This window comes from Impatiens glandulifera, chromosome 3 (assembly GCF_907164915.1).
Source record: "Impatiens glandulifera chromosome 3, dImpGla2.1, whole genome shotgun sequence".
In the NCBI taxonomy this organism is placed as follows: domain Eukaryota; kingdom Viridiplantae; phylum Streptophyta; class Magnoliopsida; order Ericales; family Balsaminaceae; genus Impatiens; species Impatiens glandulifera.
In genome coordinates this window covers 57,402,369-57,546,547 of record NC_061864.1, presented here as the reverse complement: position 1 = coordinate 57,546,547, position 144,179 = coordinate 57,402,369, and the positions used below count along the sequence as shown (strand labels likewise).

Here is a 144,179-nt window from a genome sequence, read left to right as displayed (position 1 = left end):
TTTGTTTGTTAGTTTATTTATATATTTTGTCCTTAATTTATTTATATATTTATCAAAGTAATAATATGGGAGAATTAATAAAATCAACTAATCAAATATATAAATAAATCAACTAATCAAAATAATTAAATATATATTTTTTAAAATATATATTATATTATATTTTTTTAAGTATTAAAAGGAGAATGAATAAATTAAATAAATAATTACATAAATACTTTTATTAGTGGGTAAAATAATAAAAATTATTAGAACTCAAATAATTAATTTTAGAGAAAAAATTATTAAAAAATTAATGCTGAAGATAAAGATAGATAGAGAGAAATAATATTTTTTATTAAAAAGATTTGTGAAAATAATGTTAATAAGAGAAAAAAATTTAATTTAAACCATAAATTAGGTGACAAATTATATAGGTTTTATTACTTAGTGTTTGATAATATAATATAAGAAATATAAAAGACTATTTTATCCTTGTTTTAATATTTATTTTATATATAATTTCTATTATTAATTATATTAAAATTAATAATAAAAATAATAATATCTAATTATCATATAAATTTATTTTTAAAATAAATAATCATATTTTATGAGTTACATTCTTTTATATATAATTCTTATAATTTATCTTATATAATTATATAAATAAAACTTATTTATATATCAATTAAAATTTTAAATTTTTGTATTATTATAAATTTTTGTACATTAAAACAATATTAATTTTTTTTTATAAAATAAAACATTAATAATAATAATTTTATATATGTCACCTATTTTTTAATTAACATAGTTTTTAAAAATAATTATTATATTTAATTATTTATAAAATTATCACAATAAATAATTTTAACCTTAAAATGCTATAATTTTTTTAGATGTATAAAATTAAAATAAAAATAAAAATAAGTAATTGAATTATTATTATTATTTAAATTATAAAATTAAACACACATGAATATAAATAATTATTTAATTATAATTATTATTATTATATTTTAAAATATACTAAAGTAATTAAAATTTTAATATTTTAACAAAAAAAAAATTAAAGGATAAAAATGAAATATTAAATTTTATAGAAGTTTATATAGTCTTGTAATAGATATAAGTATAATATACTCTTTTGAAGGTATAAATAATAACAATAATGATAATTTACTGTAGTTATGGTTATACTTTATCTACAATACTACAATATTGTACTGCATAGCATAGCCATAAGAAACTCTCTTGTACACCTTATTGTCGTCTCACTCAGTGCATAAGTCACTCAGTGCATAAGTCACTCAGTGCATAAGGATATTTTTGTACACCTTATTGTCGTCTCACTCAGTGCATAAGGATGTTTAAGTGTAATATATGTTTAATGACTCGGTCTAAGTAACATAGTTATCAACAAAATTATATCTAATAAACTATAACAGTGTATTACAACAATGTATTTAGATGTCAATTGATTATTTACCAATAAAATATTAGTGCTCCATTGAAGTATAACGTTTTATTGTCATGCCACCACAAGTTCACTTAAGGTGAACTTGCACTGTTTTTTTTTTTTTTTCAAAAAAAATCTTGTAGAGAATTAAGATTTTGAATTTTCAACTATATGAGTTTACGAATAAAGAATATAGAACTAAGTAGAAATTATATGCATTCTCACATTTTGAGAAGTTCACAAAAACAAAAACTAGATACAATATAAACAATACACATTGACTCTCCTTTTGGAGTTGAACAATACACCAACAATAACAATACACATTGACTCTCCTTTTGGAGTTGAAAAGTCTTCACAATTCTTCGGATGAACTGAACTGTGAATTTAGAAATGACTAATGAAATAAGAGAACAAAATATAATGGTCATTATTGTATCTTTTTATTCTACGGATAATTGTTTAATGAGATTGTGAAAGTCAATTGAAGAAGTTGAGGTCTTAAATATTGGAGCTGGAGCCTTTGGTTTAAGAAAATTAACATAAACAGGACATCAAGTAACCAGATGCACTTGAAACAACATTTGAAATACAAACACAAACACAAGAAAAACAAAGTACAAACAACCTATTTCATTAGATGCTCTCTACTGTTGGTCAGCCTGATGTTGGTGACTTGGATTCCATGGCATAAAGGCCACAGGCTGACCTCCATACACCACCGGACCTTGATCAACCGGTTTTCCCATAATCACCCCAGGGGGACCAACGGGCTGCTGCTGAGACGGAACATAGTAGTAAGGCATCGAGTCTGCTGCGGTGGGGTCCACCACCGTAGGAATGGTAGTGTTAGTCACACCAAGTCCCTCCTCCTTCAGTTCATCTCTAGGAATAACATCAACCAAAAAGTCGAAAACATCAGTCCTCGATATGGCAGCAGAGATATCGCTCTTCTGCAGAGTCCTTCTCTTGTTCTCTTCAGTGTGTTGCCACGACTGCAGAGTCAGCTCCTGTATGAACATCTCGCACGCCCTTGCTAATATAACAGGAGCCTCAGCAGAGACCATTCTCACATCCTTGTCAGCCTTCATTATCTTCTTTATACGAGCCAGTGGGAGGCTTTGGTTCTTGAAATCCACAGTCTGTTCGATCTCTTGCATTTGGTTTTCCCAGAAAGCTTGAAGCTGTTGATGCTGCTGTTGTTGTTGATGTTGTTGCTGATGCTGATGCTGGTGATGGAACTGTTGGGCTTGCTGGTATGCTAGCTGGTACTGCGGGTTAGCGAAACCGGCTTGAGGTTGAACTGGACCAGATGGATACGGCTGGGAAGAAGAACCGTAAGCCCCCATTTGATTTCCTGCTGCTCCAGCATGCTGTTGCTGACTTGGGTCCGATTGATCCATGTCAATTAAATGTTCTGCACAGATCTAAAAGGAAAAAAAATAAAATGAAGAGAAAATTAACATAAACAGGAGATCAAGTAACCAGATGCACTTGAACCAACAATCAATCGAAATACGAATACATTCGGTTTAGAACATTAAATGCCTCTTTACTGTCAAAATTTTGGTTCAAACTAAACACAATCAATAAATCTAAGACTAGATTTGTTGCTTCCATGTATACAATACGAAATGAATGGAATATATGTATGGAAACAATGAAGAAATGTGAAACCTTGAGCAAAGAAACAAACCCTTTAAAAAAAATGATCAATAATGGAAAGATATAACTAAAAGTAATGGGTTTTCTTGTTTATAACGAAAGATTTCATTTTGTATGAGATTGTGCTAATTTGAACAAAACCCAGCTTCAAGAAAGCAGATCTATAGTTCATAGTCACATGCGAATCGCTACAATCAACAAAATCAATGTCGACTCCAAACAGAAAACTAATCTGCAGACTGCAGACCACATGCATGTATAAATGTCACAAGATAAAATCCAGATCAGAAGAAAAGAACAGTAAAGGATTGATATATAAGAGCCCTAACTATGAAATCAAAATCAAGAAGATGAAGTCAATCAATCAAACTTAAACTTGCAGAAGAAATCAAAAAAAAAAAAAAAAACTGGCATGCAATAGAATTGAAAAAACAGAACAGAGACAGAAAGAGAGAGAGAAAGAGAGAATTGTGAGTGACTTACCAAGTAAGTAAGTAGTACTTGCAAGTGATTAGATGTGAAGAAAAGCTTCAAGGGAAGAGAGTATTTATAGTTGAAATGGGTGAAACGAGGGCTTCATGCAAAGGAAGGGGTTTAGGGAAGGAGAGAAATCGTGGGTCCAGTTTTTATTAAGATGCCTCCGACGCGTGTCAAGTTTTTGAAGTGGTGGTGGGTAGTGGTTGCGCTTCTGTATGGTTCAATTCAAACCCCATCAGAAACAGCCCTTTTACGCCAACAGGTTTGTTTCATTTCTTTCTTTTTTTTATTCAAAATTAAAACATTTCCATTTTATTTACTTTTTAATATCAGTTTAAATATTAAAATATTATTACTTTATTCTTATAAAATTTATTATAATAATTAAACAAAACAACATTTAAAAAAAAGGTTTCTTTTTCTTTTTTTACAATAATGAATGAATTAATTAAAGTTAAAATATAAAAAAGATTTATATATACTTTTATAAATTTAATTAAAATTTTAAATAATTCAACGGTCAAACAAGATATCTAGAAATGATGAAATCTTAAATATTTTTAATATATACTTTATTATTATATATTAATACTTTACTAAAAATATCAAATTTTAAATCATATTTAATCAATCTTTTTTTAAAAAATCATATAATATTTAATTCGGCTATAAATTATTCATTTTAAGTTTAAGGGATGAGCGATAAGTTATAGCTCAAACTTGATTTTTATTAAATTAGATGGTTTTCTTTATTCTCTATTAGTTGGTACCATTATCTTGATTAAATATGTATTAAATTTTAAATATTGATTTTTATTATTATTAAATTATAAATAACTTTAAAACCAATGATATCAAAAATAAATATATAAGTTACATACATACTTATATTTTACTAGTTAAAATAACAAAAATGTTAGAATTAAAGATTAAATTAGAGAAAATAATTATTAAAAAAACATTATTAATGCAGAAAATAAAGATTAATAAGTGAGAAATAACATTTTTTATTAAAAATTGTAAAAATAATAATGGTGAGAAGATATTTTGGTTTACCTATGAAATTGGATAAAAGTATAATAAATAGATTAATAATATAAGAGCTAAAGATTTAATAATGTCACCTTAGAAATAGAAAAACATCATAATTTTTTCTCTTTCTTTCATTGAGTGGAAGATGATTATGACCTACTAACACATAATTCAAAATATTTATTTATTTTGTCGTTTTCTTAGTATGCAAAGAATGTTGTGAAAGGGTGAATATGACCGACTAACACATAATTCAAAATGTTTATTTTTTATGGTTATCTTATTTATTTATATATTGTTAGCTTGTTTATTTATATATTTTTTTAGTTTATTTATTTATATATTTTTTCGTTAACTTAACGATAGATATATTTTGTCGTTAACTTATCTATTTATATATATTATAATAACAAACAAAAATTAATAAATTAACTAACAAAATATATATATATATTATATTTTTTTAGAGAAATAATAAGAGAATAAATAAATTAAATAAATAATTATTTAAGTAATTTGTTGAGTAAAGTATGACTTAGTTTAAAATCAAATATTATTTTTATACTATTAAATTCATATTATCAATAATAGAGGAAGAGAAGTGATAGGGGAGAAAATTTGAGGGAGAAAATGAGGAAGGAATGATGTGTCACACATCACTAGTCACTGCTGGTTAGAAAAAGGATTAAAAGTGAGAAGAGAGAAGAAAGAGAAATTTTATTAATTTTTTGGCTAATCAAATTGCGGCACATCATTCTCTCTCTCAAATTCTTTCTCCCAACATTTCTCAATAACATAGAATGTTTATGACTTACTAACAAATAATTCAAAATATTTATTTTTTATATATTTTATTGCACAGAATGTCGTGAAAATGATGATTATGACTAACTAACACATAATATATATATGATTTATTTATATATTTTGTCATTAACTTGTTTATTTATACATTTTTTAGCTTTTTTATTTATATATATTTTAAATCAACTAAATATATATATATATATATATATATATATATTAAAAATATTTATTATATTATATTTTTTAGAGAAATAATATGAGAATAAATAAATAAATAATTATTTAAGTAATTTGTTGAGTAGAGAGTATGATTATATTTTGAATCAAATATTATTTTTAGTATAAATTATATTTTAATGTAATAGGTGAATATTTTAATTCGCCTTGTTAATAATAGGGGTGGTCAAAAAATCCGATCCGAAAGATCCGATCCGGCCGATCCGATCCGAAAAAATCCGTATCCGATGGATCGGATTCGGATATCGATCCGATCCGATATTTTTACCGGATTTCCGGATCGGATACGGATCGGGCAAAAAAGATTTCGGATATCCGAAGCCGATCCGGTCATTTTTAAAATTTATTAAATAAACAAACTCAAACAAAAATATAATTAAATAAATACAAACCCAACCAAAAATCTCTCTCTTCCTATATTTTCCTTCATGTTTCTTTTTACAAACCCAAATAAAAATATTATTAAACAATTACAAACTAAACAAAAATTTATCTCTTTCTTTCTTTTCTTTACAAACCCAAACAAAAATACAAAATTTCCATCTTTCTTATGTTTTCTCCCATTTTCCTTTACAAATTCAAACAAAAATATGTCTCTTTCATTTGTTTTTCTTCCCATTTCCCTTTAGATATGCTCTCAAATCGTCATTATTCATAATTGAAATCCTTAATAGAAAAATTTCAATTTTCTAGCATATAAAAAAAATTAAAATATGAAAAAAAAATCGGATCAACGGGTATCCGGCTGGCCGATCCGATCCGATCCGGTATTTTCGGATCGGATAGTGGTTGGATACCGGATCGGATACGGATCGCAATTTTTGAAAAAAATAAAAGCGGATATCCGATCCGAAATATCGGATCGTATCCGATCCGTAGGTTTGGCCACCCCTAGTTAATGATAGAGGAGTTAAAGATATGCAGAGAAGGTCAAAATCTATTTTGTTGTTAGCTTATATATATATACTCATATAATATAATATATATATATATATATTCATTTATTTATATATTCTATCGTTAATTTATCTATTTATATATTTTTTAGATTAATAATAAGTGAAAATTAATAAATTAATTAACAAAATATATAAAAATATATTTTAAAATATATATTATATTTTCTTAGAGAAATAATATAAAAAAAATAAATTAAATAAATAATTTGTTATAGGACTACGTTTTGACTATGATTTGAATCAAATATTATATGATTTGAATCCAATATTATTTTTAGTATAAATTATATTTTAGTGTAATGAGCGAATATTTTAATTCACGTTAGTAGTTAAAGATATGTAGAGAATGTAGTGGAAGGTGATTATGACTAACTTATAAATAATTCAAAATGTTTATTTATTTTGTCGTTATTCATATTTATTCATTTATTTTGTCGTTAACTTGTTTATTTATATATTTTTTTAGTTTATTTATTTATATATTTTGTTGTTAACTTATATATTTATACATATTTTAGAATAATAACAAGCAAAAATTAATAAATCAACTAACAAAATATATAAATATATATATATATATATATTATATTTTTTTTAAAGAAATAATAGAAGAATAAATAAATTAAATAAATAATTATTTAAGTAATTTGTTGAGCAGTGAATTTTGAATCAAATATTACTTTTATACTAATAAATTCACATTGTTAGAAAAGTTAAAGATAGACAGAGAATTAGAGGTGAGTATTGGATGGATTAATCCGAATTCCAATCCAATCCGAATCATAAATCCTAATTCGTATTGGATATTTCGGATTGGATTAAGATCTGATCGGATTGAGTTCGGATTGATTTAAATCAGATTGGATTGGGATTATCCAAATTATCCAAACTATCTAAATAAAAATATATTTTGTAATTTCTTTTTTTTAAATTAAATTTCATTTTAATATAATATATATTTTATTTATCATCACTTTGACAATGATATTTATTTATTTATTATTTTTTATTATTTTTTTCAGATTCAAATTTAATATTAATAAAAAAAATACAATTTTTTTTAAAAAATAAATAAAATAAAATAAATAAAATTGTTGACTAATTTCAAGTTGATATATATTAATATTTTTTAGTTTGGATTATCCAAAACATTTTGGATCCAATATAAAATGGTTTGGATTACGGATTGGATAAATTTAGTTTGGATTTAATATGGATTGAACAAAACTCATTGGTTTTACCTATTTGCTCACCCCTACATAGAATAAGGAATATGATTATTTTTAACTAACAAATAATTTGTAAAAAGGGTGATTATGACTAATTAATACATAATATATATTATTAATTTATATATTTTGCCGTTAGTTTTTTTATACAATATATATATATCATTCTTATCTATTTATATATTTTGGAGTAATAAGAAGAGAAAATTTATAAATTAATTAAATATATATATATATATATTTATATATTTTAAAATATATATATTATATTATATTTTTTCACTCGTTACACTAAAATATAATTTATACTAAAAATAATATTTGATTCAAAACATAATCATATTCTCTGCTCAACAAATTATTTAAATAATTATTTATTTAATTTATTCATTTTCATATTATTTTTCTAAAAAATATAATATTATATATATTTTTTAAAATATATAAATATATTATATTTTTAGTATATTATATTTATATATTTTAAAAAATATATATTATATTATATTATTTAGAAAAATAATATGAGAATGAATAAATTAAATAAATAATTATTTAAATAATTTGTTGAGCAGAGAATATGATTATGTTTTGAATCAAATATTATTTTTAGTATAAATTATATTTTAGTGTAATGAGGAGTGATAGAGTAAGGGAATTTAGTGAAGGAATTTGGTGACGTGACATCACCTTCATTGGTTGGAAAATGTATAAGTGGAGGAAAGAGAGAAAAGAGATAAATTATTTGATTTTTTCAGCGAATAAGATTATGCCACGTTATTCCCTCACCAAATTCCTCATCTAATCATTTCTCTATTTTAATTCATCTTTTTAATGATAGAAGAGTTAAAGATAGGCAGAGAATGTCAAAATATTTATCACTTTTGTTATAAATTTATTTATATATATATATATATATATATATATATATATATATATTGTCGTTAATTTAATAATAAGGGAAAATTAATAAATTAATTAACCATATATATAAATATATATATTAAAATATATAATTTGTTATGCAGAAGGTATGACTATGTTTTGAATCAAATATTATTTTTAGTATAAATTATATTTTAGTGCTAACTGACTACCAAATCATTCAAAATATATATATATATATATATATATATATATATATATATATATATATATATATATATATATTTTTGTCATTAGCTTAACTATTTATATAGTTCATCGGTAGTGGTAGTAGGTAGTATGTAGAGAATGGTGTAAAAGGGTGATTATGACTGAAAAACACATAATTTAAAATATTTATTTCTTTTTTCCTTAACTTATCTATTTATATATTTTGTCGTTAGTAAGTAGAGTTGCAGAGAATGTTTTGAAAGGGTGATTATGGCTACCTAACACATAATTCAAAATGTTTATTTCTTTTGTCGTTATCTTATTTATTTTTTTGTCGTTAGCTTATCTATTTATATATAAATATATATTTTTTTAGTAATAACAAGGTAAAATTAATAAATCAACTAAAAATATATATATTTAAAAATATATATTATTTTATATTTTTTAGAGAAATAATAGGAGAATGAATAAATTAAATAAATAATTATTTAAGTAATTTGTTGAGAAGAGAGTATGACTATATTTTGTATCAATATTATTTTTAGTATAAGTTATATTTTAGTGTAACGAGTGAATATTTTAATTCACTTTATCAAAATGATAGATGAGTTAAGCATAGACGGAAAATGTCGTGAAAGGTGATTATGAATGATTAAAAATAATTCAATATATTTATTTTTTTTGTTGTTATCTTATCTATATATATTTTATTGTTAGTATGTAGAATGTTGTGAAAGGATGATTATTACTTATTAACACACAATTCAAAATTTTTGTTTCTCTTGTAAGATATATTTTGTCGTTAGATTATTTATTTATATATATTTTAGAGTAATAACAAGTAAGAGTTAATAAATCAATTAAAAATATATATTTTAAAAAATATATATTATATTATAATTTTTTTTAAAGAAATAATAGGAGAATGAATAAATTAAATAAATAATTATTTAAATAATTTGTTAAATATAGACTAGAGAGTTAAAGATATTATTTTGAATCAAATATTATTTATAATATAAATTATATTTTAGTGTAATGAGTGAATATTTTTTATTCACATTGTCAATGTTAGAGGAGTTAAAGATAGAAAGAGAATGTTGTGGAAGGTGATTATGACTGACTAACAAATAATTTAAAATATTTATTTCTTTTGCCGTTAGCTTATTTATTTATATATTTTGCTTATTTATTTATATATTTTGTATGTTAGTATGTAGTGTTAGTATGCAGAGAATGTTTATTTTTTTATCGTTATCTTATTTATTTATATATTTTATCGTTTGCTTATTTATTTATATTTTTTTAGCTTATTTATTTATATATTTTATTTATATATTAGCTTATTCACATATATAGTTTGTCGTTATATATTATCTATTTATATATATTTTAGAGTAATAAAAAGCGAAAATGAATAAATCAACTAATAAAAATATATAAATTAATATATATTATACTTTTTTAGAGAAATAATAGGAGAATTTATAAATTAAATAAATAATTATTTAAGTAATTTGTTGAGCTGAGTCAGGGCCGGCCCCATTTAATAAAAAATCAAAACAAATTTAGTTAAATATATGAGTTTTTTTAACATATTATGTCATCTCCAACCCAAACACTTATTTTCAAACCCCCAAAATGCAGTAAACATCACATCAAACAGTAATTCATTTCCAACCCAAAACCCAAACTCAATCTCAAAAGAATATTTTTAGAATATTCATTTTAATAATAATTTTTATTTTTTTCAATATTATCTATATATTTATCAAAAATTGCAAATTAAACCCATAACTTTACAACAACTTATTAATTACTTTTAAATTCTAATTATAAATCAATTATTTATACAACTACATAAAACAAATTAAACATTATTAAATAAATATTTTCAATTTCTTAGTTATGTAATCGGAATGTCTTTTTCAATTTCTTAGTTGTGTAATCGGAATGTCTTTTTCAATTTTTTAGTTATGTAATGGATTATTGTATTTTTTTCGGTTTTTCTACATGTTTTACTTTATTAAAATTGTTTTTATTATTTATTATTTTTTTATCAATATTGTTTATTATTATAAATTTATAATACTTAAAAAATATAAAATATAAATATAAACAAATTTAAATATAAATTAATCATATAAACAAATTAAAATTATCATAAATTAAATATATAAATAAAGTAAAATATAAATAAATTTTATAAATAAATAAAATAGGTAAACAAATTAAAATATAAATAAATTATGTAAATTAATTAAAAACAAACTAAAAGGACTGAAATAAAAGTTTTGAAAACTTTTGAGTATGTGAACAGTGTCCCTGCAAATTTGGGTTTGGAGGAGAGAGAATTTGTAGAAAAATTCAAAATGAAGTTGAGTTTACAGGTGGGTTGGAGGGCTAAAATCTATTATGCAGATGAATTTGCAGGTGGGTTGGAGATGATCTTAGTGTTTAGCCTAATGTGGTTTGAAATAAAAAAATAATAATTTTAATTGATTATGGGTTCAAATATCTCAAAAAATTATTATTTTAACAATTTTTTTAAAATAAAATTAAGGCATCAAAATTTATTTTTCCACCGTTTTAGTATAAGTTATATTTTAGTGTAATGAAAGAATATTTTAATTCACATTGTTCATGATAGAAGAGTTAAAGGTAAGTAGAGAATGTTTTGGAATGTGATTATGACTAACTAACACATAATTCAAAATATTTATTTCTTTTGTTGGCAGAGAATGTTGTGAAAGGTAATTATTACTGAGAGGACCCATTTATAATTTTAAAAAAAAAAAGTTTGTGAATAGTGCAAATTCAAATATAAGCTTTCAAAGAAAAAACGATCAAAACTCAATTTTAGCCCTAATCATCAAACTATAAAACAAAAATATTAAAAACAAAAATAGTTGGTTCTAGGTCCTAGAAGATAAGAGCAACTGCATCATCTACTCTAAATCTAAGTATCTAAAATACATTAAAACAACATAAACCTACTTTAGCATGTCAAATTTTAACTCGTTAATACATTAGCTACTCTAAATTTTTACAATTCTATCATACAAAATTATAAAATATTCATTCCCTCCAAAATCTATTATTATAATAAGAAAGAAAAAGGAGAGAGAAAGAATGGTAGAGAAGAGAGAGGAGAGATAAATAATTATTAAAAAATTATAGAAGAGAGAGGAGAGAGAGAAAGAATTATTGAAAAATTATAGAATTTGTCCTAGTCAAAATTTTAGAATTTTGTATTTTAGAATTAATATTTAGATTAACTGATGTATGGTCTTTTTTGAAGATTTTTTGTTAAAAAATCTATTATAGCATAGATAGTTGTGTTTAGAGTAACTGATGCACTTGCTCTAATAGGACTAATACATTTCATAAGAACCCCACTTTTTATCGGGCACAAAATTTTAGCATATAATATTATTAATTATATATTATAAAATATTTATTTTATTGTATAATATCATATTTTTTTATATTTATTTTCTTATAATACGTTAACTTTTTCTCTCCCTATTATATAAATATATTATTTTTTCTTTCTCTATATTATATAAAAATATATTACTTATTTCTCTCTTTATATTATATATAATATAATATATTAATTTTTTCTATCTCCATATTAATCATAGAACAAATCTAGTTGTAATTTTCAATTGAAAAAAAAATTCAAACAAACGCATTAATGTGCGTTATTGTTTGTATGTTCTTACCCTTAATCCCAATCAATCACTAACCACGTTGCCTCTCTCACACTATTCTCTCTCCCTAGTCCTCGTCGTCAGCTGTGGAAGCTGTGGAAGTCCTCTGCTCTTTCCATCAAATCTTTTTTTGCTGTAAGTTGTTCTCTGTCTCTCCGTGGAAGTCCCTCGTCGTCTATTCTTTTTCTGCCTCGCCTCCTCTTGTATTTTCGTTGTATTCTCCAATATCAAATCTCTTTTTGATGTCTATTCTCTCTCCGTCTAACATCAACATCAATGGATTCTCCCACTGATATCAATATCCCCTATACCGTCCCTCTTCCGACATTGTTCTATTCGATGGAAATATCGACACCACCGTTGTAACGATCCTGAACGCACAAAAGAGGAAGACCAGTTGTGTTGACGACCAAGATTTTGGAAGGTAAGTTATCATTTGCGTGTTAGTAGTTATATTTCGTAATAATTGTTATATTGAGCGTAAAATGTACTTATATTAAATATAATAAATAGTTATATAAAGTATAATATTTAGTTTTGTGAAGTTTATTAGACAGTTATATAGAGAGTAATATGTAGTTTTATGGAGCGTAATAAATAGTTATATGGAGCATAATATGTAGTTATATAGAGTTCATTAGAGAGTTATATGTAACGTAATATATAGTTATATAGAGCTCATTAGACAGTTATATGTAGCATAATATGTAATTATATAGAGCTCATTAGACAGTTATATGTAATGTAATATGTAGTTATATGAAGCGTAATAGATAAATATATTGAGCGTAATAGGTAATAGGTAGATATATGAAGCGTAATAAGTAGCTCAACAATAACAGATTTGGATGATCCATGCAACTGAATAATAACAGATTTGAGCTAAATTAGAAGATCGTGAACAATAATATAACCGTGTATTGAGCTCATCCAAATATTACGATAAAATAAACATAGTATCAATACACAATAGTTATATGGAGTTATCCGACCACTGTCGATAGGGTTCTCTAGAGCAGCCATCGTCGATAGGATTCTCCTGAGCAGCCACCGTTGATATGTATTTATATGGAGTTATATCCCGACCACCGTCGATGGAATTCTCTAGAGCAGCCGAATCTGTTTTAGGGTTTGTATCAGGAAAGTGGTGGTCGTTAAAGAGGATAGAAGAAAAAGAAGAATTTTTTTACTTTTTTTTCTTTTCACTTTTTACATTATTTGCCGCACTAAAGCCTTTTATATTATTATTTTTACAACGTGACAAAATCCTTTTGGCAAGGAAAAATCGTTGCACGCTCGGAGGCCCAGCATCGGCTTCTCTATCATTACTTATAGAGTTTATATTACGCTCCATATCTATCTATTACACTCCACATAACTACATATTACGTTTCATATAACTATTTGTTACGCTCCATATAACTACATATTACACTCTATATAACTGTTTAATGAACTTCATATAACTACATATTATACTTTATATAACTACTCATTGCGTTTTATATAAGTACATTTACGCTCAATATAACTATTTATTACGAAATATAACTACTAACACGCAAATGATAACTTACCTTCCAAAATCTTGATCGTCAACACAGCTGGTCTTCCTCTTCCGTGCGTTCGGGATCATTACAACGGTGGTGTCGAAGCTTAGGATTTTTGCCTAACAACATTTCTTTACTTACCACCATTCCCATGTTACTGAGGATATCAATTTTGGCGGATTTTTTCGATTAAATTGCATACCCCTATATGAATGTTAGGATCTTGTTTTCAAATGTTTTTTTCTTTCTAAAAATATGTCTTTTTAAGAGTTATATATTAAAGGTGCATATGGAAATTTTGCATGGGTTTATGGGGCATTTGATTAAAAACCTCTTTACAAGAATCCTAAAATCTGATTTTGAGAAGAATATATTACACACAAATGATCATCAAAACATAGGTCTCATTAGTCCTTTAATACTTGATTTGAAGAATCTAGAGGCAACAATCCTTCTTTCTTCGCCATTTCATACAACCCAATTGCCATGAGAGCTTTTGCATCGGCTGTTGCTCGCCAAAGCTTTTCATATGGAACTACATGTACCTTTATGAGCTCTCCATGGTCTCTAAGACCCGTCTCCTTTCCTTGCAATTGAGTTATCACCTCTTTGTCGACGTGGCCTCGGTATAAGAACAAGCTAATTTCTTCGTCGCAACCTCCCTAACACAACAACTATCGTCTGTTTAGAAACACATGATGTGGGTCTGGAATTGGAAAATTCATTTGATATATGTATGGTTGATTCTGATTAACTTAAATAGTTTCCATTCATTTTTAGAACATGAACTCTTGTATTAGAATCACAAAACATACCAATATCCCATCTAGCAACTTCAATCAAGTTGCTGTTAAAAGTAATCGAACCCGAGAATAGAGTCACTTAGTTCAAAACTCTTACCACATGAACTAACATAGTTTAATGGATATAATAGGTCTTAATGTGCCTCATCTCATGACCCGGACTTAGCCCATTAGTGGAAGTAGTTAGGGTAATGGCGATCATATGTTATATGTTGAAAGACAAACTATTCTCAATCTAACTTAGGTTATTCTTTTCTCATCTATAATATTATCATGTTCTCATATTCTTTCTCTTATAAACCCTAGATCTTCTACACCTAGGTGGGTAACTAGAGACACTTCTAAAGATCCAATAGATTCTTCTGGCCAATCCCAGATAAAGAGTGGTATGGCCCGAGCCTCAGCCACAAAAACTAGCAAATAGTGCTAGGTTTTTTGTTCTTTTCATTTGTTTTTATGTGACTTTGGTTTGCAAAGACACACAGAGAAAGAAGTGGCTTTATCTTTTTTCTGCTTTTTTCCAATAAACAGAGAACAGAAGTTAAGAAAAAAAAATCCAATTGAAGATAAGAAAATACCGGAGAAGGAAAAACTCTCCTTCCAGTTGATTGATCTAAAAGTGCAGTGAGCTCAACCATATCATGTAAATTCAATTGGATACCTGTCTCCTCTTCAACCTGTCATGTTCATCTAATCGAAATCATAAATTTTGAATGCATAATCATACACAAAGAATGAACTAATGGGTAAAATAGACCTCTCTAACTGCTGTCCCCAAAAAATCACCATTATCGTCATCAAGCATCCCAGCAGGCAGTTCCAAAATAAGTCTCCCAACAGGTACTCTCACCTTAACGTGCATCAAAATTTCATTAAACTGGGATTGAAAAGATTCAATAAAATCAATAAGTTCAAAAGGAGTAAAAATGATTAAGTTACTTGTTCAGTTAGGACAGCATATGTTTGACCATCCGACTCTAAAAGTATCAACACAGCAACTGCTGGCCCTCTTGCAAACACAATCCCCGGTACCTATGCAAGATTTATTCCACAAAGTAGCAGAATCAGTTTGTGAATTGTGATTATTATACAAAAAAAAAATGAAAAAAGATAATACCTTTGCTCCTGTTTGCTTATCAATTACATCAGCTTTGAACTTAAAAAACCCAATTCGATTTCCAAACATGTCTACCCCCTGTTATGAATTATGATGATCATCCTTAATAATATCTATATCTAATTCACAGGAAATGATGAATCTTACCTGAATAAGTACTTGTTTCAGAGACATGTTTCCATTAGCAAGGATTCCTGTTTCTGTTTGCATGTTCTTCAGCCATTGTTTAAACAAAGACGAGTCAATAGCATTCCTGCAAATGAGAGTAGAAATAGAAGTATGTATATAGTTTCTACTCAAATGAATCAAAATCTAAAGAGGATTTTCGTAAACTTGCCTGAAATCGGAATCGGAGACACCAGGTGATGCGACGATTTGGATCGGTTCGGTGGGTTGGATAGGTAAGGTGATTGTGTGAGTGAGGTGGGGTAGAGATGACATTTGAGAAGCTATGGAGGAGCAGAAAGGTCTGGTTTGAAGCACAAATGGTGAAGCAATTGCAATGGAGGAGAAATTGAAATTGAAATTGCAGAAACCAGTAGAAGGTTTTGGGAGAAAATGGCGATGAATTCTCATCTCTTTGTTGACTGTTGTTGGAGACACGAAATGAAAGATTTTAGGGGCTTCTTTGATATTTTTCATTCTTATTTTTTTTGGTTAGAAGAAACTCTACTCTTGTCTTAATTATTATATTTGTTTAGCCAAAAATAAAATTTATATTATATTTATCTTTTTGTGTTAAATTCATACTTCTTTACACTATTTAATTTTCTTTTATTAATTTACTTTCCTCTATTTTTGTTTTTATAAGATAGATTTGATTGTCCAAATTATTTGGAAGCAGCGGAAGAACTCAAACAATTCAATATATAAAATAAGAATGGATTCATTTGGGTAGTTTTTTTTATTTGACTGGTAGATGACCGGGAATGGTCGGGATGGTATTTATGTTTTTCTGTCCCGATCTCGATTATGTGAGAACATTATAAACATAATTAAATATATAAAATTATTAATATATTTATTTATTAGTCATATTTTATCAGAATTTTAATATATTATATTAAATAATTTGTTTAAATAATTTTATTATATAATTTAGATTTTTTCGGAATATGATATAAACTGTGCCTCGCAGAAATTTCTGAAACCGAACGGGACGATAATGTTAATAAAAAAAATCACCGAAGTAAAACGGAGCGAGAATAGTAAATGCATTCACAGTCTCTCGAACAATCCAATGACTAGAACTTTGCAATAAATCAAATATAAAGATATTAAATTTTCTCTATTATATTTTTATTTTTATTTCTTTCAAATTATTCTTATTATTTAACTTATAAATTTATTTTGATTGTTTAAAATCCTTAAAATATTATTAAATTATCTAAAATAAAAATTCTTACATTTAGACAAGTTTGAATTTGAATTATTCAAATAATTCTGTTATTTAAAAAAAAAAAAAAATTGAGGAGGTGATTTTTTGAAAGAAAAAAAAATACTTAAAATGGTATTTATATATAATAATAAAATAAATAATAATAATTTAAAATAGAATATTTAATATTTTAAGTGATGAATGGAATGTTGTAATGGACAGACAGCAGAGGGAATAATAAAATATTTTTAAGTTATGATTATTTAAATAACCTTAGTTTCCTTAATAAATAAATAAAAAAAACTACCAAAGTTTGAAAGAAAAAAATTAATAACACAAGATTATTATACATCACCTTAACTAGAATGGTGAGTCATGACAACAAATAATGAAAAATTACAGTGTTTGAATATCTTATATGAAACCATTACCCCAATTATGTCAAGTCAAACTAATTGCAACTTTCAAAATCATATTTTCTACCAGATTTATAGTACATGTGTGGAGATTACATACATTTTGGAAGCAAATATTTCTTAACTTAGTATGACACAGGTTGATAGACTTTCTCTACCTTATCCAAATTCAAAAATCCGGAGAGCATCTGACCTTGGTTATCAGAGTCGTGCAGTGATTCCATTTGGAGATGTATTATCAGTTGGCTCTAAAACAGTAAATTTATCGGTTTCTGCCCCTCCAGTCTTTTGCATACATATATAAGATAATGACTGCAACCACGAGATCAAAGCAGACTTTCTAGTAACATCGTCGGATTCTCCTATCTGTGAATGCAGTTCGTTAAGAACTACATCCTGAACTTCTTTAGGGAGTTTAGAGATCAGACCAGCAAATAGCTTCATCAATTCCGGTAACACCTAATGCAAAGAGAAGAAGATGAAAACATCTAACCAATTAAAAGACTATTTTCTTGAAAGAATTCTCCATCAAACGCTAATCTAAACAAGTGTAGTATACAAGTAAATGAATGGACATAAGATTTATCAAGATTGGCACAAAAAAAACATTGCTTACTCAGAAACTAACAACTGTGTGAACATTGAAGATTGTGAGAAGTTGTTCTATAGTCTCTCAGGCAATTCACTTGGTGTTTTATAAACTTTATGATTTTGTCTCCTAATGAGTTTGATATTGACTTCCTAAGGGATTTCATATTTGTCAAGGTGGAGGTATGATTGATATATCTCCTAAGAAAAATGATTAGAAACTAATATTTTGTCACAATCATGTTACCATTAAAAAAATCAATAAAAAAATGAAAGTGATTTTTATTAGAGGTTTATGTCTAAAACCTATACCATTATCATGTTTGTATTTTGATAATGTTGACAAAACCTATACCAAAACAGGACTCGGAATATCAGAATTAGAAATTGATAGAAAATATTCAGTCATAGAGATTGTTGGGTATGACCATATTCACAAGGTGTTATTATTTAGAGTTTATGTTTTTTTCTTGGGATGGGGCAGAAGTATTTGTCTTTTAAACTTGATGTATTCTTATAAATAGAGATATTATAACCTACGGTTACTTGATCGTAATCTCTTTAGACCTTGTTAAATCTTGTGTTTATTCATCTTCTTAGCATCTATTGTTTAGATTAAAATCAGTGATTAATTGACACCATTTTCCATTTTAAGGAGAATTGGAGAGCAAAAAGATTGATTTTTTAGTGAGTTAGTTTGGTCGGTTTATACACTGAAATGCAGAACCAAACTGTTGAAGTCAGTTTGTCGGTTTCAGTTTGGTTGGTTAAAATATTGGTTCGGTCAGTTGGGTCGGTTCGATCAGTTTCTCCGTTCGCATAAAATTATTGTTAAATAATAAATTTATACCTAAAATTTATTTTGAAAAACAAATATCAACTATGTATATTTGTTTTGAAAAACAAATAACTATGTATATTCTAGTTAAATGGTTGAAAACTTAACTATTAAAAAAATGTTTAGCTATCAACTGTAAGTTGTAAATCAGGCATATTTTTAATTTTTAACCATGATTGGTCAGTCTGTTATGCATTTTGACTGCCACTAAACCTACAAGCCAAACAGTTATAAACTGTCAGTCGTTCGGTTCGGTTTAGGCAGTTCAGTCGATTTTACTTGCACCCTTAGGTTAGAAGTAGGGGTAATTTAGTCTTTTGTACTTTATGTACTCAAACATTGACCTCATTGGAAACAAAAAAAAAAAATCTTTTATATCTGGATTTGAATCTGAATCCAGATATGTTTGGAAACTAAATTTAGTCAGACATGTTCAAAAATTTATTTGTTTTTCTTATCTGAATTCTAATAAAAAAAACATTATAAGTTTTTCCAAATGGGGCAATATTACCTGGATGTCAACGAGAAAAAGTAGCCGCAAAAGCAAATCCAAAATCCTGTTGCGATGATCAGACTCTCCTCCAAGCAAATTCTCCGTTAGCTCATCATCTTCTTCAACGAAAAGATTATTAGCTTTTTCAACTAGACAATGAATTGAGTAAAATATGGATGGACTTCCAGCAGGAAGATTCCGAACCAAGGCAACAACTCCAGAAGCCATGCCCTCAAAAGGTGTGATCTCAGGATATAACTGAAAGATTATTATGAGAAGCAAACAATTACAATTTAAAAAACTAGATTTTCAGAAAGAAAAAAAAAATTACCTCTAATGATCTCTTCATGTAATAAAAAATAAGTTGTTCTTTCAGTATGGCTCTTTCATCCTCATCAGAATCCTTCCCAGAAGATACAATAGCCGCAAAAACAGAATGAGAAGCTCGTGCTACTTTTTTGTTAGGATGTCCCATATATCTAGTATAGTTTGGTCTTTAAGGAATGAAACTTTTGTAATGATTTCGGAAAAAGAAAATACTAAATTCTTGTACTAAGCAGGATACAGGAACATCGATGGTGCTACCACATTTCTAAATATAGAAGCGGGTACACGATCAATACATGTAGAAATAACACGAAGATAGAACAATACTCGAGCAGTCTGCACTTCATCTTTTAACCATATATATTCCGTCAATGGAGAAATGGAATCACCTTCATGGTTGAAGAAAAGGAATTTGAATTCATAAGCAAACTAAAAGAAAAGGACAATCCCATATGCAAACACTTAAGAAGCTTGTTTGATCTTGGGTTATTTGTTTTTTTCTAAAAAAAAAAACTCTATCATATCACCTATCATTTCCACCATCAAATCACTTATTTCATCAACTAAAATTTAAATTTTAAATACAAAAGAACATTTAGTAATTCACCCAAATAATCCCACTTTTTCATTAAACAAGATTTTGATTTCATAACTATCAAATAACCCCACCAAATCAAACAAGATCTGGATCCGTTTCCACATGAGTGTTTCCACATAAGTTTTTGAATCTGTTTCCGACAAAGTTTTATGTATGTGGAGCAAAAATGTGCGAGAATGCATTAAAATGAATATATATACCTGGTTGGTTAGTCAAATTAGCATAAGGAGGCATGGATTCAACAAAAGAAGCACAGGCTGATTCATTTTCCTGAATATTCACAAACACTGCTCTAATTGTATCCATGTATTCGGGCAAACGCATCCTTCGAAAATACCCCATGCAAGAGAATGAAACTAATATCTTCACGGAAATATCAATCTGCATTTCTCGGCTAAATCTCGAATCCAGCTTATGTTTAGTTACAGCAGATGAAAACACAACAACCATGAGGAATGCAGATTCTGCAATCTTCTCAAGATCTTCGAGTAATTTGTCTGATTTTCCTCGAAGAAGAAAAGACACCTTCCTATGTCCCATATATACATCTTGACAGTATTCCCATATCCGATTCTCAACCAAGTTCTTGTCATCTTCATCTGCCGATAAATACTGCTTACAGAAAACAGCGGTTATAGCTCCTGCTTCCTTGAAGACGGTACCATCAATATGTTCTTCCATGACCTCATTTGTCACCTGTTCAGCTGAACTTCCATTTCCATGGAGATTTTGTATTATCATCATGTGTAATCGTTTCAAGGGAAATATTTCAGTCAAAATTGCTGAAGCAAGGCAATGGAGGAAGGAAGCCCGTGGAGAAATAGATCCACTTCTGACCAAAGCTAATGATATACATTTCAAATGAAAACCACTCAGAGAATCGTTACATATGGTCTCAATGCGTTCTTCAGCAGATCTTCTTGTCTGACCAAGATCGTTTCCAACAGCTCTTTGAGAAGCTCTCAGAGCTCCTGCAGCAGCCATGACCAATGCAAATGGAGGGTAATCTGGTTTTGGTATCTCTAAAGCCTCTTGTCTAAACGTAGCAATTCTTTCCAAAGATTTTGAACGGATTAAACCAGATATAACCCACTCAACTAAATGCAATATCATGAGTGTATGAGAAATGCTAACAGAAAGTTTGTCATCATCTCTCCAAATTCCAAACAGGAAACCTAATATTCTAACAAAGGTATGGTTCGACGACGAAGAAGAAGATAGTGCATAACCAATCCCAGCGAGTATATTGGCAACAATTTGGTCAGATGAGACAATAATATATCTATCCGATTGTTTAAATAACTGACAGAGCAAATCCAAGCAAACTGCTCTTGATTTCTCTGAAGCAGAACTAAGAGATGATAAAGCACCCAGAAGGATAACTTCCTCCGAAAACAAAAAGGGATCATTGTGATATCGAAATTGGGTGGATAAAAGATGAGACAGGATCTCAACAGTGGATTCAATTAGTGAAGAAGTTGGTTTGGAGGATTTCCTGATCCAGATATAAAGAAGTCTGAGAAAGAGAGGAAAGGATTCAGAAGGAAGAGAGATGGTTTTAGAGGATAATATGGATAATAGAAGCCTTGCTTGTGGTTCTGCTACATAAACAGTGGTTTGAGAATTGACAAGGTTTCTTAAAGACTGAATTTGATGAGGCTGCAATGTTTGGTTTTGAAGAGAATCTCTGAGGTCAGTCCATGCTTGAATAATTACTCGAGCAGAAGTAGATGAAGAATTTCTTAATTCGGTTTTGAGACCAATACCACTATTAGTCTTTAACCATTCTTCGAGAAAAATTATTTGAGTTTGTTTAGCCATTTTTCAATTAGGCAAAGTGTTGAACAAATGCATCAAGCACTGACACTTAATGAAATAGCACAGTCAAGACTCAACTTAAGCTAAAGTGAAAACTGGGTTTCATCGATTTCTTAATAAGAGAGACAATTGGAAAGAAACACTTTCATCCAATACAAATCTACAGTTCTTTCTTATAATTTGTCTCAGATAATGTTAGAGAAAACCTGAGAAATCCTTCGCTTGAAATCCTTCTCAGAATCGAACCGCCGGAGAAGGAGAAAGTCGCCGGAGATATATATAACCGATCGCCGCTGCTGAAGAAGAGTTCTTACCGTGCTGTTCTATCTCCTTGTTCAGTTTTTTGCTGTCCGGTCCGGACTCCGGCCGGATGAAGAAGCAAAGAAAAAGAGCAAGCTGAAAACCGGACCGGTTCTTGTCTAGCTGCCATTTATGTTATTTTCTTTTGATAAATAAAATTCTAACATTAATCAAAAACGGGAAATTTGATGGAATAACCCTCATAAGAGGGGAATTTCCACTTCTAACATGTGATTAATAAATTTTTCATTTTTGACCTTTTGCCAAGGCAAAAGGTCACTTTTGCCCTTTATTAAAAAAAAAAAAAAAAAAAAAAAAAAAAAAAATAAATCAGTAAGTGAGTGCGCATTTCAGTTATGAAATGTCACTTTCTTCTCCATTTCCCTCCTCTCCACCAACCGTCCTTTCTCCCCGTCCTTCCTTCATCAAGGTTCTTCATCATCAAGCTTCCTTCATCAAGGTTCTTCATCATCAACCTTCCTTCATCATCAACGGATCCTTCATTCATCATCATCGACGATCGTCTTCAACATTCAGGTTAGACGTTCGTCCTTTTAGGGTTTTGTTGTTTAGAGTCTAGGATGTAGGTTATGTCATGGAATAATGGTTTTAGAGCTTGGCTGATATGTTTTACAGTGAAATATACATCCGAAGAAGGTGACGAAGGCGACAGTGCATCTGTCGCAGGCGACAGTGCATCTGTCGCAGGCGACAGTGCATCTGTCGCAGGCGACAGTGCATCTGTCGCAGGCGGGAAATGCATCTGGCGCATGCGCCAGTTCATCTGTCGCATGCGACAGATGCATTTCCCGCCTGCGACAGATGCATTTTCCTCCTTGCATTTTCCTCCTTGCATTTTCCTCCTTTACCTGGTCACTGTCACTGACTTCTTTGAATTTTTTTCAATTGCAGATCACATGAATGTTGGTGTTTTTCTACTCTTTGATGGAGACTGGAAAACTGATGATTGTGGGGTTAGTTCTTTTGTCTCAAGTTCGTGTCGTGGTGTGAATGTACCCCGAAATGCTACATATGAAGAGTTAGCTTCAATTGTCTATAATGCTACATGTGTGGACAAACTAAGATATGACTTAGTGTTCAAGGTAAAGTATAATATGCTAATGATCAATTCTCCTCCTGCAACAATCATTGGAGATAGCGATGTGGCGTTCTATTTACAAGAACTCTCGTCTTCACTGCCCAATCATCGCGCCCCTCTATGTGTCTCCTTAGTAGAGAAGTCAATATCTTCAACTCAACAAAGTGAAAGACCAGAAAATGACATATTTGAGCAGCAAGATATCTTACCAAGGCATCGAGATGTGTTTGAGCAGCAAGATGTATTCCCAAGTCAACAAGATGTATTCCCAAGTCAACAAGATGTATTCCCAAGTCAACAAGATGTATTCCCAAGTCAACAAGATGTATTCCCAAGTCAACAAGATGTATCTGAGCATGTGTTTGAGCAGCAGGATGTGTTTGAGCAGCGAGATATATTTGAGCAGCAAGATGTTTTTGAGCAGAGAGATGTATGTGAGGAGCAAAATGTCTTCCCAAGTCAACCAAGCACTTCCCATGTTAGGAATACATTCAGCCATACTGAGGGAACCAAGCACTACTTCTCATATGAACCACTCGAGATCGAAACTCCTGCTCCATTAATTGAAAATTCATTGGAAGTGGGTACGTTCTTTGATAACAAAAAAGAAATACAATTGAGGTTGCATAGACATGCGATGTCTAATCACTTTGTCCTTAAAGTGGTGAAGTCAACAAAAAATCTTTGGTTTGTAAAATGCATGGCTGAGAACTGCAAGTGGAAATTGCGTGCTATGAAAGGAAAATTCTCGGAGATGTTTGAGATCAGAAAATTTGTAAAAGAACACACATGCTCAATTTTGACGAGACAGGACAATGTGAGGCAAGCACCATCATGGGTAATTGCGGAGTGCATCAAACGTAAATACATGGACCATCACCATGACCACATGCCTAAAAAAATAATGGAAGACATGCATACAAGTTATGGGTTAACTTTGACATATAATAAGGCTTGGAGGTCAAGGGAAAAGGCCTTAATGGCGGTGCGAGGAACTGTGGAGGATTCCTATGGTGAATTGCCATCCTACCTGTTCATGTTGCAGAAGAAGAACCCGGGTACCATAACTGACATCCAGACGGATGAGGAAGGACACTTCAGGTATATGTTCATGTCTTTAGGGGTTTCAATTAGGGGTTTCATAGGATGTTGTCGTCCTGTATTGTGCATCGATGCCAGCTTCCTTAAGCATAAAGTTGGAGGTCAACTACTGGTTGCGATAGCATTGGATGCGAACGAGCAACTATATCCCGTTGCTTTTGGTGTCGTTGATTCAGAGAATAATAACTCTTGGACATATTTCATGCAACAACTAAGGTTGGCAATTGGATCAGTCCCGGATCTCGTCTTCATATCCGATAGACACCCAAGTATTGCCAACGCCTTGTCCGCGGTTTTCCCAGAAGCACATCACGGGGCATGCACATACCACATCAAAATGAATATAATGGCCAAATTTAAAACTGATAACTGTCATGTTGAGTTTGATTTGGCTTCTCGTGCATACACCGAGACCACGTTTCAGAAGCATTTTGACAAGATCAGAACTAAAGACCCTAGGATTGCTCAATATTTGGAACAAATTGGAGTGGAGAGATGGAGTCGTGCTTTTTTCCCCGGTTCGCGATACAATCAAATGACAAGTAATTACGCTGAGAGTTTTAATAGTCAGTGCAGAGAAGCTAGGAAATATCCCATAACAACATTAGCTGACTATTTAAGATTCACAATACAAGATTGGTTTTATCATAGAAGAGAAAAATCATCCAACCACAACGAACATTTATCTCCATATTATGAAAAGTTATTACGTGAGGAAGGTGAAAATGCTAGATTCTACAGTGTTTATCCACTTAATCGATTTCAGTTCCATGTGCATGACGGTGAATTTGATTTTCAAGTTGACGTCAAGGGTCGAACATGTACTTGTAGGGTATTTGATGTATCCGGTCTTCCTTGTACGCATGCCCTAGCTGCTGCCCGTTTCCGGAAATCGGTTCCATATGAGTTGTGCGCAAGGTTAGAGAATTTTTGTTCCATAAGTTATGTTCAATTTATGTTGTGTTGAATATATGTTATGTTGAATTTATGTTATCACTGTATAATTTTGCAGGTTTTACTCAACTGAATCATGGTGCATGGCTTATGCGGAGACATGTTATCCAGTTTTTCAACATAATGAAGCTTGGGACATTCCCGAACATATCAAGAAACGAGTCTGCCTAAAACCCCCCGTGAAGATTAAGAAAGGACGACCAACAACAAAACGTAGATCATCACAAGGTGAGGTTCGTAAAGAACGGAGACGGTGCGGCTCATGTGGCGGTCTAGGTCATAACAGAGCAACATGCTCAGCAGTGATGCCTGCACCATCTACTGCAAGACCTTCACAATCAAGTGCCCAATCTACACAACCTTCACAATCAAGTGCCCAATCTTTGGCATGAAACTGTTTTAGAGTTTTGATCAAACCGTTTTTGTATTGTATGTACATCAAACTGTTTTAGGGTTTTGATCAAACTGTTTTTGGGGTAGGGTTTTGAACATCTGTTTTTGGGGTAGGGTTTTGATCTTCTGTTTTTGGGGTAGGGTGTTGATCAAACTGTTTTTTGGGTAGGGTTTTGATCATCTTCATATTTCATCTGTTTAAGTGTTGTCAAAGAGAAATAGCAGGATTGATTTCAGGAATGCAGGAATGCATCTGTCGCAGGACAAATAGAAGTAGCAGGGATGCATTTGTCGCATGCGACGGTGCATCTGTCGCATGCGACGGTGCATCTGTCGCAGGCGAGAAATGCATCTGGTGCATGCGCCAGATGCATTTCCCGCCTGCGACAGATGCACTGTCGCCTGCGACAGATGCACCGTCGCATGCGACAAATGCATTTCATTTATGTTTTGTGCTTAATTATATATATATATATACTATATTATATTTGAATTCAAAATAGCAAACCACATTACATTCAAAAATAAATACATAAGGTTTGCATTCAAAAATAAATACATAAGGTTTACATTCAAGTCAGAATAATTAAACTTGACTCTTCATAGCCCTTTCCATAAGACCAAAGTGATTAAACTTGTCCTTGGTCTTTAACAAGCAGGTGCCATCTGCAAAAAATCAATAAGTCAGAATAATGAAAGTAAATACCACTAATTTAAAGGAAATATGACATTTTTCGCAGGCGACAGTGCATCTGTCGCAGACGACAGTGCATCTGTCGCAGACGACAGTGCATCTGTCGTAGACGACAGATGCATCTGTCGCAGGAAGAATACACTATTCTCTTGCGACAGATGCACTGTCGTCTGCGACAGATGCACTGTCGTCTGCGACAGATGCACTGTCGCCTGCGAAAATGCATCGTCGCCATCGACAATAAACCCAAAACCCTGCAACAGCCTTCCAGCATTTTAAACCCAAAACTAAACCTAAACAATAAAACGGAGAACTAGGATAGAAACGGGGAAGATTGTCGGGGGCTCTTGTTTGTCGTCGGAGCTCGTCGGGGTTCGAGGGAGGGTTGAGGGAGAGGACGTCGTCGAAGTTGGAAACGAGAGAGGGAGTGAAAGGAGAACTGGGAAAGGAAGACGGGGGAGTGAAAGGAGAACTGGGTTCGAGGGAAAGGAAGACGGGGGAGAATGAAAATCAAATTTTTTTTTTTTTTTTTTTAGTAAAGGGCAAAAGTGACCTTTTGCCTTGGCAAAAGGTCAAAAATGAAAAATTTATTAACCACATGTTAAAAGTGGAAATTCCCCTCTTATGAGGGTTATTCCATCAAATTTCCCTCAAAAACACATTGATAATTTCTTAATTTTTTTTAGAGAGCTCATATTGTTTAGAGCGATAATGAAATTGAGAAAGAAATCATGGTCACGAATATGACGTAACTTGTCAAAAATATTCTTCCTAACATGGTCATTTTCTCGAAAAAAAATAATTTATTTTTCTTGCATATGGTCATGTTTGAGACAAAAATCTCCCGAATATAGTCATTGTCCCGAATTTTTTTTTATCTCTCCTACATGTGGCAATGTTCGGGTCAAAAATGTTACGAACATGACCATTTTTTTTGGAAAAAAAATTCTCTCTCCTACACATGTGATGGGTCACGTCATATTCGTGGTCTTACTTTCGTTATAACTTGGTTGCCCAAATCATTTCACTTTTGTTTATTATGATAGTTAAGGATGCAATTTGAAACCGGCCCACGAAAATCAAATCGAATTGCCCCGTTTGGACGGTTTTCTCCCAAAATCGAACGGGGATGGGGCGGGGATGGTATTTGTGTCAATCGCCTCGCCCTCGATCACACCATGTTTCTGCCTCGAACACTATAAATATAATTAAATATATTAAATCACTAATATATTTATTTATTTACTATATTTTATATGAGTAGTAAGTTTATTTCTTTATAATAATATAAATTTTAATATATTACCATATATATTATATTAAAAAATATATTTATATAATTTTATTATTTTATTATTTTTTAAAAAAAATATTTTATTAACGGTGTCTTACGGGATTTTTCGAAACCGAATAAAATTAAATGGGGCGGGATGGTATTAAAAAAAAATTTCGAAATAAAAACGAAGTGAAAATGATAATTCCGCCCCCAAATTGTCCAAATCCCATCCATAATTATAGTGTAACTCACTGAATATTGAAATAGAGTAAGATAATACCTGATTTCTTTAAAATATTAAAATAGAGTAGGATAACACCTGATTTCTGTAATGATAGGTCATATTTGATTTTTTTTTCCTACATTCATTTACAAAATTTAAATTGAATTTTTGTCCGAACAATGTTAAAGTTTTAACCTCAATCACCCAAGTTGAGCACCAAGTTAATATTTTATAAGAATAATTTATTTTATTAAAGCTATATTAAACACATATATTTATCTCGATTCTAGAGTTGGAACCATATAAATCAAGTATTGCATATTAAAAAACAAAGTTTTGTGGTAAAGATTTAGACTGTGGAAACCATTTACCCATTTCATAAATCACAATAATATAACCGGTATAACTATATACAAATATGAAACTACAAGTTATCTTTACTCAACTCCAATTACTACCAAATGTTAGATCATCGCATCTTTTTTTCTAACGTTGTAAAGAACGACATGATGTTTGACATATTTGGTGACTTTTTTTTTTCTTCTTTTTTTGCTCTCCAATTTGAATGAGTGTGGTCCAAATCTGGTTCTCAAGTGGTTTATCTGAAGTGGTACACTAAAATAATAATGATGATTAGTATATTTTAGGTGATTAAAACAAAGTCTCAAATTGTAAAAATAATAGTTAGAACCTTGTACGAAATATCTTATATTTCTTTACAAAATAAATTATATGTCAATATTCTTAGACTGTTTGATTTTGGATTCTTTTAGTTGTTTTTTAACCTTCATTTGTCATGTTAATAATAGTAAAAGTTTCAAATGAATGCTTTGACAGTTTATCCAAAATAAAAAGAATAAATCTAAATTGTGTTAGATAAGTGACAACTACAAAAGATTTAAAGTATTATTATTACCTTTTGATTCCATGTTGGGATTGCCAATTATTGTTCTTTATGTTAGGCCCTGTTAAGTAATTGATTTCAATTATTGACATTTTATTTCTTTATTTTATAACATTTTAATTAGCTTAAAGTTTAATGATGTATATCATCTCCTCTGTAGATTCTCTGAAGTTGACCTTTCTATCAAAATTTAATATATCTCAAAACTTTTTTATTAATTCAATTATTTTATGTTATCATTTCACAATTAATAATTGAGTAGTGAAATGATTAACACTAATATCACTTTAAATAATAATTATTTTTATCATTTGAAGTCACTTTAATATGTCAAATATCTAAATTGTAACATTATAAAAGAATTTCATTATGAATCAATAGAACAATTCAAAATGTAATACATATCATATATATTTGGGCGTCGCGAAAAGAGAGAAAGAGAGAAAGGGCAACACAAACAGCGACGACGAACTAAAATTACACATTTGCCCCGTCTCTCTATCTCTCTATCGCGTTTCTACATTTTTTTTGGCGAAAAATCAACCTATACACTATCGTAAATGAAACTCCATTTCATTGCAATAATGTCTCCTCTTCATCCTGCAATTTCTTAAGTCGCTTCTTCGCGTATACAGTTACAACTATTGTGGTTACAATAGTCGCACCAAATCCAACCGCGTTAAAAATTATTTGCGGCGCTGAAAGTGAGTGTCGGTCATGAGAAGCATCAGCCAATGTCCTTATTAGAGTTCCACTACATTTTATTAAGAAAAAAAACAGTTAATGAAGCCAAATCATGTTTCCCAAAAACAAAGTGTTTGGTTTTCTTTCAATGAAGGATATAGAGAGTATGTAGTTTTCTTACGTATAAATTGCGACGAAGATTTCTGGAACCATACCAAGCAACGATCCAAACAAGTAAGGTCCATACTTCACATTGGTAGCAACAGCACAATAATTGTATATAATGTATGGAAAAGGGGAGATTCTGATTAAAGTAACAGCCCGAAACTGGTTAAACAGATCGCCTTCGCCAGCTAATCTGATAATCGAAGCTCGTTTTGGATATTTTTCCAGCCATCCCTATACATGAAAAGTGAAAGTGTTACCATCGTTTAGGAACACTTAAACAAAATCCAATTCTTACTTTAGTTTCCAAGTAATCCAAATACAAATAGAAGAGTGAATCAAAATATACGAACTTGTATCTTGTGATGAAAAAGAGAGCCAATGAAAAATGGAAGTGACAAGCCAATAGCTGCCCCGATAATTATTATCAAAAATCCATATCCATAGCCAAAAGTCATGCCTGCTACCCACATGGAAGGTGTAGATGGTAGTAGTAAGGTGGGAAACAACGCAACCGAAGCAAAGATCAGAATTCCTAAATCTTTAGTGGAGAAGGTCTCTGTCTCCCAATTTATCAGAGGAATAATTTCCTACCAAAGAAGTTAACAAAATCAAGAAATAATCAGGATTTCCAAACTGTTCATAGTTAAGGTATAATTGGATACATTTTCAAAAACAAAAACAATAAGTATTTCCAAATGAGATCAATATTGGCATAACCTTTGAACTATGAAACATCTTCATTAAGGAAGATTCTACAAATCTGCCATTTACTAATATTGTAAGCCCAATGATCAGAATTCAAACAGAACTCAGCAAACAAAACACAATTAATTCAGACTCTAAATAGTTAAGCTGACACAAGTTAAAGGTATTCCTCATCGCCTGGATCAAACAACATGAAGCAGCATCAGTTGGCAAGATCATGAAACTATAAACTTGAAGAGCAGGAATTGATTAATAACTCCTTAAGACATAATATTCATGTGATTCAAAGGAACTGAACAAGCTGACAGATTTTCTTGATAATTTCTTGATTCACATTCAAACAAAAGTAACTATTCAACCAGTTAACTGAATTATTAACAAGATAAGAATGATACATACCTTATCCATGAAAAAGGGTCCAACCCATAAGAAAAAAACAGCAGCTAAAATCCCCAGAAAAGTAAGCAAAATCACAGCTTTAGTCCACCACCAAAACCCCCACCATCCACAAATTGGTTTAGGAGAAGGAGGCTGATCTTCATAGAAACTACAACACTTACCTTCCTCCGTAATCGATCCCGCTAATTTCACATAATCCCCTTTATCTGATTCCACCTTCAGTTTCAAAACCGGCACCAATTCATCATCGACGCTTTTCGCGTCATACGTCATGGGTACAAAAACTGACCCAAATAACACCGAAAAATGCTAGAGAAGAACCCTAGCAATCGATGGGTAACTGTAACAGTAAGATTCAGAAATGGAGAAACCCTAGATAGGAAAAGTATGTGAATTAATGAGTAGAGATGCAATTCAATGAACCGACCGACCGACCGACCAAATTGGCCGTGAAATTGAAGAAACGACCGCAGAAATTAAGAAAGATCGCCGGCGGTTTATATCGGCTGATAAAGGTGAAGTTTTTAGAGAGAGAGAGTGGGAGGAGGTGATTAAATAATAATGAAATAGATAAGTTATTAAATTTAGTGGAAATATTTTGGGTCTGGTTTGGTTGAGTATTTTTTATATTTCCTTTTATTTAATATATAGGCTAAAATTCTCGCTTCACAATTCACATATTAATTGTCTTTCCAAACAGAACATAATAGTAATATTTATAAACGGCGTCGTAATAGGGACTCGATGGAATATAACGTTAATAGTATTGCTTTGCCGTAAGTAAGCCGTTGCGGTGGGACCACGTTTCTTCATAGATATATAAATAATTTAATGACTTGTTTTAAAAATATATAATATATGTTATAATTTATAATAGCGGATATATGTAGAAACTAGCATTTAGCCCGTGCATTTGCACGAGTAACAATATAAAAACCGTGAAAAAAAATTACGGATAACATCATTATATATTAGTTAGTTAAAAAATTGAACTTATATTAATATTAAAACGTCCCGCGTTTATCAAATTTGGTGTTGAATTTAAAATATAAAGTCTTTGTAGCCTAGTTGGTTAAAGAGTTGTACTTGTTTTGTTAGGTTGCAAGTTCGAAACATACCTCTAGCATTTTTAATTTTATTTTTAACCGTTTTAAATTTAAAAACGGGTCAACCCACAATCCAACCCAAGTATCCAAATTAACCACAGCTCTCGACCCGGCAATCCGGACACTTTAAAAATTAAGCATCATTATATATATAGATTAGTTAGTTAAAAAGTTGAACTTATATTAATATTAAAACGTCCCGCGTTTATCAAATTTGGTGTTGAATTTAAAATATAAAGTCTTTGTAGCCTAGTTGGTTAAAGAGTTGTACTTGTTTTGTTAGGTTGCAAGTTCGAAACATACCTCTAGCATTTTTAATTTTATTTTTAACCGTTTTAAATTTAAAAACGGGTCAACCCAAAATCCGACCCAAGTATCCAAATTAACCACAGCTCTCGACCCGGCAATCCGGACACTTTAAAAATTAAGCATCATTATATATATATAGATTAGTTAGTTAAAAAGTTGAACTTATATTAATATTAAAACGTCCCGCGTTTATCAAATTTGGTGTTGAATTTAAAATATAAAGTCTTTGTAGCCTAGTTGGTTAAAGAGTTGTACTTGTTTTGTTAGGTTGCAAGTTCGAAACATACCTCTAGCATTTTTAATTTTATTTTTAACCGTTTTAAATTTAAAAACGGGTCAACCCACAATCCGACCCAAGTATCCAAATTAACCACAGCTCTCGACCCGGCAATCCGGACACTTTAAAAATTAAGCATCATTATATATATATAGATTAGTTAGTTAAAAAGTTGAACTTATATTAATATTAAAACGTCCCGCGTTTATCAAATTTGGTGTTGAATTTAAAATATAAAGTCTTTGTAGCCTAGTTGGTTAAAGAGTTGTACTTGTTTTGTTAGGTTGCAAGTTCGAAACATACCTCTAGCATTTTTAATTTTATTTTTAACCGTTTTAAATTTAAAAACGGGTCAACCCACAATCCGACCCAAGTATCCAAATTAACCACAGCTCTCGACCCGGCAATCCGGACACTTTAAAAATTAAGCATCATTATATATATATAGATTAGTTAGTTAAAAAGTTGAACTTATATTAATATTAAAACGTCCCGCGTTTATCAAATTTGGTGTTGAATTTAAAATATAAAGTCTTTGTAGCCTAGTTGGTTAAAGAGTTGTACTTGTTTTGTTAGGTTGCAAGTTCGAAACATATCTCTAGCATTTTTAATTTTATTTTTAACCGTTTTAAATTTAAAAACGGGTCAACCCACAATCCGACCCAAGTATCCAAATTAACCACAGCTCTCGACCCGGCAATCCGGACACTTTAAAAATTAAGCATCATTATATATATATATATTAGTTAGTTAAAAAGTTGAACTTATATTAATATTAAAACGTCCCGCGTTTATCAAATTTGGTGTTGAATTTAAAATATAAAGTCTTTGTAGCCTAGTTGGTTAAAGAGTTGTACTTGTTTTGTTAGGTTGCAAGTTCGAAACATACCTCTAGCATTTTTAATTTTATTTTTAACCGTTTTAAATTTAAAAACGGGTCAACCCAAAATCCGACCCAAGTATCCAAATTAACCACAGCTCTCGACCCGGCAATCCGGACACTTTAAAAATTAAGCATCATTATATATATATAGATTAGTTAGTTAAAAAGTTGAACTTATATTAATATTAAAACGTCCCGCGTTTATCAAATTTGGTGTTGAATTTAAAATGTAAAGTCTTTGTAGCCTAGTTGGTTAAAGAGTTGTACTTGTTTTGTTAGGTTGCAAGTTCGAAACATACCTCTAGCATTTTTAATTTTATTTTTAACCGTTTTAAATTTAAAAACGGGTCAACCCACAATCCGACCCAAGTATCCAAATTAACCACAGCTCTCGACCCGGCAATCCGGACACTTTAAAAATTAAGCATCATTATATATATATAGATTAGAAAATAATGTTTTGATTTGTTATTATTTTTTTAATTATAATTTATATTATATTATAAACATTTACATTATTATTATTATTACAACTAGGCCCGCAAATGAGTGCAACCTATCAGTGAGCCCCTCGATTAAAGCTCGACTAAATTCGAGCCGAACTCAAGCCATCTCATTTAATATTTGAGCTCGAACTCAAATCATATTTGTTTGATAATTTTTCGAATTTTTTCGAGTCAAATATATATTTTATTTATTTTAATAGTAAACCTAAAATTTAAAACAAATATTTTTTATTCAAACCCTCCATGTTCAAAGTTCATATGTGAGACCTACTATTATATTATATTACCCCAAAAATTCAAAATTAGAAACTCTAATTCGGTAATTCGTCGTCGTTAGAATATATTATATTATTGTTATAATATAATTTACTCCGTAGATATATTCCATTTTCATAATTTCTCTCATTTATTCAGAAACACTTTTACCTCTTCAAAATTCTATCACTTATTCACAAACACTCATCCCTCCTCGTCACTTCATTTTCTCATATTATTTCATTCGAAATTTGTAAACTTAAGTTACTCAATCATTTTTTCGTTGAATAGGTACGTAAGTTTGATATTTTTGTTTTAAAAATAAATTTTGGTTTGAGTTCGAGCTCGAGTTTGAAAATTTAATTTTAGTTCAGTTTTTCGAGTCGAGCTTGTAGATAAATAGTCGAGTCTAGCTTGAGCTCAAATTTATAAACTTGTTTGAGTTGAGGTGATGCTTCACTTTTGTGTATATGTGTTACTTCATGAGTTGGATACATGTAGTGCATGTACTGGTCACATCGAATTAACCCGACAATAGTAACTACAACTCCTGGAAAAACTCTTTGTTCGGTTTTCGCGAAAAGTTCAAGGTTCGAGAAATTTTAACCTCTATTTGCGTGTTAGGATTTTTTTTAAAACAAAATATTATTTTAAAGATTTTTAAATGAATCCTGACCGTTTTTGAAATTAATTAAAAATAATTAATTTGAGGTTCAATTTTAAACAATCCGGAGATTTATGGTAATTAAATTACGATTTGAGTTTTAGAAATCCGTTTAAAATTAATTAAACATAATTAACTTAAAAGATTATTTATTTTGAAACAGAGTCGCCAATAGAATTTTAAAAATCAATAAAAATGGCATACATATACAAACGTATTACCAAAGTTTTTTTAGTTCGTAGTTTGGTGATACTCGAAAAAGAGATTTCACGCTTTATCTTCCGTACCTATTTTGAAAACGGTCTCTACTTATAAATTTAGTTTTTAAAAATCGATTGTATAAAATTTTATTTTTATACTCTTAACCCGTCTAACTAAATATATTGATTTACACGGAGACAGTCATCTTATACTATTAACTAACAAGTCTATTTTCTGTTTATAAAATTAATGTGTTTGAGATACTTAAAAAATAGCTTAGGGATTATCTAATTTTATATTTTTAAAAAATAATGTAAACGGAATTTCAATAACCAATTTGGTGATACTGTATAAAAATCATGTTATATTGTTTAAAAATAAACTTGTAATATTCTATTAATAAAATTTGTTTGAAAGACGTAATCAAGAAAAAAAAACATACTATTTTAAAATTTGTAAATGACTCTTGACAATTATTTGATATAAGATCGCAATAATTTTGGTGAGGTTAATTTCTTATTATTTTTTTTTACTTATATTCATTTTGGGGAAAACAATTTAACGTTATTTCTTTAAAAAATCCTTAAAACAGAAAAAACTTACTTGAGTTTAGTATCAAGGTAAAACAAACATTTGTCTTAATTTCGAAATCAACAAATGAAAACTCCAAATACGCAATAAAAGAAATGAATACAACAATCAACCACACTAAAACAACAATTAGTTTATAATCTCGCTTTGAAAATGCTAGGTTGCGTGACTTCATCATAATCAATGTTCCAATTTTGACATAAGTACCAATTTTGTTCATTCTTAGGAATTCGTTTCCAAGTACGGACGAGGGAGTTGCAATCAAATGTAATGCTCCTCCAAACTTCGTCAACACCACATTGCACCATTGTAAATGTTCTTGAATTTCTTTCCTCCCAAACATGGTAAACAATAGAAGGCCACATTTAAACACATTTGGTTGTATTTTGCTTGTCTTTTGGAGTTTTCTTTAGGATTTTGGTGTTTGACACATGCTTAATTTATTTTATGTTTAAGAAATGTATATCCAAAGTGTCATTGGCATTCCCTCCATCCCTTGAACATCAATAACCCAAGAGAGAAAATGACTTTATGTAGTTGTGGTTACATTATGTTTTTGGATATAAATCTTTTCAAACACTTTTTTTCATTTCCCACATCTACCATTGCAACTTGTTCATTTTGTCTTTAAACTTCAACATTAACTTCTTGTATATAATAACTAATTTGATTCATCATAAAATTCCTCTTGGACAAAAAAAAAAAACATGATTAACTTCTTTTATACACTAACTAATTATTAAAAGACAAAAAAATATCTCGCGTTCATAATTTTATTTTTATTTATTTTTTTTAAATAAAAATTAAATTCGTGATTTTTATTCTCTTAAATGTCATTTTGTCACTTGTATTACCCTAATAGGTTGTAAAATAATTAATATTTTATATATAATATTAATATTTTTTTAAAAGAAATTATAATTCAAGTTCAGTTGCTACAAAAAAAAATGTATAAAGAATTTAATGTGCTTATATTTTTGTAACTAATAAATTAATTTTTATTTTGTTCATTTAAATATTTAGATAATGAATTATAAGCATCGCTCCACTAATATTTTAATATAGATAAATTTAAATTTACAGTCTTATATTATCTTATGTGTATTCAATACATATAATTATTTTAAATTTAGAATATCAGTTATTTGTTTTTATTTAATTTAAAATATTTTGTATTAAATGAATTTTAAATTATAAATATTTATATATGATATATCATGTCAGTTTATATGTATAATTGATATAAAATATGATATAGATATAATAGAAGTAATTTAATTATTTGAGTAGTGACTGTTTGAAAGGAAAATGAGTGCTAGCCTGTGTATTTTTGTCCACTCTCCAGCTGGTAATATTTGGCCTTGTGTTTTGATTGATTTGGTCTATTTAGGGTTTGTTTGGTATGTATTATTTTAAATATAAAAATTGTTTTTATGTTTTAGATAAATAATTAATTCTTGTTAATAAGGAATTTACATACAAAAATTATAAATAATACAAAATAATAATTACAAAATCAAAACAATTAAATGAAAATCTATATGTTGAATAGTATTACAATTTTATAAAAATTAAAATTTAGCCGAAAATATCTAATAGTTTTGTAACTGTGTAGGATCACTTAAAGACAATCTCATTCAAGTTTCATTCAAGTTAAACAAAACAATCCGCAATATCTACTAAATATTATAAGTGCTAGTGAAAAATGTCTTTGTTTTGTGGCCCGATAAATAATGCTTAAAAAACTCACTATTTAGATGAAAAATTTATCCAAATTATGTGAAGTAGGAGGACATCCAAATAAAATATCAATTATAATGATTTTGCTAGAACGTTCAGAGTGCGACTAATTTCAATCCATACGAGTTAAACACCTAGCCCGCAAATATACTCAACCATGAACTAACAACCAATTTAACTATACGAGCTCAAATCCAAAACCTCAAAGAGGCTAGGAACCTGGAGCATCCACCTCCTCGTACAAGTTTCATTCAAGTTAAACAAATCAATCCAGCAATATCGACTAAATATTATAAGTGCTACTGAAAAATGTCTTTGTTGTGGGTTGATATATAATGCTTAAAAAACTTACCATTTAGATAAGAAATTCATCCAAATTATGTGAAGCATGAGGACATCCAAATAAAATATCAATTATAATGATTATTTTAGAATGTTGGGAGTGCGACTAATTCCAATCCATGCGGGTTAAACACATAGCTCGCAAATAAACACATAGGGACCTGGGGTATCTGGGAATCAAAAATATTTTATTTACAAATGCGCTAGAAGGAGGGCTTGAACCTCCGACCTTGTGGTTAACAGCCACACGCTCTAACCAACTGAGCTATTCCAGCTATGCAAATTTTTATTAGATAAATGAAAAATTACTCTAAATTCCGCATTTTAATATTTTTTGTTGATGTTAAAAAGATGGTGAATATAAGCTCGAAAAATAATTAACAACACAATCAAAATGGATGAGTAAGAGATCAAATATTATTTTACGATAAATCTGATCTCAAAAAAGAAAAAATGAAACAAATTTTGCTATAAAAATAAACAGTTATAAAATGACTAATAAAATAATAATTGATTATTTAAAAATAATTATAAATAACAAGCTATGGTGCAAAGTCTTATATTTTTTTCTTCACCTTCTCTTAAAACTTCTATTCTATTTACTTATTTTTCATTTTTTCTTTAAACCCTATATTTTGTAATATTTTTGATTTTATATAAAATTTTAGGTTATTTTTTTAATATAAAATTTAGTTCCATATACTGAATCATATCAAAATAAGAGTTCAAAAAAATTTAGATGAGAGAGGTAACATTTTTTATTGTTTTGCTAAGTAGTGGTAAGTAAGTTACATAATAGTATTCCTCAACAATACTTGTTCTTGTTTTTAGTAAAGTAAATGCCAATCACTCCAAAACTGTCGTTTTTTTAAAAACTATTTGGATAAAAAATGATGTAGCTTTCATTCTAAGATGGACTAATTATATATAAATATATAAGAAGAAATTATTATAGGTTTAACTTCAATCTCTAAAAATTGCATTTTGATGAATTATCTAGTTAAAAATGAATCGAAATATTCATATTGATCATATTTTATTGATGCGTATAATAATAACATTATTATTATGATATTTTTTAGTTTCGTTTGAAGTTTAAAATGTTTGTTAAATCAGTTGAACCGTTTATCTTAAAAAACCTTTAATCTCGTTAAATTCTTATTTTTTTCATGAATATGTATTTTTATGATGTCATATCTAGTTTAACAATTTTTATATATAATATAGAACATTTAAAAACAAAAACACATAAAAATTATTAATATATATGGTAAATTATATATTCAAATATATTAAATTTAAATTTGTGGTGACATATTAAATAAATTTGAAAAACTTGTTAAACGGTAATAATTCAACTATTCCATTGTTTTGAATTTTTGTTTTTGTTTTTTTTAAGAACGTTGTGTTCCAACTCTTTGAATTTCAACTAATCTCCGCGGGTTAGACAGATAACCCACAAACAACTCTGAGTTTCAAATATCAATTTGAGCACATTTACAATATCCTTCATTATACAATTCGATAGTTTCTTTTATGCACATTTTATTTTTCAAGTCTCTGGTTGAGACTATTGCAACTGTCATCACCTTGTCGTACATAGCCATACAATTTTCATTGGTTATGATGAGGGCTGACTCTAAGGTGAAGTGAGCTAGGCAATAGAGCAATCTTATAACATTTTACCAACTAGACTAGATTAATTTTATTCATTAAAATAAAAAATTATTATATATATTTTCAATATAATATACCAGTTAAATAAAGAAATAAGAATAATTATATTTCGTCTAAGACCCTTAATTAATAACTAAAATTGAACTAAAGATTCATCGCACCCACATAACTTTTTCAAATGCAATATTTTTTTTAGAACGATGTGTTTCGCTACTCCTATGGAGTGCGACTAATTTTTGCGAGTTAAGTACATTGCCCGCAAACATACTTAACAATTTAACCTGACGTAAAACTTGCCGCCTGACGGGCTCGAACCCAGGATCTCATGGAGGCCTGAAGGATATCCACCTCTTGTTGCCACAAGAGGGATACAATGTTAATTTATTATAATAAAAGTTTATTTTTAACCTTGTTTCCTTTCTTAGTATTTTACAGTGTTAATTTTTGTGAGACTTTTTTTTTATATAACTTATATTTAATAGTACTTCATTCTATTAAAAAGAAAAATTAATAATCTTGACATCTCTCACTAAATATAAATCAAATAGTTACAATGAAATTAAGTTTAAACAAAAAAGTATTATTAAATTTGTTAATATAAATAATTTAAGTATATTTTATAATATTATTTTATTTAAATCAATATTTGTACGAAAAAATAAAAAGAATAATTTTAAGATAAATTTATAATTATTCTTTTGGTTCAAACCCAAATTCGACTCCTAATATTGACGTTTCCAAACAAGACAACATGTATTATTATTTTTGTTACTTTGCATGTGAAATCAAATATGATTGTACATTAGAATATTCTGAAAATTGAGAGTACAAATTTAGCCTCATTCGAGTGTGGAGATAACAAGTAAAGCCCAAAAATACAAATCCAAACCCAAACACCTAGGCCTCGTTTGATCTTTGGGTTTTTGGGATAAAACCCAGGTTTTATCCCAAAACCCAACCATCCCATCATCAATCAAATCAATCATTTTATTAATTAAAATACCCAAATTACCCTCTATTTAAATATTTATTTTTATATTAATAAAAAAATATTTTAATATATATAATATTTATTTATATTTTAATTATTTTAATATAAATTAAATTATAAAATTATTTCATTTTAAATAATTTTATTAATTATCTCAAATAAAAATAAAATCACAATATAAATTCAATTATAACATACCCTATTAAAATTTAAATAATTCAAATAAATAAATAATTATACTAAAAAATAAAGTTAATATATTTGAATAACATATATTAATTAATTTATAAATATATCTCATATAAATTAAATATTTATAAAGAAATTTATTCTATTTTTATATATATAAACTCATTCTAAATAAATATATTAATTAATTTAAGTTAATATTTTTTTTAATTTAATAAAATCAAAATATTATAATATAATTTAAGAAAATAATAACAATAAAATTAAATGACATTTAAATTATAATTATAGACCACTGAAACTATTTTATTTATTTTTTTTTAATTAATTATAATAATTAAAATAAATTTATAATATAAATAAAACTATAACATATTATATTATCTCATATAATATTTAAATTTTAATAGTAATAATTTATAAGATTAATATTTATTTAAAATTTTATTTTTATATTAATAAAAGTTAATACTAATATATGTATAGTTTTTAATATTTATTTTATTATATTTTAAAATTTAATTTAATAGAAATTAAATTATTTCATTTAAAAAAAGTATTATTAATTATAATATATATATATATTAAAATTTTATTTTTTATTAATAAAAGTTAATATTAATATATGTATAGTTTTTTAATATTTATTTTATTATATTTCAAAATTTAATTTAATATAAATAAAATTATTTTATTTAAAAAAAGTATTATTAATTATAATATATAAATAAATAGAGTTTTTTTATTAATATTAAAATATTTAAAGTTTTTTAATATTTATTTTATTATATTTTAAAATTTTATTTAATTTCATATAAATTAAATTATGTTATTTACAAAATATATTATATATATATATATATAAAGGGTAAAATTGGTATAAATTTTAAAAAACTTGGTTTTTTATCAATTCCATCATACAAGGGTTATTTGGACAAAACCCAGGATTTATCCAAATAACCCCTTCCTCAAACAAGCTCCTAGTTAAAATTGAATAAATTTACAATGAAATCAAATTAATGTGTTAAAAAGAAAAGAAATTAAAAAGCATATACTTACATTGTATACTATTTTTTATGTAAAATCCAATGTTTTACACATTAGAATATCTATAAAGCCCAAAAGTACAAATTTAGCCTCAATCTAGCATGAAGAGAACATTTAAAGCCCAAAAATAAAAATTCAAACATCATCTACTAAAAACAAATAAATTCACAATGAAATCAATTAATATGTTAAAAATAATAATAAAACATTTGGACTAGGTTTAACGGCTTTCAAATCGATTTTATAAATTTTTTAATATATTTTTTAATTCAAACTCAACTTTCACCATAAATTTTCTTACCAACTATTTTATTTTTAATACAACTCCATGAGCTTGCTTGATGTAGTTTTATTTTTTGAAAAATTTAGTTATTTAAGTTAAATAATTAAAATATTATAAATGTATAATATTTTTTAATTTATGATAATGTAAAATCCAAATCCAAATCCAAATCCAAATAATCCTAAATTCATCAAACAAGGCCTAATGGTCATACATTTTCTTCTTCTTCCTCCAGCCAAGCCCAAGAACAATAAGAAAAATACAGGTCTTTCATGGAGTTTGCCAATTTACAGCCTTTTAGTTAATTCTACAACAAGCCCAACACCAAAACATCAATCTTCCATATCCACAACAAATCAGAAAGACTAATCAGAGATGGCCACGCTGCCGCTGCCGATGACGACAGTGATGCCACTCTCACGGCGGCCGGAGCTGAATCCATCATTCTCTATTCATAAACTCTGTAAGAAACCCAAATCTAGATCCATTTTCAAAAACCCAATAAATTCAATCACTCCCCTGTTCTTATTCGCTAGAGGAAACCCTAATGAACCCATTCGTGGCCGGAATAAAACAACCGATGTTTCTCTTATCGGAGCTGGTTTGATCCTGACTACACTTATGGCTACTCCGGTTTATTCTGCTGAAAGTAATTTCCTTCTATTGAATGAACCTTCAAACGCCTTATCCATACCCACATGGGCAATCCATATCTCATGCGTAATTGAATGGTTGAATGGTGATCTGTGTGTTAATTCCTTTTCTCTATCTCTTTCTGGTTTTTGATTACAGTAATGTATTTGAATTTAAAAGGATAACTGCAATGGTATTGGTTTGGGAATATGGGGAGAAATCTGGAAATGAATCATGGAAAGGGCTTTCTTGGGGGATGGTAACAGTGTTTAAATCTTAGTTTCTTGATGTTAGAACCCATTGATGATTAAGTTTTCAAGCTTTTTGTTTTTGTTTTTGTTCATGATTAGGTACCTCTGCTTGGAGGAGCACTTTGTTGTTGTACATGGCATTTCTTTTATAACAATGAATCACTTGAGGTGAATTTATACCCATTTGGAATATGGGTTTTGAAATATTTCTTATAAATTTATCATCTGTATTCAAATCTATCTTGATTCATCTTCTTTATTTGCAGGTTTTGGTAACACTTCAAGGGGCATTGACAGTTATAGGTAATGGTACATTGTGCTTGGCTGCATTCAGAATATATAGTTCTTCACAAGAGCAATCCAAAAAATTGTAAATATTTATTTTTTAAAGTTAATGTGAATCATTTCGATTTTTCGGTAGTTGTTATGTTAATGAACTGGGGATTATAGGATTATGTGAGAAACTATAGAGATTTGGGAATGTGTGAACCTTATAATGCAATCGCCGTTCAATAATTGAAGTCGGCATTCTATGAAGCCCGTGGAGTCAGTTGAGGAGTTCTTCGGCAATCTTAAAATCTCTCGTTCTAATTTTTCTTATGAATAATGATAGTGAGTATAAATTTGGTGTCAGAAATGATTTGACAGATGAGTGAACTTGAAATCTCTTATAAGAGGGAAATTTTATTTTGTAAGTCCACTCATTTCTTATCAAATCACTCCTATCAACACTTAGACACCAAATTCTTAGTCTTTATGATTACTCATTTATTTTTGTTCTTTTTTTCCGTAGCCAGGCGCAGAACTTGTCACACGATAAGCTCGAACCTAGGAACTTAATGTTAATATCCACCTCTTAATGCCGTTAGGCTAGAAGAGAAGATTATTTTTAATATTATCTTAGTTCACACTATATAAGATTTCTCCCATAAAAGTGTTGTTAACTATATCTAAACTCAGATTTAAAAAAATAATTTCCAAATTATTTCACTGTATGTTAAACAAAATGAATTGCCTAATTGAGGTACAATAATTTTTTAAGAAAGGATTAGAGAGGTAATTTGAGAAAAAGAATGAGAAAGGAAATGATGTGACACGCAATCTGATTGCGAAAAACAAATATAATTTCTCTCTACTATGTGTTTGTGCTATGCGTTTATCTCGTATATATTAGTCGCACTCTGAAGAAAAAATGAAATCCAGCGTTCTAAACAAAAGAGTTTGGGTCTAGTCAATATAACAGAGATTATATTCTATTAATTCGGGTTTAGTCGGTACAATAGGAATGTTGTATCAAATTGAGTCGGTTTGATATTTGTTTGAATATCCAATCTTATACACTAAATAATTAGTATTCAAGATGTTTTAAACTAAGTAAACTAAGTCAAATAAAAATGTATAATAATAAATTCAAACAAAAAAATTATTAAATAAAAACACAAAAATCAAATCGGTATATCGATAAAAAAATAAAAAATAGTATATAAGTAATTTAGTGCAATCAAATTATTTTAGTTATGTAATAGACCTTGTATATAACCTTATATTCCTTGGATAAGATATTTTTCAGTTTCACTTGCTGCGTTTGTATGTATAACAAATAAATGGTTTGAATCGATTTAGACGCTCTTACCAAAATTACAAGCACCTAAATAAACAAGCATTCCATATTTGGTAAATAATAACATCAAATGGATATTTGATCAATAGTAGAGTCTAAGATGAACCAAACTTGAACTTTATAAAATAAAAAACTTAAAAATTAAAATAATAAATCGTCAAATAACTTTACAAAATGACACCGCAATTGGACTTTTCTTTCTTATATATAAACAAATGATGCCAATTGATTTTCTTTGCATTTTTCATGCATCTTTCAAAGGTCGGTCAGTGTAGGGTTCTTTCTATGTAAACCATAATCATTCCATTGACTTTAGATGATGAAATCAATTCAAAAGAATTCAAGTATGAATAATATAGTCTTTAATATTATTTGGAAATGGTCCAACAAGGATTTGGTCATTCTTTTAATAAATTTAAATTATGTTATATTATAGTTATATTTCATTAAGACCTCAATCCGGATCATATATCATGTGATGGATAATTAGATATGTGAAATATTACATCGTCTCAATAATTGTTTAAATATTCGACCCTATATATGAAATAATTAAGAATCGATGTGTTTTTAAACTAAGGTTTAAACACCACATTAAATAAAATTAAATAAAAAATATTAATATAATAATAATTTTTAACTATTTTTATTTATTAAATAAAAAACATAAAAATCAATTTTTGATCTCAGTAAAATAATTAATATTTTTTTTGTTAATTATAATATTAATTAATATATTTTGAGTGTTATATGATTACTGGTTATTTGTGTACATATCAGATTAATTTTTTTTTACCTTAAATAAAATGTTTTAAAATAATATAACATTATATAAATTAAATCATTCATTCATCAAATCATTCTAAACTATTTATAAGTTCTAAAATCTTATAAAGTTAGTGTAAAATCAAATCATAAAAAAAAATATTATTTTGTAATTATTTAAATAATATAAAAATAGTATATCGGTAAAATATTATCATAATATTAATAAATTGTGACAATATCAATATTATATTATTATATTATATTAATTTTTTTATAAGTTTAATTTAATATTTATGTATTAGACATAAAATATGTAGCTCTATAAAATAAAATTTAATAGAATCTCTTTTTATATTCTAACCTAGTATTATAGCTAAAGTTTTATATTTTTGCCTCAATCAATAATTACTTTAGTAATTGATGAAAGGCTTAAATAATATTCTATTAATTATTATTATATTTTAATTATTTTTGTCTTTCAAATAATTATGTTGATGTTATTTTTTCGATAATCATATTATTTGAGTTTTGTTTTCATTTTTTGTTTTATCCTAGTAATCAATACTCATATTTTTATTGGTCTTAATTCAATCATATGTGATTCTTTACTGATTATTTAGTCAAGACACTGCCATATTTTGTTAGGATAAATTTCTTTTCAAGTGTTGTTTCACCCTAGCATTCTATGCTAATGAGAATTATACCTTCTTCACTAGTTTTCTCTTATGCAACACACTGTCATCCCGACGTTGGATATATCTCGAGACTTATGAGTAATTTCGGAGTTCATTCGATTGTTGTTTTACCCCAACATTCAATGCCCATGTGATTTTACTTCTTCGTTGATTTATCAGTCAATACACTGCCATCTTATAATTGGATGGAGCTCAAGAGTTTCTGAATCTTAAAAAATACATTATCAACATTTTAACATCTCGTTTTTAACTTTAAATTGTTCAAGTCCTCTCTATCTTGAATTTGAAGAGATGTAATTATATAAAGATAATACATCTATCTATAAATATTATCACAATATGATAAATTGTGATAATATTAATATTATATTATTATATTATAATAATTTTTTTATAAATCTAATATAATATTTATATATTAGACATAATATATACAATTCTATATAATTCAAAAAATAACATTTAATATAAATTTTTTAATATATTTTTTTTATATTATAATAATAATATACATTTTTATGTGATATTTATATAGAAATGAACAAAATAAGAAACAAATATTATAATTATTTATTTTACTTTTCAACCGATCATACGACGACAAAATTAAATTTGAGTATGAAATTTTGTTTGATGGACATAAAAAGATAAAACTAAATAAATATTTTCTTTTAGTAAATTAGATTAAAAAAATAGGAAATTATAAAATAATTTGATCTCATTTTATTAAAAAAATATATATATAAAATTTGAATTCCACGTATCTAATATAGATCTGTCTCTTGTGAACCGTGAATTGAAAAGAAACACAAATGAGCTCAAAAACACAAGAGTACACAAAACCTATAAAATTAAATAAATCCAAGTCCTAAAATCTCAAAATATGCAAATAGAAAATGTCTTGAGATTCAAAAATATTAGTCAATAAATTGGGGTGCTTTGTTATTTATTTATTTATTTAAATGCTTTTTAGTCCTCAAAAGATTCCGTTAAAATTCAAATAGTTTAATGAGTAGAGGCCTAATCTTTTTTTGACTTTGTATACAATATGTTTATCTTTAACAAGGCTTCCTTGTCCATTCCAATCCTGGTCCACTCCAAACGTTTTTAGTATTCGATTAGTCTCATTTAGAGCCGCTCTAGAGTTTTGGGCTGACATGCACCCTAGAAAGATTATTTTTTTTTGCCTTTAAAATTTTGATAAATTTTTTTTTTTTTTCTTTTGATATTTGAACCCATAATCAAATAAAAGTTATCAATTTTATCTTGAACCAATAGGCTAAGTTTACAAATACAATAAATTTAAATAATTATTTTACTTTTTTATTAAATGAACTGTCTAACCTGAAGACTAGCTAGGCTTATCAGGCACCAAGCAAATTTATATACCTTATATTAAGTTTCTTGTATCAAAATTTCATGTATTAAAGCTTATATTCATGATTATTGCTTAAAACATCAAATTATGATATAAAAATAAAATGCACAATCCATTTTATATTACTTGTTATCATAATTTAAAGAAAATAGAATACATTCGTAAACTAATAAAATAATATTACATCTGAAAAATAATTTGAACAATTTTATAATACCAAATAATATTATAATATTGATTTTAATCATTAAAACAATATTATAAATGATGGTCATATCACCAAAAAAAAAACTTAGAAAGAATTAAAAACAATTTTCACAAAGGAGGAGTGATAGGGGTATTAAATTATTATTAATTACAATTTTGATTTTTTTAACACATAATCAAAATTATTAATGTTATAATTTGTATTTTATTTTATTTAATGATGTCACTTTGGTGGCACCCTTTAGTTTGGAATGAAATTTTCATTTTCAAAAAAATATTTTTTTATTTAATCCACCCTAACAAATGATCCAATTTAAACAAAAACAAATAAATATTATATTTATAACAAATTAAGAGAATTCAAGAAATTAAAACAAGAAAGAAACTACATATCTGATTTTAAAAGAGATCTATTTAATCAAGATTAACAACTTGACATAATTAATCTCATTTTCCCTTATTCTCTAGATCATCAATGGTGTTACTAAAAGTTGAACAATTTTTTTTGGATTAACTCCGACATCAAAACCTGATTCTCTTGATGAAGAATTTCAGCTTTCTTCTTCAACTTCTTGTTTGCTTCCATTACACTCATGTTCTTCATATAAAGTTCCAAGTTCTTCATTTCCATCTTCTTCATCATCTTCATGTCACCATATCTTCCCCTCCCTCTGAAAAAAAAAACATGATTTTTATTACATTTACAATCTACCCACCAAAATATTACATTTGTTTTCACTGTTTAATTAATTAAATTGTAAAGATTTAACAAAACATTAAGTAATTACCTGTTAAACATGCGGAATCGATACTTAGTAGACCGTTTGATCACCGGGGACGATAACTTCCCAGTTGTGCCGACAATAGACATGTTTTAAGAGAGAGAAGAGTAGTTGTTTTTTTCATGGTCGTAATGAGTTTGTTTATATATTAATGTTAATTTTCAGTATGCAATCCATGTTTGTTCTCTTACTGTCATGTGTGTGTGAGTGTGAGAGAAATTCAAGAATGGTAATGATGGATGAAAGAACTCATGATTACGAGGAGTTGAAAATCTCATCTATGTAAGAAGAAGAAGACACTAAATAAATTATAAGGGTATTCAATTATTTTTAAATTTTATATTAAAGTTCAAATTTTTTATTTTATCTTTTGGAGCTTCTTTTATGCTATTTTTTTATATAAAATAATTATTTAACATTTTAATTGATTTAATTATTAAAAAGATTTAATATTAAAATTTAATAAAAATATAGTGGATGAAACAAGTGATTTAATGAATAAAATATAGACTAAATATTATTATTTATTTTTAAATATAGAATGTTATCATTAACCAACAAAAATTGACACTTAGGAACCTTCCTAAAGATTCTTATAGAACAGTGGTGACGTGATATAGATTAATAGTGATGATACAAAGAAAATATATGTAGAGAAAATTTCAAAAATTATAAAATAGGGGTGAAGGTGATTATTTAAATAACTCAACTTAATCGAATATTATTTCATTCATTTCATTTATTTATTAGATCACTTATTTATTAATTAAAATATTTTTTATTTTAAATTATTATTTTATATTTTATCATTATATATTAATATTATTTAAATTTTTTAAAAAAATTACATCTTTTCAAAATATCACCCATTATTAATTTTTAAATAATCAAATTATTTACAAAAATTTAATCCAAACCAAACCAGACATGAGTACATGAATGTGCTATAAATAACATTTCTAAAAATTCTTACCAAATCTAAAAGAAAAGATGATAATAAATTAAAAATCATATCAAAAGAGTTCAAAGTTTAAAAAAAAATTGATTGAAGTATATGTTAACTAAATTAAATAAATACCCACACTTCATAAATAGATCTATTACAACAATATTTGAATTAAGAGCTTGATCTAGTTCATTTTTGAGCAACTAATATTACTTTTATTGTCAATAACTTTTATTTAATTGAAAATATTTTTAACCAGAATCAAACTTAATTTGTTATACTAAATTTCTTTTAGAACTAAAGAATTTAAAAAAACAAAACACTTAAAACGCGATTATATAAAAATTAAAATTATGCTAACAATATTAAAAAAACATGTTTACTTATCCTAGAAAGTTTCAACGGAAAAAAGCATATAACAATCAATTAATTACACCATATATTTTGCCAAACATATCAAGCTCTTCTCATTTCACATCCCATCCTCCATTAGGAAATTTGACTTTGTACCTAAAGGTCTTTCAAATAATCAAAATTGGTCACAATAATGCATGCGTCTCAAATGGAACATATACCCTATAGTTCCTTTTCTCTTTTTTTTTTCAAAAGAATTATTATATATTGACTAAAAATATTCCAATTGATAAGTTGGAGTATTCAAATTAAACGTTCAAACAATCGCAAAAATTAGTCACATTTTATACTAAATAAAATGTACTCTTTGTCAAAAATAAATCTATTATTATTTGATGAGATTTGACCATGATTGCAAATTTATTAAAAAAAAAACATTGTTCTTAAGCAGGATTATTTTCTCATTTGGGATGTGATCACAATTATAAAGAAGACAAATCACTTAGATTAATTAATTCTCAAGATCAACTTTTATAACTTTTACCCCTCTTTCTTTCTCCTCTTGAAATATGGACCATTAGAATGTTGTTGAGAGGAATCGAGGGCTTCAGGTCATTTTTAATAATGAATCAGTTGAGTTATGGTGCAACTGCGCGCTAACTTAGACGTGAGACATGTTAGCAATAGTAATTCAACATAGTAAGAGATATGAACCGTTGATTTGCACAATTGTCCATCGCACTGGGTTGAAAAGTCAGAGAACTTTTTTTTTTTGTGTGGACAATTATTAGGGACCAAATTGGGAATTTTTATTTCACTATTTTATGTCACTCTCCCCACATTTTTTTTCAAATATGATTTTCATCCTACCCTTATTATTACTTAGTTTGAACATAAATATCTAGAGTCAAATTGTAAGTTAATTATGTATATCATCCTAAATTAATGATAAAATATTCGTGTTCGCGGTTTATATGAATATGTTTTTCTTTTTCTTGTGCGCTTCTCTAATTAGTGTTTTTTTAATATAAATAGTTATCTGCTATAATTATAATGTCTTTCAAATATGAATTTCATAATAATTGGTTGTATTACCGTTCAAATTGAATAATTAACCATTCCAAACCGACATAATAATTGATCAATCAAAATGGACTATTAACATTTTAACTAATAATGTGGATTTTAGAAAGCTGATGTGAACAATTATTTTATAAATTTTAGGTGAAAACTCTTCTTAGATCTCTTAATTCTAGGTATTGACTGTATTTAATTATTTAGATCTTTGTTAATGTTGTTGATGATTTTATAGTGAATGATTAAAACCCATAAAATAGAGAGAAAGTGAACATATTAAAAAAAAACAGATGCCAACAATTCCGATAGTTCTATTTTTTAAATAATTAAACTCAATTTAATCGCTTAACCTTCTAGTTGCATTAAAAAAAAATTCAAAATAAAACAAGTAATGTTTCTAGTCAATTTATTGATTGTTTACGATCATGTTTCAAGATTTATTTTCTTGTTTTAGTTACTCGGATCATCGACTATTGTTACTATTTTGATATCTCATTTTAATAAAATATGAATCTTAACGATGAATTCCTTATTTTTAAGATTCATGTGAGACACTACAATTATTATTACATTGACACACATGTGGTGGATTGTTATTAAGTTTGTTATGAAATCACCGCCATCCTTATAAAATAATACAAAAAGATATATATGAAATAATAGTCATATAAATCATAATTCATTATACATGCATATGGCCAAAGTATGGGGGATTTTGATGTCAATTTGTAGTAGTGGGCGGATCATGTGCCCTTTATAAGGCTAAGTGATGCAAATATGTCAACATTTAAATTATGCTACATTGAATATTTTGTCATGTGTACACTGATTATATATGAACCATTCATTTAAGTTATATAATGACTTTTTTTGAAAATATAATTTTAAAACTTATTATGATATAAATAGAAAAGTCTCAAATTCAATCCTTGTTTAGAAAATTAGAAGTTGTGCTAGTCTTTGTCTAAAAAAAAAAAAAAAACTATAATCTACCTCCAATATTTGTTTTTTTATTGAATAATTATTTTATTATTTTAATATTTCCGACAATCATAACTCTCTTTTGTTGAGTTATGGAGCCTACACTTATAATAAATTCTACATTATTAATTAGAGTTTATTGGGTTTATCTTTTTTTTTTTTTTTGGGCTTGGGCCTGACCAAAGTTATTTAAATTTATTACCTGAATGTTTAACCTATAAATATGTAATTATTAAGGGTTTACATTAGAGAGACAGAATTCTAGAGAGATAAAGTGTGAGACAAACAACTCTATATTCCTTCTTTTTCATAGTGAAATCTGGTGGTGGCTGAAGTGGATGTAGCTCAATTTGAGTGAACCACTATAAATCTGTGTGTTCTTGTGTTCTTCTTTCTTGTGTTTTTTACAGATTGTTTCAAGCTGGTCGGATTTTGGAGATACAAATCCTAACAACTGGTATCAGAGAAGCTAGGCTAGATCTGAGCATTGGAAATGATGGCAAGTGAGAACAATATATGACATGGGATTGGAAGATTTGATGGGACAGATTATGCCTTCTGGAGAATGCAAATTGAAGATTATCTTATGGAAAAAAGCTTCATGTTACTTTGAGTAAGAAACCAGAGAAGATGGATGAAGCTGAATGAAAACTCCTTAATAGACAGGTTTTGGGAGTTGTCCGATTGACGCTAGCCAAGACGGTTGCTCATAATGTAGCAAAGGAGAAGACCACCATGGGTCTGATGAAAGTTCTTTCTGATATGTATGAGAAACCATCTGCTAACAATAAGGTACACTTAATGAAAAGACTCTTTTACTTAAGAATGATTGATGGTACTTCTGTCACTACTCATTTGAATGAATTCAATACTATTGTGAATCAATTGCTATCTGTTGAGATTGATTTTGGGGATGAAGTTAGTGCCCTGATTTTGTTAGCATATCTACCAAATAGTTGGGAACCTATGAAGGCAGCAATTAGTAATTCAGTTGGAAATGCTAAACTGAAATTTGTTGAAGTTAGAGATCGTATTCTTGCTGAAGAGGTTCGTAAAATTGATTCTGGTGAAACATTCAAAGGTTCTGCTCTGAATGTGGAAAACAGGGGTAGAGGTAATGATAGAAATTTCAACCGAGGTAAGAGCAAATCTATGTCAAGGAGTAGGAGGAGTCAGTCTAAGTCTGGGCGGACATTTGAGTGCTCGAATTATGGTAAACAGGGTCATTTAAAGAGGAACTGCAAAGCACTGAAGAAAAATAGTGATGATAAAAATGATGCAGCCAACGTTGTTTCAGAATCTGTCACTGATGCGTTACTTTTGTCTGTTGATAGCCCGATAGATTCATGGGTTTTAGACTCAAGAGCGTCTTTCCACACCACTGCTCATAAAGAATTAATGGAGAATTATGTGGCTGGAAACTGTGGGAAAGTATATATTGCAGATGGTGAGCCACTGAATATTGTTGGCATGGGGGACATCAAATTAAAGATGAAAAATGGTTCTGTTTGGAAGATTAATAAGGTGAGACACATTTCAGGTTTAATGCGCAATTTGATCTCTATTACACAACTTGATGAAGAAGGTCACAATTTCAGTTGTGGAAATGGTGCATGGAAGGTGACTAAAGGAGCAATTGTTGTTGCTCGAGGTCACAAAACTGGAACGTTATACACGACTTCAACTTGCAGAGAAATCGTTGCTGCTGTAGTTGATGACTCGAAGAATAGTGAATTGTGGCATTGGAGGTTGGGCCATATGAGCGAAAAAGGAATGAAAATTCTTTGGAAGAATGGACAGATTCCAGAACTGAAGTCTGTTGAACATCAGTTATGTGAAAATTGCATTCTTGGAAAACAGAAACGAGTGAGTTTCTTAAAAACTGGGAAGGAGCTCAAGAAAGAAAGACTAGAGTTGGTACACACTGATGTGTGGGGACCTGCACCTGTTTCTTCTATTGGCGGATCATACTACTATGTGACTTTTATAGGAGATTCAACAAGAAAAGTATGAGTTTACTTTATGAAGCACAAATCTGAAGTATTTGCTATTTTCAAGAAGTGGAAGGCTTTGGTTGAAAATGAAACAAATCAGAAAGTTAAGTGCTTGAGATCCGACAACGGAGATGAATATATCAATTCAGATTTCAAAGAGTATTGTGCTGAGAATGGGATCAGTATGATGAAGACTGTTCCCCGAACGCCTCAAGAGAATGGAGTAGCTGAAAGAATGAATCAAATATTGAACGAGCGTGCTAGAAGCATGAGATTGCATGCATGGCTGCCTAAAACCTTCTAGGCAGAAGCTATTAATACTGTTGACTATTTGATAAACAGGGGACCATCTGTTCCTCTTGAATTCAGAATCCTGAAGAAGCTTGGAGCAATAAAAAGGTAAACCTTTCTTATTTGAAAGTGTTTGGTTGTTTATCATATGTTCATATTAATGAATGTGATAAGAGCAAGCTTGATCCAAAGTCTAATAAATGTTTTTTCATTGGTTATGGTGATATCAAGTTTGGTTATCGTTTTTGGGATAATCAAAATCGGAAGATCATTCGTAGCAGAAATATTATCTTCAATGAACAGGTTCTCTACAAAGATTGTGTTGGCAAGACATCAGATGGTGATTCCAAGTTGGAAGAGAATGGTACAGTCGATTTGAGAGAATTTTCAGCTGAATATATACCGGTTGTCGAAGAAGAATAATGTGTTGTTGAAGATGAAATCATTGAGAACGTGGCCCCAGAGGTAAATCAGCAAACACCGGTTATACAGTTGAGAAGATCATCAAGGAATCGAAAACCAGTTGAGAGGTGGTCTCCATCTCTGAACTATATCTTGTTGACAGATAGAGGTGAACTTGAATGTTTTGAGGAAGCAATACAATCTGATGAATCGATTAAGTGGGAGTCTGCTATGAAAGATGAGATGGATTCTTTGATGTTGAATCAGACTTGGGAGCTCACTAAGCTACCAAAGGGAAAGAAAGCACTTCACAACAAATGGATCTTCAGGATTAAAGAAGAACATGATAAAACCATGAGGTACAAGGCAAGGTTGGTTGTGAAAGGATTTCAATAGAAAGAAGGTATTGACTACAATGAAATCTTCTCTCCAGTAGTTAAATTGATGACAATCAGAACCATTTTGAATTTGGTTGTGAAAGAAGACCTTCATCTTCAACAAATGGATGTCAAAACTACTTTTTTTCATGGTGATTTAGATGAAGATATTTATATGCGACAACCAGAAGGATTTGAAATCAAAGGAAAAGATGAGCTTGTGTGTAAGCTTCAGAAGAGTCTGTATGGTTTGAAACAGGCTCCAAGACAATGGTACAAGAAGTTCGATAGCTTCATGAAAAGTAACAATTTTCTAAGGTGTGAAGCTGATCATTGTTGTTATATCAAGAGATTTGATAAATCGTACATTATTCTGCTCCTCTACGTTGATGATATGTTGATTGCTGGAGCAAGCTTGTATGAGATTAACAAGCTCAAGAAAGAGTTATCTAAAAAGTTTGCAATGAAGGATTTGGGTACTACTAAACAAATCCTTGGGATGAGAATTTTCAGGGATGAAGAAGTTCTCAAGCTTTCACAAGAAGAATATGTGAATAAAGTTCTTAGCAGGTTCAACTTGTATGATGCAAAACCAGTTACTACCCCCTTAGCTAGTCACTTTAGACTATCTAAAGATCAGTCGCCTTCAACAGAGGAGGAGAAAAATTATATGGCCACTGTTCCGTATGCCTCTTCCATTGGTTGTATTATGTATGCGATGGTTTTCACAAGACCAGACATAGCACATGCAGTGGGAGTTGTTAGCAGATTCATGAGCAACCTGGGTAGACAACATTGGGAAGCAGTAAAGTGGATACTACGATACTTAAGAGGAAGTACGGGTCTCGCTTTGTGTTTTCGAAAGTCTAATATGGGTTTGAAAGGATATGTTGATGCCGACAATGGTGGTGATGTTGATAGTAGGAAGAGCACAACAAGGTACATTTATACTCTAGGAGGTACTGCAATCAGTTCGTTTCAAAATTACAGAAGATTGTTGCTCTTTCTAGTTGTGAGACAGAGTATGTTGCTGTGATAGAAGCTGCTAAGGAAATGATGTGGTTACAACCCTTTTTGCGAGAATTGGGTCAAGACTACGAGGGAAGTGTGTTGCGATGCGACAGTCAGAGTGCCATTCATTTGACAAAGAATCCTGTTTATCATGGCAGAACGAAGCATATACAGGTTCGTTATCATTTCATCCGGTCAGCTTTAGAAGATGGAGTATTAACTCTTGAGAAGATTCCCGGGAGTGAGAATCCAGCTGATATGTTGACGAAAGCTGTGACAAATGAGAAACTGAAGTTGTGTGCAACTTCAGTTAGTCTTCTTCGTTAAGACACCGAATGGAAAGCCACTACCGATCGAGAGATGATTAAGTTAGTCTCCAAGTGGGAGATTGTTGAGTTATGGAGCCTACACTTATAATAAACTCTACATTATTAATTAGAGTTTATTGGGTTTATCTTTTTTTTTTGGTTTTGGGCTTGGGCCTGACCAAAGTTATTTAGGTTTACATTAGAGAGACATAATTCTAGAGATAAAGTGTGAGGCAAAAAACTCTGTATTTTCCTTCTTCTTCATAGTGAAATCTGGTGGTGGCTGAAGTGGATGTAGCTCAATTTCAGTGAACCACTATAAATCCGTGTTCTTGTGTTCTTCTTTCTTGTGTTTTTTACATATTGTTTCAAGCTGGTCGGATTTGGGAGATACAAATCCTAACATCTTTAACTAATGACATTTTTTTTAAGTAAAAATCGATTTAGTAACTTTGAATTTATTGATAACTACTTTTATTACTTGAGTTACTTAATATGTTAGAAATTGATAAAAAAAAATATCTAATTAATTAAATTATTTTATTTATTTTAACATTTATAACAAATATGAAATATTATAAATTATGCGAAGTTAGACCAGTTAAGATCGATCATTTAAGTAAAATCGTTATTTGTAAAGTTGTAAAATTGAGAATTTATATAAATTTGTAAGAATTTATTTTAAAAGAATATTAGTTATATATTATTATTATTATTATTATTATTTCTATATATAAAATAATTTAAAGTTAATTAAATCGTCTTAAATTAAAATGAATTTTATAATTTTAAAATATTAGGTTAATATTTTATATTAAAAAAGAAAAAGAAAGAAAGTTAACTAAAAATAATTATAAAATTTAAAATCACAAATTTAAAATTATTTATTAAATCTAAAATTTTAAATTAATCATGTTTATTTGTTATTCATAAAATAAAAAACATAACATCAAATATGTTTGCTAAAATTTATTTGTCAAATCATTTTTAATAATTTGATTTAAAAATTTATTCTTTTTTCATTCACTTTTCACCTTATAAAAATTAACTCTAATTTAATTATATTTTTATACCAAATGGAAATAAAATCATTCAATTTTTATAAATTACTCATACTCACTTTTTATTGACAATTTTTAAGAGATTTCAAAATACTAATTTCCAAACAACATGCAAACAAATATGCAAAAAATTGGGAAAGAGTTCTTCAATTTGAATCCCTCAATCTTACAAAAGAAATATGCTCTTCAATCTAAACCTCTTTTTTACTCAAACAATTCCATACATTTTAGCCAGAATGAAATTTTACACAGAATTTCGGCCACAATCCCTAGATTCTATTGAAAGAGTTGTTAATCATAAATAAATTTGGTTTCAGAAATTAAGGATTTAAGCTCTTTAGCTTTCTCGTCGGTGAAGCCGAGGGATGCCATTATCTTATGACCAGGAGATGATTCCTCTTGAGACCACACTCCTAGAAGTAGGTGTGCAGTCGTGATTTCTCCGTTTTCATCTGTACAAAAATCCGTTATTAACATACCGAATATGAAGATCCTATTTCAAAGTTTTATCGGGTTTATAAAGCCAAGCAGTCGTCACAATCATTTTCTAACTTTTTTGATAATCTTCTTAGAAATTTTTAACCACAATTGAAAAGGATATGTGAACATAGGTTTTACCAGATTTGAGCTTTTCATCAACAGCCCAATCAAGAGCTCTTTGAGCATCTTCCGTCAAAGGTGGATGTTCTGGACTGAAATAATACATGTCGGCCTTCGCAAGTAGAGTGCTTGCTTCGTCACGCACTTTAAGAAATGTTATTCCGTTTGCCCTCAAAAATTTAGCAGCCACATTAGTCCCTAAACAAGAATCATAAGGGTTAATTTCACAATGATTATATATAGCTATCTTCATTTCAGATATGCCAAATAAACTTAGGCAAATTGGTACAAACATTAGATTTCTTTCTTTTTTATTGTAGTGAAAAATGTTGAATGAATTGTTTTTTTATTGTTAAAAGTTTGTATTTACAAGGTTTGTGTGAATGCGACTTCTAATAATAGAAAAAATATCTATACAAAGGAGCACGCACATGGCATGAATTATTGAAGAACTCAAACCATCTAACCATGATGAATTGGTAAATTGTTGAATGAAAATCACTAGTCTTCTTTTGCCTTTTCTCGGGTTTATGTTTTCCAATCAAGGTTATATAACCTTATAAATAGGGATACTGGACAATGACTTCATTGAAAAACTCCATTTCTGTCGGATTTCTCCTCATCCAGATGGAACACATTTGAAAACGAGATCTATCTGAACTTAGTATGACACATTCAAACATTTCATCGGCGTTCTTTGCCATATCCGAATCCATATTCAGAACAAAAGTATTTTAAATAGGACCCCATAAGGTGCATGCATATATTGGCCTCGAATGTGTAAGAATTGATCAAAGTGTTAGTGAAAAAACATTATCCATTTCATATACATGAAGAAAAAGTTCTACAATACCAACATTAACAATATCAAGTCTTGAACACATGATTTGAACCTTGTTAATTGAACAACTCAACCCTCAGACCAAGTTTAATTGATTACAATTATTTTACACCAAGCAGAACTTTCGCCTCCATGACCTATTGATTAGAATTTAGGTTATAGTTTGGGGATTATGGTTTCAAAGGGATATAAGTTATCTTCTTTATGATTAGGATTATGTTTTATAACTATAAATATGGCAATAAAATCCTTTGATGACCTTAAACCTTTTAAACAATTCTCAATCAACCTTTCTCAAATCAAACTACAAAACCCAATTTAGGGTTCTTAACAAAGTGAATTGAAAAGAAAATGAAACACAATACCCAATTTGGAACACCTAAAATACAAAAAAATTGAATCCAAAAATGTATGTAGGTAGATTCAAAAAGTGGATTTAAAACAGAAATTTCAAAAGCATGAAACATCCTAGGGCTAAGGTTGCTGTCTAGGGTTGAACAAATTGAGCATCAACAATGGAAGAAAGAAAGAAAACTTACCCTCAATCAAGATTCCCATAAGTAGAGCTTCTGTCCCTGTAGTTGAATACTTGAGTTTTCTTGCCTCAAGTTCACCCATTGCAAAAGACTTTATAGCTTTCGAAGACCATCTATTTTGTAATTTTTAAGTATGGATTTAAACCAAAATCAACCAATGAATATAAAATCGAACAAATTCAGCCGATAACCAAAAGAACTCACTTGGGTAACTCGTCTTTAGATGAAACCCTCTCAGAATTTCTACAATACACAAACAATTAAGCATAATAATAGAGAATCACTCCACATAGAGACATAGAGAGATTCTGAAAACGTACCCAGTAGGAAGACTAAGCGTTACTGTGGCGGAAATGGGATGATGTCTGGATGATAGAGGCGTAACCCTTAAACTAGAACAACGCAATGAGAAATTGTCAATTCCAAGCCATGAACAGTGAAAACCTTGTGGCCTGAATCTGTAAACGGGCAATTGCAACGATGGAGAATCGGATTGAGAAAGAATTGGAGTGTAAAGTTGGAGAGAAAGCATCTGAGCTGCCATTTTGTGGAGAGAGAGAGTTGAAAAGACAAACTCTCACTAGTTTCACTGTAGGGAAGATGGAAATGGGATAACAATGACAAGAATCAAGACACTCGAGAGAACGACGTCGTTTAATTTGCAATTATTTTGGACTCTTGAATTGGCCCAAATTAGTTTAAGACTAAGCCCATTTTTTATAGGTTAATTTAAAAATCCTTATCGTCTTATAAAAATGATATTTTATCTTAATAATTTTAAAATCGGTTAAATTATTATATACATTATACTTATAAATAATTAATAAAATGTTCATATCAATAATTTAACTATCAAATTTTAATAAATTAAATTTTTTACTTGAATATATTTTTAATTCTTTTTTATTTTATTTTTTATGTTAAAGTTTTTATTTAATTATATTTTATATAATTTCATATCCCTCTTAATTAATTTTTTTTTTATATTTTCTCTCTCATCATATATATATATATATATATATATATATGAGAAATGATTAGGTGAGGGAATTTGGTGAGGGAATTACGTGGCATAATCTTATTCGCTGAAAAAATCAAATAATTTCTCTCTTTTCTCTCTTTCCTCTCACTTTTACATTTTTCAAGGTGATGCCACCTCATTCCTTCACCAAATCCCCTCACTAAATTCCCTCACTCTATCACTCCTCTATATATATATATAAATATTTTATATTTACCATATAATTTTTTTCCCTAATCATATAAAATATATATTTTCTCATTAATAAATTTATATATATATTTATTGAAAAATAACATTAATTATTATTTTTATTTAATAATAATAATTTAAAATTATAATATTTTGTGTAAAAAAATATACAATTTATAAGAATATTATAAATTAAAATAACAAATATTTATTAATTATTTAAAACATGTAAAAAATGACCATTAATAATTTTCCAGCTTATGAAAATTTATTCGGATGGAGTATGAAGGTAAAACTTGAATGTTTGTGTTGTAATAAGAATACAGCTTCGCTGGAATTGGTACACTTTCAGAAAGAGTGTTACATGAGTCATCAATGATTTCTTTTACCTAGGGGTGTAAACGAGTTAAGCTGCTCGTGAGTAGCTCGTTCAAAGCTCGGCTCGAACTCGGTTTGACCGAGCTCAAATCGAATTCGAGTAGCTTGATTATAAAATCGAGCTTGAGCTCGAGCTTTATATTTGTTGTTCGAGTAGTTCGTTATATATATATATATATATATTATATTGTGTTATATTATATAAATATATAAATATATAACAAATCAAACATTTCATACATTTTTCATTCTCAAACCTTCTATCTCTCTCATCATTCTATTCACAAACATCCAAACTCATCTCTCTATCTCCTTCCATTCTCGTTTTCTCTTCTTTCCATATCCAAGCTAAACTCATTTATCTTCTCCTTCTCCTCTCAAACTGTCAAACCCCCTTCTCTTCTTGTTTCATTTTCAAACGGCCAAACCCCTCTTTATCTTCTCCTCTCTCTATCTTTCAGATTCTTTCTCCATCAAAAGACCTCGAAATATCTATTTTTTGAATTTACTATTAACGGTGCAGTTTGTTCATTGGCTTATTATTTCATATTTCGAATCTTGTAAAATTTGAAGATCACTATATGAACATTGTATCATATTGTCAAACTTTTAATATTTGTGATGAACATCTTTTAAATATTTAGTTTCGTTTGTAATTTTTAAATGAGATGTTTGTGATTGAATGATTATCTTTAAATTATGTGATTGTATTTATATTTCTTATTCTTGAATAATGGTGTGATTATATATGTGTAGTTTGGTAAATATATATTATATTATGTTTGAGATATTATTTAGTAGTAAAATATAATTTTAATTTAATTTTCAAGTTTTGAGTTCGAGTAGCTCGAATTGTAATCGAGCCGAGTTTGAGTATAAATTTTGGTATTCAATCAAGTTTGAGTTCGAATATTTATAATGTAATTCGAGTCGAGCTCGAGTAGTATGATACTCGGCTTGACTCGCTTACACCCCTACTTCCACCTACTCATCGTTGGTGTAGGGAAAAAGATTTTTAGACAGTAATATAGAGTTAAGACCAATACCTGATCTTTTACCTGGAACTGAATTATTAATGCAAACAAGAGATTTGAAAGGCACTTGTTTGACTAAATACCGTCCCAAAGAGAGAAATATTTCTCATGAATCTCGGGGTGATAATTGGAATAAACTCAGCATATTTTTCAAACTACCATACTGGAAAACGTTATTATTGAGGCATAATTTGGATGTGATGAATATTGAGAAAAACATTTGTGATAACGTATTTAGAACTATAATGGATTTTAAAGAAAAAACGAAGGATGGACTCAGAGCTCATAAAGATTTGGAATTATTAAACATATAGCATTCATTGCATCCAGTTGAGGTCGATGGTGTTCTTCAATGTTTGGCAGCCCCATACACACTTTCCTCGGATCAGAAGAAACAATTATGTATGTATTTGTAAAAATGTAAAAATGCTAAAAGGGTTCTGCTCCAATATTGGAGGGTGTGTAAACATAATTAATAAGAAAATTTCCATATTGAAGAGTCACAATTGTCGCATTCTATTACAGTATTTGATTCCACTTGCCACACGCTTTACTTTCGGATGATGTGTACGATGATCTAGTGATCTTGTCTAGGTTCTTCCGATTGTTGTGTAAAAAATCCTTAAATCGAGATGAATTGAAAAAGTTGTAAGATGACATTGTTTTGACCCTTTATAAATTGGAAAAAATATTTCCACCTTCATTCTTTGATATAATGATACATTTTCCTGTACACTTGGCTTTTGAGGCTTTGCTAGGGGGTCTGTCCAGTATCAATGAATGTATACAACTGAACAATATATGGGTATCTTGAAAAGTATCTTCGGAACAAAAACTTTCCTGAAAGGTCAATCAGTGAGAGTTACCTTTTGCACAAAAGTATGAGTTTATGTGCTCGATATTTAGAAGATCACGAGTCAATAAAGACATCAATACAACCAACTTCAACACTTTTTATATTCTTGGCAATGGAAGATTTATCGATTGAAACACTTTACACATACGAACCGGGTGATTGAGAGCATGCTCACGTATACATTTTGAAAATTGGTCTCGAAGTCAAACAATATTACAAGTAAGAGTTCATAAGATGATTAGTGACTAAGTGTGAATTTGTAATTCATTATATGCAGTGAATTCACGCAAGAATTGACCGATACAGGGCGACTCAAATTTTCTAATCTTGAATGCGATACAATTTACATAAGTTTTTTCAAGACGAAAGTGGGGCAATTGAACGATGAATCAGATCGAACTTTGAGTCTAAAAATTCTTGGGAGTGATCCGACAATTTATGTTAATAAGTATAACTCTTGTAAAATAAATGAGTACAAGTTCAATAGCTAGAAGCATGATGAAAGGTTAACCACACAAAATAGTGGTGTCTTAGTCATTGGCAACAATGAGGCTGAAACGAGAAATTACTACGGAGTACTCAAAGATATCATAAAAGTTTAGTATTTTGGTGGTAACCGAGTAATTCTTTTTAAGTGTAGATGGTTTGATGTACATTCCAAGGACCGTGGTATAAAACTAGATAAATATGAGTTTGTAAGTGTTAACGTGAACAGAACATTGAGAACACAGATTAATGATCCGTTTGTAATGGCAAGTCAAGCACAACAAGTTTTTTACGTTACGAATATGACATCTAGACATGGATAGAAAATTGTCACAAAGATAAATCCTTGTTATTTGAATATCTAGATAGGTTTTATTTGTGTCAAATAGGATGACCTTTTTAAAATTTTAACTTTATTTTTCTTATAGATATTATGTCACCTAAGGGACGGGGTACACGACGAGCTCTATCGAGATATTTAGACGAGCTCCGACCTCGTACAGATGACGTACAATCCGATGATAATATAAGCTTTATGGGATCACTTCCGAACATTGAGGGACTGGATGGTCTAGATTCCACAATTCCTAAGGTGTTTGTCATCCTAGAGGAGAATTTCCCCATTCCCGAGACTACATGTAATTAATTACAACTTATACGTGATATTTAAATGATTATATAAATTTTAACAAATGTCGTTTTACTATTATTTTGAATGGTCTTCATCGAGGAGGAGAGGACAGGGGAAGAATAAAAACACAATTCTCAGAAAACTGCCAACTGGGAAGAAGAGGCATTTAGAATTCAGAGAGGTGGATGGAAAGTCCACTTGCGATAACGTTAGGTACTGGTCTCGACATATTGACACCATTGTCCGGAATCCCACGGTGGTTCCACATCGTCTAAGAAATTGGTCTGATTTATCACATGCCTAGTTAGACCATATATGGCGGTCCATCTTTGTAAGTTTGATATTTTTAACATGTTATCTTATAATTTGAAGCATTCATTATCCTAAAATCTGTTGTTATTTTTCAAGATCATTTTTAGTCTTCACCCCATCACATTAACACCTACAAAGATAGGGCGATGCCAAATGTGAAGAAAGCATGAGATATGTGAAGATATACGAACAAGATGGACTATATCCAACCACATAATGGAGACGAGTATGTAATCAAAATAAACCTCCTCCTGAATTCGACTACGAAGATTGAAATTATCTCTTTGACCATCACTACTTCATGATTGAATTTAAGGTATAATAGTCATTTTGAATTCATTATACGTTTATTCGACTATTAACTAACAACTATGACTATATTATCATTCCAGAAAAAAGTACGACCAACGTCGACAATAGAGCAAATGTGGTATATACCCACCACACCGACAATATATCATTTACACAAGTGGAACGACATATGGTATGTTTTAGTAAAAGTATTAAACTTTCATAATATTTAACATATGTTATGTATGTTATTTGTACAATAGAGGGATATTGGATACACCTCTAATTATGAGACTTCTTCCTACATACGGATACTAGGAGAGCGACCGCCGAGGATTTGACACCCATGTCTTCTCCGCATGTTCAACAACTCATCCTAAGTTTTAATCCTTTATATCGTTTAAGTTTTCATTTCTAAGTTTAAATTACTAACATTGTTGTAAATGATTATAGAATGTGATGCGCGAGTGGCTAAAAGAAAACCCTGATTGTCGTCGTCGTCATCTGATGTATTTGAGGTTACTTTGGGACCATAGGGTCACGGGAGGGTGACCGGGATGGGATCGGGAGTATATCCAACACACTTTAGAGTGGATCAACGGGGAAGTTCTTCCTAGAGCGTCAACAACTCACGGGTGTCTCAACGTCAAGAGACTGAAGCGTTGCGCGAGGAGAACAAGACCATGCAATGCGATATGGCGTAGATGCGTGCACATCTAGAGGTACATATGCTTGGATTGAAGGACGTAGGGGAGCAGATGCATGCACATCATGATGATTTTTAGGCATAGATGCACGCACAACAAGAGGATACGCAATCACTTATGTGTAGGATACCCCCTCCTCCACCTATCAATATTAATTGACATACGACTTGAGATTTTGTATTAATACGATTTGAGATTTTTATTAAAACTTGGAATTTATTATTATTTATGAATGATCTTTTTTGCTAATAGTAATAGAACAAAATATGAAACAAGTTTAATAATAATAATAAAAAAATATCAAAAACCCGAGAGTAAGGATTATCAATGATGGTGTTAGGGGAATGTCGACGTTGATAATTAAAATATCAATGATGGCGTTAGGGGAATGCCGACGTTGATAATTAAAATATCAACGACGATGTTAGGGGAATGCCGACGTTGATAAGATAATCCGAAATGTACCAAAAACCCGAGAGCAAGGATTATCAACGATAGTGTTAAGGGAACTTCGAAGTTGATGATTAACAATATCAACGACGTTGTTAAGGGAATACCGACGTTAATAATTAACAATATCAATGACGACGTTAGGGAAATGTCGACGTTGATAATTAACAATATCAACGACAACATTAGGGGAATGCCGACATTGATAAGTAACAATATCAACGACGGCGTTAAGGGAATGCCGACGTTGATAATTAACAGTATCAGAGACATCGTTAGGGGAATGCCGACGTTGATAAGTAACATATCAGCGACGACGTTAGGGGAATGACGTCGCTATTAATTGTTAATTATCAGTGACGAAATTCCCCATTCGTCGTCACTGATATTTTAGTTATCAACATCTTCCTATCATCGTTGATAAAAATCATTATCTTTTAATGACGAATTTTTTAGCGAAGACAACGATGGTTTTTTCGTCGACGCTAATATTTATTAGCAACGGCATTATGACTTTTAGCGACGACATTCCACTAGTGTGTAACTTTACAAATATTGTTTGTCATTTAAAAAAATAAAAATTAATTAGAGAGATATAAAATTATACAATATATATATTTAGTAAAAGATAATAAATAAATAAAATTAATTAGAAAGAAAAATTATGAGAGAGAAACTCAAATTATTGTGGATATATTTAAAATTTTAGATTAAACATTATTATATATATTAGTTGGTTAAATGTTGAACTTATATTGTGAACAATGTCCCACGTTTATCAAATTTAATGTTGAAATTCAAATATAAAGTATTATTAGCATAATTGGTTAAAATATTGTATTTAAAAAAAAAAAATAGTTCATGTATATTAAAAATGATTAATATGATTATTGCTTCAATTAAAACTTTCTAAATTTGAAAGAAATTGGGTGTTATGATGGATAATGTTTAAATACAATGGTTTTAATATTTTTATACTTTATTCAAATATATTAGTTACCATCTAATTTGTTTAAATTAAATTGGGAACAATATATTGCTATAGATTTGCAACGGAACTGGATAGTCTTTGGGCATCGATGATCAAATGTAAGTATGGTTACGATTGGTTTAGTTGGTTCACAAAAATATCTAATTATCCAGCGGGGTGTAGCATTTGGAGTTGAATTTATTCTATGTGAAAAAAATTTCGCGAGCAATCTAGATTCATTGTAGAGGATGGTTCTTCGATCAGTTTTTCGGACGATAGTTGGTGTAGTATCAAAGTCTAGTTACAAAGTATCCTGAGAATGCTTCCATTACTATATGTAGAAATGTCACAGTTTAGGATATGTTTGATCCTCAATCTAGTGGTTTCGCTAGTCAAACTAGATATAGAAGGAGATTAAAAATTATGGAGAGTTTGTCTCATAATAGAATTTAACTTTTGGTAGGACGTAAACAAGTGTTCCCGTCTGAACAAGATATTATGCATTGACAAGACATGGATAATTTTAATGTGGGGCATTGCTACAAGTTGTTCTCTAAGATGAGTTCATATAATCTTTGTTGGAAGAAACTTTGGTCGTCAAAGATTCAAACCAAGATCTCGTTCTTTGGATAGAGCATTATTCACGGCGGAATTCTTATGGATGATATGTGCATTAAAAAAAGTTGTATTATGGTAAGCTATGTAGACACTCATTTTTCACTCCCAATTTTTATAGTTTATAAACAACTATTTTTGAAATAATTAAATTTTCAAGAAAAAAGTTAATTTCGTATTTCAATAAAGTTAAGGTGATAATTGACCTAAGTTATAGAAACACATGGGTTTTATCATACTTAATATATTTAAGATGTTTTAACATTTAATATCACCTTAAATAATAAAATAAATTTTTTTAAAAAAGAAGAAAAACGTTTTCTTTTATGTTTAATGATTTTTGGACATTTTTTTTAATTGAGTTTTGATCCAATCTAAATAGAAACATAAAACAAAAATTAAACAAAGATCTTTGATCCAAAATCTTTTTTAATCAAAATCGGCTCTTGAATTAGGCATTTGAAAGGCCTTAGGTCAAAAACCATAGATCTTGATTTATATCTAGATCTTCTTGAGCCAAAAGCGATTAATAAGTCTTTTGAACGATATGGCTCAAGAAGATTATGATTTAAAGTTAGATTCTTTGATTGAAAACTTTCCAAAATCTAACAAATATATATATATATATATATATTATCTGCCTTAATGATTTATTTGATTTTAGTTTTCTATTTTTAAAAATCAAGATTTTAATTTAATTTATAAAAATGTAAATACATGTATTAGTAATCATTTTGGAACGTTTCATGCTAAATGTGATCCATTTGGATCACCAAATAATTTTTTAGCTAAGATCAAGTTTAAAAAAAAAAAGAAGGAAAACAATATGTCAGTTTTAGCGACGCTTAGGACCTCCTTCACCTAAAGCTGACCCAGGACCGAGGACCGAGATTGAGGACCGGGGATGCACTCTAGAACCGGTAGAAGAGACTTGAACCCCAGCATCTGATTTTTATTTTTTATTTTTTTTTATTTTTTTTTTGTTTTGTGGACACTTTTTGTATTATTTTAGATAAGTTTGTTGTTTGTTTGATCCTATGTTAGAATTTTTTTTTAAAATTAAATTCTTAACTAAAATTGAACCTAACCCTAACTTAGACTTATGATTTTTCTTAGACTTATGACTTTTTTCTCTTGAACCTAAAATCATTTTAAAAAAAAACAAAAAATTTAGGGTCTTTATATAATTCACTTCAACAAAGTTTTTATTTTAATCTAGACTTAAGCCAATTAAATTTTTATCAATTATTTGATTAGTTTTGATTTTTAGGATAACTTTATGTGTGGATTATTTGCTTACGTTTTTTTATTTTTTAAGTTTTGTCTTTGTTTATTCATTCTTTGTCTTTTATCTAATGCAAATCCTTTGAATGTTAAATGGAAAATTCTAAATTTTGAAGTGTGAGGAATTTTAAGGACGAACAAAATTAATTAGTAGAGACGTTAGAAGCGTTGTGGAACATAGCGTCTAAAATACCCTTTCCCACACGTAACCAAACGCCGAACTCACTCTCTTAATTTCATAATTTTTAAAATTAGGTGACGTCTCTCTAGTCATGAGGTTAATTAATATTGAAAAAGTTAAAGTAGGCCTATGACATACTTTTCATTAAAAACTCTCAATCTCTTTCAGATTCGACGGGTTGGTAAATTATGAAGTTGTCTACAAAGCCTCGTTTTATAAACTTAAAATTTTCAAACCTTAAAATTAATTCCCCTCACATTTTTAAAATAATTTTTTAAAGAGCGTCCCAGATTTTTCTAACTCGTCGATCAAAAATGTTTTTTTTTAAAATCGATTACAAGCTGTTGTCGTATATGTCACGAGAAGGTTGAATCGACAACTCACTTACTTTTGCATTGTCGAGGGGTGACTAATATTTGGAGTTTTTTGTGGAATATCACTAGGATTCATTGGGTGATGCCCGAGTCTTTGGGTAGTTGTTGGGAAATTTGAATTGATACAACTAATATGACAGGCCTACATAATTGGGTTATCATCCCAATTAATTTTTTATGCACTATCTGGTTGGAGAGAAATCATAACTTTCAATGATTATAGTCGTTCGATGCAAGACTATTAAAATCGAGAATTTACCTAGAATCGTTATCGAGTTGTAAACTCGTAAAATCTAGAGTTTACATAAAATCGTAAGAGTTTAATTCGAAAATAATAGTTATATATTATTATTATTTATATATATAATTAAGTATTTTATACTTAGCCGATTTTAAAAAATTATATATTTTAATATAAAATTAATTAAAAAATAATCATAAGTAAATAACACTATAAAAAATTATACTTACAAAATTAATTATATTAATTAATTAATTTAAATAAATAATAACTTTATTTTTTAATTTTTAAATATAAATTTGTTTTTTTAAATAAAATCGTATAGAATTGTAAAATCGAAATTATTTATAAACTCGTAAAATTGTAAAATCTTATTATCGTAAATTTAAAATCGTAAGAGTTTACATATTTAAGAGTTTACTTAAAATCAGAAGCGTTAATCTAATGTGAAATCGTAAAATTGTAAGATTTTAAGAGTCAACTCGAGATTTTGACAGCCTTGGTCTAATACGTATCATTCATAATGTTATTATTATGATGCTTTTTGAGATTTATTCCGCAAAGACGATAAAGTCTGTCGGAGAGTTAATCGTTCTTTTCGAGGACTTATAAGTTCGATAACCTATTAAGTAACATTTTTTATTTTTTAGTTCTAGTTTTTTATTTTTTATTTTTTATTTTTTTATTTATTTTTCTTCATGTCATGCTTTTGTCGTTGTGTTTAATCTGTTTTCATCATTTTTAATATACATGAATTTTAAAAAGAAAAAAAGATTATGAACAATATCATGTTAATTGATATAAAAGAATCTTTTATGAGGGGTGAATTTTAGTAGGATTATCCTATCTCCGTCTCTTCCAATTGTGTCCTCTTAGTTAATTTACTTTTAAAAAAATCATTTATTAAATTGTTGTAATTTATGAAACTTTTATTTCAAATTTTAAAACATTATAAAGAATAAAAGTGAATTGTATAGATATTACAAGCATAAATGTTGAATGAATTATGACAAGATCAATATTTCATATTGTGATTATCAATTTAATCAAAGTTGTTTTGGATTTTGTTTGCACTTCTAGAAAGGGATATAAGTTAATTTATATTTGTTTTATCTTTTTATGTTTTATTGTTATACTATTTTGGCACTATTTTATTGTTTGTTTTATTTTTTTTGAAATGTTATGAATTGTTTTAATTTTTTATTGAAATAAATTTTGCTAAGTATATGTAAGGATGGTAATTTAAAACTTCCCCACGAAAACCGAATCGAATTGTCCTGTTTGGGACAGTTTTTCTCCGAAACCGAACGGGAATAGGACGGGGATGATATTTGTATCCCCGCCCCGATTTCACCCTGATTCTGCTCGGGGATGGTATACTGTATATGACATAGCTCTTAGTTTGGCATAATTAATCTCAAATATTGTGTTGTATTGAATTTGTGTTTTTTATATATGTTTCATACATTTGTCTAGTTTTAAAGTTATCTTATTATTTAACATGTTTTAAGAGAGATTTTTGTTTATTATAGAATTTAGTATATTTTAACAATTTTAAATTCATTAAAATAGTAAAATTTATAATATTTGGTCCAATAAATTTTATACATAAGATTAAGATAATCTTTTAATTAAAAAATTGGTATAAAATGCAGAAACAAAAATTGAAAAAGAAAAACTAAATAACAAATCAAATAACAAACATAAATATGATCAAGAAATGTATTCTTCTGTTAGTCTTTGTCTTGGTGTTGGTTCTAAAAGTTCAAGCATTATCTTTCAAAGATAAAACATTATTGTCTTCCAAGTTTCTTAAATACTTTTCCGCCTCCAAGAAATGTGACGAAGTTAAGAAACTTTATCAAGTTAAAAAATATCTTTCAAAATATGGTTATTTCGGTTCCTCCAAGGTTGATAGTTACCAAACGAGTAAGTAGTTTCACATTGCATGACTCCAATGTTTTTGATCCCGCCTTGGAAAAGGCAATTAAAAAATTTCAACTCTTTCTTAATATTAATGTTTCAGGGATTTTAGATAAGAAAACTTTGTCACGGCCTGACTTCCCTGATTTGGTTAATAGAACTCTCATCAAGCACAAGTTGAAGTTAGTTCGGGACTCCTTTAAAAGTGGTTCTTACTACGTGCTTGGAAATACAACGTGGCCCATATTCAACCTAACATGGGCTGTAGCACCCCAAACGCGATTAGACGCTATTAAACCCATTAATTCTGCGTTTAATACTTGGGGAAATGTGAAGTTTAATATAAATGAAACTGTCACGAATTTCAATTTTACAAGAAGTTCTAAGAGCATCTCCAACGCATGACCTCTGCCCGCATGGGACAGCGTGGAAAAGGGCAGGTCATTGGTTTTTTTTCATTTTTTGCATTGGAGATAAAAGCAAAAAGAGGGCAGTGCCCTCTATGCCGGTCATGCCCTCTTCTGACTTTTTCATGATTATATAATATAATATATTATATAATATAAGAATATTAATTATATATTTAATTATAATATTTTTTCCTACTATTCTTAAGTAACATTATTATAATAACGTTAAATAAATATATATTCTAAAGTTTTACTATAAAATAAGAATATTAATTATATATTGAAAAAAATATTCAAATTCGTGACAAACAAAAATATCGTCAATTACAAACCGATTTGGTGGAGCATATTTCACAATTCCATAATGTCCGTCAAAATGTTTAAAATTTTATGTGTTTTATTGTAGTTCATTATTTTTGTAATATTTTTAATATTATAATATATTTTAAATTATAAAAATATTTTATATTTTCTATTAATTATATTAATATGTTTTAATGGTGAAATTATAAAATTCTCCTATAATATATATAATACAGGAATATTACTCATTTAATTAATAAATATATATTTTAAATAAATTAATATATTTTTTATTAATTATATTAACACGCAATTTTAAAATCTCAAATTCTCCTATAATATAGGAATATTAGTTATAATATTCCTATATTATAAATTAGTTATTTATTTAAAATAGTATAAATAAAATTTATTACTTAGATAAGAGGGCGGGCAGAAGCATTGGAGTGTTTTGACCAAGTACAATGTGTGCCCGCGTTCTGCTGATGTGGAATATTGATTTCACAAAAAAAGAGGGCAGAGGTCTTGTGCGCTGCTGATGCTCTAATTATTCCGGAGCCAATGTGAAAATAAGTTTTGCTGGTGTCGATGAACTGTACGGTTTCCCATTCCAAGGGAACCCAGGAGCTCTAGCTTACTCATTTTATCCACCTGACGGAGAGCTTCATTTCAATGCACGCATTCCTTGGGTAAACGGAGCAGAGCCTGGGAAAATGGACATTGAAACGGTTGCGTTGCATGAGCTTGGACATGTTCTTGGTCTTTATCATAGTAATGTTCCTTCTGCGGTAATGTGGCCAACTTCAGAACCCGGTGTTACCAAAAGAAACTTACATGATGATGACATTGCCGGAATTAAGGCATTGTACAACTTTCCTTAATTAATTATTTTTTATATTAAATAAATAAATAAATATATAAATATATATGGGAATAACCAAAATTGTTTACCAACTTGACAAAAATGTCTCAAATATATTATATACTTGAAATATTTTATTTAAATTTATAAACTTGTCAAAAAAATGTGTTATATATATAAAAAAAAACTAACAAAAAAAATTTGTGTTTCGCCACATATATATTTTTTATTATTATAATTTTCCCATAGACTTGTACACGAGTCATTCAAATTCAAACGAAATAAAAATATGCATTAACAAGATTGGAACACTAAGCCTCACATAAAAAATAGCTAATTTTAAAATAAAATTAATGATTTGGTGTAGCTTTATTTTGTTTGCGATGTTTAGTGTTCGAATCTTACTAATGTCTATTTTTATTTCGTTTGAATTTGAATGACACATGTATAAGTCTATGTGACAATTATAATAATAAAAAAATCTATGTGACGAAACACACATGTAAAGAAGTTAACTCTTATTAACTTTTTTTCGTTAATTTTTTTAATACGACACATTTTAACAAGTTCATATGTTTAAATAGAATATTTCAAGTACATGAGTATATTTGAGACATCCTCCTTGGTAAACAAATTCAATATTATTCTCATATATATTATATTTTTTATATGTCCTAATTAATTTTCACATCAATAAAATATCTTAAGACAATGTTTTAGTTAAATATAATTTTTTTTTCTAATTTAAATATTTTCTATCAATTTATCTTAAAGTATTTTTTATTTATTTTTTCAATTGAATTTTATGAAATAAAATGTTTCTTTTATTTCAGTCTTTTTATTTATAATATATTAAAAAACATATAATTATTTATTAAACAGTAATATTATTTATTATTTTTATTTAATAATAATAATTTAAAGTTATAATATTTTGTGTGAAAGATACAATTTATAAGAATATTATAAATTAAAATAACAAATATTTTTAATTATTTATTATGGATTTTTTTTATATATATAAACAATTAATAAGTTTAAAATATTAATACTAAAAAAAAATATAGTTGGAGTAAGTTCTCAAGTTTGGAGTGTTGAAAATGAAGGCATGTTTGACTCAGAATTAGAATAGAATATTATTCGCGATAGAGAGAAGGTGGTTTCATGATCCCATTTAGTGCTGTCCACGAAAATTATTCATAAATACTAATTTATTTTGTGGTTGGCGTTCCGTGAAAGATTTAACACGCACAATCAAATTAAGAAATATATGAATGTCCTGGATCTTAGTTGCCTTATTTGTATGGGAAATGAGGAGACCATTGACCATCTATTTGAGGACTGTATGTTAGCTCCCTTGCTTTAGGGTAAGTTCTCCACATCAATGAGTCTCCTTAGCTTCCCAAAAGAATGGACTGATGTCAAGAAAATGACAATTTGGGTAATGACTTTAGTTCAAATGTCTTCAAGGGCTTCTTTGCAAACATTGTTTATCATATTTGGATGGAGAGGGATTCAAGAGAATTTCAAGGGTTCGAAATAAAATTATCTTTGATGGAAACTCACTCATTCGAACGTGGAGGCGAATTCTCACTTGTGAAAAAAATTGGTTGTTTTGTCAAAGATAGAACATTGCATATGAGAAAGTCATTATTATTTCTGATTTTAAAGTTCTCTAAACTTCGTTGTCTGAGTCATTCACTTTTGTTCTCATTTTAGATGTTTTTTTATGTTTTTATCTTGTTGGTTCATTCATTTTTTGCAAATACTTGTTTTTGTCTGAATCCTGAATTTTTGTAATTCTTTACCTTTTACGGGTCTTTTTATTTAATAACATTACGTCGTTTAAAAAAAAAAAAATCAATTTTAACTGTCTCTTAATTCAAATCTTTATTCACATCTCTTTAATATATATAAACCACCATACATTATATTTTTAATGTTGTATTCTTAATGCCCCATCATTCACAAATCAAATCACAATTCACTTGCTTTCAAATTCCAATTCGCATCTTTAACAATTATTCACTTTCAGTTCAAATCATTATTAACTAAATAATACAGTGTAAAAAAAAATATATAAACGAAATTTTTAACATATGATTGACATGTCTTAAATTGCAAAATTTACTTTACTTATACTACTTAGAAAAATTCCTGTGCATCATTAAAATAAATTTAACAAAAATAATAATAATTATAATATGTATTCAATGTTTAATTTTTTTAATAAATCACGAATAAAAATAGAACACTCTTATTCCATATTTTATTTACTTCGGTAAAACAACTTATTTTCTCACATATCTCATCACATATTTTTTGAATGAACCTTTCATCTCGTGACCTTACACTTTCACTTTGGTCAATCAAATATTTGATTCATATTTTTTAATATTTAACATCGTGACCTCACACTTTGGTCAATAATATATTTAATTCATAGTTTTTTAACCACTTTCAATTGATACCGGCCTATTATCCATTGGCAAACCATATCTAAATCACACTTGGTTAAAGGGTTGTACTTGTTTTGTTATATTGTAAGTTCGAAACACACATAAATTATTTTAAATTTTATTTTTAACCGTTTTAAATATATATATGGGCGGGTCAACCCACAATCCGACCCAAGTATCCATTTACTCTCACATATCTCTTCACATATTTTTTTTTGAATGAACCTCTCATCTCGTGACCGTACACTTTCACTTTGGTCAATCAAATATTTGATTAATATTTTTTAATATTTAACATCGTGACCTCACACTCTGGTCAATAATATATTTAATTTATAGTTTTTTTAACCACTTTCAGTTGATACCGACCTATTATCTATCGGCAAACCACATCCCAATCACACTTGGTTAAAAGGTTGTACTTCTTTTGTTATGTTATAAGTTTGAAACACACATATAGCATTGTAAATTTTATTTTTAACCGTTTTAAGTATATATATAGGCGGGTCAACCCACAATTCGACCCAAGTATCCATTTACTCTTATATATATCCAAATTAACCACACTTTCGACCCGGTAATTCGGACACTTTAAAAATTAAGCATCATTATATATATATATATATATATAAATATATATAGATAGATTAGTTAGTTAAAAAGTTGAACTTATAATGTTAAAATGTTCCGCGTTCATCAAATTTGGTGTTAAATTTAAAATATAAGTATTCTTAGTCTAGTTGGTTAAAAGATTGTACTTGTTTTGTTAGGTTCCAAGTTCGAAACACACGTATAGCATTTTAAATTTTATTTTTAACCATTTTAAGTATATATGTGCGGGTCAACCCACAATCCGACTCAAGTATCCATTTACTCTCACATATATATTCAAATTAACCACAGCTCTCGATCCGGCAATCCGAACACTTTAAAAATTAAGCATCATTATATATATATTAGAATGATGAAAGACATTATGAAAGTTTAATTATGAAATTTTATTAATGGATTATCATTTCAGAAAAAACAAATTGACTTGTAATTCTAAATTGAATATATAATGTAAAAAAAAAATTAAAAATAAATTGTGATTTTATAAAACTGATATGATTCATATAACTATTAATAATTCATTATATTAACTAATAGACTCATTAACGTAAGTTATAGTTATAATAATATTTGTAATGGTTTTTTAACATTTTTATTTATGTTCATACATTAAGGATAATTATTTTCCAAACAATATCAATTATTGAGGTTAAAAAAAGTGACAATTATACACATATAAAACACTCAATAACTAAAACTTCTAAACTTTTTAATAGAATAAATGCCCTGAGAATTGATAATGAGAAAAATAATAAAAATAATTTTATTCTAAACTTTTTCAAGAGTATTTCGTCTATTATCATCTAAGTATGGAGACTAATAAGTCTTCGTACTAAAAGTGCATATGTATTGACATTCAAGTAAGTACACAAATTTCCCCTCTTCCGATCTTCAAGCCGATTCCTATCTGGAATAGTTGGCTACTCATTCTTCAGATGAGTCCTCTCGAAAATGGTGGATCTTTGGAGTACGATCCATGACACCATTTCACATCTGCAACAGAGTATTGCAGCTATATTTGGTGAATTGGAATCCTCAAAAGCAACGACATCGACAACTGTGGTGCAGGATAATATCCTTAGCCAAATGTCGAGAAGTTCTATTAAGGTAACGGTCATCAAGGATTCTATGGCCAGGCTGAAATCTATTCTGCTCAGAACCTCCTACGACCAACACTCGGACCTCTCCACAAAAATTGATACTATCGGTATGCAGATTGTCGAAGTAACAGACATACAAGCATGCATCAGACAAACGTATAGAAGATATTGATGCTGTTAAAAAGGGGGAAAGAAGATATTGATGTTGTTAAAAAGGGGGAAAGCAGTCGAGGGGGAAGAGTAGACAGGGGGAAGCCTGTACGAGGAGGAAGGTGAAGCTTCTAAGGGGGAAGCTTAGACGGTAGCAAGGAAGAGAAGCCGGTTGAAGGCTAAAGCTACTGAGGGGAAGAAAAATGAAAAAGGGGGGAATCTTCAACTCTGTACATTTTGTGTATTTATGCTTATATAAATATATAATTCACATTTAATTCTCTACTCTCAGAACTTAGTTTTAACATTATCAAAAATGGGGAAATTGTTAAATTAAGTTAAAGAAAGAAAAATAGGGAATTAATTAAAAGAAAATAATTAATTAAGTTGAATTAAGAAAAAGTTTTAATTGATTAAAATGAACTTAGGATAATAAAACTAATATTAATCAATACGACATAGTTTTGATGACGCGTTAATAAATGAATAAAACTAAGTTCTACAAATGTTTAATGCGCAGGTACAGCTTAAGAGGCACTGGCAGCAGCCTCGTTCCGTCATCAATGCTGAAGAGGCGTTGGCAGCAGGGTTGCCAACAGTAGAGATGGATCCAGCATGCTAGCAGTAGTCTTGCTTCAGCAGTAGTCTGAAGAAGCGCTAGCAACAGCCTTGCTTCAATAGCAGTATGAAGAAATGCTATCAGCAGCCTTGCTTCAGCAACAGTCTGAAGAAGCGCTAGCAGCAACCTTGCTTTAGTAGTAGTTTGAAGAAGCGCTAACAGCAGCCTTGCTTTAGCAGCAGTCTGAAGAAGCACTAGCATCAGTCTAAAGAAGCACTAGCAGCAGTCTTACTTTAACAGTAGTCTGAAGAAGCACTATCAGCAGCCTTACTTCAACATCAATCTGAAGAAGCGCTAACAGCCGAAAAACGCTAACAGTAGTCTGATAGTGAATAGCAGGGTTGTGCCAACAACTATGTTGCGCTAACAGCAGAGTAGCGAACAATAGAGTTGTGGCAACAACTGCCTCACACCAATAGTAGAGCTCGCTATCAGTTGACTACCACATCAGCTTAAGACGACAAAAATGTACAACTTCCATATACACAATTATTCCACTAGCCCACGCAGTACTATCCAGTACACCACGTTCTACCGAATATTCTATAGTATAATTTGGTACGCCACGATCCAACGGATATATTCTGATGCGTACTATCTCGTACACCTAGCGTACATCAAATGGAAAGTTGCCATGTATCCAAGAAATAGATTCGACCGTTGCTACGTTTCAATATAAAAGAGTAGCAGAGTACAACGACAAATCCCTCTTCGCGAATATCTCTCTTTTGCACGCTCAATTAATTTACGCTTAGTCTCATTGTTTACTCTCTCTCTAAGTGTATTATGTAAATCACTACGTCTTTGAGAGATAACTTACCTGAGTGTATTTTTTAGTGTTGTAAGTTGAACAAAACGTTGTCTGTTCAACAAAGTGTGATAGCTAGAAGTTCAGAACAGGTAGCTGTTAAGACCTGAGTTCTGACTAGGTTTGTTTAGGCGCTATACAAATCAAAGTCTTCTAGTGGAAACCTTCTGGAAATAGAAGAAGGGGTGACGTATGAGTTTTATCTCCGAACATCCATAAAATCAAGTATTATTTCCTTACTGCTCCTTACAGTCCGTTATCTTCCGCTATAAATCTAGCAAGTATTTTACGCACTTGAAACTGTTCAAGAGTTTACTATGATTTGTCGAAGAATATAAACAGATTTTCAATCTCTAACAAGATTAAAATCGAATTGAAAGAGAAAATTAACACAACAATATTCACCCCCCTTCTATTGTTGTCATCGATCCTAACAATTACTGTATAGGATTTTTTGTTGTAGTGCATAGGGTGAAAGGGGAAAAGACAAAAGAGATGTTTATGTAAAATGCAGTCGTTCTAAAACAAAGTTCGGTTGTGATGCAAAATTGAGGATAAAAAGGGAAGACAATGAAAAGTATAAAGTATTCAATTTTCTCAGTGATCATTGTCATCCTCTTGCATGTCTCAATAAATCTCACATTTAGTTCCATAGGAATATTTCTGCATCTGTAAGCATACAAATTGAGATGACATCTGATGTGGAATCCCTTCAAAGGCATCACATTCTCTTATGACGAAACAATTAGATGACATGAAAAATTAAAGTTTCTTCCCGATGATTACAAAAACTACTTGCGATTGAAAAAAACCATAGAATGTAAGATTAAGGATACAAGGGGTGTATTAAATATTTGTTAAAAAAGAAATTTGATGATCCCGATTTTTATAATGCTTTTCAACTTGATGTGGATGATTTAATAACCAATATTTTTTGGTCTGGTGCCAAGATGCGATCTAGTTTTTCATATTTCGAAGACGTTGTTAGTTTCGACATGACTACATGAAGAATAAGGAAGGTCGTCCAATTGTAATGTTTGTAGGTGTTAATCATTACAAACAATCTATTATTTTTGGTGCAGCTCTATTATACGATAAAACTATTTTGACTTTTAAATGGTTGTTTGAGACTTTCTCCACAACTATACGTGACAAAAATCCGAAAACCATTCTTATAGATCAAGACGCGGTCATGACTAAGGCCTTATCATCTAAATGGCCTCAAAATAATCATCGTTTGTGTATTTGGCATATTTTCCAAAATACAGCCATACATTTAAGCATTGTGTTTCATGAGTTCAGAGAGTTTTCGAAAGGATTTTTCTTCATGTAAATATCATTTTGATGAAGAGGAAGGACTTTTTGAAGCCTGAAATCAAATGCTGACAAATTATGCACTTGAAGACAACGATTGGTTGAAGCATATGTTTTGTATTAGGCGAAAGTGGACTTTAACATATGGATAATATATGTTTTGTGCTGATATGACTACAACACAAAGAAGTGAGAGCATGAATAGTCTGTTGAAAAAGTATGTCTCCTATAAACACAAGTTCTTGGAATTTTTCAAACACTTTAATAGACTCATCGAGGAACGTAGATATGATGAGTTAAAAGCTGATTTTAAATCAATTACTAGTGTTCCTATCCCATTGAGATCTTAAAGGATGCAAGTAGGGTTTACACTATTGAGGTATTTAATTTTTTTGAACAGTAATGATTTATGTCACATGATTGTAGTGTAGAAATGTTTAATGATGTTGATACACACACAAAATATAAAATAACTCTCCACAAGAGAATATATCATCATACAATTACAACTGATAAAATGGTGATAATATTGAGTGTAACTATCGTAAATTTAATTTTGGTGGGATTTTATGTGCTCATATTCTGAAGATATTCACAACGAGAAATGTGATGAAGATTCATGTTGCCATGATATTAACAAGGTGGACTAGAATGGTAAAAGAATGATATTTTGGAGTAACAGATTCAATGGTGAACAACAATAATGTTGATCCGAGAGAACTTCAAAATATCTGATACAGAGATTTGTGTTGTTTGTCTATGCATTTATTTACAAAGGCAGTAGAAAGACATGACACGTATAAGCATTTGAAAGAAATGATAATGAGCCAATGTAAGTTGGTGGATAATAAGTTACAACAGGATATAAAGACTCAAACAACACCAGTTGGATAAACTTCTAGTGAGGGAACCTCTATCGGAGTCAAAGGAATTAAATCTAAGAGGATGAAAGGTAGCTTAGAGAAGAATTCAAAAAAAAGAAAATGAACAAGAACAAGTCAATCAACAATAAATTCATTATGTCACTACTTAACTCCATATAACAATAATTTTGTTATTCATTGGAAATTATTATTTACTAACTCTTAATTTTTTTTGTTGTTTCAGCCTTCAAATTCAATGCCAACAACTGCTGCATTATCAACTCCACAACCACAACACTGGGACAAAAGTTTGAGCATGGACGTTGATACTCTATTCACTGTTATTGTTTCATCTCAACTTTCATGTAAATTTGATGTAAAACCATTAACATAGTAAAATATATGCATGTAAATTTGATGTAAAACCATGAACACAGTAATGTAAAAGTATTTATGCCTTCATATAAAAGCATTTATGCCTTCAAGTAAAAGAATTTATGCCTTCATGTAAATTCTACTGGAGAATTAAAAAGAATGAAACAAGCGCTAACAAGTGATGCTTGCTTCACTAGGTATTTATAGCGCTAATAGGAGTGAAAAAAACGCTACCTAGTGATATATATGCATATAAATTTGATGTAAAACCATGAACACAGTAATATAAAAGCATTTATGCCTTCATGTAAACCCTACTAGAGAATTAAAAAGGGTGAAACAATAACGATGGATGCTTTTTTCACTAGGTATTTACAACGCTAATATGAGGAAAACAAGCGCTACCTAGTGAAATATATGCATGTAAATTTGATGTAAAACTATGAACACAGTAATGTAAAAGCATTTACGCTTTCATGTAAAAACATTTATGCCTTCACGTAACTTATTCTGTTTGTAATTTCTATTAACACATTAATTCAACATGTTAACTTCTACTTTTGCCTATAACTCTTAATAAATAATATTTTTACACGATTAAAAAAGGATATATATATATGTGTGTGTGTGAAATACGATTTATAATGTCAATTTGTGAACTACATATATTATATATTTTAAATTTCACAATCTCTCTACATTTTCACGCAAGAAACTCTGACGTCGTGCAATAGATCTTTTAGATCGGACTCGAGGATAGACACAAGATAATTCATCCTCAATGACTTTAATTTTTTCTTGACCATTCTTTTGTCCGTTGAAGCCACAACTCCATCCTTTGGTGTGACCCATAAAGATATTCATATGCCTCATGTAGTAAACTCCGTAATTATTGAAATTATTGTTATCTTGTCATGACAATTTTAACCGTTTTCTTTCCAAATTGAAGACCTTAGAAGCAAGAAGAGGGATCTATGCTCTTCAAAAATAGGGGAAATAAGGTCTCCTAGTATAAAATGATTAACATGATGTTATGTCAAATAACAAAAATTTATTCTCAAATGATAAAAAAGAGAAGATTAATGTATTAACAAATTTATGATGATCTGATATTTATTCTCGAAGGGTATTTTTTCCAAACCCATGTTGTCAAGTATTTATATTTCCTTTTCTAGGAAGTTATATCAAACTAAGTAAAAATGCCCGTCTTGATATGTTGGAAAAAAATCTACAAAAAGTTACAACATTGAATAGAGGTTTACATGCCATTACGTGATGTCTACTTTCGAAAAAAAATGTGAATCGTTCATAATGACATATTTACTTATAATGTTTGCATTCATGATGTTTTCTTTAGAAATTTAGAAATCTTTCATTTCCAAATTGAGCCTCGACTTGAATTTGTTTTTCGTTTCGATTATGTCTTTAGTATATGATTGTTTACATCAGAGAGTGTATTATAATACTAATAACAAAATTTATAAACAATAGTGTTAGTAGAGCTTACAATAGCCATTGTTGTGAAGTAAAACTTTTTCAGTTCAGGCTTTGATTATTTTCTACAATTTAAGTTCAAGATAAACACTCAAACATCAACTACTAGACTGTCTATTCAACTATCAATTCCAAGCTAATAAAGTTCGCGCGTCAAGTGGAGGCTCAGTTTATCACTCAGAAATAAAATTCCACTGCATAAGATAATAACATATTTTATAATGAGGTATAATTTTAATTTTTCAGCATAAATAAGAGTGAACATAAAACATTACCCTAGGTCTAGTCCTATATTAAATATGAACCCCATAAGTAACTTCTTCTTGATTGACAATCCTTGTATATCCTTAAAAAGGGCATTGCAATAGTTTCATTTTAGAGGCAATTTTATGCGTTGAAGGACTTCCATCATTTTTATGGCATGTGATGGTCGAGGAGTCACCATTGATACTTCTTGCCTTCCAAGGACTTGAATCGGTGTAGGTTGAACTACCGCTGGTAGAATAGAGATACATTTTTCAGTTTTTACTATCGTCGTTGGAGGAATGTTGTTGTTGAAAGGTGGGGTTTTCAATTTTTGGGAAATTTTATGGGAAATTTTGTGGGCAATTTTGTGGGCAATTTTATGGGTTGTGATGGTCGAGGAGATACTTCTTGCGTTTCAATGACTTCAATCGGTGTAGGTTGAACTACCGCTGGTAGAATAGAGAGGCATTTTATCGACTTCGGTGGTGGGAAGAATGATGTTGTTGTCGGCTTCGGTAGTGGAATGATGTTGTTGAACTCTCGATTATTCCATTTTATGATGTTAGCAATGTACAATATTCAAATAGGATAATTTTCATCTCGAGTCCTTTTACTATTTTCATCATGTGGGAGTTAGAATTAATTCCCATTTATTTACTTTTATCTATGTGGGGAGGAAAGAAACGTCTTTACTCAGCTACCAAATTTATTTTGTACACTGTATAAGGTTCCATTTTTCTCTTAATGGGGGTTCTCGGCATTGGTTTATATAGTTTTAATGAACCAACATGTGCTCTTCGTTGGTAATGTTTAGTCTTGTCTAAGCTCCTTGCTAAGCCTTCCCTAAGCACTAAATGATAGTTTACGACTGTGGAAAAAGGCTCAAAAGCGGCTTCTACAAGTTCAATTGCGTTGATGTTGTGCATCTCATTTAGATATTTAGCACCTCGTTCCAATGCTTTTGTAGCTCCAACAAGCCTCTTCAAATAAATGGCAAGAGATGATGTCATGTCACACTAAGGATTCTAAGGTTGCTCATTCTGAGGCTGCTCATTCTAAGGCTTCTCATTCAGAGGCTTCTCATTCGGAGGCTGCTCATTCGAAGGTTGTTCATTCGTAGGCTGCTCATTCGGAAGTTGCTCCTTCTGAGTTAGCTCCTTTAGAGGTCCATCTTATTCTTCTATCATTGGAATGCATATGCGAGTAATGCTTTACCTTGTCCAAACCCCCCATGTTTGGACTCATACCCGATCCTCTCGTACATCTTCTTGTCGTCCCATCATCCTAAAATTGGGAAAGTCCTTGGGATGTTTCAGTTTACCTTGTGCTCAACGACCCGGTCCAAGTAGCACAACTGATCCATTTGCAATTATAAATGTATTATGTTCAAAATTTTGAAATTATTAAACTACAACATGATACTTATATGCCATTTGAACACTCACCAAAAGAAACGTTAGTGGTCCATAGAAAAATGACTTCTTATTGTCGTGTCACTTATAAGAACTTTCCACAAGTCCATTTAAAGTGAACTTGTACCAATTGTAATCTTTTATTTTAGAGATATCCTGTAGGGATTTCAAGATTTTGGGTCTAAGGACCTCCCTTGTTCTCCTTCATTCACCATCTCCTTCTCCACACCCTCAGATTGTCCTTGTACTCATGCTCATCCGAGTCGACTCCAATGGACACTAAAAGTTTTAATTCCCCTTTAAGAATGTTCAATACACATTGAACATCCTCTTCATCAATCTGAATCTCCTCTCTACTATTCAAGACGATGGATTTCCTTCTAGATTTGAAGAGACTCACAATGCATTAGGAGAATTTCACTAGACATTTAGATATGCCTAGTGAAAGAAGGGAATTAAATCCAATGTCCCTCACTACATCATTTTGTTCTTCGGATAATTTTTTGAATGAGGTTGTAAAGGCCCATTAGAGAGGTTCAGGTCTTAAATATTTCATCTTCAGAAAGCTTTCTTCTTTTCTTAAGGGGTTTTCATTAAATTCTTCATTAGCAGTGTCGAGGGCTTGCTTGATTCCTTTGGTTTTATTTTCTTTAGTTGAACCTTACAAATAATATAAGTATAGCGTAAATAAAATAATTGATCAACTACAATATTAAAACAGATAGCGAGCAAATATGTACATTATCTAAAATTAAATAAGTTACCTCCTATTTTTAACTTCTATTTCCATCATCGATTCAATATATGGAACTATTTGTTTCTCTAAATCCTAATTATGAAATGAGAGATAAATATATAGCTTCAAAAAAAATAAAAAATAAAACGAAAACCAATAAATACTAAAATGAGAAACCCTTTTTTACCATTTATGCAGCACAAGACCGTTGCTTCATAAGCTACTGGAAGAGAATTTACTTTAAACACAAGCAAACAGAGAGAATCCGCAAGAGAAAATGAGCAAATGGAGAGAATTCAGAAGCCGAACAATCAAAGTAAAGCTTAGATAGAGAGAGAGAATCAGTCGACAATGCGGGCTTGATTTACATATATTAAAAATAATTAATCTTTAGCGCTTCACTAGATAGCGCTGTAAAATACCTAGTGAAGCAAGCTTCACTCGTTAGCGCTAGCTTCACCTTTTATTCTTTAGTTGGGTTTACATGAAGGAATAAATATTTTTATATATACGTATAAATGTTTTTACATGAATGTGTTAGTGGTTTTATACGAACGTTTAAATGTGTTATATATATATATAAGTATTTATTAAAGAAGTGAAACAATCGCTATTCAGTGAAGAAATTTTCACTCGTTAGTGCTTGTTTCACTCCAATAAAGTAGTGCTTAACTCGTTTCTATTTAATAAATATCTCTCTCAACTCTATCTCATTTGAAAATATTCATTCTCCCAACCCAAAACATTTCCTTCTAGCTCATGGTGTGTGTGTTTTAAATCTAGTCTTTGGGAGATTCCCTGTGGTAGAAAACGTCTTTAATTAAGATTAAGAGTGTCTAGTTGTGGTGGAAAATATCTTCAATGAAAATGAAGAATGTATACCTGAAATGGAAACTACTCTTCAATTGAAGATGAAAAATGTCCACTTGAAGTGGAAAACATCTTTAACTGAAGATGAAGAATGTCCACCTATGGTGGGAAGCGCCAACATTGGGAGATTCCCTGTGGTGGAAAACGTCTTCAATGAAGATGAAGAATGTTCATCTCTAGTGGGAAATGCCAGATTTGTGAGATTCCATGTGGTTTTCCACGACTTCAATGAAGATGAAGAATGTCCACATCTGGTGGGAAGCGCCAACTATGGGAATTTCCTTGTGATGGAATGTCCGGAAACATCAACTTTAGGAGATTCCATGTAGTCGAAAACGACTTCAATGAAGATGAAGATTGTTATCATGTAAAATTATCAATTAACATTGTAATAGAATGAAATGTAGTTCATCCTTAAATCCAATTATCATTGATAATAATAATAATCTTACATGAATGTATGACTGTTTTTACATTAATGTGTGTTAATTTTAAAATATTAATATGTGTTTTACATTAATGTGTGTTACTTTTTACATGAATCTGATTATCATCTTAAAAATTTTGTTATATATATATATATATAATTATATAAATTATAAAGTAATGAATACAAATTAATTAAAATATATCATAAATTAATTAATGTGGACTGAGCATTGATGGGATGGAAACAGTTGGAAGAGATAAGGTTGTAAGGACTGAGGATTGATGTGAAATGATCCTGATAGCTGAAGTGGCTAGACGAAATACATTTTTTTGATAACTTAATTTGAGGTGAAGGTAGCTTGACTTGATTTTACAGCACAATGTAAATAAAAATGAAGGAAGTGCATTAGAGTAAAGCTAACTTCATATTTTTTTTATACTGGTAAGGCTTGTTTCACTTCTATCAACGCTGTAAATACATAGTGAAGCAATCTTCACTCGTTAGTATTTGTTTTATCTTTTTTCAGCGCTGTAAATACATAGTGAAATAATCTTCACTCGTTAGCGCTTGTTTCATCTTTTTTTAGCGCTGTAAATACATAGTGAATCAATCTTCACTTGTTAGTGCTTGTTTCATCTTTTTTGGCGTTGTAAATACATAGTGAAGCAATCTTCACTCGTTAGCGCTTGTTTCATCTTTTTTAGCATTGTAAATAACTAATGAAGCAAGCTTCATTCGATAGCGCTTGTTTCATCTATTTTTATTCTCCAGTAGAGTTTACATGAATGCTTTTATATTATGGCATTAATATTTTTACATTATTGTGTTAGTGGTTTTACATGAAAATGACAAACATATATTTTTATTAATAATAATAATGATTCATACTTTACAAAATTTGTTTGCATTTGTGTACACACAAAGAGTTCATACACGTAGTAAGCAGTTCTACATAAATAAATAACTGAAATTACTGGTATAAAAGAGCCACTCTGTATTAGAGCTTGACTTGTAATACGACCCTCTCATCGCTACGTCTTCTTGTTCGACGACGGGTGGAAGGTAGAGCTCATTGGCTACGTTCACACATTGATCTAGCAATTCAGGAATTGAACTGTACGAGCCAGCACCAACCTTGATGGGTACATCAAGTAAGGAGAAGGAGAAATAGGACTCATGTCCGAAAGAACGAGTCTTTCCCACATAATAGGATTCTGTATGCCAAACTGTCTAAATATAATGGCAGTATAGTCAAGGTATTGCATATTGATAAATCCATGATCAATGGTGAACAATGTGGCGTCATACATTCTACAACCATAGAAGTTATAGAGAATCTCGAATGCAAATTCAAGTAGAGGGTCATTAAAGAACAGAAGCATGAGCTGCTTGAAAGTCCTCAATATTCGGGAAAATGTGCATATTCCCAATGATAAAAAACGACTTGTCCGGACTCCATATGCTCTGCATGTGAGCCATCAGCGCTCCGTCAATATTTATGCAAATAAGAAGTAGAATCTCATCTATATCATAGGCTCCAAATGCGTTGGGATTCTTAGTGATTAGACTGACGTATCGCTCCAACTGTTGCTCCAATAAAACAGGCATCTCTAGCTATAAAATATTATGTTAACAAACTAAGGTATCACTGGGAGAGAGTTTAGAGGGAAAGAGTTTAGAGAGAGAAGATATTTGAAGACAATGAGAGGGAAGAAGACGATTATAGGGAAGCGTAAATAGTAGAGTAAATAGAAGTGAAATAAACTTCATTAGGTAACGTTTGTTTCACTCCTATCAACGCTATAAATATAAGTGAATAAATCTTCACTAGGTAGTGCATGTTTCTATCTTTTTATTCTTTGGTATGGGTTACATGAAGACATATATGCTTTTACATTAACATATAAAAGTTTTTACATGAATTTGGCAGTGGTTTTACATGAAAACTGATGTAAAACGGAGCGAATCTTCACTCCTTTGCGTTGTGCTTCTTAGGTTGGTGATGTAAAAAGTATTAAAGCGAAGGAAGCTTCACTCCTTTGCGCTTCAAATTGAACATGTGTTATATAATCAATACAAAATAATTTACATCACTCGTTAGCGCTTGTTTCATCTTTTTTTTATTATGTGGTAGGGTTTACATGAAGGCATCAACGATTTAACGGTTTTATATGAAAATTAAATGATAAGAAAACAAACAACATGTAAAACTAATATCAGCTTAATCAATAAGTGTATTAATATGATAACAAAACAAATAACATAATGTGAAATATAATAATTACAATGATTATACAACTCTTATCTAAGTGGTTTCTATAAATTCTTTTGTTCGCATTCAGGTCTGACATAAGAATTTTGTATATGTATTTTATCCTGAGTGTGCCTAAAGCTTCTGAGGCCTTCAAGACAACAAGAAAGTATAAGGAAATCAATAAAAAAAGAAGTGTGAATGAAGAATATATGTTTAACACTAACATTGTCATTAATGATGTCAATATTTCAGTTCTTGACATCTCCTCTATAAGTCTCCATGTGCCTCATACAATAAACACCACAATAGGTGATGTTTACATCATTTTGTCAAGACATTTTTAGACACTTAAATGTCATGTTTTTCACTTAATCAGCTAAGAGAGATTCTATACCTCTAAAAAAACAGCAAATAAATATTGTTTCTTATACCAGTATACTTACTATTAAAAGTAACACCTTTCGGAAGTGGCTTATTGTCTAGTACTTCTAATTTGTTTACACTCGTATTTATACATATAATATAGAAATTTTTAGAGCGGATCACCGGTATGAATATATGTAAAAATAAGAATTATTGGTTATCATTACATATAAGCATAAAAAAGAAATTTCTTATTTGAAGGGTTAAATACAAGGTCAGCAGTGTTGATGTCTTCTTTTGATATTTTATACTTCTGCATCTCTTCCTTATGTGTAGCCTGAAATGATGGGTAATCTTGTTCTATCATAATCTGTAAATAAATTATAAATTATTAATATCATGAAAATTGAGCATAATACATAGAATACTTACATAGGATAATGTAGTAAAAGCAAACTAATTGTTTTTCATGCCTTAATACCCTGCTAAAATCCGTGTTCAATATATGGGCTCAAACGTCCACTATTTCAGTGCAAAGATATGTTTCTTCTTTCATTGAGTTAAAAAGTGCATGTGTTACATTGGTTGAGCCCTCGAAGAGTACCTCACTGCAAAGCGCATTAATTTAGAACATACACTACTTTGTTATTTTAATTTGAGTAAAGCTTTACTTATTTTTGATCGAGTTCTTTAGAAAAAACAAATCGACCAATAGTTGTTCCTTGTTTATTATTTTACCCAACTTCTTGGCCACGATGTTCATGTAAGGGGATTGAAGGAGCACCAGAACTCTGTTAATCTTCCTCTTCGGATGGTCTTTAATATTGACGCATCCCCATTTATCTTCATCATCTTCAGAATCTTCACTGAAATCATCTCAATGAACAGAGTCTCCACTATCTTCAATGTCCCCATCAGCCGCCTTTGGAAGGTCTTCAATATTTAAACAATCGTCTTTATTAGGAACAACCATCAAGGGACTATATACAGTATCCCTATCTACAGCCTTTGGAGATCTTCCGTATTTACACAACCCTCTTCAGTAGGCTTAGTGGCTAGGGAACTTTTATTTGTAAGGTCTTCATTCACTTTGAAATGTTTTTTTGTACACTTCTGACTCTATAAAATTCAGGATATCGGCCTCAATAATAGTCCTAGGATCGATGTTAAGTTTCTCCAACTCGCCTGATAGATATAACAGATGTTTTTCCATATCTTTAAAAGTTTGGGCGAGTTTGGATGTTAACATCTGTAGATTAAAATCAGAATAGTTTATTAATCTCAACAGCATGTAAGTATATACAAATGGAAGTAAATTTGTTGATTTAGTACCTTTTCTTTGTTTGTTGGAGTTCTTAAATCCATCATCTTGTATTCAAGTAATTCCAAATAATGATCTGGAATCTCGGGTAAAGGTAATTTCAAATCATTAACTGGAATCTCATGTTGATTTTCATTAAGTGGTAGACGTGCCCTAACCCTCCCACGTCCAAAACCACCTACTCGAGATTCTAACATGTTGATCTCTAACAATGTGGTGTCATCCCAGCAAGAGATGATTGTAAAAGACCTCTGATAAGGATGTTTTACACCATTTACAACAACACAATCGAGATAGCATAACTGGAAAAAAAAAAAGGAAACATATTAGTGAATATTAATATTTATCAAACATAAACAAGAGAGTACTTATAAGTTAATAGAATATTTACCAATAAAAATGTTAGAGGTCCATCAAAAAAGGATTGTTGATTTTTTTCCCATTTTCGAGCACTTTTAACCAATCCTTGTAGTGTGAATTTACACCAGTTAAGGTTTTTTATGTTCTCAACATCCATTAAGGATTTGAGAATTTGAACCTGCATTAATATAATACATGTGTAAGTATTCACAAATACAAATAGATATATAATAGATTTGAAAAAATGTTTACCTGCATCGTGAATTTTGAATTGTACATAAAAAAATTAAGACAATATAGACAACGAAGTCCATTTTGAAATCGTTGTCTGTACTTCTATTATTTAATATCGTCGCTATCATAGAATTTGTTTCACAACCTCTAGTTGATTCACTTCCGCCCCATCTCACCCTCCAAGCCCTCAAGAATGCATAAAAACTAGGGTCATGTATGTCCGTCCCAATTGACTTAACTATGTTCATTGGCCCTCTAGGGTGGTTGAGCACGAACTAGACAAGGTCTTCATCGATAAGGATTTGATCACTATTGGCCAATACCAGAGAACTCTCCTCGGGGTTGAAAATGGTCACTAAGTGTTTGGATAAATGAACATGGGACTTGGAGATGCCCAATGTAAGAAGAGAATCAAACACAATTCCTTCACAGCTTCCTTCTATTCTTCAGTAATTTTCCGAATCATGTTGAAAAGGTCATTCGGGGAAGTTTTGGTTTTAAAAATTACTTTCCTTCTACTTTTGGGGGGATTTGGTATTTCTTCATCAAGAGGTGTAGTTGTAGAAGCGAAAAGAGACAATGATTCAACCGTTTTCAATGACTTCGTCTTCCTCTTCCTTTCATATTGCTTCCCTACTAAACAATTTTTTTAGTAAAAGAAGAAAAAGCAGTAATTTACAAATGAAATGAAATACACTAGTGTAACACTAATGAAAATACTAGAAACACAATATTAATCAAAATACATTACCTCTCTGATTTATCGTCGGCATTGTTGTTGGATACTGGGACGATTTCATTGATGTTGTTAGATACCGCCAAGACGATTTCTTGGTTGCTGGATACTTCCACGAGCATGTCGTTGTTGTCGTTTTGTGCCATTTTCGCAAGAAATCTTCATAGCTAGGGAACTCACCATAAAAAATACGGTTCAGATTTGACAACATCCACTAATCTCTTAAAAAATTCAATATAATTAATTGTTTCTTTATTTAATTATTAAAAAAATAGTAAAACTTATCTTTATCCACTCATTTTATTCAGAATTTTTTCATTATTATTTTAAGTACACCTCAAATTTTTTTTAAGCCCACCCTAACCCTAATTCCTGGGTCCGTCCTTATTCATAACGGAGAAGAATAATCCTAGGGTTTGAAAATTGAAAGATGATTGTTGAGAGAGAAAGTGAATAGTGGGAGTGCAACAAAAAAATTTGTATTTATTCCTTCAGTAAATGAAGTTAACTTCACATTTATTTACTCTTATCAATGTTGTAAATAAAAATAAAGTAAAAATCACTAGGTAGCGCTTATTTCACTACTATTGGCGTTGTAAATAGAAGTGAAGCAAGCATTACTAGGTAGTGCTTGTTTCACTCTTATCCACGCTATAAAAACGTAGTGAAGAAAGTTTTACTAAGTAGCGCTTGTTTTACTCATATGAACAATGTAAATACCTAGTGAAGCTTAGATAGCGTTTGTTTCACTCATATAAGCGTTGTAAATACCTAGTGAAACAAGCTTCACTAGTTAACGTTTATTTCACCATTTTTTAATTCTCCAGTATGATTTATATTAAGGTATAAATATTTTTACATAAAGGTTTTACATTAATATTAATATATTAGGAGTTTTACATTAACATAAATTTAAAAATATGTTGTTATATATATATATATATATATATATATATATATATATATTATGAAATAATTTGTACAAAATAATTTAAATATATCACAAATAAATTTATAATTATATAAATTATAATATAATTAATATGTTATATTATAAATAAAATAATTAATAATTCATCCAAATTAATTTAAATAACTCGCAATGTAATTATGTTATTATATTTGCATATATATAATTATATAAATTATAACATAATTAATACAAATTAATTTAAACACATCAAAAATAAAATTATAAATATATTTTATTTAGTATTGTTTAGTATGAATGACATGAATGACAAAATGATTTTACATAAGATGTTAATATTTTGACATGACTGTCTAAGTGGTTTACCTGAATTTTTGTAAAAATATAAATTTATAAAACGGAGTCAAACGAAGGAAACTTCACTGAATAGCGTCTCGCTTCATTCAGTTTTACGTTGCGCTTCTAATGAACTCGCAAATAAATTCGGGTTCCGGATATCTCTTTCTTAATTTCAACTTGCGTCTTGATTTAATAATAAAATAATAACGTTGCATTCTGATTGGTCCGGAACATAGGAACACCGGAATCGATCGATAGCAGAAGAACCGGACTGCAAATTCATGTAATAGACTAAATAAATTTACACACTTTCTATATTAGGTTGTGCCCCTAAATCGTGCTATTACGGTAAATGGTCAAATAATTTCTAACAATATTTTATTTTTATGTTCTGCACCATTTGTATATTGAAACTTTGATCAAATTAGAAATAAATTTTTTTGAAAATTTATAGGTAGTACAATTTTTAGTAAAATTTCATATACTTGAGAAATTTTCAAAACTAAAGTAATATTCCATATTTTGGTAATATTCCATATATTTGGGTAATAAAATGATCGACCACCTAATCAGATTTGCATTTCTCACAATTTTGAGATCAATCATGTTAAACAATCATGTTAAACAGAGAGAGAATTTCACGACGTATCACAAATCCAGCCTGAAAAGATCCGCAAGGTAAAAAAGGACTGCTTTGTAAAGAAAGAGAATAAAAAAACTTAAAAATTTGAAATATTAGGATAACAAGGGTCAGCTGTTAATTTGAAATATTGAAAATAGTAATTTTGTTTTGATTTTTTTCTAAATAAAAAAATATATTTTTTAATAAAAAAAAATAAAAACAAAAATCCTAAAAATTACACAGTTTAATTAATTGCAAATTATATTCATTTATTAAAATTTTATTATTATAAAGTTCAAATATATCTGTGAAAATATTTAAAATGTTATATTATTAATAATAATAATAAGTATTAAATTAATTTACTTTTTTTAAAGTAATAATAAAAGTAATTGTGCTCGTGCAGTGAATTGTGTCTCAACCGTGCTCATTTCTTGTGGCCATGTTTCTCTAATACATAATTTATACCTATATTAATAAATAAATAAATAATAATAATTTTTACATAAATTTGTGAGAAAAACAATTAAAAAGTTAAAATTAAGTCTAAAATTTTAGTCCAAACTATTTTGGTATCTTATTTAAAAAGGTAAAATGTTATCTTGTTAGAACCCAAAAAATGCTTTAATAACCTACTGTTGTTATATTAAATGTGTTAGATTTTATCATTTTAATTTTAATAAAAATAATACATAAAAATGATATTGTTACTCAAAATATTTATTTTTGTAAGAGTTAATGAATATAATAAAATGTTATTTATTGAAAATCAAAATCAATTTTTTTTTTAAATTGAATCAATTTATGTTATAAACTAACAAATTAATAATAAATACAGTCATCTTTAATTCATTAATAAATTATATATATTATATTTAGTTCCATTTCTATTTAGAACTTAAATTTGTGTTGTTTTTATATTAGATAGGATTCATGCACATGAAGATCCACTATCATAAATTTCATTGGGTAAGATTTTCTCACACAAATGAATATTATTTTTACTGTAACATAGTATTTTTTTAAATTAATTTATCAAATTTGTATACACAAAATATCAATTTTTATTTTTTTTATTTTTCAAACTATTCTCACATACTACAAAATTTTTAAAATATTCTAACCGTATTTAACAATTTTGAACACATATATCTCAAAAATATACTAAATTTAAAACACAAATACGTAATTAGTAATCGTACACTTTTGTTGTTATAATTTTTTTTAAAATAAATACAAAATTTATCTATATTTACAATTTTCAAATCATTATTTATATTACAATTGTTTTAGTCCCTTAAACCAATTTTCACAAATTAAAATGCATAAATCTCAAAATAATATTTAATTTAAAAAATAAGTCTAAAACGTTTTTCAATATTATTTCATTTAAAAACCTTACAAACTAATTAGAAAAACAAAAATAAGAGGTTAAAATAAGATCAAGGACGTTTTTATCAATTTATAAAAAACATGCTATATAACTAAAATTTTGATAGTTTGAAACTTTTATAACACAATTTAAATTTAAGCATAATTTAATAAAAAAATGATATAAATTTGAAAGTGAGATATCAATTAGGCCAATTATATTTATAAATGAATTAGAACAAAATCATGTTTTTGTCATTTATTAAATATAAGTTTGTCAGAAACCAATAAAAATTTTGCAACATGTATAATAAAAAAACTTAAAAATACATATCTTAAGACCATACAAAAACAAATCCTTATAAGCCAATGAAAAAAGCAAAATGATCAAAATGTGTACAATAAAAATCCTAACAAAGGATAGTTCCAAAAAGAGGAGTTATGCAAGAAATAAACATGATTTTTTAAATAGTAGGTAAATTATTTAAGAATATGATTGACAGTGATTTTGAATATATATATATATATATATATATATATATATATATATATATATATATATATATATATATATAACTTTTTTTTTTAAACTTAAAATATATATTTTTATATTTCAATTAATAAATTAAGTCATCCAATTATAAGAAAGAATTTATTATTTAAAATATTCAACTGAGTAAGACAATAATAAAATTCAATCTTAATTATTTCAAAAGAAACACATCTCAAACGTAAGTAAAAACTTCCGTTTAGACACTACTTTGTCGTGAATAGACTTACTGAAAAGTATACTTGTATATATAGTCAGTCATTGATTAGTTTTTTTTTTATTTGATAATATTGTTTTTCTATATTTGTATAAAAGTCTAAACTAAATATATTTTTAAAATTTTATATTTATTAAGATATAAAAGATGTTTTTGTTATTTTAATTAAATAAATGATACAAGCTTAATTTTATTTATTTAATATTAAAAAAAAAAATATATATATATATATATATATATATATATATATGATTAAGAAAGTTGTGAGAGGTGGAGGACATTGGTACCTAATTTTTGTACTCGGGAATTTTTAATTTATATGTTTGATTTTATGTATTGATTTGATTATCTTATATTAATAAGTCTTTCATTATCTTCTTCTAAATTGGGAAGAATAAATATATTAGTGTGGAGTTTATTTTTTATTTTGTTCATAATTTTAATTATATTATATTATATATATTTTTATAATTATATTAATAAGTTTTTATAATTAAAATAATAAAAATATTAATTTATTTTTAAAATATTTCAATTATTTAAATAATACTAAAGAATTATTTAAAATATAATATAATTAATAATAATTTAAGAAAATAAGTTTTTAATAATAATTAATAATAATATAGTCAATTTTATATAATTAATTTTAAATACTATATATTTTAATAATAAAATTATAATAAATTAATTAATATAAAAAATATAAAAACTTAAAAATAAAAGAAAAAAATAATAGTTTTATATAAAAAAATATTTACAAAATATTAGAAAACTTAAATATAAAATATTTTAATAAAAAAAATGTTTTAAAAATGGTATACCATGTTATAATATGTTTTATTAAGTCCATTATTAATATAAAATATTTTACAAAGTATTGATAAATTTATTATAAAAAAGTTTGAATTATAAAAAAAATGTTTTAAGTTTATATTTTCTATTATCTATATGTATTTATTTCCTATCATGTAAAAAAATAAGTTTATGATTGAATTTAATTACTTTGTTTAATTTCAAGGGTCAAAATACAGCCTTTTGTCATCCAAGGTTTCGTTTCTCAATTTCAGATATCTTCTCGTCTATGTCGATTTAACACCTTCTTCTGTCTCTGCGATGGCGTTTTCTCTCCAAATCGCTGCTTCATCTTCTTCATGTCTTCAATCGCGAACTGGAACTTGTCAGCCTTCTTTAAGGTTCGTTCTCTTTCTCTCCTCTGGTTAGACGCTTAAAAAGCTTTATATATATACTTTTTCACAATCCATTTTCATGTCGACAGTTGCCTGACCAAGGATTTCTCTGGTCTGAAGTCTCAATCTCCAGGTTGATATCTATATATTTCGTAAAAGGGTTTTTATTCTCTCATTTTTAAGCTTAAGATCTTCGCTAGTATCTGAGTAATTCATTGTTGTTACTTTTGTGTAGGTTCATTGGGTAGTGGAAAACCTAATTTGAATGTTCAATTCCATAATGAAGTTCATAAGAGAGTTAATTTCAGGTTATTCTCGTGAATTTTCTATCTGGGTATTCGTTTGATGTGTTTTTTTATGCATAAAGGAGAAGATTTTGCTATCATGGTTAATGAATCTGTTTGTAAATTGCTCAATACTAGTTCTTCATATCATGAACTAGAATTATTGAAGTGGATACTAATAATCTTGTTCTTGAAAAACAATAAGTTAAGACAATTATTGCTGAGAAATCACCATTGAATTTCCTGGATAATCCAAATATGTATTGTATAAAAGTTGTAGCTGGCTGAATACACTGAAAATCGCACCACTTTCAAACGACTCCCGCACATCATCAAAACGTTTGAACAGTTTTTTAGCCCTCACCCAAACGAGCAAGTTTATTGCAGGGTGGTTGATAACACATCTTATCAAATTAATCTAAACAATTAAGACTTATTTGAATTATTTAGATTTAGGTTAAATTAAGCTAAAACATTTGGCTTAAAACGGTAATCTAGTTAGAGTGTCCAAAAGACACATTTAATTACTAGAAACTAATCAAATTACATTATCTAAGGGTAAAATATTCTGTAAGTACTTTCCCAACATTAGTTTTACATTTTTTCAAATCAACTTACGTACTTATATACTTTTCAGATACTTAACACATTCAACACTTAAAAATTAGCATTCGACATTCAATACTTAATTTTCAGTATCAAATGCACTCTAAGCTATGATAAACCAACATCTTCACAAATAAACTGTCCAAGACTTTCCATATGTGATTCCACACCTGCAAGAAATGATGTTTTCATATGAACCCATTGTATACATACATACAAGATACATATATTAGATCTATTGAAGTGATTCATTTCACAATTTTCAGATCAAGTAACAACAATGCAACACGAGCTCGAGTGAAAATGATGCCAATAGGCACTCCTAGAGTGCCTTACAGAACACCTGGGGAAGGAACATGGCAATGGGTTGATTTGTGGAATGCCCTTGTAAGAACCAACTGTTTTCTCTGACAGATTGTTTAGCAATACATCTTTTTTTTATCGATCAAGCTCACGAGTCTTCTTCTTTTCCAATAAAATGATGATGCCAAAGTAATGCAATTCTTTTTCCTTGTTCTTTTGGCACTGAACAAATGCCTTTGTTAAATGCAGTATCGTGAACGAGTTATTTTTGTTGGGCAATACATTGATGAAGAATTTAGCAACCAGATATTGGCAACCATGTTATATCTTGATAGTGTTGACAATTCAAAGAAGATGTATATGTACATCAATGGCCCTGGTGGAGATGTGAGTTACCAATGGATAGATAACTTGGTTTTACTATAATTTTTGCTTCAAAGGTTATTATAATATCGGGACATTAATTTATTTCACTATAATAAATGTTTTTTTTCCTCATTGCAGCTAACTCCAAGCTTGGCCATATATGACACAATGCAGAGCTTGAAAAGTCCAATTGTAACTCACTGTCTGGGTTATGCCTATAACTTGGCAGCCTTTCTTCTTGCTGCAGGTGAAAAGGTAAATGGTAATAAGCATTTGAAATCATAAGGTTCTAGTTAGAAACCTCAAACTTTTGTCCTAGTTTCTCAGGATCATGATTTTCAAAGCAATGAATCATGTTTAAGTTCATGACAATAGTTGCATATTGATTACATTTACTATTCAGTGCTAACTATTGAATTCATTTGGTAAAAGAATGTATCTAGGTGAGATATGAATTAGCGTTTTGTAAAGAAATGTAGTTTCGTGAGATCAAAATTTCATTTGAATGAAATGGTGACTAGATGAGATCACCAGCTCTATATTATGTTCATTAAAATCGCATTCATTTCAAGATACTAAAAGGGGCCAATGTTTCATGCTCCACCTAATAATATGATCTATTAATTCTACATAAGACAATTGGTAAAGGACCAAAACATTTCTTGTCAGGATTTCAAATTTATTAAAAATGTCATTTCTTAAAGGGCTCATTGATGTGTTTCCATGTAGGGTAATCGCTACACAATGCCTTTGTCAAGAATTGCACTTCAATCTCCAGCTGGTTCTGCTCGTGGTCAGGTACAACCCTAGGCCTTGTTTGGATTGAGTTATTTGGATAATCCTTAAATATCCCACCATATTTTCATCTATCATCTCATCAATCAAATCATCAACCATAATACCCTCAATTTTTCTAACATTAATATCCTTTTTTTAAGTCTTTTTATCCAAATAACCCACTTTTTTAATTAAATAACCCTAATCCAAACAATTCTAAACTTCCTTAGCTATAGATATATTCAGTCCTAAGTCCTAACAATGTTGCTCATCGATTAGGCCGATGATATTCAAAACGAAGCAAACGAGCTTCTCAGAATAAGAGATTACCTTTTCACTGAACTGGCTAAAAAGACAGGTCAACCAGTTGACAAGGTATGGCTTTATGATTGATGAACTTTCTAATAGCCATCATTTATTTATCTGTAAGTGAATATAATTTTGCAGGTATATAAAGACATGAGTCGGCTTAAACGTTTTAACGCTCAGGAAGCACTTGATTATGGGCTAGTCGATCGTATAATTAGGCCTCCCCGGATTAAGGCAGATGCCTCGAGAAAAGAAGCAGGAACTGGCCTCGGTTAGTTTTATGCACTTTTTTTTTTGGCTAAGAAGTACTACAATTACTACTCTGGGGCAATTATAAAATGCAACATGATCTTCTTCTTAATTCTTTAGGATTCTTGTTCTATGTTGTAATGATCATATGTTAGATGTTTTGATGGGTGCTAGGATTAAGCTTCTTTTTGGTTATACATCAAACTCTCTATTTTGACATGAACAAGTTAAACTAATTTAAACTATTTGTGTAAAAATGTGATTCTCCAAATAGTCTATAAAAGGGTTCACTTATCTAAGATCTCATGTTCAACTCAATTAAAACACCAAATTAAAATGAGAGATTATAGCCTAGAACATGGTTTTGATTTTGATAAAAAAAAAAAAAAAAAATCTTTCCTGTTAAAATAAAATCTCCAAAAAACTTGATATTGCTTAAACTAATAAAGTGAAAACCCCACCTACCAATCAAATTATAGAGTAAATATCTAATCATCATTGTATTAGTTTCACAAAATATTTTTTTAGTTGGTTACGAAGAAATCTTTATAAATAAATGTTTTTAGTAAAATATTATTTTATCTTGTTATGAAATATATATATATATATATATACATATATATTCCTAAATTTATTAAAATTTTGATTTAGATTCATTCATAAAAAGTATTTCAAAATGAACATGAACATGTGTTTAGGTCAATCAAGAACACATTAAATGTTTAGACATGGATTTTCTTTTTCTTACAATGGTCAAAAACTGTAATATATATACATAAAAAAAATAAAACGAAAAATTGTAATTTAGATAATAGATACAAAAAAAAAATTGTGATAATTTATTTGACTTATTCTAGCTTTTTTTTTTTCTTTTATGTTTTGAGAACTCTTTGAGTCAGTTAAAAGTTAGAAGTAAAATATTTGAGATACTTTTTACTATTTTTTTATTTTATGAATTGAAAGAGTACCTAACTACCTATTACATAAGAATTTAATCAATAAAAAAAATAGATTTGAAGACAAATATAAAAATTATTTATTAAATATTTCATTGACTTTTGACTTTTGGTAGTTGATGGACATACAAACCTTCTAATCAAAACTATCATTCTAAATGAATCAAAATTGACTTGTAGTTGCACTTCACATGCTTAACAAAGAACATACCATCGTCAACTCCCTTTCTATCAAACATAAAACACCAAAACAAATAATAGTAGTTTAGGTTTCCTTCCTAAAACAACAACAATACAATGTAGTTCATTCATAACCATGGATGATAATCCTCTCATTCTTCTTCTCCATACTAACAATGAAACCGATCAATCCATGAGAAGATCACAACTCCCACCAACAAATACAAACACCTCTACTCGACACCAATTCCCATTCATCGAAACCGCGACATCACCAAAACCTTACCTTGATTTTCTCGAAACCACCCCTCGTAGGCCGAATCGCCTCGCCGATTCCATATTACCCATAATAACCGCCGCCCCAAATACATCTTCATTAGCAAACCTATTAGCCGGGATTAACAAAACAAGACAAAGATTCATCCGACGGTCCCAATCTGCTCCATGTCTCATTTCTGACGAATTTAGAGACAACTTCGACGATTCTTTATATCCCGGGCCTCGAGGGAAGTCAACCCCGTATATAGTAAGACAAGCGTTCGTCGGCGTTATCATATACGCTATAATCGTCGGAGCAGTTTACATATTGAAATGTGACGGTTTCAACGGATCGCACACGTTCAAACCGGTGGATGCAATGTACTTCACGGTTGTAACCCTTTGTACGATCGGATACGGAGATATCGTTCCAAACACAACTTTCACGAAATTGTTCACATGCGGATTCATACTGATAGGGTTTGGTTTTATCGATATATTGTTAAACGGGTTGGTTACTTATGTTCTCGATAGGCAAGAGGCTATTTTGTTGGGTACAGTTCAAGGGAACGTGGTGAATTCCCCATTTGGAACATATATGATTGATACTAGGAAGGGAAGGATGAGGATTCGGATAAAAGTAGGGCTAGCTTTAGCTGTGGTGTTCGGTTGTATTGCTATTGGGACAGTTATGGTTCATTATTTGGAGAAAATTTCGTGGGTGGATAGTTTTTACTTGTCAGTTACATCGGTTACTACTGTTGGGTATGGAGATTACGCATTTGAGACTTTGGCAGGAAGGTGTTTCGCGATCGTGTGGTTGTTGATAAGTACATTGGCTGTTGCTAGGGCGTTTCTTTATTTGACTGAGCTTAGGATCGATAAAAGGAATAGGAGAATTGCTAAATGGGTTCTTCAAAGGAAAATGACAGTTGGTGATTTAGTTGCTGCTGATCTTGATCATGATGGATCCATAAGGTATTTTATGTAATTAACTTTAACAATTATTTCTCTTTTTCCACTTCTTTCAAATAAATCAAATAATAATAATAATGTAGGAATCAAAAGTAATTGATATTTTGTTGATGATGTAGCAAATCAGAATTTGTCATCTACAAGTTGAAGGAAATGGGGAAGGTTGGAGAAAAGGACATCACACTAATCTGTAACCAGTTTGATATGCTAGATAACAGTCACTGTGGAAGATTAACTGTAGCTGATCTCATGGAAACCACTCAAAATTGAATCAATCCACATTTTTCTGCTAGTAAATGTTGAATTTCATTCATTTATTACAGAAAATATATATTTAGCTGTTTGATTTCATGTAAATGATACAGCAAAACTAAACAGAAAATATAGGAATTGTTTATCCAGTATAAAGAGTTTTCTCATTAAAGTATTAACAAATATAAGTTCAACAATTTTTTTTAATCTGGGTTAGTAGTTTTCTTTGACGATTTCACCGAGTTAACTCGCGGTTTTACTACGATTTTGTTCAAACCCGAGTTTCTTCAACTCATGACATGATTCCCATAAGTTAACTCGAACGAGTTCACGAGTTGACTCGCGATTTTGACAGCAATGGATAGGACACCATTATAAAATCTTATCTAGGGCCCGCAATTTGTGACCCGATACAAAAAAATCAAGATTAATAAACAGGTCAAAATCCGTATACAATTTCTTCCATTGGATTAGTTGAGTCAGGCCCAATCGGGTAAGATTCAAGTCAATTACAAATAAGAAGATCGAGACAAAGTTACTAAATAGGTCCAGTTAGTATCACTAAACTTGTCAACCCTACCTGAATTGCCACACCTTGGTAGGTTAAGAAACGAAAATTCCCTTTTGCAAAATTTCACAACACATGAAGGAATTATAAGGAAGCACTCTAAACATATTAGAGTTCACATATGCCCAAATCCAAACAAGATTAGAGAACCCACACAAAGGAACAAAAAATAAGAAAGCATAATGTATAGTCAAACTTCTAGTACAAAATCAACTTTAGGTCTCATTTGAATTCATCTAAACATTAAATAATTCAATTTGGCATTCTTAAGAAAAATAAATAAACTGAAAACAAACAAAATTATCAGTATTCATCACTGAACACATCAATCAACCTTACTCAAAGAAAAAGACAAATGTTTCATAGATTTCTGCAGACAATTTGAAACCAGAACATAAACTTGTATATAGAAGCTTACTTATTATGTTATTCTTTTAACCCATCCACAGCTTTAGAGCCCTATCTCTACCACCCGAGGCTACCTTCTCGCCGTCTGGGCTCCAATCAACCGCAAAAACCTTTTAAATTTGTAGGAAAATTGGCGGTTACAATCTCACATCTAGAAACATATAATGTTCTAAAAATATTTAAGAGAATAAATAAAAATATTATCATTTATCACCTCATCTGCATGTCCTGGCAAGTCTTCCTTCAACTTCTGTGTGCGAATGTCCCAAACCTGAATACAAAATTTAAGATGATTGATAAAATAAATCATAAACAAGGAAACTGATAACTTACCAAGATTCAAAAAATATATATATATCCAAATGAGGCAAAATATACTATAATGTGAATCATTATCGAAAAAACATAATATACCAAACAAGAAAAATAATAAATTATTTTCAATTTGAATTTGACGATTTTACAAGGTGATAGTAACAAAATGGTAGTTTCTAAATATGATCAATGGTTTCTAACATCAACTTATGCTGCTGCATTAACAAGTCTTAAGAAAAAGCAAGAAAATGCAGCTTCTTTCAGATAACTACAACTAAAAAATTCAGACCCAGGTATTAAAACGCCTAAAAAAGGCGTCGGCTCAAGAAAAAAAATCTAAAAAATGGTCTAGAAATCAATCAAGATTTCATGATAATTAGACAGTTGGATAATCAGTGAAATTTTATAAAGGTGGTACAAATTTGGTGTGTATCCAGCCTGCTACACCTTTCATACAAAAAGTATCTGGATTTGTATCTAGAAAGTAGAAATTCATTGGCAGCTTCACAGCGAAACCCAAATCGAGAAACAAAAGTTTTCAAATAGGGCTAGGTTTGATTGGAGTGATAACTATGATTTTCGTCATACACAAATGGATCAAGAGAAATGGCATGTCTTGTCAATTTTGAATGTTTTTATTTTAAGGAAGACTTTTTTACACAAACTAGAGAATGTCTTTGCATACCTTTAACGTGGAGTCTTTGCTACCACTCAAAAGAAGCCTACTGTCTGCAGACCAACTACAACAAAAGAAAAGAATAATACTAATTAACATTTTTTAGCAAAAAACAAATAATAATAATAATAAACAAAAATCTCATATATGTAAAAGAGGCCTGGAAGCTAATTGCAAAATTTCAAACCTTATCTGATAAACAGGTCCAACATGACCCCTAAAAGCAGCAACAAATTTCCCAGTAGTGCCATTCCATAACTTAACAGACTTATCAAATGAGGCGCTGGCTATCCATTGCCCATCAGGTGAGAAGTAAACATGGTTCACAAGCTGTAAAAATGGTTTTTGTTAGAAGTAAATTTTATCAAAAATTCAATTCTCCGAGAACTAGTTTTAAGGGACAAATACTTAGAAGGCCCTTTTCCAAATAGCATTTGCATCTCTGAAGGAAAAGGCAAGTACTCTTAGTTGGTTCTACTAGTTAAGTAACTACAAACGTAAATCACAAGACCTGCTGATGACCAGTCAATCGAGCTTTGGGTTTTTTGTCAACTTGAGGCTCCCAAAGAATCATAGTGAAATCATCAGAGCCTGACACTAGTCTTTCAGGGGCATTGCCTCTCATTTTGTTGTATCGCTCCAAAGCCACCTAATGCACCAGAAAGTATCTGAATTAGTCACTTAAAAAATGTTATTAATGGAACAGGAAAAATAAAACCAAAGGGTAATCACTTTGACCTACAATGGTGGAGAAACCTAGTTATACAAAAATTCAGATATTTGGGGAGCTAACTTATGGGTTTACTTTTTTCTTATTTTGGTGTGGGTTTATTGGAGAGGAGCCAACTTATGGCGCTGTTTTGTTATCAACTTTTTCATGTTTATAATGATCCGGAAAAATCTTTTGCCAAAAAACACAATAACTTAGGGAATAATCTCATAATGATAAGAAACAAAAATTGTACACCAAATGATGCAACAAAAATTACTATAATCTTATCATGATCAAAAAATATCTTTTACCCAAATAAAATCACTTTCAATTTAAAATTTGTAGATTTTCAAATGGGATTGTGATTGGAAACAGATTGTAAAAAATATCAGTTTCCAAATAGGCTCCATGTCTTCAATGCTTCAGCTATAAGTAATTTTAAACCAGCATAAAATCTGCAAAAGGTAATGTAGACAAGACAACCATATTTTTTGTGCTCATCATTTATGCATATAAGTAAACTAATAAATGTACCTCCTTCATTTCCTCTGGAGATGAGTATTTCTTTCCAGTATGATCAAAAGCTCCAGTGCGTAGAACATACTCTGTACTCAATGCAAGGGAATTGACCCAATGACCATGGCCCTAAAAGGATTGTATCATAACATAAATAATGAAAAAGGCATATCAGCATATGCTATATTTTTGTACAACTGAGATCCAAAAGAACACAGCATAAGAACCCAATATCATGATGGAATGTAAATTACCTTTAGTTGACGAATTAATTTCCCCTGGGTTGTTTCCCAGACGTTGATTGTACAATCTTGGGAGCTGCACAGCATAAGAAAATAACTTTAAACAAGTTATACCTACATAATAAAAGGTTCTAATACAAAAGAGGGAAAATTTACTATCCGATCACTTTCCTAATATGTAATATAAACAAATAAATCGAACTGCAGCATGATAACCCAAATAACTTGGTTACATATAACCACAGTTTATAGATAAATTCATCAGATTATCACTATCTTCATGCATGAGAAATATTGCAGGCTTAAATATATGTGCTTATTCTAAATATAAGATCAACAGTATCTACATTCTAACTGATATAACTAGTGAAATCTACAGACATTTCCTAGAGATCAGATATTAGTTTGATGCCCATATATTAAATCAAACAGATCAAGAAAATTACATACCCTGTGTATATCATACCATCTCCACCCCATTTGACACACGTTATTGCAAGGGTGTGACCGGTAAGGCAAATAACAGATTTCTTTGTTACAACATCCCATATACGTGCATCACCATCTTTACTAGCACTTACAAACCTACGGCTAGGTGAGTTCAGGTGTATAGGTTCCCAAGATAAACCAGTAATCCATTTCTTATGTCCCTGAAACAAGAAGTGAGTAATCATTAGCAAAAGACTAGAAAAATGTTATAGCTGTTTAGAGAAGAAGGAATCATTAAAAATAATCAGTTGTATAATGTAAAAATAGCATAAGAAATCTAGCATTGAATGACAGATTTCAGAAAGCTGTAGATAGTCATTTTGAACTACAAAACTGCAAACATAAAAATACTATCTGAGAGATCTATACTCTTACTCTTATACTTATAAAGGGTTCACATAACGCTAAACATAATATTTCACTTCTAAATAGTGTAATATTAATATACAGATATAGATGATTATATATTAATTAGAATAGGTTGTTTTTAAAGTTTAAGAGTAATGAGGAGAAGTGTCGAAAATCCAATTATACTACTGCATACGAAAAATTATAAGCATGAGGAGACATTACACTTAAGGGATTGCCTGATTGTTTTCCCGTTAGTGGGTCCCAGCATATAAGTTCTCCAGATTTGCTTCCGCTAACTAGATATTTGCCATCAGGTGACCACGCGATACAAAGAACCCAGTTTTTGTGGCCTGAAAACATTTTCCCAATTAATAGCTGCTATAAGGTATCCACAATAACAAACTAAAAGTAGATAATTTACCAATAATAGTGCACCAAGAAGAAAACAAAGGCTTTTAGCAACAAGAATTAAAATACTTGAAATGCTCTTTATTATAATTTGTCTGCTCGTGGAATCATCCAATCACAAAAAGGGACAAAATGTAGTTAAATCCAGAAGTGAGGGAGATGCAGAAAAGTTTACTCAAGCAACGCACGTTTATTACCTCTAGAATGATGAGCATTACATGTTACTGGTCTATTAAATGACTTCTGCTATTCTAAGTGTTCAGATATTTGCATTAGCTTTATTCAACATTTATTTTGAGACGCAACTAATTCAACACTTAATTCTAGTTTCATCAAACGCAACCTAATTAAATTCTCCAGTCCAAAATACAAGTTGGAAAAATATGTACCGGGCTACCGGCGAATCCAATACTCATTATCACATCAAAAATCATCATGGAGGGAAGAAAAAGAACAATGCAACATGAGCTATTTTTTATGGAATTACTTGATAATAACAATAGTGATAGACTATGTTGAGAATTTTAAAAAGCTTCCAAGAAAAAACATGATCATATAGAAAATCAATCACAGTATAATCCAATTTCTTCAGGAAATAGTCAATGCAACAACGTGCAACTATACCAGAGCAAGTAAGAGTTCAAAAAGATGAAAGTACTCAATCAATACACATCGAAGTTAGTTACCTGTGCATGTAAACATTGGGGTCTGGGTATTCAGATCCCACAATCTTACAGTGGTATCACCCGAACCACTGGCTAAGTGTCGTCCATCAGGACTAAAAGCAACTGATAGTACAGCTTCTGTGTGACCTGAAAAAATCAAAAGATGAGCAGCATAGAAAAGAGTTATTGAAAATCACTGCATAGTGTTCCCTTTGACTTCCATTAAGATAGTCAACTAAACTATCAAAACTTATTAGGAAGTAAAAAATCTACAAATTCCTCAACAAATGAAGAAATATTACATTAGTAGGTATAATCTTATGACTTCCCAGAGCAAATTCTCATTAACAAATCCCATTTTGAATGAACAAATACCTGAAATCGTCGCAGAACATCGACTAACAGGACGAATTCTGAAAATTGCTTGTGGTTGGTAAACTATAGTCAACACCTTTTCAACCGAAACTGCACATATTAAGCAGAACTACAATTACCATTTACTCAAAAATGTCAAAAATATCAAAAATAAACACCATGGTTATATCTTTACTTGTATGATACTCTCTATAGACAATCTTTAGCACAACTTACCTTTGTTTTTCTCCAAGTACAACCCAAGTTGCACAACTAGTTCTTGATCCGATATGTAGAAAGCATATGGTAATTTATCTTCCTACAAAAGTTAAACATAATTCATCAATTTACCCATATACAATATTAAAATAATTTAGAGTTTTAAAGATGCTTACGTTGTTTAAGAGCTTATTGACAATCTGTTGTAGTTCTTTGGGACCGGCACTTTGAGGAAGAAACATTGAAGCTCCTAAAGAAGTACCTTCTGGGTCTGTTAACTGACACATTACGCTGTTACTATTCATCGTTGTTCTATCTTCGGTTTCAACTTCCATGATAACTGGAAAGAGAAGACCCAAACTTCGGTGGAAAAAGTGATAACTTTGTACGAGAAAGGTCTTTGTCGGCTGCTGGAGGAGTTGGAATAGAGAGTCGGCGTGTGAGATGGAGAAGAAAAGGGAACCGAAGGCCGAATTGAGAGTAAGAAATGGAGGTGGAGAAGAAGAAGAAGTGCCTCTACAGTAATATGGCGACCTGGGGCTGGGATTGTTAATTTCAAATAAAAATAGAGAAAGAGAGAAAAGAAAATGGGCTTCTCCACTGGACTGGGCTAAGATGAAGAAAATGCATTGTAATAATATGTTTGATTTGCAACTTTTATCCAATTTTAATGTTTTAGGTTTTCGGGTTAATTTTAATGATTTTTTATATTTTTTTAATTTATTGAAAATCAAAATTTTGATTTGGATTTGAAAAAAATTCTGAATTCCATAATTTTTACCTTTATTGTCAAATTAATTTTGAATAATTAGAGTCTTAAATATTATAGTAGCTAATAGCTGACCTAATTTAATATATAATTATTTAATTATATATAATAAATTATATAATATATAATTAAAATAAATAATAAAAAAATGAATTTGATTCTCAGTTAACTAAAAACCAAATAAAAAACCTTATTTAAAATTCGATTCTAAAAATCAAAAGTGAAATTCGAATTCGATTAATTTAAATTCGTTTGGATATTCGATTCAGATGAATATTTAACTTATCCGTAAAATGATTCATTTATATTTAATGAAATTTAAAGTATTTCTTTATATATTATTTTTTTTAAATGTTTCTTATACAATTTTTTTACAGTTCATTTAAATTTTTTTAAAACTCATTTAAATTTTTTTTTAAATGTTATAACATTGTTACTTTGGGTTGAAAACAGCCACTAATTTATCATACTAGATTTTTTTTAACCCCTATTGTGGATAAAATTTCCACATTTGTTTCAATATTATTTCTTTAACTTCATTCTCAAACGACGACGAGGTTTTTTTTTATTTGTCACCTCCATATTTAGATATTGTGTGCTTGTGTTTTGCCTAAAAAATTATCTATAAATAATAAAGAATATTGAGGTTGAAGAATATTGAGGTTGAAGGAGAGGAAGATGTTTCATAGTTATATAGTTGAAATGTCTCATATTTAAAACTATGTTGTGTTTTATATTACGAAATGTGAAATAAAATATCGTAATATAAAACTCGTAATATGTCTTGAATTAGCTAACTTGATAAGACGCACACTAAAATGGCAGTTATCTCCTTAATGAGAATGAATTGAGAATGAGAATAAGTGTAATTTGATTTCAAATCGTGAGTTTGTTAGTCAAAATAAACTATAACTCAAATCTAAGAAACACAACATAGTTCAAACTTTAGGTGAATAATGATTTTAAATTAATTATGATGAATTTTTTAATTTTGACTATATTATAAGAGTCTTTTATACTTAGAATTAAGTTCTTCAATATCTTAAAAGAGAATAATTATTTTCCACAAAAATAAGTAGTCATTTTAAAAAATTTATAATAACTAATTTCAAACAAGTTCATGTAAAATTTAACTCTTTCATAGGGGAGTATATTCATTAAATTCAACAATCAGCAAAATGTCTCAAAATTTATTTCTACTAAAAAGAATTTTAAGTTGAAGTAATGGCTATTGCTACTAACTTCTTAAAATTTAAAAATATAATACAACATATTGTGCTTTCAAAGAAAAAAGAACTAAAAGATGCAACAAATGTTTAAACCAAACATAATGATGTTTGAGACTAATAAACGAAACGATACATTTAACTGTCAAATTGTTAGTGAGCTTAAGTTAATCAATAGCATAACCACAAAACATTAATGAACACAAAAAATGGCCTTTTATGATAGAAAATGTAACAAAGTCACCCCTAGATCAAGTTGATATTCGTAAAAAAAAAAATGTCAAAATCATCCTAAAGCCCAAAATAAAGAAGTATTGCCTAGAAATCGTGTTCATCATCCTCCAAAGCATTCCAGATTAGCCTACAAAAGAGAAATCCAGAATGTGACATTGGTTAGTCCCTTTGCAAACATTGAAAAAGACATTAATGAGTGGGACTTACAAGAATAAGGCGATAAACAGAAGAAAAATGAGATAGCCTAGTTTGAACAATCGTTGTTTCTTTTCCCAGCTAAGTAAGTTGAATATTTCAGTTACATCCACTAGATGCTTTCTCTGCGTGTACCTGAGTGTGAGAAACATTAAATAACAAAACCAGAATCAAGATGTTCTGGGAATTGAACATTCGAATCCGAGACCTTTAATCACCACTTGACTGTTATTTGGGTTAAAGTCATTGATCCTAATCCAGGACCAGATTCAGACTACAAATTGGGATACACCTAAAAAAAGGCACCGGGCAGAGTCTGAATGGCCAGACATTTACAAACTGTTCAAATTTTAAGGTAATCAGACCTTTGAATTTCAACAGCCACACCTTTATACCCAAATGTATCTAGATCAATATAATTGGCGATGTAAGATATAAACCGTTTTCAATGAAGTTATTTTCTTTCTCAACAGAACATTTCTGATAAGAATGAACCTTTTTGTTATGACATTGTATGATCCAAAATAAATTCAAACAATAAAAAATCACGTTATAATTTGGATCATGACCTAGAAACTAATGAAGGCGAGCCTTGTTTGGATTCGGGTTATTTAAATAACCAATGGGGTCATTTGGGTCTTTGGAAAAGTGGGTTCTTTAGGAAACAAGACTTAATAGTTAATAAAAGCATTTTAGTTGATAATTTGAATACTGTGATTGATGAGATGATGGATGAAAAGATGGTGGGTTATTTAGGGATTGTTCAAATAACTCAATCCGAAAAAGGCCTTGATCATGATCCGTAAAATGATCCAAATAACAATCTTATACCTTATACCAAACAAAAAAAAGAACATTTTCAATTTCAACTGACGATTTTCAATGAGATTCTTATTGTGACAAAACACCAGTTTCTAAATAGACTCATTGTATACCCAATTAACCCTAGTGTCGAGAACAAGAAGACAAATTACACCAAATAAGAGCAAATATTAAGAACTTACAATCTGACATTGTAGTAGAGGTATGGTGCAGTCAAGAGACACATTACCCAATGTCCAGTAACTAAACATAGGAAACAAAAGATCCCTTGAGTGATGAATTCTGGTAATACCACTTTGTTTATTCGATACGCCGAGTCATATGGATTAATGTAATCGAATTCCAAATCAGCCAAGCACATCAACTGCATTATATATTGTTCATCTGTTAGCCCTCAAATCTTATTCATATGACATGGGAATTAAGGAACCAGAAAGGCTAATTGACACTTATCATGTATAATTTACTCATAAAGCTAGAAAATAACAAGACTTATCCTTTCCTTTATCAAACACAAGACTGAACAGTGATCTCTGTAACATAAGTAGAACCATGGATTGTAACCAAAAGTTTCCAGCTAGAACTAGAGCAGAGTGAATTGAAAAGTAAGACAATTCAAACATGTAATCAACATAGTTAAAACTGAACCAACTTTGGTTTATCCCCACATCATACACAGATTTAAAGAACAGAATGAAGTAACTGAACTGACCTGGAAAACAACAAGGGCGATAAGACCAATGAGGATGAAGAAAAACAGAAGCCATACGAACAGATCTCCCATTACTCCAATAGTTTAATTTAGTTTAGATTATTTGAAAATCGGAGAAAGGGATTTTGGGAACCTATATCTTTCGATTGAAACGAGTTTGGGAAATCAGAAGAGGACTGGATGGTGGTTTACGGAAGCACATGGTGGCTAAAAGGGTTTTGCGTTCATGGGTCGGCTGGTAAAGGATCGGAGAAAGAAAAGAGAGTTGAAATCTACGAGTTCAAGCAAAGAGATGCAAGGATTCGAGATGTTCAATGTTCTTGTACAAAAAGATTTTGTATGAACCGCAAACTGGTAGGTAGACGACGGCTCTCACTCTGTTGTTTCGATCGTCAATTGTTTGATCTTTTGCTTTTGTTACTTAAAAAACTGAATATTTAGTGAAATTAACCTAAAAATTAATCAAATTACTTTCACTTTCTATAATTATAAATCATATATACTTTCTTTTTATGTTATTAATATATATATATATATATATATATATATATATATATATATATATATATATATATTTGAATTATTATTATTATTTAATATTTCAGAATTTTAAAATTATTTTAATTTTTTATTAATATATTATTTTAATTTAGTATTTTTTATTTAATAATATATATTTTTAAATAATATAGTTACTTTTTTCTAATAATATTAATTATTAAAATAAAAAATATGTATTAATTTTTTTATATCTTTTAATATTATTAATTATTAATTATTCATATAAATATAAATATATATAATTAAATTGATAAAATATAATAATTATTCAATAATATATATAAATATTAAACAAAATAATTAATAATAATATTTTTTCATATATATATTTTTTCAAAATAATATAAACTAGATTTGTTTAAGTTCGACAACAAAAGTATTACAATTTTTTTTTAAAAAAAACAAACAACACAAAATTGTTCACCAATATTAAAGGGAAGCAAACAATTTTTTTAACTACCATTGAGGTTATCGAGAAAATCAATGAGTTTTCCCGACCCAAAACCGATTTACCCAATTAAACCTCCCGATTATCATAATAATAGAATTATGAATTAAACGCATCGATCGACAACGATCACTAAACGTTCTACGATTCTTTCAAACCAAATGGTCCACTGTAAGATAAGCGGAATAGGGGTCCAAATGACTTAGACCAACCGAAGTCACCGTCCCATATTTTCCAACAATTAACAATATATTTTGGCATAACTCATTCAATACCCGCCATTTTCCATAATAAGCTCCAAATCGCAACCACTCCATCATAGTGTAAGGGAAAGTGAGGCGCTGACTCCACCTCTATATGACACATTTACAACGACTCGCCATAATGCACAATTTTTTCATGCATCTATCATCCGTCAATATTTCTCCATGCATGACACTCCATCCAAAAAATGAGATATTCGATGAAAACTTAGAGTCACACAACTTCTCCTATATGAGATCGTAATGGAAATTCTCCGTAATTGATGAGTAGCAATGACTAATTTTAAAATTTTAAATATACTACCAACGCAAAATATCACACGAGGAAGGATTCATCTCTTTGCGCCCCACCAGAATTTCATTGCAAAACCATTAGAACTCACATCAAACATATCATTGACTATAGTATCTCTACAGATAGCGATCGAGGAAAAATCGGGAACAATTAGAAAAGACTTTTGATACTACACCCTACGTCATTCTAGAAACTGATCGAAGAGCCATACCAAACCGAAAATCTGCACTATCCACAAAAAAACTTCTACATTATTGAGATGTAACTCCAAATACTACATTCCACTGCCCGATTAATAGGTCTAGTGAACCAACCAAACCAATAATGCACATACCTACATTTGATTATAGTAGTCCACAACTCCGATAAATATTTACTATACTGTTTGCTATACCGTTTTGATAAAAGGGTTTCATTAAACAAGTCAAATCACATATATTCAACCCCTTAATTTTAAATTTCTTCACTTTTTCCCAACTAACCAAATAATATATTTTTATTATTTTAATTTATAATATAAATTAACTAATATATTTAACACAATTTTTTTTCTTCTTATATTTTTCTATTTAAAATAAAAAAATTTATTTACAATGAAATTAAATAATAAACAATCAAAATTAACTATTAACTATTATATTTTTGTATTAATTGTTCATATAAATAAATTTATAATATAACAAATACTAGTCATATATGTTGAAATTGTTATTAAATAACTAAAATAAAATCTATACCAAAAAATATACTATTTTTTTTTATTGTGTAACTGTAGGCAAATATAATAGAAACTTGGACATTTAATGCAAGTTTAGAAAAGAAAAAAAAAACACAATATCATGAGAGCATTGAGTTTGAGCCTAATTACTTTATGAAATTAGGTTATTTTCATGTTATCTCTCCTATTCCATTCAGTTATGGTGGTGGGGCTAAAAAAAAAATTAGTTATTTTTCAAGTTATCTCTACTATTCAATTTTATAATTAAATTTTAAAATAATAATACTGTAATTCATTTTGAGATAAGATTAATTTTAAGATTAAATGACAAAAATATCTTAATGACAAAAAAATCACGTGTTGGCTACCAAAGAATCTACATTTAGGCTAAACCAAGAAATAATATAAGTAATTAAAATAGGTTAGAATTAGTCTTTTATTTAGTAATATTTAATTAGGTTAAGTAAATTTAATGACTTGGTTTAAACATTTTCATTTAATTAGCCTAGCTTCGTTAAGACCATTCCTTTTTTAGTTTATTTCCTGATTTTTAGGTGACTATTTTAAGGCAAAAAAACTAATGAGAGTAATTTTTATTTTCAACTACTTCAATGATTTATAATTTGGTATGACCCCTAAACACATCTAAAGATCATGATTCCGAAAGAAAGAGAGTCGTCTAGAATAATGTTTCAGTCTTCGACGAACATCATTACAACCATTGGAGCGAGATGGTGGAGAATTGGCTACGCTCAAAAAATTTGTGGAACTTGGTTGAGCGAGACTAGAAGAACAAGTTGTAGTAAGTTGCGGACAAACAACAACAACAAGAAAATTGCAAGGTAAAGAATATTCTTTTCTTAACTCTTAATAGGCAAACATTTGAACAAATATTAGACAAATATTAGACGGGAAAATGTGTAATATCATATGGGATTACATTAAAAGTAAGTATGGGGAATAAGAGAGTGAAAAGATCACTCTTGAACACACTTCCTAGAGAATTTAAAGTATTGAAAATGAAGGAGGGAGAATCTGTCAAATAATACTTTTCAAAGTGACGATGATTGCTAACAAAATGTATAGCAATGTAGAGATTATTCTGAATTCGTTCGTCATGATTTTTTTTTAGAATTTTAACGGATAAATTCACTTACATTGTAGTTGTCAATGAAAATTTTAGAAATATCAGAGAGATGACGGTTGATGAACTTTAAAGTTTCCTACAAGTGCACAAACAAAAATTCTGAAGGACGGTTGAGAAAGAAGAGCAAGTGTGTGAGAGCTGATGTATGAAAAGAAGAGCAAGTGATGAGAGCTGATGTATGAGTATTCTGTTCAGGAGAGGAAAATTCAAAGTATATGATTCAGAAGATGACTCGGTAATAACCATAGAAATGAAGAAAAATAGACTGTTTTATTTCACCTCAACCTAAATTTAACATACTAGGGTATAAGAGATGACACCAACGAGGAGATGTCTTCAAATCTCTAATGAAGATGATTCATATTTGTGGCATTGCCGGTTTGACCATCTGATTTAAAAAATCTTCAAATGATGCACTTAAGAAAGATAGGGAATGATTTTCCTACAATTCGAGAACATATAAAAGATGCAGTCATTGCCTTGTGGGAAAACAAAATCGAGAGAGATTTTAAAGAAAACAAGATCGAGAGAGATTTTAAAGAAAACAAGCTGAAGAAGTAACAGAAAGCTTCAACTAGTTCACAAAGACATTTAAAAAAAAAGAAAAAGCATTATACGGTTTTGTTAGAAATTAAAGTAATAATAATAATAACAATTAAGGAATCTTTTTGTTATGCAAGAGTCTCTTGGATTGTCCAAGCCTCTTGATCTTATCTTTAGTAAATGAGACTCTTCATGTCTCTTAGTTATGTTTACTTTATTTAAGTTTTGTAATCGTGTTCTTCTTTCTATCAAGTTCAATAGATTATCATTCCAGTTTTGCTTTTCATTCTCTAAATTTTCTATTCACTTTCATATATATTCTTCACTGTTCGATCATCGAGGTCCTGGTTGTGACTTCGTTACATGGTATCAGAGCTTTGGTAATATTGTTGAAGAAGATATCGTTGTTATTCGATATGGAAAGTGGTGGTCGTGTAGCTGGACTCGGTTTGGAGTTATTAAACCAGTCAAACTATCGGATATGGAAAACATGTATGGAATCGTACCTGGTTGGGGAAGATTTGTGGGACATCGTCGTAGACGATGATGATGTAGCCCTTGAGGATGTTGCTGAAAATGCGAAAGCATCGAAGAAGCGGAAGAGACTCAACGCGAAGGCAGAATTTGTGTTGAAGAGGTCAATCTCCCACAATCTGTTTGAGCACATCATCGGTTGTGGATCTGCTCGTGAGATCTGGGAAACGCTTGATCGTCTTTTCAATAAGAAGAACGAGGCTCGTCTCTAGATGCTTGAAAACGAGTTGGCAGCCGCAAAGCAAATCGGATCTGTCTCGGAGTTCTTTCTTAAGGTAAAGAACATATGCTCAGAAATTTCTTTATTGAATCCAGATGAGAAAATCTCAGAGGCTCGAACAAAGAGGCATATTGTTCGAGGACTTCGACCCGAATATACACCATTCATCACCTCGATTCAAGGTTGGGCTCAACAACCTTCACTCGAGGAGTTTGAAAATCTCTTGTCATCTCAAGAGTCGTTGGCCGCACAAATGGCTGGAACGAGTATAAAGGAGGAGTCGAACAGTGCGTTGTTCGTGAAGAAATCGAGCTGGAAAAAGGGAAAGTCGAAGAAGGAAGAAACAGGTCAAGATTCTTCAAATATTCCTAAGAAGTCCGTTAAGTGTTTCAGGTGCGGAAAGACTGGACACTTCAAGAGAGACTGTCGAGTAAATTTGAATGGAAATTTTGCTGGTTCAAATTTCGGAGAAAAGTCTAACCAGCGTGTTGAGGAGGACTGGGACAAGGCTTTTCATGTCGATGTGACGACTTTGAAGGAAAAGAAAATAGAGGCTTCTCATGGTAAACAGGAGATCGATCAAAGGTGGATCGTCGATTCAGGGTGCGGACATCATGTTACTGGAGATGGTTCTGTGTTCTCATCGAGTCGAGTTCATAATGGGGGCGGTGGCATTGTCACGGCAGATAACTCGGTTCACGAAGTTAAAAGGGAAGGATCAGTTGTCATTGAAAACGATAAAGGAGAACCTATTACTCTGAAGAATGTCTACCACATTCCAGGAATTCAAAAGAATCTCTTCTCGGTTGCAAATGCTGTAGACGCTGGAAATTTGGTGTTGTTTGGTCCAAATGATGTGGAGTTTTTAAGGAACGTGAAAGAAATCAAGGCGGATGTGGTCCACACTGGAACTCGGGTAAATGATCTCTTTGTCCTTTCAAGTTCAAATTCGTACATAGAAAGGGTGAACGACAAAAGCACCTCCTTTCTATGGCATGCAAGACTTGGGCATGTCAATATGACTAAGCTCAATGTTATGTCTCGAAAGAAACTTGTCGAAGATCTACCTGAAGATCTGAGAATTGAGGAGGGCAGTGTGTGTGAAGGATGTCAATATGGGAAGGCTCATCGACTTCCTTTCGACAACTCTGTATCGAGAAGTAAGAGTCCTTTGGATCGAGTTCATAGTGACTTGATGGGACCAACTCGAACTGCCTCATACTCGGGAAGTAAATATATGCTGTTGTTTGTGGATGATTTCTCCAGGTTCACTTGGGTGTACTTTGTGAAAGAGAAGTCTGAAGTGTTCTCTAAATTTCTCGAGTTCAAGGAGACGGTAGAAGGAGAACAAGAAAGGAAAATTCGAGTATTGCGGACAGACAATGGTGGGGAATTTTGCTCTAAAGAGTTTGAACTGTTTTGTAGGCAAAATGGCATAAAAAGAGAACTCTCTTGCCCCGAGACCCCGCAACAGAATGGGATAGCCGAAAGGAAGATTCGACACCTTACAGAGACTTGTAAGTCTTGGCTACATATGAAGAATATACCAAGGCAGTTATGGGCAGAAGGCATGAGTTGTGCTGCTCATGTCATCAATCGAGTTCCGCTTAGCCCAAATGAGTTCAAATCTCCATTCGAGATGCTTTTTGGTTTTAAGCCAAATGTTAAACATTTTCGAGTTTTTGGATCTACTTGTTATGTCCATATTCCAGACTCGAGAAGGAGCAAATTGGATGCGAAGGCAGTCAAATGCGTGTTTGTCAGCTATGACCAGAGAAGGAAAGGGTGGCGGTGTATGGATCCGTCAACTCACAAATGCACTGTGTCGAGAGATGTTGTTTTCGACGAAATTTCTTCGCACTATATGAAGGATGTTGAAGAAGTTGTTCAGACTGATCTTCCCATTCCCACGTCTACGGGAAGCTCCTGTAGTAGTGATAATAATGACAGGGGGAGCCCTGACATAGCTAAAGATACTTCAGTCGATGAAGGAGCCAAAGGTGAAAGGTTACCAGGAAGTCCACATCATGAAGAATCAAGTCAACAACAGAATGGGGAATCTCGACCAAAAAGGAACATTGTAAGCCCCCTTCGATTTAGGGATGATAATTTTGTAACAACCTTCTCTTGTTTCTTGGCAAACGCAATAGACGACGAGGAACCCACTTCTTATAATGAAGCAAAAATTGTCAAGGAATGGGTGACAGCAATGGAGGAGGAAATGCATGCTCTCAAGAAGAATGAGACATGGGACGTTGTTCCGAAGCCTCCTGATACTCAAGCAGTCACATGTAAGTGGGTGTATCGAATCAAGCGAAAGGCTGATGGAAACATAGATCGATACAAAGCTAGATTGGTCGCTCGAGGATTCTCACAGAAGTATGGAGAAGATTACGAGGAGACATTCAGCCCAGTTGCGAAGATGACGTCAATTCGCACTGTGTTGGCCTTAGCAGCAAGTTCTCGATGGAAGTTGTGGCAATTGGATGTCAAGAATGCATTTCTCTACGGAGAACTTGATCGTCCAATATATATGGAACAACCACCTGGATTCGAGAAGACTGATGGTTCCCAATTGGTCTGTAGACTTAAGAAGGCACTATATGGATTAAAGCAAGCCCCGCGTGCTTGGTATGGAAAGATTGCGGAATATCTTCAATTTTGTGGGTACAAGGCTTCAGAATCCGACTCAAGTCTATTTATAAAGAAGAATCATGGACAGATGGTGGTGGTGCTTCTTTATGTGGATGACATAATCTTGACGGGCAGTAACTATGATGAGGTTGCTCGTCTACAAGATGAGCTCTCGCTTCGTTTTGAGATGAAGAAGCTTGGTGAACTTGGAACCTTCCTTGGTCTGCAAATCGAAAATTTCGATAAAGGGTTGTTTGTATTGCAGATCAACTATGCAAAGAAGTTGGTAGAAAAATTTGGTATGACTGATGGAAAAAAGAGTTATACTCCTCTCGACGTAAATCCCAGACTTAGTCGAGACGAAGGAACATGTCTACCAGATCCTCGTCCTTATCGTGCTCTTGTGGGAAGTTTGATTTATCTGACTATAACAAGGCCTGACATTGCTTATGCAGTTGGAGTGGTGAGTCGATACATGCAGAAGCCAAGGAAACCACACCTCGAAGAAGCGAAGAAAATTTTGAAGTATATTAATACCTCGTTAGATATTGGTCTACTATATGAGAAAGATGCGAAATTTGTCTTGCAAGGATATGCAGATGCTGACTTTGCTGGAGATCGAGACGATCGAAGGTCCACATCTGGGTTTGTTTTTCTTTGTGGAAACACTAGCATATCTTGGAGTAGTAGGAAACAAGGATCGGTATCCTTGTCTACAACAGAAGCAGAATACAAAGCATCAACTCATGCAGCACATGAGTGCATATGGCTTCGTAGACTCTGGGACGATTTTCATGTCAAGTTTGATCATCCAGTTCCTATACATGGAGATAATTTGAGTGCTATTAAATTGACTTCAAATCCTGTGTTTCATGCGAGGACAAAACACATTGAGTTGGAGCATCACTTTATTCGTGAAAAAGTATTAGAGGGAATCATTGCGATGGTTGCAGTAAGGAGTGAAGACAATGTTGCTGATATCTTCACAAAAGTACTTCCTAAAGGTCCGTTCGAAAATATACGATCTAAGTTGGGACTAGTTCATCGGGCATCACTTTAAGGGGGAGTGTTAGAAATTAAAGTAATAATAATAATAACAATTAAGGAATCTTTTTGTTATGCAAGAGTCTCTTGGATTGTCCAAGCCTCTTGATCTTATCTTTAGTAAATGAGACTCTTCATGTCTCTTAGTTATGTTTACTTTATTTAAGTTTTGTAATCGTGTTCTTCTTTCTATCAAGTTCAATAGATTATCATTCCAGTTTTGCTTTTCATTCTCTAAATTTTCTATTCATTTTCATATATATTCTTCACTGTTCGATCATCGAGGTCCTGGTTGTGACTTCTCTAACAAGCTCGAGAGAGATTTTAAAGAAAACAAGCCTTCTAACTAAAAAAAGAAAAAGCATTATACGGTTTAAAATAAGCACCTCCAACAACATAGTATAATAGAATAGATTCTTACTTACTAAACAAGGTTTTATTATAAGTCTATATGAGCCTACTCTATTTGTGAAGCTTTAATAGATTAAAGATTTATAGACAAAGGTATACAAACTAAAAAAAACGTTATACAGTTTGAAAACAGGAACTCGCCCGATCAACACGATGTTGGGTTTTGCAACAGCAAAACTATGGATCTTCTTAGAAATCAAAATCTGTAGCAAATCAGATTCCAAATCGTCTATGACGATAAACAGATTACCAAGAACTGAAATAGCACAAATCAATAAACGACAACACAATATACGTGGTTCGGTCAAAATCAACCTACGTCCACGGGAGGGATAAGTTTCACTAAATCAAACAAATGTCAATAGTAGAAACTTACATGCCCTGCTCTCAAATGAAAGAAGTGATTACACTAGGAATGATTGGACTACTCCACAATCAAAAAGCTCCCCAATCTCTCACTCTAGATCAGCCAAAGAACAAGAAGAAGAAGGAAACCAGAAAACCCTAGATCTGTAATTCACTCTCTCTCTATTTTCTCTGTTATGAGAAAAATACCCAAAAAAAGTATTTATACTCTAACCCGTTTTCTAAAAGAAAACCCTGACCCGTTTACCCGGAATTTAAAACCCGCCCGCAATGGCAAGGAACACCTCAACAATTCTCCCCCTTCCGAGCCATGGGAGAATGTTGCTATAAACATTCATCATCGTGACGCTCCTACCAGAACCATTCCGGCTTTGGCACAACATATCTCATGCTTGCCTCTTGGCAAGCCCTTTGTCATCATATCTGACCCGTTCTCATCTGTGTGCACTTTCTCCAAGTATAACTCCTTCTTCTCGAGCACTTCACGGATCCAATGGTACCTTCTTTGGATGTGTTTTGAACGTGAATGGAAACTTGGATTCTTGCTCACATGTATAACACTCTGTGAGTCACTAAACACCACAAACCTGTCTTGTGCAATGCCAATTTCTTTCAACAATTCTTTTATCCATCTCATTTCTTTACAACATTCAGTAATGGCAATATATTCAGCTTCTGTAGTAGACAAAGCAACACATTTCTATAGACGAGACTGCCATGATACAGCTCCTCCTCCAAAAGTAAACAAATACCCTGAAGTTGATCTCATTGTGTCAATATCACCACTCATATCTGAATCAGAAAACCCTTCAACATGTGACTTTCCAATACCATAACACAAAGCGTATTTGGAGGTCCCTCGAAGATATCTCATTAGCCACTTAACCGCTTTCCAGTGTGTCTTACCAGGATTTGAAAGAAAACGACTAAGTACTCCAACCGCATGAGCTATATCCGGTCTTGTACAGACCATTGCATACATCAGACTGCCTATTGCTGAAGCATATGGAACACTGCACATTTCTTGTCTTTCCTCTTCATCCTTGGGAGACATTGTCTTGTTTATTTTCAAGTGTGTAGCCAATGGACAAGCAACTGGCTTTGCCTTGTCCATACAGAATCGTTTTAGAATCTTCTCAATATATCTCTCTTGAGATAACCATAGCCTTTTCTTCACCCGATCACGAATGACCTGCATTCCAAGAATTTGTCTTGCTTGACCCAAGTCTTTCATCTCAAAAGACTTAGCCAAATCCTTTTTCAACTTGACAATCTTGAGCTTGTCTCTCCCAACAATCAGCATGTCATCAACATATAGGAGAAGTATAATAAAATCATTAGAAGCAAACTTTTGCACAAAGACACAGTGATCTATAGATGTCTTCATGTACCTATGGATGGTCATGAATGACTCAAACTTAAGATACCACTGCCTTGGTGTTTGCTTCAAACCGTACAGACTTTTGACAAGTTTGCACACCTTGTTTTCCTCACCTTTCTTATTATAACCTTCAGGTTGCTCCATATAAGCATCTTCATCCAAATCACCATGGAGAAATGCAGTCTTGACATCAAGTTGTTCAACCTCAAGATCCATACAAGCAGCTAGACTTAACACCACCCGGATAGAAGTCATCTTCACTACCGGTGAGAAAATCTCATCATAATCGATTCCATGCCTCTGGCCAAAACCTTTAACAACCAGCCTAGCCTTGTATCTTGTCTTGCTATCATAACCTTCTTGCTTGATCTTGTACCCCCATTTATTTTGTAATACTTTTCTGTTCTCTGGTCTTTCAACTAGATCATATGTGCCATTTTTCAGCAATGACTTCATCTCTTCATCCATGGCAGCTAGCCATTCTTTCTTATGAGCATCCTCAAGAGCCTCCTTATAGCATATAGGCTCCCCACAATCTGTTAGAAGAACATACTCTGTAGCAGGATACTTAGAACTTGATCTTTTCTCCCTAGTAGACCTCTGAAGTACCTCTGTTTGTTGATTCTGTTGATTTCCATCTTCTTGTTGAACTTCAAAATCAACCTCAACATTATCACCAAGATCAGTTTCAGTATTAGTATCATTTCCATGGCCTACAACTTGACCCTGAGGAACATCATCATCACTATCTGAGTCTGAAGCTACATGTGGCTTTGTCTCCTCAACATCATGAGACAACTCAAGACCAGAAAGGTCACGTATGCATGCATCAAGCTTTTCACCATCTTCAAAATTCTCAATAGTCTGATCTTCAAGAAATACCACATCTCGGCTTCTCAAAACCTTCTTATCAACTGGGTCATAACACCTGTATCCCCACTTTTCATCACCATATCCTAAAAATATGCATTGTCTGGTTTTTGCATCTAGCTTAGACCTCTCATCTTTTGGAACATGCACAAAAGCTCTGCAACCAAAAACACGTAAATAATCATAATTAACATCTTTACCTGACCAGACGCTTTCTGCACACTTATTGTTCAATGGCTTGGAGGGAGAACGGTTGATCACATACACTGCAGTGCTCATGGCTTCAGCCCAGAAATGCTTAGCCAACCTGGCATGGGAGAGCATACTCCTCATTCGTTCCAACATTGTTCTGTTCATGCTCTCTGCCACACCATTTTGTTGTGGAGTCTTGGGCACAGTCTGTTCATGTCGAATACCCTGCTCTTTACAATAATCATCAAATGAGCCTATGTACTCTCCCCCATTATCTGACCGCACCCTCATCAGTTTTCTTCCTGTCTCTCTTTCAACCAGCTTGTGAAAGACCTCAAACCTTGTTGCAACCTCATCCTTGGACTTTATAGCATAGGCCCAAACCTTCCTAGATGCATCGTCTATGAAGGTTACAAAATAGGAAGCACCACCTATGGATTTAATCTTCATAGGACCACAAACATCTGTATGGACCAGTTCAAGGACATTCTTCTTCAGTTCCACTTTTGACTTACTGAAGGAGACTCTGTTCTGCTTACCCTTCAAGCAATGCTCACAATTTTCAAGATGAGCATCCTTGAGATTCAGCAGCTCATTCCTCTTGATCAAAACATTCAGCCCCTTTTCACTAATGTGACCTAATCTCTTGTGCCACAACTCAGAGGATGATTCCATCAAAACAGAATATGCTGCATCATAGACAATTTTCAAATTTGTCTTGTATAAGGAACAACATTTCTTACCCCGTGCAACAACCAATGAACCCTTACTTAGCTTCCATGCTCCACCACTAAAAACATTATGGTAGCCTCCATCATCAAGCATACCTGCTGAAATCAAATTCATTCTTAAATCAGGAACATGTCTTACATCTCTCAATGTCAGGAAACAACCCATGTTTGTCTCGATTCTAACATCACCAAGACCAACTATCTTGGACACACCACTGTTACCCATGCGAACCTCACCATAATCACCAGCTTTGTAAGACTGGAAGTAACCTTTGTGTGGAGTAATATGGAATGAGGCACCTGTGTCAACAATCCATGCTGTTTCATTTGAAGATGTGCTAAGACATGAGTCTTGACAGTTAGAAGCATATGTCAGTTCACCATCTGAAGCATAAGCAGATGTATCTGCACTATGTTCTTTCTTTTCTCTGGGCTTCACTGTACCCTTCGCTTTATCATTTTTAAATTTCCAGCACTCATTTTTCCATTGACCCATTTTGCCACAGTAATGGCAAGCACCATCCTTCTTTGGAGCTCTAGACTTGCTTCTAGACTTTCCCCTGCTCGAACCACTTCTATTATCTTTTGATCTTCCTCTATCAGCCACCAACATATCAGACTTAGAGGGTTTATCCCCCTTTCGATTCTCCTCATCAAGTAAGGAACTGGTGACAAATGCCATGTTGACTTTACCATTTGGTGCTGAGTTGCTGAGAGTGATAATAAGTGTCTCCCAACTTGCAGGCAAAGATCCAAGGACTAAAAGTGATTGCACCTCATCATCAAAGTTTATCTTCATACTACTCAGCTGATTCAAAATATTTTGAAATTCATTCAAGTGCTCAGCAATTGATTTATTATCAATGTACTTCAGATTCACCAGCCTTCGTACCAGTGCTGCTTTATTCCCTGCTGACCTCCCAGCATAGAGAGCTTCAAGTTTGCTCCACACACCATACGCTGTAGTCTCATTCTCAACATGGTGCACAACATTTACACCAACCCAGGAACGAATAAAGCTGCATGCCTTTCTATCTATCTTTTTCCAATCAGCCTCTTTTGTAGTCTCAGGTCTAACACCCTCATTTTCAATTGCTTCATTCAAATCATCTGAAACTAACAGATCACTGATCATCAGTTTCCATTACCTGTAGTTTGTACCATTCAGACTCACCATATCAGGTCTAGATTTCCCCATTATTACTGCCTTAACAACTGACAAAAACACCAGCAGAGAAACCAATTGATCTCTTCTATGAATTTCGCCAAATAACCAGCAAAGCACTATGCCATGCCCTGCTCCAATGTTAAAACATATAACCAATTAATACTGCTCTGATACCACTGTTGGGTTTTGCAACAACAAAACTATGGATCTTCTTAGAAATCAAAACCTGTAGTAAATCAGATTCCAAATCGTCTATGACGATAAACAGATTACCAAGAACTGAAATAGCACAAATCAATAAACGACAACACAATATACGTGGTTCGGTCAAAATCGACCTACGTCCACGGGAGGGATAAGTTTCACTAAATCAAACCAATGTCAATAGTAGAAACTTACATGCCCTGCTCTCAAATGAAAGAAGTGATTACACTAGGAATGATTGGACTACTTCACAATCAAAAAGCTCCCCAATCTCTCACTCTGGATCAGCCAAAGAATAAGAAGAAGAAGGAAACCAGAAAACCCTAGATCTGTAATTCACTCTCTCTCTATTTTCTCTGTTATGAGAAAAATACCCAAAAAAAGTATTTATACTCTAACCCGTTTTCTAAAAGAAAACCCTGACCCGTTTACCCGGAATTTAAAATCCGCCCGCAATGGCAAGGAACACCTCAACACACGAGAAGGTCAACATCCCATGTCTGAATCCCAGAAGCTAAATGGAGGTAGACTACACATCTAAAAATCATATCTTTTAAATCACTAGACCATATTGGGTGTATGAGCTATCATTGGAAAGTTCTCTTTGAGTTAGTTTTCCAATGATAACAAGTAGGTCTCCCAGTTCACTTTACAGCTCACCCTAGGTCGCCCGTAGTGAAGCTGGTGCATGAAATGACATGTCCATGTGCGACCGTTCTCTTAATCAGCACGGACATTGTTGAAAATTTCTTAAAACACGAAAATTGTGGGAGAGATCTATACCTTTCCAATTCCTACTCACTTATCATGTGAGGAGTCATGAGTCCAAAGTTACGAGCATATAAAGTTGCTGGTTGAGAAATTGCGAAAGAACTGAAGGATAGATAAAAGAGAAACTTTGGAAAATCAGAACTTGAGCTAGGATACACCATTTAAGTTTATTCAAAAATGAGATTAAAGTTTGTTGGGTTGTTAATTTGTCATAAAAATTTCGTGCTCAATGTATCAAAAAAAAAATAGAGACTGGGTCGACTTGTTTAAGGAGAGGCTGCCATTTGGTGGATAAAATTCAAAGGATATATATATATATAAAAAATAAATAAACAAAGTTCTTTTATATATATATATATAAAAGACAAAAGATCAGCGTACCCTTGGTCAAAGGGGAGGAGGTAAAAGGAAGGAAAAAATGGGTTCAGTTGCAAGGAGATATTTGGGAGTTCCGAAAAAACAACAGAAAAGGAGATCCCGTTTTGGGGGCAGTTATTGAATGGAAGAGGGCGGTTCCATTGGAGATCGCTGGTGGACGAACCCCGTTCTTGAAGATAGACGCCGTTCCGTCGACGATTGGAAAGGACAGAACAAAAGCCTGCAGCTAGACGACAGAAGGTAGCAGGGGAGATTCCTCACGGACGTACTAGAAGTCGAGCCTCGTTTCTCGCGTGGTAGGTTCAGAAGATAGTATTTGAAGCGTGCAGAAGAAGAGAGGCAGGCATTGACGAAGACGTAGAACAGAGAACAGCAGTAACTTCCGGCTGAAACTCCTGCACTTCCGGCCGACTCGATTTCTCCTTTCATTCCATCACATTTTGCTGATTCAGGTAATTACCGATCCAATGTAGATCATAATATTGTGATTGAGCTTATGTTGTTTGATTTATTAGTAGTTTACCTGCTGAAATGAATGTTCTATTTGCTTAAATCTTAGGGTTGGGTGTAGACTAGACTTAGGTTGAAATTAGAGTCTATATTTGGTTCTTCGACTGCAGGATCCTAAGTGCGACTCTAGAGCGCAGAAGATTCACAGGCAACAAGGACGAGAATCCTAGGCGACTAGACGAGTTATTGCAGTGGACGTTTTCGCGATCCAGAAAAGGAGAAAACGCAGGCCAGTCTTCTGGCTGTTCTTAAAGGAATTCCTCTTCAGTCGCGCCCGCGATCTAGATGAGTAGGTAGTTACAGCTGTAACTGTCCTTTCAGATTTGTCTGGATTCACAATAAACTTCTTCTGTTTCTTTCTGTTTTTCCGATTTCCTCGTATTCCTGTAAATCGATTGTGTCTGGAGGGATCCAGGTAACGGGACGAGACATTGCGGCTGGTTGCTTCGCCATCCAAAAGCGAAAGAAATACAGGTCGACGCCCGCCGCCGATGGATCCCGCGATTTGGGAGAGCCACTCCGTCCCTATTTCCTTTAGGCTACTCGTCCCTATTTCCTTTAGGCTACTCTTCAATCGAGCCGAGTCACTGAACGACGGGAGGATGAAGGCGAGGTTTAGACGGATTGAACTGACCTACGAGGCAGGAAACAGGAAGTCGCCTTGGCAGGAGGACGATCAGAGGAACAGCGAAGTAGGAGCTCTTCTATTTGTTATATCTTATTTCCCCATTTCTCTAGAATTTGCAAACAGGCCCCTGGACTTTATTATTTTTAAATAAACTTAAATACTTTAATTTCAAATTAATTAATTCGAAATTAAATCTATATAGGCATATTAAAAAAAAGGCCGGGAGTCTATTTGCAACTTCTAGAGAAGTTGGAGAAATTGAACATAAAGAAATGTCCTCCTGTCCGGTTGCTCTCCGTCCACCCTCCGGCCGAGACGATTTCCAGCAGCTCTTGCGCCCGAGATCGAAGGTCGCTCGAAGACGACGCTTCGCCGGTCTATTCCTCTCGCCCAGCCTTCGTCTCCATCCCTCCGCTGTTCGTTGCCTTGATTCGGACAAATCCCGATCTCAAAAGGAGGAGATTGAGATGGTTTTCCTAAGCTGCAGAACAACTGCGATAGCCCTCCTGGTCACCTGGGACTTGCCCGTTCGCTGGAGTCACGCCTAGACCCTCCAGTTGAAGAGCCTACTGCAGATCGACGGAAGAACACAACCTACGCTTTCTTCCCCTTCGACATACGCGGATATTTGCCGATTTCAGCGGACTGAAATCGGAATCCCTTTAAGCAAAATAGTTTCTGATCCTAACTAGTCCTAAACGAATATTTACCAGTATAGAAGAAATGTAAAAATAATTCAATATTTAGTCATGAATTTGTTAAAACTTAATTATGATTTTATTAGATAGTTAAGCTAAGTTGTTATAACTATTTATTTAGTTATAACCATATTTGTATTAAGTAGTAGTATTAATTATAAAATTTAGGTATAATTTGTACATATAATTAGTTGAGATATTTATTTAGAATAGGTGAGAGTTTTTTGTACCTATATTAGACTTTGTGATACTATTAATATGGAATAAAATATCACAAATCCCTTTACGGGTTTTCACTCAATTTTGTGTTCTTCATTTCTCTCAAGATTCTCTCTACAAAAGTATTCATATCTTTTCTTGATTCAACGATTATCGTTTAATCGCACATGGTATCAGAGCAAGAATCGTTCTAACGCTGAAGATTATCGAAGAAACAGACACCAAATTGGTGAATATCGTTGAAGAATCAAGTAACCCTAGCCATACATCTACAGGGCATATCTCTCACTCCTCTCCTCAATCGAATCTTCCGGTGAAAAGAAAATATAACAACGATCCTCTTGTGATTCATCCGGCGGATCATCCAGAACTTACACTTACGACGACAGTTCTTACTAGAGAAACTTACTATGGGTGGTGCCTTAGCGTCCAACTCGCAAATTTGTAAAAATCAAGATCGACTTCATTGATGGATCATTTCCGAGGCCAGTGGATCCTGAAGACGGAAGACAGTGGGGAATCATTAACTCCATGGTCAAAGCATGAATGATGAATACGATCGATGTAAGGCTTTAAAGGAGGTTTCAGTCGACCAAAACCAGTCGTGATCTGTGGCTGGAAGTGAAATCTAAATATGAAGGGAACAACGGTCCGATGAGATACTATTTGCAGAAAGACATCGTCATCCTACAACAAGAAGGAAATGATCTTTAAGAATACTATTATAAGGTAAGACTTCTATGGGATGAAATGATGAGTTTAAATCCACTTAGGAGATGTAGATGTAGAGGAACTAAGACAGATTGTGATGGTTGTTTTCTTGAACAAGAGATGTTACAAGATGATGATAAAAATAAGATGTTACAATTTCTAATGGGACTTAACGAACAATATGAATATGTTAAGGTTCAAATTTTGATGTAAGAACCATGGCCTGCTGTGTATAAGACATTCACTGTGTTACAGAATGTTGAAAAGAAGAACTACGAGGAACAACAATTCAGACAAATCTAAGTCTAGGAATGTGGTGTGTCTTCATTGTGAAGGAAAATGTCACATCAAGGAAAATTGTTTCATGATAGTTGGATATCCTGACTGGTGGAAATAACCAAAAGAAAGATCAAATGATAATTACAAAAGGAAAAGATCAGTCAACATGGCTAACAATGTCTCAATCTAACAATGTCTCAATCAAGATGAATATGCAGACACAACGCTTGAGGAGTATATGATGTACAAGGAGTTTTTGAAAAGCATAAGGGATGTAAAAGGAAAAGGCATATGTGGAGCATCTTCAAGTGGCACAGTAAGTAAGTGTTGTAAACCAATATCTTGTTCTTTCACATTTTTTGAATTTAACATGAGTAGTAACAATTCTGAAAAAAATAGAAATGACTGGTTATTAGACTCAGGAGCTTTATGTCATGTATGCAATAATAAGAAATTAATGAAAGACATTAAGAAGTTAAAAATCCATAGGGCCTAGACTAATGTACCTTGCAAATGAATCATGTAAATCCATAATTGAAATAGGATCAGTTATAATTTCTGATAGATTGATACTTAATGAGGTTCTTTATGCTCCATATTTCAAATTTAATCTAATTTCAACTGCTAAACTTATTGATGATAACAAAGCAGATTGATTTTTTTTAGAAACAATGTGTTTTTTTGTAGGACCATAAGTTTTTATCAATTGTTGAAATTGAAAAAAGAATAGGGAATCTATATTTCGTTTCTGATGATAGAACTATCAATAATGTTTCTGTTTTTTTTCTTTTAAATTCTAAAAACAATGTTTCTGATAATAACCTTTTTAGTCAGAATGTAAACCTTTCAATTGTTGATTCTGAAAATCTTCATAAAAGAATTGAATATCCTTCAGATGAAGTCATTAAAAAGTTTACCAAAATTATTTTCATAGAGATAAACATTGTTATACATGTCCATTGTCTAAATCACATAGATTACCTTTCATGAATAGAACAACTAAAACTAACAAAACATTGAGCTTATTCACGTGGATTTGTGGGGTCCTTATAGAGAAGAATATGTTTTAAATTGTTCATATATGCTAACTATTGTTGATAATTTCTCTAGATGTACATGGATTTACTTGATTCATGACAAAACTTTTGTTTTTAAAAAACTTCAAGTTTTTTTTTGTTTTTGTCAAAAATCAGTATGAGACTACAGTTAAGATAATTATAACAGATAATGAGACTGAATTCATAAACAATAGATGTTCTAATTTGTTTAAATTTCTAGGAATGATTCATCAAACAACTTGTGCATATACTCCACAACAAAATGGGGTTGTGGAAAAAAAACATAAATATTTAGTTCAAATAGCTAGGTCAATTATGTTTAATTCACCCATGCCTTCTAAATTTTGGCCATATTTATTACTTACTGCTACATATTTGATTAACCGAATGCCTATGAAAATGCTTGATTGGAAACTCCATTTTTTATGCTTAATAAAACTAATCCAGATTATAATTCATTCAAATTTTTGGATTTTTATGTTATGCTACAAATATAATTTCACAAAAATCAAAGTTTGCACATAGAGGAAAGAAATATGTATTTGATATAGCTTAAAATAGATTTAACTGATAACCTAGCTATAAGTGAGAGATACCTTGATTTAAGTGAAGAATAGAATATAATGGAGGTGAGAATGAGATTCACAAGTATTATTAGGTGAGTAAGAATTTAACGATAAGGAAGAAGAAGATAGGAGATAGAAAATATAAAGAGAGAAGTTAACCTTAGAGGTTTCTGTAAAAATGTCGGGGTACCCCTTGCAGATTATGATCTCCTCTTTATATACCCATCATCTGCCATAATTAACTTTCCGCTAATTCCATATATTTTGCTAATACCTTATTAATACTTATTTATTTCCTTAGAAATAATTATTTATTAAGTATTCCATATTCTGGCTAACTGCCTTATTTATAATTATTTATTTTGCATAATTAAAAATAGAACTGCTGACATGGGTTACGTCTACCCGTAAGCTTATTTTAGGGTTAGGAAACCTAACCCTAACAATCCCTTGTAACATTAGCCTCCCCTTCAACGTTTGTTCGACCACGAACAACACAATTAAAATGAGAAGCTGATTTGTTGCCAACCAATCCGAGTTCTGGGAATTCTGATTCCAACCAAGAGTCATCCTCCCATGTAGCATCATCGTCCGTTGAATTAGACCAACGAACTAAATATTGACCAATGTTGTGTCCATCTTTCCAAATAACTTTTCCATCCAAAATAGCAATAGGAACAACTGTTGACTGAGTTTGTAGGGATGGAACATGTGGCATAGCCACTACATTTCCTACTTTCTTTTTAAGTTGCGACACATGAATCACATTATGCATCTTAGCTGTAGCAGGAATATCCAATTTGTAAGCCACTTGTCCCACTCGCTCTATAATTCGGAAAGGTCCATAGAACTTTGGGCTAAGTTTATGAGTCTTCCCTCTGATTGACGTATGTCGATAAGGCTGTAGTTTAACGAACACCCACTGCCAAAACACAGTCCACTCGTTTCTTGTCTGCTTGCTGCTTCATTCGATGTTGGGCTCTGTGAAGATAAAATCGCAACAATTTAAGAGCTTCCTCTCTGGCTGATAAACTTCTATCCACTGCTTCTACTCTGGAATCACCGGCAAAGTAAGGATAGTGAACCGGAGGTGGCTGACCATAAACAATCTCATATGGTGATGATAGTGCAGCCGAATGAAAATTTGTATTGTACCACCATTCGGCTAAAGGCAGCCATTTAGCCCATGTTTGCGGTTTTTGACCAGCCATACATCGTAGATATGTCTCCACACTTCTATTTACCACTTCTGTCTGACCATCGGTCTAAGGATGATACGCTGTTGACATCGCTTGGGTAATTCCCTGTAATTTGCATAATTCCTTCCAAAACGTACTGACGAATATCTTATCTCTGTCGCTGACGATAGTGAGTGGCATACCATGTAACTTGAATATATGATCCAGAAAGACATGAGCAACACTACTTGCTGAATAGGGGTGTCTCATACTAATGAAATGTGCCATCTTTGAAAGCCGATCAACTACGACTAAAATAACTGTATGCCCTTGTGATTTTGGTAATCCTTCTATAAAATCCATAGATATGTCACTCCAAATAGAATTAGGAATCGCCAATGGTTGCAGTAAACCCTTCGTTCCTTGATTTTCCTATTTTTGTTGCTGACATTCCAGACTATTCCTAAGGAACTCCCTTACATCGCGATCTATACCACGCCAATAATATGCTTGTCTTAGTTTCTGATATGTCACCATCACACCTGAATGACCTCTCACTGATGAGTTATGCATTATAGATATTATGTATGATCTGAGTTCCTTATCAGCGCCCACCACGATACGTCCATCTTTTCTCAACTGCCCATTGATAAACGAAAAACCCTTAATACCTTGAGGATCGGATTGTAACTTATTAACAATTTGCTTCAGATTCATGTCTTCATCCCATGTCTTAGTTATTTTCTTTAATAATACCGATGAGAATTCAGATAACGCTAGACAAGTTCCCTCTGAATTGATTCTAGATAGTGCATCAGTAGCTACATTCTCCTTGCCTTTCTTGTATTGCACCGAAAACTCAAACCCCAACAATTTGTATAGCCATTTCTCTTGACTAGGGTGTTTAATCTTTTGCTCCAACAGGTGTTTCAATGCTTCATGATCCGTTTTTATGATGAATGGTTTGAATTGTAAATAACTTCTCCATTTCTTGATAGCATGCAATACAGCTAACATTTCTCGTTCATAAGCAGATAAGGCATGTAGTTTCGGACCGAGCCCTTTACTGATATATGCCACAGGGTGTCCTTGCTGCATCAAGATCGCCCCCATACCATTGTAACTCGCATCAGTTTCAACCACAAAGCTTTCCTCGAAATTAGGTAATTTCAGTACTAGTGGATTCATCATGGCCCTTTTTAGTTCCTCAAATGCCACAGCGGCTTCTTCATTCCAAATTAATTTTCCCTTTTTCAATAAGGATGTTAGTGGCCGAGCTATAGACCCATAATTCTTAACAAACCTCCTGTAGTATCCTGTCAAGCCCAAAAATCCTCTAAGTTGTTTTAAGGAATCTAGAGTCGGCCATATTTTAATAGCTGATATCTTCGACATATCTACAGCAACTCCCTGCTGTGAAATAACATGTCCAAGGTAATCTACTTCCAAACAAGCAAAGACACACTTGGAATGTTTCAAAACTAAATGATGTTGTTTCAGTAACTCGAATACCAATCGCAACTGTTTTAAGTGATCTTCCCATGTTCGACTATAGATCAAAATATTGTCAAAAAAAACTAGTACGAATTTACTCAAATAAGGCTTAAAAACCTCATTCATCATTCGTTGAAACATGGAAGGTGCATTTGTCAAACCAAAAGGCATCACTACAAATTCGTAATGACCCTCATGTGTCTTGAATGCAGTTTTATAAATGTCTTCCTCCTTCATTCTGACTTGATGATAACCAGATCTTAAATCTAGTTTAGAATAAATACAACTACCATATAACTCATCCATTAGTTCTTCTATTAATGGAATTGGAAATTTGTCTTTAATAGTTACCTCATTTAAACGTCGGTAGTCGATGCATAATCTCCAGCTTTTGTCCTTCTTTTTTACCAGCACAACGGGTGAAGAAAATGGACTATAACTTTTGCGTATCACTCCTGATTTAAGCATCTCTTCTATCATGCCTTCCATTTCATCCTTTTGAAGAGCAGGATATCGGTATGGCCTTAAGCTAACGGTTCCTGCTCCTTCTTTGAGATTAATTCGATGATCATAATTGCGAGTATGTGGAAGTGTTGTAGGTTCTCTGAATAATTCTTCAAACTCTATTAACAGTTTCTCCAATTTTTGTTTCTTGTCAGCCTCTGGTGAAGATATTATTACGGAATACAATTCCGATTCACACCCTTTTGATTCCCCAACACTCAGCATAGCCACATTAGCGCCCTTTCGGATAACCTTCCCTAATGTTATGCCTTCTATCATGGAAACCAAATTGGATGTATCCCCGTGTAGCTTCCGCAGTTCACCATTAAATGAAAATTCCATTATCAAATTCTTGAAGTCCCACTGAATTCCACCAAGTGTCACCAACCATTATTTTCCGAGTATAATGTCATACTTGGGAATGGACAATACTCGTGCATCGACATTGAAATCTATTCCCTGAGCTGACCATTGTAATCCAAGACATTTGGTAGTACTTACCAATTGATGACCGTTTGCTACTGTGACCATTAGTTTAACCGCCGGAGACGTTACAAATTTTGTATTCCTGATCACTTGTGGGTTAATAAAATTATGCGTACTTCCCGAGTCTATCAGAATATATACGTTGTTTCGTCCTACCGTTCCTTGCACCTTCATGGTATCAAATGTATTTGATCATTCAATTGTCATTGCAACGCCATCTTCTAATTCGTCCACGGTTTCAACCAATTTTTCTTCCTGATTCTCTTCCTCGAATAGTTCATTTATCATCGCAATGGCACCTGCCCTGCATCTATGACCATACTCCCATTTCTCTTCACAATAGAAGCACTGCTTGTTTTTCTTTTTCTCGTCATACGCTTTCTGATCTAAATTGACTTTTCTTGGAATAGTATTTGTTGCTCTATTGTACTGGCCTGTACTATTAGAACTGCTCGCAAGGTTCGTCGATGTTCTATTATACGGTCCATTATTATTTCCTCGATTCAGGAAAGATGCAGCCTTCGGAGTTGGCAGTAATGGACCTCCCTTGTTTGCTAAATAGCCTCGCCGCACTAACGAATCAAAAACAACATCTTGTAATTTCTGATTAGTTCGTTCTTGAAGTTTAGCCATTCCCATCGCTTCAGTTAAGGACTGAGGTTTCTGTATCCTGATTGGATTGGCTATTTCTTCTTTGAGTCCATTTAAGTATCCCTTAATAGAGTACTCTTCAGTAAGATGTGGCAGTTTATATGTAATATCGAGATATTTCTTACCGAATTCCTTAATTGTTGTCGTCTGCTTCAAGTCCTTCCATTCGTCTAGTGGATCATTCAATTCGCTTGGACCGAATTCCTTCAAAACTAACTGCTTCAGTTCGTTCCATATCATAGCTCGCCCTAGAAGTCGGTGTTGTAAATATGAGCTGAACCAGCAACGCGCTCGACCGGTCAGATGAGCACATGCATAATCCATCTTTGATTCTTCTGATGTTCGGTCTATTTGAAAAAACATCTCGACTCCATAAATCCAGTCATCCACCTCTTCGCCATTAAACCTTGGAAAATCAATCTTCGACAGCCTAGTTGGAGGTTGATATCTTTCCTCGTTATGAACTTCCCGATGTCTGACATCTTCGCCTCGTCTGCGATCACGATGATTATCACCTCGGAGATTTTGACCTTCCTCTGGTGGTACTTGATTATTCCCCGTTGTGCTTAGTCGATTGATCGCATCGCTCATTGAAGCCATCATAGCTTCCATCCTTTCGAATCGGGCCTCTTGAGCCAACAGTCGTTCGTCTTGCGCTTGATTGCGGTTGCGGATTTCATTCAGCTCCCCGTCGATACGCGTTTCCACCATATTGCCTAGAACTCGCTCTGATACCAATGATATAGCTTAAAGTAGATTTAACTGATAACCTAGCTATAAGTGAGAGATACCTTGATTTAAGTGAAGAATAGAATATAATGGAGGTGAGAATGAGATTCACAAGTATTATTAGGTGAGTAAGAATTTAACGATAAGGAAGAAGAAGATAGGAGATAGAAAATATAAAGAGAGAAGTTAACCTTAGAGGTTTCTGTAAAAATGTCGGGGTACCCCTTGCAGATTATGATCTCCTCTTTATATACCCATCATCTGCCATAATTAACTTCCCGCTAATTCCATATATTTTGCTAATACCTTATTAATACTTATTTATTTCCTTAGAAATAATTATTTATTAAGTATTCCATATTCTGGCTAACTGCCTTATTTATAATTATTTATTTTGCATAATTAAAAATAGAACTGCTGACATGGGTTACGTCTACCCGTCAGCTTATTTTAGGGTTAGGAAACCTAACCCTAACAATCCCTTGTAACAGTATTCATTGGATATCTTATGAATCGGAAAGGATACAATGTATATGAATTAGAAACTGGAATTATATCTGTTTCTAGGGATGTGATTTTTTATGAGGATATATTTCCATTCATGACTAATGAAAATTCATTAGAATATTCTAAAGTTAAATTAGTAAATGTTTAATGCTTTTTACATGATGAACTTGAAGATATAAGCATAGAAGAATATGAAAATGATGTTATACCTGAATCTTCTACTGAAACTCACCCTGAATCTTCTGCTGAAACTCACCCTGAATCTTCTGCTGAAACTCAAGTTGAGAATATTTTACCCGAAGTTTTAGTTGATAATCAAAATGAAAACTCTCTGCCACATTTGAATAATGAAAAAAACTTTGTTAGAAAAAGCTCTAGAATTTCACATACACCATCTTGGATGAAAAATTTCATAAATCAAACTGATATTAGTAAGAAAAAATTCACCTCTTTAACTTTTTCTTTTTCAATAGTTTGTAATGATTCTATATATATATATATATATATATATATATATATATATATATATATATATATATATATATATATATATATATATATATATATATATATATATTTTAGGAAACATTAATCAAACACATTATCCAATTTCATATAAACAAGTTGTTTTAAATTCAGATTGGGTCGAAACAATGACTCTTGAACTAAATGCTTTAAATAAAAACAACACTTGGACATTTACACAATTACCGAAAGGTAAAAATTGAGAAAAATGAACTTTTGGAGGAAGATGAGATATAAAGACTCTTAAGGATTTCTTCTATAAGACTGAAACAAATTTTTTTATTATTCTTTTCTCTCTTACTTCATATTCAGCACACACACCTTTATTTATAGTCTCTTAACAGAAAAAAAACGTACAAGAAATGAAAACAACAATTAAAGACAAAAAATTGTAACAGCAACATTTAAGGCTGACCCCTGATTACTAAAACTGCTAAAACGTTTGAAACGTTTGAGATCTCCACCATTAAAGACTAAACTTAAAAGACATTCAATTTATTATTTAAAATATGGCTGACAGTTATTTGAGTTTATTGTGTAACAAATTCCTCCCTTAAACTCAAATCTTTTCCATCTTTCATTCCGATCACCCTCTTGAAATTTTCGAACAACACAGTTGGTAGTGCCTTTGTAAAAATATCCGCCACTTGATCACGACTCGCAACATGACTTAATCGCACATTACCTTCCTTCACATGTTCCCGTATAAAATGGAAACGAACATCGATATGCTTGCTCCTCTCATGGTGCACCGAATTCCTTGCCAGCTCAATTGCTGATTTGTTGTCGACTCGTATTTCAGTTGCTTCGTGTTGCTGGATTTGTAGTTCGTTCAATAGACTTCTTAGCCATATTGCGTGACACACACACCAGGATGCTGCCACATACTCTGCCTCACATGTTGACAATGTCACTATTGGCTGCTTCTTTGAGAGCCATGTAAAAGCTGTGTCTCCCATATAAAACACATATCCCGATGTACTTTTTCGATCATCTATATCTCCACACCAATCACTATCGGAATAACCGATCAACTTGTATTCCTTTGTCTCGGAGTATAGTAACCCGAGTGATGACGTTCCTCGGATGTATCGAAGAATTCTTTTAATAGCCTTCAAGTGCGTGTAGTTCGGTTCCTCCATGAATCGGCTTACTATGCCGACACTATACGCAATGTCAGGCCTTGTGCATGTGAGATATCATAGACTTCCGATTAAACTTCGATATTTGGTGGCATCCGTACGATCTCCTCCCTCAAATTTAGAGAGTTTTGTTCCGAGTTCCATTGGTGTTGCTATTGTGTTGCATTCTTCCATCTTATTCTTTTTCAGAATGTCTTTTGCATATGCCTCTTGGGACACAAATATTCCATATTTTCCCTGTCTAACCTCAAGACCAAGGAAATATTTCATTAGCCCCAAATCTTCATTTCGAACTCCCGAGTCATAGCGATTTTAAAGTCTTGTATCATCTTATCATTGTTCCCCATGAATATAAGATCATCAACATAGAGAGCTACTAACAACAGGTTACCTTCGTCTTTCTTTGCGTACAATGCATGTTTGTAGGGACATTGTATGAATCCGTTCTTCTTGAAGTAGGTGTCGATTCGGGTGTTCCATGCTCGAGGCGCTTGCTTTAGCCCATATAGCGCCTTTTTTAGCTTCAGCACTTTACTCTCCTTCCCGACTTTCGTGTACCCGGGTGGTTGCTCCACAAATACTTCCTCTTCAAGCACACCATTTAAAATGCTGATTTCACATTCATCTGATAGATCGACCATTTGAAATGTGCCGCTTGGGATAAAAGAAGTCGGATTGTCTCCATTCTTGCCACTGGGGCAAAGACTTCATCGTATTCGATCCCAACTTTTTGTCTATACCCTTTTGCAACAAAGCGTGCCTTGTACCTTTCTATCTCACCTAGGGCATTCATCTTTTTCTTGTACACCCATTTCACTCTGATAGCTCGACATCCATCTAGCAACTCCGCCAACTCCCAAGTTTCATTTCTTTCGATTGCCCTTATCTCTTCATCCATCGCGTCTTTCCATTTCTTATCTCTCACTGCCTCTTCAAAAATGATGCTCTCGGCATCTGCCAAAAGACACACCAAGTGTGCTTCACTTGTTGACTCGTATAAGTCTTGTAAACTTCGCATCTTCAATTGTCTGGGCTCGTCTTCATCATCAGATGTTTGAGAGGTTGTTGGTGCTAATATCGGTTTAGTGGTTGATGGCTCTCATTTTTCTTTCTGTTGAGATTCCTCCTTTTGGTTGTTCCAATCCCATGCACTTTCTTCATTCACCTGCACATCTCGGCTTACGACCACATTCGTTTCAATTGGGTCGAATAACTTGAAGGCCTTCGTGTTCTCGTCTTATCCGATGAAGATGTATTTTTTGCTCTTATCATCTAGTTTGGTTCTTCTTTGATTTGGTATATGCGCGTAGGCCACACTACCAAATACCTTTAAATGCGATACGGTCGGTTTTGTCCACTCCAAGCTTCTTGTGGTGTTAGATCCGCCAATTTTGTGTGCGGGCATCGATTTTGGACATACACGGCACATTGCACCACTTCTGCCCAAAACTCTTTCGGCATGTTTTTGCTCTTCATCATAAACCGAACCATGTCGATGATAGTCTGATTTTTCCTCTCAGCTACGCCATTTTGCTGAGGTGAGTAGGGCACCGTTAAGAATCTTTTGATCCCTTGTTCCTCGCAATAGACTATGAAAGCGGTTGACATGTACTCTCCTTCTCTATCTGGCCGTATGGCCTTGATGAAAAAACCAGTCGTCTTCTCCACTAATACTTTGAATTTCTTGAATGCCTCGAATGCTTCCGATTTTTCTTTCAAAAAATAAACCCAAGTTTTCCTTGTGTATTCATCAATGAATGTAATAAAGTACCTCTTCTCACTGTATGACTTAGGTGTGATTGGGCCGCATATATCGGTGTGAATCAGTTCGAGAGACTTCCTTGCACTATATTTCGCCTTCTTTGGGAATGAGTTCCTTGCTTGTTTGCCGAGTACACATCCCTCGTAAAATTTCTTGGTGTAATCCATGTCTGGTAACCCGTGAACCATATCCTTCTTTGCTAACTCCTGTAGGCCTCTGTAGTGCAAGTGTCCGAATCGTAAGTGCCACAACGAGGCTTTATCCACCATTTTGACTTGTAGACATTGTTCTCGAACGTTTCTCAAGTTGAGTTTGAACGTTCGATTATTGGCCATCTCAACTTGTGTAAGCAACCTTCCTTTTTCGTTCTTTAAATGCAACATTCGGTCTTTCATGAGTACTGAGTATCCCTTCTCCAATAATTGCCCCAAGCTAATAATGTTACTCTTCAAGTCATGGACAATGTATACATTTTCAATTGACCCTTCTTTGCCATCGTATTGTGAGAAACATATTCTACCTCGGCCCTTTACTTGAACCTTCGATTCATTCCCAAATGATACGTACCCATTCTTTATCTCTTGTATCTCCAAAAAAAATTTTTTGTTCCCACACATATGATTATTGGCTCTAGTATCGAGATACCACAACGTCTCCTTGTCAGAAGTGGTGTCTTTATAGGCCATCATGAGAACACCGACATCTCTTGTCTCCTCTTCTGCGACCAGATTCGCCTTCTCTTCTATCCTTTTTTCAGAATAGCACTCTTTTGCATAGTGCCAATATTTTCCGCAGTTGTAACATTCAACGTTTGATTTGCACTCTTTTGCGTAGTGCTAATGCTTTCCGTAGTTGTAGCATTCAACAGTTGGATGATTTGATCGGCCGCCTCTCCCACGACCACTTCCTCGCCCACGCTAATTTTGCTGGTTTGACTGATCATTTTCTTCATAATTGTTTCCACATCCTCGGCCTCCGTTGCGGCCATGACCATGACCTCCACGACCGCGTCCCCTTCCTCGATTGTGTTGCGCATACATTACTCTGTCCTCCTTGATGGTTGCCTTGGCTTGTAAGGCTTCTTCGAGCAACTCTTGTTTTTTCTTATTCTTTCGTTGCTCATGTGCTTCAAGAGAACCAACAAGATCATCAACGGTCATCTCTTCCAGACTCTTTGATTCCTCGATTACACAAACGACGTTTTCGAAATTCTCGGTCAATGACCGTAGAATCTTCTCCACAACTTTTGCATCGGAGAGGGTTTCTCCATTGCGTTTGAGTTGATTCACCACTATTTGCACACGTGTGATGTAGGTAGAAATTCCTTCTGACTCCTTCATCTTCATGGCCTCCAATTCGCCTCGAAGAGTTTGAAGTCGCACTTGTTTAACTCGATCGGCACCCTTGAAAACTTTTTCTTAAATGTCCCATGCTGCCTTCGAGTTTCTGCACCTGCAATTTTCTCGAAACCCGACTCATCCACCGCTTGAAACAGGAGGTAGAGAGCGGTCTTATCTTTCATTCGTGTTTCTTTCAACGCCCTCAACTGAGTCGCCGAAAGATTTCCCATTTCAGTCGGTTCTTCATAACCATCTTCGACTACTTCCCATACGTCTTGTGCACCGAGTAAAGCTCGCATTTGAATACTCTAATTATCAAAGTTGGTTTTGGTGAGTCGCGGCAGTGGTATTTTCCCCAGCGCTTTGTTTGCTATGGCGCTCTGATACCAATTTGAGAAAAATGAACTTTTGGAGGAAGAGGAGATATAAAGACTCTTGAAGATTTCTTCTATAAGACTGAAACAAAATTTTTTATTATTCTTTTCTCTCTTACTTCATATTCAACACACACCTTTATTTATAGTCTCTTAACAGAAAACAAAACGTACAAGAAATGAAAACAACAATTAAAGATAAAAAACTGTAACAGCAACATTTAAGACTGACCCTTGATTACTAAAACTGCTAAAACGTTTGAAACGTTTGAGATTTCCACCATTAAAGATTAAACTTAAAAGACATTCAATTTATTATTTAAAATATTGCTGACCGTTATTTGAGTTTATTGTGTAACAAAAATGTCATTGGATGTCGATGGATTTTTAAAACAAAATTGCATGCAGATGGCAGTATAGATAAATATAAAGTACGTCTGGTAGTAAAAGGTTACAATCAAATTGATGGAATTGATTTTCATCAAAGTTTTGCACCAGTTGCGAAAAATGTAAGTGTTCAGTTATTTCTTTCATTAACAGCCGCAAGTAAATGACATTTACATCAGATTGAAGTAAATAAGGCATTTTTGCATGGTTCTCTTGATAAAGACGTGTACATGTCTATACCAGAAGGTTTAAAATCTGGATTTCCAAATCAAGCATACAAACTCAATAAGAGTTTATATGGACTAAAATAGTCCTCAAGACAATGGCATTCTAAAATCTCTAAATGACGTTCAAATATTGGTTTTTTACAATCTCAGAATGATCACTGTCTATTTATTAAAAGGATAGGAGATCAAATTACTTGTTTACTAATTAATAATGATGATATTTTGTTGGCTGGTAATTCATTGCAGGACATTGAAAACATTAAATATATGATTGATTCTAAATACTCCATTAAGGATCTTGACAATGCTAAGTTTTTCTTAGGATTAGAAATTATTCATAAAGAAGAAGGCATATATGTGAATCAAAGGAAATATGTCCTTGATCTAGTGTCTGATTTATGATTAATTGTTTCAAAGTCATCTACAATTTTTATGATAAAAGGAGTGAAGTTGATTAGTGATCCTATAAATGATGATTTATGTGATATAAACCAGTATAGAAGACTGGTTAGTAGACTGCTTTATTTGAACTTCACAAGACCTGACATTGCATATTGTGTTGAACAATTAAGTCAGTTCATAAATAAACCCTTTCAATCTCATTTTAATGTTGCTATACAAGTGATTAAATATTTGAAAGGAACTCCTTCTTTAGGAGTATTTTATTCTTCAAAAAATAATCTTAAGTTGTTTGTTTTTTGTGATAGTGATTGGGGATCTTGTTTGGATTCAAGGAAATTATTAACAGGTTATTGTGTATATATCGGAAA

The 144,179-nt window shown here is 31.2% G+C and overlaps 12 protein-coding genes and 1 non-coding gene across 13 annotated transcripts; 4 read left to right on the top strand and 9 right to left on the bottom strand.

Annotated features, from left to right (window-relative positions):
• Positions 1-1,937: 1,937 nt before the first annotated feature.
• On the bottom strand, positions 1,938-2,858 carry LOC124932499 (nuclear transcription factor Y subunit C-2-like). Its single transcript, XM_047473141.1, has one exon. It carries the CDS (start codon positions 2,842-2,844, stop codon positions 2,089-2,091), a length of 756 nt encoding a protein of 251 aa, XP_047329097.1. The 5' UTR covers positions 2,845-2,858; the 3' UTR covers positions 1,938-2,088.
• Positions 2,859-14,513: 11,655 nt separating this feature from the next.
• On the bottom strand, positions 14,514-16,746 carry LOC124931295 (nudix hydrolase 14, chloroplastic). Its single transcript, XM_047471729.1, has 7 exons — positions 16,469-16,746; positions 16,279-16,384; positions 16,132-16,209; positions 15,954-16,046; positions 15,772-15,864; positions 15,593-15,691; positions 14,514-14,873 (listed from the first exon to the last, which is right to left on the bottom strand). The coding sequence occupies exons 1-7, from the start codon at positions 16,705-16,707 to the stop codon at positions 14,619-14,621; spliced, it is 963 nt and encodes a 320-aa protein (XP_047327685.1). The 5' UTR covers positions 16,708-16,746; the 3' UTR covers positions 14,514-14,618.
• A 1,151-nt stretch (positions 16,747-17,897) lies between these two features.
• On the bottom strand, positions 17,898-22,896 carry LOC124929161. The gene is made up of 5 exons (XM_047469451.1): positions 20,970-22,896; positions 20,410-20,560; positions 20,176-20,323; positions 19,863-20,102; positions 17,898-18,384 (listed from the first exon to the last, which is right to left on the bottom strand). The coding sequence occupies exons 1-5, from the start codon at positions 22,588-22,590 to the stop codon at positions 18,127-18,129; spliced, it is 2,418 nt and encodes an 805-aa protein (XP_047325407.1). The 5' UTR covers positions 22,591-22,896; the 3' UTR covers positions 17,898-18,126.
• Positions 22,897-29,877: 6,981 nt separating this feature from the next.
• Positions 29,878-32,023, bottom strand: LOC124930962 (TVP38/TMEM64 family membrane protein slr0305-like). Its single transcript, XM_047471341.1, has 4 exons — positions 31,488-32,023; positions 30,734-30,970; positions 30,397-30,614; positions 29,878-30,285 (listed from the first exon to the last, which is right to left on the bottom strand). Exons 1-4 carry the CDS (start codon positions 31,758-31,760, stop codon positions 30,105-30,107), a joined length of 909 nt encoding a protein of 302 aa, XP_047327297.1. The 5' UTR covers positions 31,761-32,023; the 3' UTR covers positions 29,878-30,104.
• A 6,539-nt stretch (positions 32,024-38,562) lies between these two features.
• Positions 38,563-38,636, bottom strand: TRNAN-GUU. The gene has a single exon. It is a non-coding gene; the product is annotated as a tRNA-Asn (tRNA).
• A 4,209-nt stretch (positions 38,637-42,845) lies between these two features.
• On the top strand, positions 42,846-43,969 carry LOC124932453. The gene is made up of 4 exons (XM_047473083.1): positions 42,846-43,279; positions 43,362-43,440; positions 43,532-43,600; positions 43,699-43,969. Exons 1-4 carry the CDS (start codon positions 42,924-42,926, stop codon positions 43,804-43,806), a joined length of 612 nt encoding a protein of 203 aa, XP_047329039.1. The 5' UTR covers positions 42,846-42,923; the 3' UTR covers positions 43,807-43,969.
• Positions 43,970-48,466: 4,497 nt separating this feature from the next.
• LOC124928630 (protein LITTLE ZIPPER 1-like) lies at positions 48,467-49,078 on the bottom strand. Its single transcript, XM_047468866.1, has 2 exons — positions 48,890-49,078; positions 48,467-48,772 (listed from the first exon to the last, which is right to left on the bottom strand). Exons 1-2 carry the CDS (start codon positions 48,970-48,972, stop codon positions 48,586-48,588), a joined length of 270 nt encoding a protein of 89 aa, XP_047324822.1. The 5' UTR covers positions 48,973-49,078; the 3' UTR covers positions 48,467-48,585.
• Positions 49,079-57,868: 8,790 nt separating this feature from the next.
• LOC124930925 (ATP-dependent Clp protease ATP-binding subunit CLPT2, chloroplastic) lies at positions 57,869-60,253 on the bottom strand. Its single transcript, XM_047471300.1, has 5 exons — positions 59,983-60,253; positions 59,867-59,905; positions 59,666-59,775; positions 58,304-58,483; positions 57,869-58,137 (listed from the first exon to the last, which is right to left on the bottom strand). The coding sequence occupies exons 1-5, from the start codon at positions 60,204-60,206 to the stop codon at positions 57,977-57,979; spliced, it is 714 nt and encodes a 237-aa protein (XP_047327256.1). The 5' UTR covers positions 60,207-60,253; the 3' UTR covers positions 57,869-57,976.
• Positions 60,254-66,090: 5,837 nt separating this feature from the next.
• LOC124930464 (metalloendoproteinase 4-MMP-like) lies at positions 66,091-73,202 on the top strand. Its single transcript, XM_047470806.1, has 2 exons — positions 66,091-66,319; positions 72,937-73,202. Exons 1-2 carry the CDS (start codon positions 66,091-66,093, stop codon positions 73,200-73,202), a joined length of 495 nt encoding a protein of 164 aa, XP_047326762.1.
• Positions 73,203-97,025: 23,823 nt separating this feature from the next.
• Positions 97,026-100,165, top strand: LOC124930831 (ATP-dependent Clp protease proteolytic subunit-related protein 2, chloroplastic). The gene is made up of 9 exons (XM_047471190.1): positions 97,026-97,165; positions 97,249-97,292; positions 97,395-97,467; positions 98,316-98,436; positions 98,602-98,739; positions 98,857-98,973; positions 99,448-99,516; positions 99,775-99,870; positions 99,943-100,165. Exons 1-9 carry the CDS (start codon positions 97,086-97,088, stop codon positions 100,078-100,080), a joined length of 876 nt encoding a protein of 291 aa, XP_047327146.1. The 5' UTR covers positions 97,026-97,085; the 3' UTR covers positions 100,081-100,165.
• Positions 100,166-101,141: 976 nt separating this feature from the next.
• Positions 101,142-102,881, top strand: LOC124931205 (two pore potassium channel c-like). Its single transcript, XM_047471626.1, has 2 exons — positions 101,142-102,425; positions 102,542-102,881. Exons 1-2 carry the CDS (start codon positions 101,326-101,328, stop codon positions 102,690-102,692), a joined length of 1,251 nt encoding a protein of 416 aa, XP_047327582.1. The 5' UTR covers positions 101,142-101,325; the 3' UTR covers positions 102,693-102,881.
• Positions 102,882-103,425: 544 nt separating this feature from the next.
• On the bottom strand, positions 103,426-109,099 carry LOC124932417 (notchless protein homolog). Its single transcript, XM_047473042.1, has 13 exons — positions 108,774-109,099; positions 108,616-108,697; positions 108,400-108,489; positions 108,046-108,171; positions 107,174-107,301; positions 106,562-106,761; positions 106,124-106,187; positions 105,888-105,998; positions 105,153-105,290; positions 104,829-104,971; positions 104,651-104,705; positions 103,865-103,921; positions 103,426-103,760 (listed from the first exon to the last, which is right to left on the bottom strand). The coding sequence occupies exons 1-13, from the start codon at positions 108,930-108,932 to the stop codon at positions 103,677-103,679; spliced, it is 1,437 nt and encodes a 478-aa protein (XP_047328998.1). The 5' UTR covers positions 108,933-109,099; the 3' UTR covers positions 103,426-103,676.
• A 1,582-nt stretch (positions 109,100-110,681) lies between these two features.
• On the bottom strand, positions 110,682-112,948 carry LOC124932067 (protein cornichon homolog 4-like). Its single transcript, XM_047472670.1, has 4 exons — positions 112,556-112,948; positions 112,026-112,207; positions 111,034-111,156; positions 110,682-110,953 (listed from the first exon to the last, which is right to left on the bottom strand). The coding sequence occupies exons 1-4, from the start codon at positions 112,625-112,627 to the stop codon at positions 110,911-110,913; spliced, it is 420 nt and encodes a 139-aa protein (XP_047328626.1). The 5' UTR covers positions 112,628-112,948; the 3' UTR covers positions 110,682-110,910.
• Between the last annotated feature and the right edge of the window lie 31,231 nt (positions 112,949-144,179).

Bases quoted from the DNA above. Each gene is read 5' to 3' on its own strand.
- LOC124932067 (XM_047472670.1), bottom strand. From the start codon at position 112,627: ATGGGAGATCTGTTCGTATGGCTTCTGTTTTTCTTCATCCTCATTGGT. The intron at 112,208-112,555 runs GTCAGTTCAGTT...TATATAATGCAG, and splicing joins TCGCCCTTGTTGTTTTCCAG to TTGATGTGCTTGGCTGATTT. The intron at 110,954-111,033 runs GTAAGTCCCACT...TCTCTTTTGTAG, and splicing joins CTGTTTATCGCCTTATTCTT to GCTAATCTGGAATGCTTTGG.
- LOC124930464 (XM_047470806.1), top strand. From the start codon at position 66,091: ATGATTAACAATATCAACGACGTTGTTAAGGGAATACCGACGTTAATA. The intron at 66,320-72,936 runs GTAACATATCAG...TCCCATTCCAAG, and splicing joins GGGAATGCCGACGTTGATAA to GGAACCCAGGAGCTCTAGCT.
- LOC124929161 (XM_047469451.1), bottom strand. From the start codon at position 22,590: ATGGCTAAACAAACTCAAATAATTTTTCTCGAAGAATGGTTAAAGACT. The intron at 20,561-20,969 runs GTATATATATTC...TCAACCATGAAG, and splicing joins TAATTTGACTAACCAACCAG to GTGATTCCATTTCTCCATTG. The intron at 18,385-19,862 runs GTAATATTGCCC...TCTTTGCATTAG, and splicing joins TTTTTCTCGTTGACATCCAG to GTGTTACCGGAATTGATGAA.
- LOC124931295 (XM_047471729.1), bottom strand. From the start codon at position 16,707: ATGAGAATTCATCGCCATTTTCTCCCAAAACCTTCTACTGGTTTCTGC. The intron at 16,210-16,278 runs GTAAGATTCATC...AATTCATAACAG, and splicing joins TGAAACAAGTACTTATTCAG to GGGGTAGACATGTTTGGAAA. The intron at 14,874-15,592 runs GTATTTTCTTAT...TTGTTGTGTTAG, and splicing joins GGAGAGTTTTTCCTTCTCCG to GGAGGTTGCGACGAAGAAAT.
- LOC124930962 (XM_047471341.1), bottom strand. From the start codon at position 31,760: ATGACGTATGACGCGAAAAGCGTCGATGATGAATTGGTGCCGGTTTTG. The intron at 30,615-30,733 runs GTTCGTATATTT...TTTCATGTATAG, and splicing joins TTTTTCATCACAAGATACAA to GGATGGCTGGAAAAATATCC. The intron at 30,286-30,396 runs GTAAGAAAACTA...AATAAAATGTAG, and splicing joins ATCTTCGTCGCAATTTATAC to TGGAACTCTAATAAGGACAT.
- LOC124931205 (XM_047471626.1), top strand. From the start codon at position 101,326: ATGGATGATAATCCTCTCATTCTTCTTCTCCATACTAACAATGAAACC. The intron at 102,426-102,541 runs GTATTTTATGTA...TTGATGATGTAG, and splicing joins GATCATGATGGATCCATAAG to CAAATCAGAATTTGTCATCT.
- LOC124932417 (XM_047473042.1), bottom strand. From the start codon at position 108,932: ATGGAAGTTGAAACCGAAGATAGAACAACGATGAATAGTAACAGCGTA. The intron at 105,291-105,887 runs GTACATTTATTA...CTGGTGCATTAG, and splicing joins CTCCAGAGGAAATGAAGGAG to GTGGCTTTGGAGCGATACAA. The intron at 103,922-104,650 runs GTATGCAAAGAC...TTTTGTATTCAG, and splicing joins GCAAAGACTCCACGTTAAAG to GTTTGGGACATTCGCACACA.
- LOC124930925 (XM_047471300.1), bottom strand. From the start codon at position 60,206: ATGGCAGCTCAGATGCTTTCTCTCCAACTTTACACTCCAATTCTTTCT. The intron at 59,776-59,866 runs GTGAGTTCTTTT...ATTACAAAATAG, and splicing joins TCTAAAGACGAGTTACCCAA to ATGGTCTTCGAAAGCTATAA. The intron at 58,138-58,303 runs GTAAAACCTATG...ATTTTTGTACAG, and splicing joins TGATGAAAAGCTCAAATCTG to ATGAAAACGGAGAAATCACG.
- LOC124928630 (XM_047468866.1), bottom strand. From the start codon at position 48,972: ATGTCTATTGTCGGCACAACTGGGAAGTTATCGTCCCCGGTGATCAAA. The intron at 48,773-48,889 runs GTAATTACTTAA...TTTTTTTTTCAG, and splicing joins CGATTCCGCATGTTTAACAG to AGGGAGGGGAAGATATGGTG.
- LOC124932453 (XM_047473083.1), top strand. From the start codon at position 42,924: ATGGCCACGCTGCCGCTGCCGATGACGACAGTGATGCCACTCTCACGG. The intron at 43,441-43,531 runs GTAACAGTGTTT...GTTCATGATTAG, and splicing joins AAGGGCTTTCTTGGGGGATG to GTACCTCTGCTTGGAGGAGC. The intron at 43,601-43,698 runs GTGAATTTATAC...CTTTATTTGCAG, and splicing joins ATAACAATGAATCACTTGAG to GTTTTGGTAACACTTCAAGG.
- LOC124932499 (XM_047473141.1), bottom strand. From the start codon at position 2,844: ATGGATCAATCGGACCCAAGTCAGCAACAGCATGCTGGAGCAGCAGGA.
- LOC124930831 (XM_047471190.1), top strand. From the start codon at position 97,086: ATGGCGTTTTCTCTCCAAATCGCTGCTTCATCTTCTTCATGTCTTCAA. The intron at 98,437-98,601 runs GTAAGAACCAAC...TGTTAAATGCAG, and splicing joins TTGATTTGTGGAATGCCCTT to TATCGTGAACGAGTTATTTT. The intron at 99,517-99,774 runs GTACAACCCTAG...CTCATCGATTAG, and splicing joins CTGGTTCTGCTCGTGGTCAG to GCCGATGATATTCAAAACGA.